General features: G+C 41.3%; 2 protein-coding genes across 5 annotated transcripts; both read right to left on the reverse strand.

The window, feature by feature from the left end:
* Positions 1-29,792: 29,792 nt before the first annotated feature.
* Positions 29,793-36,623, reverse strand: ISCA1 (iron-sulfur cluster assembly 1). Its single transcript, XM_059833758.1, has 4 exons — positions 36,519-36,623; positions 34,858-34,911; positions 33,020-33,125; positions 29,793-30,223 (listed from the first exon to the last, which is right to left on the reverse strand). The coding sequence occupies exons 1-4, from the start codon at positions 36,597-36,599 to the stop codon at positions 30,075-30,077; spliced, it is 390 nt and encodes a 129-aa protein (XP_059689741.1). The 5' UTR covers positions 36,600-36,623; the 3' UTR covers positions 29,793-30,074.
* A 3,467-nt stretch (positions 36,624-40,090) lies between these two features.
* TUT7 (terminal uridylyl transferase 7) lies at positions 40,091-72,417 on the reverse strand. 4 transcript variants are annotated; one of them, XM_009818659.2, is made up of 28 exons: positions 71,891-72,417; positions 67,468-67,640; positions 66,779-66,895; positions 65,586-65,763; positions 65,027-65,115; positions 63,952-64,003; positions 60,829-60,898; positions 59,828-59,954; positions 58,954-59,073; positions 57,853-57,984; positions 56,920-57,100; positions 55,416-56,554; positions 55,139-55,289; positions 54,357-54,443; positions 53,385-53,485; positions 52,828-52,885; positions 52,006-52,109; positions 50,929-51,018; positions 50,729-50,842; positions 50,543-50,620; positions 49,761-49,938; positions 49,002-49,049; positions 48,775-48,866; positions 48,169-48,284; positions 44,361-44,686; positions 42,415-42,491; positions 42,192-42,255; positions 40,091-41,092 (listed from the first exon to the last, which is right to left on the reverse strand). In XM_009818659.2, the coding sequence occupies exons 1-28, from the start codon at positions 72,393-72,395 to the stop codon at positions 41,025-41,027; spliced, it is 4,635 nt and encodes a 1,544-aa protein (XP_009816961.1). In that variant the 5' UTR covers positions 72,396-72,417; the 3' UTR covers positions 40,091-41,024. The 4 variants fall into 4 exon arrangements, with proteins under 4 accessions (XP_009816961.1, XP_009816962.1, XP_009816963.1 ...); XM_009818660.2 differs by lacking the exons at positions 42,192-42,255; positions 42,415-42,491; XM_059833428.1 differs by lacking the exons at positions 40,091-41,092; positions 42,192-42,255; positions 42,415-42,491; ... (1 more) ...; positions 48,169-48,284; positions 48,775-48,866 and having other exon boundaries at positions 49,016-49,049; positions 49,761-49,934.
* Between the last annotated feature and the right edge of the window lie 71,762 nt (positions 72,418-144,179).

Below are 144,179 nucleotides of genomic sequence, written 5' to 3' on the forward strand. Positions count from 1 at the left end.
TAATCAAAACCTCTTCCACTGACAACAGTTAGTTATACCCAGACATGACTAAATCACACTAAAAGGTACTAGAAGCTGGGTTTTATTAAAAAAAATTAAATAAAACTTTAAAAAAAGTAATTCTTAAAAAAGTGAATCAAAGAGCAAACATTCGTGCGCCCAGCCTTTCAAAAAAAGGTGATGGTTTGGAGGTGGGTGGAAACGGAGAGGTGACAAAAACAAGTCAAAACCTTTGACTTTTAGTTTTATGTATGGTTAACATACGGTAGTGATTATCCTTGAAAGATAAATCCACCTGCTGGTTCTCACTCACGGCTGGATGTTGCCCACAAGTACCACCACGAACAGTTGCATGGCGAGAACCAGTTACAGCCAGCAGCAACCTTTATGCTTTCAAGGGTGCATTGACTGCCTACAGGGGTAAGAAACAGCATCTAACCCGCTGTCACTAAACACAGCGCATGGATTTCTTACCACCCTCCGCAGCAACACTGATTGGGGGCGGTTTTTTTCAAGTTTGCAAGTCAAAAAGAGGTCAACCAACTGCTTTTCCAATGCATATTTGAAGTTTGTACAATGAACTCAAGCCTGCTGACCACAAACTTTCTAAATACCTTTCACAGGAATCTACAAACTGCAGGCTGAAAGAAGAAACAACAAGAACAAACTCCTGAAACTTCAGCAAAAGCCACTTTTCAAACTTCTGTACTTTAGACGACTGCCTCACTTCAAAGTGGCAACCACCAAAAAAAAACAAATTCAAACACCGATGCCACAGGATGTCACTGAGTCACTATTTGCCCAAATTATCAAGTTACACTTTTCACAGGAACGGGAAGGGGAGAAGCATTTACGGCACAACACATTCAGCAACTGCACTCTCACCCTTCTCAGGAATAACCATCATTTGATACTCAATTCAGATCTTAGGTTTTCCTTTTCTAATGCATTTTACACTACAAGTAACAGATCAGAAAAGTAAGAAAATACTGAAAAAATGTTATCTGCTCAGGGGGAGGGTGACTGTTACCACTCCTCCACTAATTATTTTTCAAATCGGGGAGTATCTCTTCTTTCATATGACTGCTTTACAAGAAGCTAATAACCATTCACCCACAATGTCCTGACCTATATCTGATTAAAGAGAAATCCCAAGTCAGTATGTAGTTAAAAAGATGCCAGAGGTTAAGGTAGGTATCTATTCTGAGGAAGGAAGTTAGGTAAACAAAAGTAACTTGACAAAATCTTCTAAAATACCCACACAGAGTTTCCGGACATACTGTCTAGGTGTACTCATAGAAAATACTGTGTATGAAAAACAAAATTAAACAAGCAAACTTATACACCAGAAGGATCTCAACAGTTAGTCAGACTGTTCATTTCTTTTTAGGAAAATAGTTTGTTGTGGGCATTTTTCCCATACAACATGAGCCATCTTGTTAGGATCACAATTAATAGGACACCCACTTGATCTTAAGAAAAGACAGCAGGAAACAGACTACTGTGAGTATAGATATGTGGTGAGAAAAACACAAAATTGCTACCATTCCCCCACCCGTGTAACACTACATGTATGGTTTCACCATAGAACACGCAAACCTCCCCCTAGAAAAATCAACATTGCGAATAGTTCTTTACGAGCAAAGTGCTGTTAAGAAGTGAGATGAAGGGCCATTTAAAAAGACTCAACCCAAGAGGAAGGTTAATTAAAAACCTGATCAACTACTCCCATCTTCAAGCTGACAAGGGAATCCAACAAAGAGAAGCAAGGTAAACCTCTTCGGTGCAGGAAATAACCTCAGTATTTATTGCGGGCTAGCTCAGAAGAAGGAGGTGCGTGAACAGTTTCAAGGCACAGCCCTGGTTGGAAAGGACCTGGAAAGACCAACTGGTCCGACCCTTCCCGGGAAGGGCTGCCTGGAGGCGATTATCTCACACCCTGCCTTGTTATGGCCCTTTCTGATTTCTAGTATCATCATTATTTCTACCGCCGCTGTGAATATCCAGAGTTGTTTTGGGCTCAACACGCTTCTCTCTGTGCAAAAGACCCAAACAGGGAAGACGGACTGAAGAAAAAAGTAATATAATAAAACGCTGTTAGTGTCAGGTAGGCACACAAGCTAAGCCCTGCCCGAACCGCTCCGGCACCTCCGCTGGCATCTGCCCGCGGCGAGTGGGAAGTTCCCGGGGGACGGGGCCCGCCCGGGGCCGCACCTTGCCGCCCGCTCCGCCGGCCTCACCACCCGCCTCCCGCCGGCACCAGCGGCTGCCGCACCTCGACACACACCCCGCGCCAGAGACGCCGCTCGCCGCCCCCCGCCCGCCACCGGCTGCTGGAGCCGGCCGAGAGGAGCCCGGCGGGGCAGAGCCAGCCAAACGGCGGCAGGCCGCGGCCCGGGGTCCCTCACGCCGCGCCGCCCACCCCCACCCCCACCAGGCCCGCCTCTGCCCGCCGCCGCCGCCGAGGCCGCCGTGGGGGGCACGGCACTCCCGGCCGCACCGGCCCCCAGCCAAGCGCCGGGAGCAGCGGCGGGGGCCGGGGCCGCGTCCGCTCACCTCCCGTTGCCGTGCCGTGCTGCTGGCGGCGCTCCCCGCCGAGCAGGAAGGCGGCGGCCGGTGCCGCGCTTCCCGCAGCCCCCGGCGCCCGCTGCGAGGGAGAGCGGCGGAGGCACCGCGGGCAGGGGAGGGGAGGGCAGGGCAGGGCAGGAAGTGCGGGGCGCGAAGGAAGTCTGGCGGCCGCAAGGCCAGCGAGCGCTCCCGGGCAGCCCCCGCCCAGCTCCGCCCCGGCCCGCCGCCACCCCCCGGCGCCCGCCGCCTGAGGCACCGCGGGGCCGGGGCCGGGGCCGGGGCCGGGGCCGGGGCCGGGGCCGGGGCTGCCCCGCGCCTCGGAAGGGGTCCTCCCGGCGGCGGGTGCTGCCCGCGCCCCGTCCCGCCGGCGCCTCCGCCCGAGGAGCGCCGGGGCTCTGCGGCGGGGACTGGGCTGCGGCAAACCCGTGCGTCCACGCCTGCCTGCGGGAAATCGCCGGGCAGCAGCGTCTCCCGTCCTCCCCTCCAGACCTGCGTTTCCCGGCCGAGTAGCTCAGGCGGAGCCCTTAACCGGCGCTTTAGCTGAGGTCCAGATTTCCAGTCCTGACCACAGGCGCTTGAGTTTCTGGAAAGCGAGGTGTGGGAAAAGCTGAGTGTCCGAAATCGGGGACGAGTGAAATAAAACTCAGGAAGGCTGCTTTAGTATTTATTTTTGACAGCCAAATGGATGAACTGGGTATTTTCTTTGTTCAAAATTTTCAAAGCAAAAAAAAGGCAACGTGTTTCTTCTGTCGTTATTAACTCAGCTGGACACTTTCCACCATCTAGAACTGCATGTTGTTTCTACGTGTTAGCTTTTGCAAGTGGAAGATAGTCAGTTGAAGCAGAGTATAAAAATTGTTGCAACAGCAGTTGTAGGCTATAAAAAACACAGAAGAATTTATTAATCTTTGGTAGAAGTTATTATTTCGAGGTAAATTTCCTTAATGACATGGTAGATTTAACAAAAAAATGCAATTTCTAACTGAACAAAGAGCACAAACTTAACAAAAATGATCTTCCATGTGTCAGAAGATAATGCTGAAAACGAACCTTCTTTCCAGTCCTTGAAGACCATTTAAAAATTGGTCAGTGTAAGAAAGACCTGCATTTTAGCTGTTTCATGGGAGAGAACAGATTTTTTTTTTTTAAATAATGCATACAATAACTTTGTCTAGCTCAGAGACAGAAATTTTTCTTACAAGTTCAAAGCCACGTTGGATCACATCCCTCTAGTTAGAGATGACACAATGAGGCTCAGAAAATAGCTCATTCATCTTCGTCAGTAAGACAAGAAGACGTTAAAAATAAACACCAATAAAAATATTCATTAGGAATAACTGTGCAAGCAGAAAAAAATGAGGACTGTCTGCAGCTGGGACCACTGATTGACTAATTTTGCCCTACTTGCTTACAGGCAAGACATTCTGGAGACATAACCCCACTATTTTCCCTGTCTCATGAGATTGTCTTGAGGAGAGGCAGTTCTGTCCAGAAGATTGGAGGGGGAGGGGGGAGGGGGACATGGGACGGACGGATGGACGATGGAAAAAAACCGTTTGGTTATAGAAATGACTGACAAGTCTCAAAACCTTATTGACTATAAAGCCTATCTTTAATAGGGAAAGTGAAGGTTTTATGAAGTCCAGCACTGCCTGCAGTATGGATCCAACAAGAAGAAATTAACTTAATTGCGTTAAAAAAAATACAGCACTATGCAGTTTGCAAAAAGTGATTCAAAGAATGTTTAAACACATTGACGATGACAGAACTAGTTCAAAATGTTTATAAGCAGTCATCACTTACCAATGTTTCAGAAAATATCAGTAACTGATACTGGCAGAGAGGAAGTTGTGAAAAGCTCAGATGCTGCAGAGCAATGGTTCTTCTGTAAAAAAAAAATGCTCTATTTAATCTTCATAGCCATAATTTCTTTCCCTACTAATTACTACTTTAAACTGCAACTATAACTAATCTTGCACAAAAATTAGTAGAACATGCAACATTAATAAAAACATATCTTTATTTTAAAAACGAATAGCCATGTATTTTAACAGAGAATGAACAAAACCACAAGTTTTGTCTTTAAACATAGATGTGGTAAAGCAAAAAATTCTTGAAAGAAAAGCACTCATTTTGGTTTAGAAGAACAAAATAGATGGCATATAGCAGCCAGACCATTCAGCATGGTTTCCTGTTTGCAACATACTCACAGTCCTGTGATGGTCTTTCAGAACTATATTCTAACACTGCTTTGAAGCCAACAGGAACGCACATCTACATACGTTAAACTGCAGAAAGGTTGAGGATCTCAGCAACATCTCTTGGGACCAGTACTAGAAGCAATACACTTGATAAGGGATTGTTTATATGGGCTTCACAACTATGACCCACAACCCAGGATAGGACTGGCCTTGAGAAGGAAGCCAGATTTGTACTTGAAAACATTATACACTAGGACTGAGAGTCAGTGACTTACTGCTGCCAAAATACTGTGTCTGAAGAGCGTGGTCTAGAAGTAAAGCAATTTGCAGAAGCCTGCTGGAGGTGGATCACCTGCATAATTTGTATCTGTTCCAGAGGTATTTGTGAAAATCAAAACTACTGTTTAAACTGAAGTAAGAAAATTAGATGTGCTTTGAGAAAGAGGGATTAAAAGCACCCAAATCTGTATAATAATGGTTCTTTATCATAGATTAACTGGAAACGCAGCAGTAGATGTGTGATCATTGACGCATACCTATGTATAGCTGGCATAGCACTGAAACCAGGATGCATTCACACGTGCAAAAATTGAAAGTCAGCAAATTAGTCAATGATAAAGGAACAAATGTTGTTTTATCTATGTCAGAAACATTAAAACTGATGGTGGTGCACATTTTTTTAACATTGAGAGTTATCCCATTAAAGATAACAGTATTCAGCAGATGCCTTTATTATATGAGTTTTGTCATGTGTCTAGGACTTTGCACAGAAACTTTGGTTTTGATAGGTGTTAAAATGTCCCGGAAAAGAAAACACCTGAGGTACAAAGTACTTTGCAGTTGATGCTATGGAAAAAGTACATCTGTTTTTCTTGAACTCCTGGACAAATAAATCAGGAGAATTAATCCATGTGAAAGATTGTTCAGAAGTGTGGGTGACTGACATATAATTGCTTGACATGTACAATCTACAGCTTTTAGGTATTACCAGCCCAGGGTTATGTGTCTGTGCTTTATGCAGTGTTTCTGGTATCTCCATGAATGAACAAAATGCTAAAAACCCCCAATACCTTTGTCTGTTTTCTATTTTAGAAAATATTTTCTACTTCTGCATTTTGCTTTTTTCATTAACTGAAGTACAAGGATGCTAATTATTTACCTTCCTAACATATGGGAAAAGAGCTATAGCATTTTTAAGTGCCATGTTGTATTAAGAAGGGATAGGTCAAGCCTTGCTGAGTAAGCCCTGCTTGATTAGTTCAGACCCTTCTGAAAGTTTGTTAGTTAATTAAGATGTATTACCTCAGTGACTTGGATGTAAAGTACATCTCAAACACAAAAAATGTTTTCTTTTCCATGATTCCATGCGATCTTGTATGTTACCTAATTAAGATGTATTACCTCAGTGACTTGGATGTAAAGTACATCTCAAACACAAAAAATGTTTTCTTTTCCGTGATTCCATGCGATCTTGTATGTTACCTGAATTCCCGAGTGCCTGTAAAATGGATTGGAACTGTAATTGTAAGATCTGTTGATCATGCAAGCAGCTCTTCTTTGAAGAGCTCTTCTTTGATCTGCACTGTTTAAACACATGTGTGAGAGATGTGGATGTAGCCTTTCCTTCAAATTCCATAGTTTTCTGCCTACTTGTGGGTCATGTATTTTTTAAGTTACACTGCCTTGCAGTCAGAAGAGAAAAATGTCTTTCTATTCCTTGCAAAACTAGCAGTTTAATAATCTTGATCCTGACGAGTTCACTCACAAATTGTTTGGGTTCTCTTCCTGACCTTCTCTATGGTCATTTGTACCTACATACAAATGCACAGGTAATGCATAACTGCTGTAACCAAATTTCCCCGTGTACACTAGAGCATTCCTATTTCAATACATAACACTCCTACAGATTGTTAGATGAGAGTTCCACCTCTTTTGTCACCTCTCCGATACTACAGAAACACTGCCTCTTCACCTTTAAAAGTTATTAAAAGTTTTGTTCTAGCCACATTGGTCAGGCAAGAAAGCATTGGTCTAGCAGAGAGAGAACATATTTTAAGAATTTTGATTTGAATCCCGCCCCTGCCATTGGTTTGCATGCAGCCCCAGTCGTTTAAAATCATAGGTTTGAAAATGAGTATCAGTCTCATAGCCAGGGAAATGACACAGAGCTCGTGTGGAGTGAGTTTTGGCAAGCTCTTTTCACTTTTTTATGTATGTTACTACTACCCCTGGTTATTTTTAAACTGAAATTAATAATCAAACACTTACATACCATGTTAACTATTTCCCTTACTACCATGTGGTTCATGTGTATCCTACCTTTTAAAACTCTGTGAACTGGTAGTAGTTCAGATGATATTTCATGTCTGTACTGAAACAAAAGGATTGACAAGGATTTGGTTTTTATGGAAGCTTTCGCATTGCTAGTAGCTGAAACTTTGTATTCTTTTTCTCGTTACGAAAACACAATACATACGTATAAAAAGATCATTCACGAGAGCTAATGAGAAAAGACAGAGTCTTACAGTTACAGTGATGTCTAAATGCTGAAGAACTGTAAGTATAACACCAACTTCTGGCCTAGATGAAGCAAGATTTAGGGCATTATTTTTAACTCACCTTTTTGGTCACACAGAGTAGCATCATAACAATGGACTTGTTCTGACTGTCCAGGTTGAATGCATCTTATGCACAGCCCTCCTCCTGCCCCCCTCCCCATCCTTCCACCTCCCTAAAAAAACAAATGAAGAAGGATTACGTTACAGAGGAAGCAAGTACTGTGTTGAAGTAGATCCTCTCTTTAGACCTACAGTCATGCTGAAATTTAACTGAAACAATGATGTTAGCTGGGCTTACCTTTCCTTCAGTAAAATCCTATCCCTCCCAAAGCTAAAAAAGTGTAGTCACTCACTTGCTAAAGTCCAAGATTCTAGCTTGTGTCTTTTCTTGTCAGAACATCTTTTCAGGATCAATGGGAAAAAGATCCTAAAAGACCAAGCATAAAAACCAGTGCTTCACTGTGTTACAGGTGCTGATTACACTTTTTTTTGACACCAGCAGACTTGTTGCTGCACTTTTCACTTCTTCCTCTCCAAAGCAAACTGAGAAAGAGGGATTTTACATCAACAAAACAAACTACATGCATATATGTCTTTCCTAAAAGTTTACTACCATCTAATGGTAACTGAAATAGATCTAACTTCTTCAGACTTCCTTATTAGTCCTACATCCCAGACTCTATTCTGTTTAATCCTTGAGGATCTTCTGGTTTTTGTATGTTTTTTAGCTTTCCTATCACATGACAGAGAAGGAGCAACTCTCAAAACTTGGCGGAGAAATAGATTACCTTACCATTTTTTATTTCCTAACAAGCTTTTTCTGCTAAGTGATAAGCTAAAACAATCCAACTCTCATTACCCTTTCACTAAAAAAAATAATCAAACCAGAAAAATCCAAAACATCATTCTGCTTCCTCAAAGCTACTGAAAGGTTTGTGGTAGAACAAGAGTGTCAAAACCAGTTATGAGAACACCCTCTAGACACCCATAGCTAAAGTAATATCAGAAGATCACTATCACCCAGCAGAAGCACAAAAATTTAAACTAGTTGAGAAAGGCATTAAGCATGTATTGGCGAGAGTAAGGTCAACTGCTTTCCTATACTATTACTCCTAAAGATCCCAAACAACAGGAGCCTAACTCCCCACGGCATCCAATGAAGTTAAAGGTTTAACACATTCCCTTTTTTCCATATACCATTAACTTAAATTGCCAGACATCTCTCTCTACTCTTGACAAGTCTCATCCATGCAATATCATGCATTGTAGAGTTTGAGGAGCCTACCTGTAAAGGTGTGATTCTCTTAAACATCTGATCTAACCTGAAGAAATGAAGTTTTGTAGTCTAAGCATCCAGAAGGTTTATAAAATTACCAAAAAGAATTAACATGAAAGCACAACATTTTTAAAAATTTCATTAAGTCAGGGCTACACACCAACACCAGAGAGGGCTGAGATGCTGAAGGCAGCTGCTGGGAGAAGGGCGATCTCCCCTGCCTACTGTCTCCTGCTCTCAAGGGAGGGCATCTTAAATCCACGTTATGTGCTTCAGAGGTGCTGAGCATTATCACAGGATATGAAAGGCCACATTTGCAACACATTTCTCAATAGCAGACAAAAAGGAATATGAAGTATATATTTTCTTGTGCCCAATACATATGCATATATTTTTTGTAAGTGCATACTGACTTACATGCACATTCAGGGTCTGATCTTTAATCATAAAAGTTTATGGGCTGTCCAGTCACTGGATGTCATTCTATGGCCTGTATTGTACAGGATGTACACCTTAATGACGTAATTTGGCCCTGAAAATATACATCCAACGAATCTTCAACTAAAACAGGTGCAGGCTGAAACACTGAATAAAAACTAATCTTTACACAAACCAATGAATCTACACAAGCTTTGAAATTCACTTATGAAGTGAGAATTTTCTGGTATATATACTGCAAAAATTGACATTACTATTCACTACTTAGGTCAAGCAGCATGCCTAGTGTTATGCATGTTTTAATTCTCTTACTCTTTAGAACTGGATTTACGTATTGTGCTTTGTATTGAGATGGAATTCAGTTGCTAATTGGAAATGGGAGTAATCATGTGCTTATATAGGAATTACGATTAGGTGGTATTTTCTACTTGCATTTCAAAAGAAATCCTTCTGAGAGCTTCATCTGGATTCCAACTCATGTGTTCCTTGCCAGAGATAGAAACCTTGTATTTAGGTAATCACTTTGTCATGTTAAATCAAAACAAGGCATTCACAAACAAAACAAGCAATAAATAGGAAACAGGGAACAGTTCATTTGCCTCTACAAGGGTTCTCAGAAGAACTGTCAGCTGAAATCTGACTCCAGTCTTGCATTACTGAAGCACAGACATGTTATCACAGATCAATAAGGGGTTTTCTTTGCCTTTCCCAGCTTTTGTGTGCTCTCTCTGAGTAACCCTGAATGCTGGCTCTGGGCATAGCTTCTGTAAATGGCAGCATCATTCCGGCTTCTTCAGCTCTGCAGAGTCTGCCTCAGTCGAGGCTAACAGTAAGAATTACAGTTAGGCAGGCTGGTCTTGCTATAGCAAAATCAACATCTAGTTATCATCTGAAAAGGCAGTAAAATGCCACCTTAGCATCAACATGTTGGCTTGGAGAGCTGGATATCTCTGTCCAGGATCCGTACCAGATTATCTGTCAGTTTCACTGTGTGACTTCTTTCTGTTCACCTTACTTCTGTGCCTTTGGTATGTTGACAGCTCCCTTGTCCTGCTCTGGGAAATAGGTTTTTCATTCATAGGATATCTCTGAAGGTTGCTTCAGAAGGTTCATTGCTTAATGTTGCTCTTCAGTATGGGTTGCTGCCATTTTCTCGGGAAAAGGAGTACCCGCAGGCAATGGCTGCATTCAGTCTTGATGGTTCACTTTGGATGCCTGTGCAGCCAGAATTAAGTAATTCTTTTCCAAAACAATATTTTCAACCTTTTTAGCTTCCATATGTGTAAGCCAGTAAGAGGAATACAACAGAGTCATTTCTATGGATGTTATAGTGATGGACAGATTTCTGTGATACCAACTGCATATGCAATAAAGGATGCCAGATTTGCAAGCATTTGCAGCAACCTTGTGCATATGTATACAGTCATATGCACGGATCACAGGCAGAACCTGTTTTTCCTAAATCATGGGCTGCCATTTGCAAAACTTAGGCCTATTTAACTGAAATTCAGAAAGTGCAGGTTCTAGCCTGACCTCTGCTGCACACAATTAAAGTACAAGTCAAACTTCTCTATTCCTCAGTAAGTCAGAACAATAATGCTTTTTTCACCTAATAAGGGCACTGAGAGGCTTAACTTACTAGGGACAGCACATGTCTCATCCAATATAAATACATAAAAGAGGTTAAAGATTACAAAAGCTCTCTCCAGATCTTGAATGTCCACCCAGGAAACTATGGTCTAGGTCCATGTTTTCTAGAAAAACTGCGAATGACACAAAGCTGCAATTCTGCAGGGAAGGGCAGTGGTAACTAACACGGTAACTAAGTACAACTGTGGCCAACTTGCCTCACTTCAGCTTATAGGAACCTAGAACATGTAAGGATCATTTTAATTACTTCTTTGTGCCAGGGTTCACACTAGGTAGCAGGATATGGTAATGTGTGATAGACTGTCTGTGTAATTACCTGTCAGCTGCAGTATTTAGCTCTGATGGTGCATCTTGGTACAGGGGTCTGGTCTCTATAAAGCACAGGCTGATTTACACCTCTTTACATGAATTCTGCACTACCTTCTACACAATACATGTACTGCATATGCAGGTATAGTGCAAAAAGGGAAACTACGATAGAGGTCATGTGGGAACTGCTAGAAGTACTTTGGAAATGCAGGTGGGAAACTGAGGATTATCCAGCAAGGCAGCCCATCTATAAATGCAGGATTAGTAGCAAGACAAGAGAAGTATTTTCTGTTGAATTTACAGAGGTTCAAAGCCCAAGTATTTGTTTATGTGAAAGCAATGCTGTGTTTTCTGGGACTGGTGCCTGTGAGGCACAAGTGCCTGTGCATGAACCTGATTTGCCATCTCATGGTCACAACAGGGAGCTAACAGAGAATGACAGACTTACCGGTGATTTAGCACCGAGACAATGCAAAGCATTTCCGCTAGGGCTGCTAGCTAACTGTCCACATTTGGGCTGAGACTGCTGCCAACATTAACTCACTGGCTGCATGAGTCAAAACTCCTTTTGCCATCAGCGGTTCACAGATGGTATGTACAGGATGCCAGTGAAATTGAGCAAATGGTGTTTCTACACTCCCAACACAGCAGCAAGAATAAGAATGCCTCACCTTTGGAATGTGTCACATCAACAGCATTTCCAGCTTTTGCACTGTAAAAACTATGGGTACCACAGCAAAGTCTGAAGGTTCAGATTAGACACAGCCTCTGCAATAGTCTGTTGCTTCTGCAAACCTGCAAGAATTGTTACTGTACAACAGGCACATTTAAAAAAATATCCATTAATTTTCCATCACTATTTGAAGGGACAGAAGTAATTAGCAAATAGAAATGCAGTGTATGGACATAGCCACCAGATGGTAGCAACCACATAGGATGGGTATCTGTTGAATTTTCTCAATTATACTGGATGTGTTTATACATGTAAGCTCAACAGGCTGATCTATAAAAATACTACTTAAATTGTGAACAAGTGCTCAAACTCTCCCACACCAAAAAACACCGATGAGAAACATCCTCTATGGTCACTTTGCTCCTGTTAGCACAACACATCCCTTATGTTCCTTCTGACAGACAAGTCAGAGAAAATTAGTATGTTGGCAAAAATCAGCAATATCTTTGACAGTAGTCTTCGCTCAACTGGTTGTTGCATTGTCAAATTTGATTCTCAGTCTAAAGTCAAGAAGTCTCTGGTGCTTACTAAACTCTTTTGCCTCATAGCTTCTGTGTAAAGGTTGTAAAAGTAAATAGTGTGCAAGGGAAGAACTTTTTCAGGATATTCATCCGCTACTCTATGCTAATACCATCTGCTCACCACAGCAATAGTGAGACCCTGGCCTCTAGACTGTTCTAGGCAAACATAAAAATCTGCTCTGTCCCATACAAAAATAAACACAGAACTCCTAATCGAATATTGTAGTTTGCTATATTTCTGCTGACCCTGATTTACACAGCTACAGGGACTGCATCAGGCTTCTATAGTCACAATCTCCTCAGCCATCAGAACAACGTATCATTTAGGAAACAAGGCTTTACAAAACTGAGTGTGTGTATAAGGGAGAGTTCATCAGGCCTTCTGGGAGCTTCCTCCACCCTTTGTTTCTGGGTGAAGTGCAAAAAGCTTACATCTGCATGGGTTATCACCATCAGGTGGCAAAAAAAACCAACCCAAAAAGTCTTGCCAGCATTCAAATCCTGTGCCATCACCACCTTAAGAATTATTGTTATTTTGTTTCTAGAGCTTCCAGCTTAAGAGTTGAGATATTGACAGGAAAGAAGATGCTAGATTTTGAAGAGTTGACAAAGTCTCTGACAGCTCTGCACAAAGGACGGCAATGCTACTTTGCTTGCCAAGTGACCCATGCCTCTAGAAGTCTGACATCTTGCATGAAACCATGAGATATCATTTAGGATCCTTTGCTTTTAAAGTATGTAGAAACAACAGTTTTGGTTTCGATACTTAAGGGTAAATTGCTGTAAATTGGTTGTCTCTGAGTTCTTTTTGGGTCTTATCTCTACCTCTTCCCTTGATACTGTAGTGGCAGCTGGTAGAGCTGTTGTGGAAATATATATCCTCCATGACAAAATCCCATCTGAGCCTCCACATTAAATAATGCTCTGTCTGGATTGCTCTGTTGTTTTCTGAACAATGATCATGGTAATGGAAGTTGGAAAGACATGGACTTTATTACAGATAATCCATTGCTCCTGCTTCTGCCACCTTCTTTGTTATGACAGAAATTAAGGCATATCTGCACTTGTCTTCTTCTCTTCACCAGTGGCTAGAGTTCCCATTGAGAAGAGGTATTGTTTAGTATTATGTTCCATCTTTCCCCTAGAAGATTTGGTTATTTCATGGGGACTACTGATACAAACAGAAGCAGTGGTGGAAAGTATAATGCTAATCCTATCATTGAACGTGTATAGGAAACAGCCAGCAAAAGACTTTTTGGAGCAGCAGAGATGAGTATATCATGCATGGCACAGAGGTGTGATCGTGCTGCTGTATCTTGGAAGAGGAAGCAGCGCAACAGTTGAAACGTAACTATGTGTAGCGCTCTGCTACCTTTTGCCTGCTTGTGGCATGCTAAGGCTAACTCCTGAAGTCAATTTACACTCCTTTGCACAGCTATGGACTGCCTTAGGTCCAACAATAAACTGCACATAAGCATCTTCCATGAGCTAGCTCCGTTGCAGCACAGAAGAGCACAGCTGGCCCAAAATAGTCCAGGAGCTCATCAGATCTGCACGTCATCCACTGCACTACCCTGAATAGCTCTTTGTGGCCACCCCTTTTAGAAGTGTAGTCAGAGCTGGCCCCGATCCAGCATCCATAAGCCTTTATAGACTTGAAGGCTCTAAAAATAATGCATTTGAAATAATATACTCAAAGCAAGAATGTGACAGCCCACTGGAGCATAGCTCAGCACAGACTGTCTCTCTTGGTGCCCGAGGAGCAGCAACTGGGGACTAATTGCATCGATCATTTCTCTTGCCTGATTGTATGAATATGATTTTTAAGAGCCTGGGATCAGCTGCAAGTAGAAGCAATTACAGACCTGAGAACCATTTCCCAAGCTATTGCTGCCAACAGACTTCTGCCTGACACGGAATACTCCAGGACATAAGGAGAGTGCAAACATGTTCTCAGCTTTTTTTTGCAATGGCTGCTCAGCAGTGCTCCAAGTCTGCAGATCTACTGTTGGGCATGATCTGCGTGCCACTCACCCTGCTACTATTATTCTTCCATCTCACAAAGAAGGAACTTTTCAAAATCTTCCCTTGTAACAAAACAACCTTGGCAGGAAAAAAACAAACAAACAAAAAAAAACCAAAAACCCCAAACATTAAAGAAAACAGGGGTTTCCTAGCTAGATGCAGAATACTTTCCTATGTCTGCTCTCTGAGTTATTGCCCTTTCATGTGGGAAAGAGGATCCAGGCTGTCTTTAGGTTTCTCCATCCAAATTTAATCATCCCTCTTCTCTATACAGAAGGCAACCCCATGAAGCAATTGGAAGAAGAGCCTAGCAGCTGTTCTTTTGTAAATCTGCTGTGATTTGTGCCACATCTCCAACTCTTGCCATGCTTCAGGCTCTAGCATTTTTTTCAAAAACCTGCAGTTTCTTACTCTATTCTCTGCAGTCCCTCAAGAAACCACAGACAGGGCCTTGCACCTGCATTACATAGAATTTATAACTGTTAGTTGTAACAATTATTTACATGTAGCCCTGTTCATGCTACTCTGGCAATGCACAGGGATTTCTGCAATGAAGAGAAGCATAATTTATGCTAAAGACAATAGCTTTAGACTAAAGACAATAGCTCTTGAATATTAGTTCCTTCTGTGATACTTTGTCTGTGTGACCTTGGGAGAGCAGACTCATATATAAGCCTCCATGCCTGTGTTTGTTCCTTATAGTGGCTCTAAGGCTTTTTAGCTGATGAGGTCAGTAGTTGTCGAGTGTGTGCATGTGCACCATGCATATAAAACAACAGAAATGTTAAGGTGCCATGTCGTACAAAACAAAACAAGTACATTAACAAGCTAAAACTAACAAAGACAGGAATATTTACTTGTACACTGGGAAAACAACAGAAAAAGGACATTACCTTGTAAAAGTTTTTGAAACTTTCTTTTACACTGCCCTATTCATGCTCACAGCTTCAGTCACCAAGTGCCCGTTTCTGAGAGCTTGGGGACAGCAAATGAATTCCCCCCTGAGATTTCGAAGCGAGTACATAAGTGCAGGAGAACACTGTCACTGTCAAGCATTACTTAAAAAACAAACAATCACACAAGCAGTGGAAACTCGTTACATGTTAGAACAAATTGTTGCATATTGTGACTTGTTAGATATTACAGCAACTCTGTGCAAGGCAAATAGTTACTCCACTGCATCACAGAGAGAAATTTCCATTGCATCATGACACCACTACATGTTACTCTTAAAACATAATGCTAAAGCAAGATTTCAGTGAGGATTATAAAGTTCTGGTGGGGATGGACCACTTCTTTCCCATGTAAGAGATGTCCCTGGTTCTTTGTGTTTTACATATCATTCACAAAAGGCCCTGGTATTCTGTTCCCTTTACAGTGTAATTGTATGGTGAAGCTGGGCTTCAGCTGTGAGAAAGAACCTACTGTGACACAGTCATTCCTAAATAAGCAAGCCATTACAGTACTGATCACGGAGCAAAGAAAACTGGTGTTGCCGCATTGTTAGATCAGTGACAGAGGCAGCCTTAAAAGGACGAAAAAACCTTTTTTGTTTTATGTATTCTATTTGTTGCATGAGAACCCACACCATGTTTGTAAGCCTGAAAAGTCAGCGAGCTAAAGAAAACTTGACTGGAGTGACTTGGGGGGAAAGAGGGAAGAGAGGGGAGAGGTTTAATATCAGCTTTAAAGATGTAACTTTGAATCATCTTGCTGCATAGCAGAATTCAAAGACCCAGGCTAGACAGCAAGGCTTCCCCTGGAGCATGCAGGCAGGTGCGGTGGGCCAGCTCCAACACCCTGCGTGGAATAACCCACTTCAGTATTAAGCATCCAATTTCACAACCATCACTGAAAGTTAGACTCTCACATCTTTTAATAAAGGTAACTACAGGTGAGGGGTAATAGCTCCAATTACTCCTCAAAAGGCATAGCAGATACTGAAAGCTTGGCAAAATAGACTATATTTCTCCTACATAGCTTTTGGATACTCAGTTTCAGCAATGATGTTAGAATAATTTGTATTAAATTCTTCGCTGTAAAAACTACTATGTCAATAAAAACATTTAGACAAAACACAGGTTAGAGTGCCTTTTCCTTCCTTCCACTGACTTCTCCAAAGACAAATTTTACTTGTTTTACTTGTTTTAGCTTGTCTGTGAATTTTAAGCATCATAAATAAAGACAGCCTAAGCTGACTGCCTGAACATTATACAATCTTTATTTTATACAATGAAACCTGTCTTTCCTGCAAATTATAGACAGTGAACCATTATGACAGTGCTACAAGTGAAACATAGCACTAGTTCCCTTTTGTTTTATAGGCACTTGTTCTAAGATCTACACAAGCTTTAATTTGTGTTACATACTCTACTCCAGCAGTATGAATTCCTTTAAATAGAGGTAAGATTCACATTTCGAGTCAGTTTCTATTTGCAGAAGGAATCAGAGGTATAGAGTCTGCTTTGTCATTCTGTAGATTACTTTGTGAGGGAAGGACACTCTCCAGTGTGACACCACCATCAGGCTGTGATGCAAGAGTTTCCAGGAGCTAAGGCACAGTTTTGCCTTTGGGCAGCATTAAAACACCTCCTCTTTTTCAAGGAATCATTTCTATAACAAATTTATATTAACCTCCCTCAGCTAGAACCCTTTTGCACACTGTTTTTCAGAGGCAGTGCTTTCTCCCAGCAGTACCTGTCTGGGGAATCAAGCTACATGTCCTTTCAAACTAAAATTCTAAAGCAGGGACAGCTATTATCAGAAAATAGCCAGGATACTCACTGAATAGTTATCTTTCTTATGTCAGAAGAAATCCATTTCATGCTTTATGGTCCTAACCAAAAGTTCACTGAAGCCTGGGGATTTTCATTAATTTTGATGGGTTTCAGGTCAGATGAAAAAAAACCCCAAACCCAAACTACAAAGTAGTACTTCGCCACCTAGCTGCCAGCCTCTGGGTGGGGATACAATTAAAGCTGAGCAAAGTAGAACCCAGCTGAGGTTTTCACTCAGCTCTTTCCCACATCCCTTATGCATCTGAGAAGAATACTTTACAGCTTTAAAGTAGATCTGAAATTCTTACACAGCTCTCACCCGGTGGGATTTCTGAGAGCATGACTAGTGGTGGGTAGCTAGGGCAGCTTCAGCACTCTTTCCTCAGGTATCTTCATAAACACCATCTGGACGGCACCCATGCTTGGTATCTCATCCTTGAAGAACTGACTGTTTTCATCTGCTGTGTTTAACAGTCACATGTGCCTCCAGGGAATAACTTATTTGCATGGTGAAGACAGAAAAAGAGCATAGTTCCCAGGCAGCTACCAGCAGTGGAGATGTCTGAGTAGCTTGGAGAGAATGGTTGTGGCTGTTCTGGGCACCTGGAAAGAAGGGAGTCTTTTTGGTGAAGCAACACCACTGGACTAACTGATTCACAATGACAACCAGGCAAGCCAAAGATGTTGCTAACACTTGGAGACAGGGTTGTGGGTCTGGCAGAGAGATCTCCTTTGCAACCAGGACTGAGAGAATCCTGTCATAAAACAGGAAAGTCTGATGGTCAAAGGAGAATGGAAGAGGAGTGAGGAATGCAACTGGGAAGTTTATCCATGAAACAAAGCAAACTGAAAGAGGGGCTGTTCCCTGGGCATTTGGAAGCAAAGACTGCTTCATGACTGACAAGAGTAGACTCTGAGAGAAAAGGTGATTAAAAAAACCCAAGGCATTGTTTGGAAAGAGAGTAGAAGACAATGGAGAAACATATATAGAGGGATGGATATGCAAAAATAAGGAGAGAGAGAAATAAAAGGATGGGGGAGGAAGAAGGACAGACTTGAGTTCCTTAGTGTGGGCAGGGGACAACCTGGTTAGGTAAGTGGGCTTATTAACCTAGAACATGCCTACTCTCAGGCTCACATTTGACCCAGAGATATCTCAGGCAGCAGTTAACTGAGCTGAGCTCTCTAGCCTGGGAGTTACATTGAACAGAAAAAGACATACTACTTGTTGTATAAACAGCAACTTACTATGTTCCTGCAGAGACAAAGAAATACATGTACTTTGTCTGAAGGCTTATGTTTCCCTCCAGCAGCTCCACATCTGACGAACAGTAAAACATTTGGGAGAAAGAGTAATTTTGTTCTGATGTTTGTATAGCATAAGGAGGTCATGCTCCAGGCTCAATTTCAAGCTACTACTACAGTCTAAAGAACAATGAAAAATAGTAACTTTTTAATTGCCTACAACACTTACAGTTTTATTTGCTTTCTCTGCTGAACTGCAGTCATTCCCATTTAAATTCATGACACAGAAAAGGATATGCAGGATAAACAGAGAAAATTATCGAATCCTTAAAAATCAAAGTGAGGACATAGGGTGCCTTCTAAGTTGCTCCCTCTAGTATCTTGAAAGGTCAGTAATTTGCTTCTCTCAAAAAATTTTAGACAGCTCTTTCCTCTTCACAGTGCCTTCATACAACTTCCATTGCAGTCCCCACAGATTGTGGAAGATGACACATGGTACTTCTGACACTGGCAAAAAAAGTATGTATTATGTTAACACATATGTAATACAACTTTTTCTCTAAAGTAAGTGGGAGTACACTGTAACAAGGCAGAACACTGACCTCTGCATGCTATAATTTAAACGGATGTTCAGGACCCAACTCTTGCAGTGAGGTATCCACACTGATAAATACCTACATTGTTTGTGGTTGTTGTTTTTTAGAAAAAAAATATAGGCCTAGTCCTGCTTCCACTGAAATGAGTAGAGAAATTTTTACTGATTACAAAGTCAAGAGGAAAAACTATTCATGTCAACATCACTGTCTGGCACTCATATTGCCAGTCTCAGTCACTACTCCAAAAAATGACTAGATGGCAACACTTAGCAACTGCATGCTCTCACAGATGTGGGCTGCTGGCAGATCAGAAAAGACAGGTTTGTGCTGCCTATGTTGCATTTGTTATTTGAAGTTAAAAACAGATCTTATTTCAGCTTGTTTCATTCTGTCCCCATGTTAAAGCCTCCTTGGTCAGCTAGGCATGGACTTTGTTGCTGTCAGCCTCTGAGGAACATCTTGTCAGAGACAGTATGAGAACCAATTGAAACTAGCTGCCTAAATAGTTGTCAGCTTCTTGAGGGCTGTAAGGAACTGGATGCTACGTCAGTCTTCAGATGCACACTTGCCTACCCAAAAGTATTGTAATGGTGGAAATCATACAGTCCCCAACAAATTGTTCCTTGGAGATTTGAGGTTATACCTGAGAATCCAGAAGCTATAAAAATTGGTTTAATTTTTCCCCAGTTATGCGGGAAGGTCAATCACAGCCATTAATTGGTGTTTTTCTTAGATGTGCATGCACACACACATGCACACGAACACACACACAGAGTAACATAGCTGAAAAATTGGTACAAAGCCCTAAAGTACTTTGAAGTCATGAAGATGGGGAGGAGGGGTGAAATATGGAAAGTGTGGCTTTGGCACAGATTCTCCCCTCTGTTATTCAAGTGGGATCAAAGACGCTCTGGTGTGGTAGCCTCTCCACACAGAATGGTCACTGTGTATGCAAGCCATTAGCAGTAGCAGATCCATAAAAAAGCCTGGTAATACACTTCAGAGCAGATGTAGAGTTAAAAAACCAAGGTGTCATTCATTTGAGAATCCAATGCTTTGCTCAAATGAGCAGAAAATTGTTTACATTAATCCAACTCCCACTGAAATCCAAGCCTAGTTTCCCCCTGAATTCAATGTCAGGAGCAACTAACAAACTTGTAAGAATTAACTACCTCTATGCATGAGGGCCAAATGTAACACATTATGGATCTAAGAGAGTTCCCAAATGCCTGTCATGATTTTCGTATATGTTCTCGATATTTCTTGCAGGCTTTTGTGGAAAAATAAATGTTTGGTGTAAATAAATGTAGCAGATGGTTTGCCTACTTTTGCTTTGACAAACATCTTTTTCCATGTCCTAGATATTCATGCTTCTATTATTTGGAAATTATTTCAGAATGTGATACCTGAGTTCTTGTATTCAGGAGCTGTCTTTCGAAATTCAGGCTCTATTATTTTCCTTCTTTTCATTTTTGTTCTATTGTTCCTGGCTAATCGCATTGTGCTCCTCTGAGACATTCATAAGTAATTATCAGTACAGACTGCTCACCGTCAGAAGTGTGTAATGTAGAAATGGAGGAAGTCTTGAATGTCAGCTGGAGCCTTTTCTCTTTCCTGAAATGTTGTATCTATCTTGCCTAATATCTCCCCACTGAAACATTTGTCTTGGATCAAAGAAACTGGCATAGGAAGACAATTTTTGATCAAGAACACGTAAGGGAGTAAAAGTTTTTGCAGTGGGTCACAAATCAGCTTTTTTGTACCCCCCCAGCAACAGATATTTTTGACATTGATTTAAACAGCTGTTTGACATCTTCAGATAGGAAACTGTCTGGGATTCTCTTTCCTGTTCTTGGTGATTCAGCATTTTCCTTTGCAACATCTATTTGTGAACAACTGTTACTAGTAGACTCATTAGAAAGCTAGCTGTGTTGGTTACATGCTGCAGCAACCCAAATGTTAGAACTTACTGCTGACTGTATAGTATAGAAGAGAGAGATGTGTGCTTGCTCCAAAAGTGATGGCTACTTTTGCCACTCATTTTTAATATTTGTGAGGGATTACAACAATTCTGATACCTGAAAAGAATATATTATAATATTATTATACTTTTTCACATTAATGGCACAGGACTGTAAAAATTATTTCTATGGATGACTACGAAGTTTTCTATTTCTTATTATTATTATTACTTAAACTTTTTAAAGACTAGATGTTTTCGTAAGAGTCACAGTTTGGTAGCCATTGATCTTTATACAATACAAACAAATCAACTTTGCCACAAAAATCTTACAATCTAAACACAGTATAAAAAGTAATCAAGGGCTAGGTATGAAGATAAAAGCAAGATGATCACATAAAAGACAACAAACCATGTTCCCAGCACTCCACAATAATGACAGAATATGTACCCTTTGGATTGATTTGTAACATTATGCATATCTTTTATAATGTTTATAACAGACTGTAGATGTCAACTCCTCCATGAAAAAAATAACTAATTTTTCACATCATGCCTTAATTTAAAAAATTGTCAAAAACTAGTTTAAAAATATAATTTGTCTGGAACAATGTGTAAGGATACCTGTATAAAACAGATCACTAGGAGGGAGAAAGTGAACCCAAGGAAGCTGTAAGATTGTGTATACCTCTGCTTAGCTTATGTCCAGTACCCAGTGCCAGCCACTCTCTTACCAGGAAGTTGCAAAGACAATGCACCAAACCATGAGAAGGATGCGCTATTTGTTTGCTGTCCTATACTATTAAGTACTGGATCCAAGTATTGTGCATTAAAAATCATCTTATTTTACTGAAAACTCACGAGAAACTGGCCATTTCTATATAGATGTAAGCAGCATTGCTTAGACTAGAAACTAGTCCAGGCAGAATGTCTGTTGTTGGGATTGCAGTGGCTCTTTGGTTTATTCAAAGAGTACTCAAAGTTTAAGAAAGCAAGCAAGTGAGCTGTTTTCATTAAGATAAATGACTATTTAAGGCCAGCCAATCCAAGGGACAAAGCAGAATCAGATACCTGCCTCTTAAACTGATCTTCTGGCCAAGTGTACTGATACATACAGCACCACTGAAAAACAAAATCATCTTTTGATATATGCCATGAAGATACGACAGATACTTATTTTTTTTCAGAATAGGGGCAAATGATAATAACCGAAATTCTATGCTCATAAATACTGAACTTGGAATGTTAAACTGGTATAAATTCTGGTATCAATTCTTTTTTCACTACAAAAATTCACTACAAATGTGACTCAGCCTAGAATATCTTTGCACTCTGACAGTTCCACTATACATACCAAAGAGCACTTTGAACAAATAAAAATTTGGTACTGTAGAGCTACCTAGCCAATTGGTCCATAAAAAAACAAGGATAAAAGAAAGTAGATGACACAGAAAACTTCCAAACTGCTTTTACACTGTTAACAATACTCACTTTCAAACCAAAAAAGAATGACTGTTTCTTCTGCTCTGTATCTTCCGGCAGTATATCTTTCCCATTTTGATCCATTGTGCCTTCACTGTTCTGAAAAAAGAAAAGCAATTTTAATTAGTAATTAAAAGATGTGAAAATGGTAGAGAAACAGGATTAAAAGGAGGAAAGATGAACAGTAAAAATACAAATGCCCAAGAGGGAGTCAATCCCTTATTCCCCAGTGTCTGGTGAGCTAACCATGGTACTTCTGTATTATGCCTCACAATACTTTGTCCACCGGAGTTTAAAACCTTCTCAAAGATGGCAGGATTCCTCCCTTTCCTTGTGAGATGATTCCCAGCCCAAGAGATTTCAGCAGCAAGCTCATCCTAACATACTAAATTTTCCTTTTCTCTCCTTTGCTTACATTTTCCAGGGCACGCTGGTGCCTTCTAAGCTCACTTCGTGCATTTCCCTAGCAGCCTTCCCACTGTTGCCACACTCTCCCCCAAATTCATCTTCCACAGCCCAGGAAGGCAGAGGGAAGCAGAGGAGACCCCCCAAGGGGCTCATGCTCAGGGGGACGCCCACAGGTTGTTGACATCCCGGTGACAACCTGGGCCCACCCGCTTGCGATGGGCCCTGCCCCTGATAGGCCCCACGACACAAACCGTCATGCTCCCAGTGAGATGAAGTTTGTTCGGGAGGGACAAAAATGAGGGCTGCACAAAACACCCCCTGGCCTCTCACCCCAGGGCCTGTCAGGTAGCTGCTGCAAGGAATGCCGATGGCCACCTCCCTGCCCTCAGCAGCCTCACTGAGGGGGGCGGGGCAGCTGACTAGGGAGAACATGATTGGTGTGCTTGGCAGGTGGGGCAGGGACAGAGCTTGAGTTAGCCAATAGTGGCTCAGGACACTGTGTTCAGGGCGTGCCAGAGGGTGCTGAGGAGCCACTGGGCAGCGGCAGCTGGGCTGGGGAACATGGCTGCCACCGGCAGGGCCTTGGCTGCCCTGCGCCTCATTTTCTCTGTTTGGCTCCCCAGCAGCAGGGAAGGGGGAGGCTTGGTCATACTCTCACGCCCAAAAGGGAGGGTAAACCCCACGTTGTGGGTCTGAGGTCCCTAGCTCTGGTTTAGTGGGTATAGCTGGAGGGGAAGGCTGGTGTTAGTCACGGGGCCTCTGTAACACGGTGTCAGTAACTCTTGGGGCCTCTGGGTCGCGAAAACAAGCATCAGTAAATGGCAGTTCATGTTGGCAAGAGGACAGAATACTTCATGATTTCAACAGAAATTTTATATTGATGTGGCTAAATATTACACTAAATATTTTACCTTGGCTGAAAAAAATCCTGATTTTCTGCCTATTTTTGCTCTCCTCTCACCTCCTGCCCCAAAGACCACTTTCTTGAATTAAAAGTGCCATAGGCTGGGGCAGACTTGCTTTAAACAGCTGGTGACTACAAGGGAAGCTTCTCAAGCTGGCAGGGCCAGAGGTATCAAGCAGAGCAGAAACAAAGCCACAGCCTTTACAGTGCACCAAATCATCCCCCGTTCAAAACTTGGTGCTGGCAGGTTCCCACCAGAGTGCTGTTTTCCAGGAAATATTTTTCCAATTCATAATAAACCAAGGCTTCCATTTTTAGAAGTGCATGCATGCAAAATCCTCTGTATTGTGACATATGGGCCTAATTATAATGCAGGGCTGTTTTAACCAGTTTAAGTACAACCATGGCAGCACAAGTTTTAAGATGCAGGATGGCAAATGTGTACATATAGTATGATTAGTTTTCTTTGAAAGCGTCCAAACCTGGAGTTTTTCATTTTGCTGAGTCTTTTTAAACTGCTTCACAGTTCCACAGTGGGCCATGTCCGTCAAATGGGAATGGCAAAGATCCATGTTACATGTTTAACAAGCTTTGGGTTTAAGGGTTGCAAGAGCATTCTAATGTTCTAAATTATTTGTAGAAACCAGAGGTTCTTCATGAAAAGAATATTGTGGGAGGTAACTTAGAATACCCTTGCAGCAGGTGTTTAAGGCTCCCTAAGGAATGGGCCGATGACCTCTAGTTCTTCCTGACAGGGTAGTTTACTTAAACTATACTCACTATATAACTGTTTATCACTTTGCTGGGATTTTCCCACATTTCACCAAGAGTAAACAGGTTCCTTTCTTGGAGCAACTAAGTGCACAGTGCAACACATTAATGTAAACTCACCCTCAACAGTTGAGGCTCAGGCATTTGTTTCACAAACCTGCCATAGGATTGGCAGCCTCAAACAGAGGGCACAACTACACAGGAACTTCCTAAAACCACTTCTGCAAAATTTGCCCATGTTTGGTTGGTTGAATCTCAGTTCATAGCTCAAATAGCAAAGGTTGAAATTCAGAAGATGTATCTCAAGGAGAAGCAATATGACTTCTTTTCTCAACAAAGTTTCCAAATGGCAGTTTTACTTCATTACTTTTTATACTCAAGTATTGGATTTTCTATTTATTTGTTTTGGGGGAATGTTCATTAGATATTCACTAGAAATAAACATTGACTATATGCTTCAGCTAGCCCTCATTTGCAAAAGGGAGGACTGCACTCTGCAAATCTGTTGTGAAAAAGGAGGCTGACGGGGGGGACTGGTTCCCATTCCCTACCACCTATGTGCTTCAGAAGATCCCACAACATGTCGTTCGTTAGCGCCTTGCCTTTTCTCCTGATTTGAATACTTGCTTGCATGTAGGCTTCTTATGTGAAACAAGCACAAGGAAGGAAATAATATAATTAACAGCAAAACGATCTGATTTAAACACAGTTCTGCCACACTCCTTACAGCTATTTAATACGTAATCAGAAGGACTACTGTGATTAGGAATGAAAGGTCTGTGTGAGTGACTCACTATGAACAAATTAAAGATTAAAACATGTGGTGGAAAAAGGAAGTGGCTGGCTGCAAATCCTCTGTATGAATTGAATTCTGCTACTCAGGTTATTTCAAATTTTTGGAGGCTGTCTGATTTCATTAGCTAGTAAGGGAAACTTATTCCTGCTGTCTGGACTTTGCTTCAGTAAGCTACAGAAGGAATTTTTCATTAAAATCATATGCAATAAAATCATTATGCAATCAGTAAAAAGCCCAGATAAGCAAGGTGTAGGGGATGAGGGTATTTCTGTTCTGAATGGAGACTATACTGTTTCATGAGATTCTTTGTCCCGCTGGACCGTACCATCCCGGCACGGAACTTCTGTTACTCTAGAGGTTAAAGCTAACTGTCAGAAAAAAAATCTGCAGTAGTTTCGAGCTGGACACAACATTAATGAGGTACGTTAGCACACGACTAGCCAGGGGAAGAATGGTGAAAAAGAACAATGCTTCAACAGCCAAGCGGGTCAGAAAGCTATGCTCTGCTTCTCTTTGCATCGGGAGCTCTGAAGCAATTTGGCATTTTGCATTTCTGCGGTCATCTGCCACCCTTCAGGAGCAGGTCAAAAGCACAGAACAGAATACAAGAAGGGCAAACAGCAGAGCTGAACAATAGTTTTCACCAGTATAAGCAAAAGTACGCCGGTATTCAGGAAACGCAATAGGAAACTTGGAAGACGGGTACTGGGGAAGAGGCGATTCGCCTTCTGAAACGCGTGGACTGGATACTTTCTGCCACCCCGCGGCAGCAGATATCTGTTCCCATGAACGAGCGTTTCGAGTTGGAGTCTGTGAAAAGAAGCAGGGGTTAGGACCCTGCCCCTAGACAGACACGGTCTGGGACCCCTGGGCTCCACCGTGTGAGGAGCTTGGGGAGCGCTCCTGCCAGCTGAAGCACGCACAGGCTGAGAAATGGCCCGCTGAAAGGGGCCGTAGAAGTTGAAGGCAAAGACCTTGCTCAAATTCAGCAGTTAATATTCCCTTGCTGTACCTCTCCTTAAGAAAAATGCCAGACACTGCATACAAAAATTGCTATTCAAATGCTGCTCAAACCCAAATGCACATGGAATTGTGCTAAGTACTTGCTTTTTTGCTCACCGTGTTCAAGCAGCGTATCTCATATATGTTAAAAGCATCAGTAAAGAACAAAGCAGGCCAAACTGCTCACTGCCTGGCAGATCACTTTATAGTCAAATAAGCTGTACTGGTCATGACAGAAAGTAATTTTTCAAGTACTCTTCTGAGGTCTTTTGGGGTGAACACAGAGGTGCACGCTCTGCCACATTAGACGACTGCGGAATTCTTCTGCCAGAATAGACTGCAAAATTTTAGCATCATAAAAAAATTATCTAATAAATGGCCAGGCAGCCAGCGTAAGCACAACAGTGGTATAGTTGGACCATCTTTCCACTAGTGAAGGCACTGATTTAAATGAATGGGGAGAATAATAATTACAATAAAAAACCCCCAACAAACAATAGGAGCAACTTATGGCAGATAGGATTTAACTCAAAAAAAAGGTATGTTTCCTCAACATTAAATTTCACGGTCCCATTACCTGCACCTCATTTTTTATTTTGGTGGTTAAATTCATTTTGTCCCACCACCTGTTGTCAGGATGACTCGCATATTGAACAGCTCAATGTTTTCCTTCTTGAGCCATTCAAAGAGAGCTATAAAAAGGGGTGGATCAGGAATACTGACTTGCTGGTACAAGCAAGTGGTTTTTTACAAGTTCTGCAAGAGCTCCAACAGAAGGGTAACCGTTGCATTCCAGGCTCCTGACTGTATGATGGATTTGGTTCTTCCTCACCAGCACCATGAACATGCACCTGTATCAACAATCTCTAGCATTTTCCCAAAATTTATTACTTCACTCCCTATCATTCAGAATCTTCACGTAACAGGAAAAGGAAACTTAGCTTTAGCAGGGGAAAGACTATACATGAGAGAAAACCCAAAATGTGTCATAAACATAGCATACTATGGCATATCAGTGCCATTATGCAGCACTGTGGTGGAATGGCAAGGAATGCCCTCTGACTCTCACTCTCAAGTTGCCTAGCCAGCTAAAAACCTTTCATGTCAACAGTTACTTTGATCAAAATCATTATACTGCATGAAAGCATACCACAATGACTTTTTAGCATGTAGAAACCTTCAGAATAAGCATCTTGCCTGTTAGAATTTTTACCCTGAGAACAGTGTGTTGCAAAGTTTAGTAGAAGTGTATGCATTAACAGCCCATGCTTCTGGTATGCGTAAATACCTTTCCGTACGTAGTTAATGAATATTTTTGCCATATACTACTCCAATGCTGTTAATATTTGGAAATGTTTAATATTTCTGAGAAACATTAATTCAGGTTAACAGGAATATTGTATCTACTTTGTAATCCCAGCATACAAGCCTATTCTCCCCCCTCCCCAGTGCTTATTACTGTAAACAGAATCATTCAAGATAGGAATATTTCATGTTTACTAACAGGTAGTATTTATTATTATAACTGAGAACTCTACATACAGTATTGCAGAAAATTATAGTGGACCAATCAACAAAACCATGTTCCTACATAACTGTAAATAGCACTTTAACAGCAGTTTAACACACTGTGCATTAGGTGTCTTAGTAAAGTGACAATTTAGAGGTTTATTTCAAGGGAGTACGAAAGTGCAAACTTTCATTCAAGGCATATACACAAAACACATGAAAAGCATTGCTGTACATGCCACAGGTCTAAAAAAAAAAACCCCAAGGTAAGTGAGTAAGTACTAGCACTCTTAGCAACCACCAGTGCTGTCACATTCAAAGTCTTATTCTTTAGCAAGAAGCAGAGAAATGCAATCTGAAGAAATACCCTTAGCTTGAAGTTTTAGACATATTAATGCAACTATATCACATTAACTGCATTTTTTTGTTTGGCAAGACTGAAAGACTCACAGCACTGTAAATGCATCCAACCAGTGTATTACCAGTAATTCCTGAATCACTAATATAAAGTGTGTCCAACAGTTGACTGTTGAAGGAAATAGTGTTTTTACATCAAAAGGTGATATAGTATACAACCAAATGTCAAGTTTTTAATATTAAAATATAGGTGTGGAAATTCTGACCTTCTGTTCCTGTACACTACATAAAACAGATCAAGAATTATTTTATTGTTTTAATTTCTAGTCTTTCCTCTAAACCTTTTCCCAAATGGCTTGGGAAAAGGTGTAGAGGGAAGAATAAAAATGTAGCTGCAATCCTGTGCCTGCAGCACATTACTGTTCCAAAGTTGTTGTACCCACTTGCCTGTCAACAACTGTCCAGATCAACGTGACCTCTGGATTTTCAACATGCAGCCTTAATGCTCTCTGTTCACTCCCATCCCAACACCTTCTTGTCCTTGACTGCAAGTTTCTAGTCCCTGTGGTCCCCTACTTTTTGTGTACTCTCTTCACCAGGTGTTCCAATCAGTTGTCCAAGCAGGCACATTACTTTCTCCTCTGCACAAGCGAGCAGCTTAGCTGCACAACGTTATCTTTGGACAATCAGGGAAACACAGAGATAAAAAGGATGGAACAGAACTTCTCTCATACCAACATTTGGGAAGGCCTGGAGAGATACTGACACTTCTGCCTGAGCACCAGCAAAGAAGTGCTGAAGACTTTATAAGCTTGAAAAACACTGGTTTACAAAAACAAAATTCCGACTAGGAGAATAAGTTTAAATTCCAAAGAAAAAACAGCCTCCTACATAGGATTTTAGTTACTGTCTAGAGTAATTTAAAACAATTATGAAATACTAGGGTTTTTAAAATTATAAATGCTTTTTCTCCTGTTACCAAGTTAACCTCAAGACAGGAATTAAACAGAAGTTTCCATAAGTTTTGGTGAAAAACCCTAGTGCCTACAGAGTTACAAAACGGAGTTCAAGCTGTAACAAGGTTAGTAGCAGACACGACTACAAAAAAAGGTAACGAAAAGTGTAAAATTTCTCACAAAAAAGCTGTTCATAGCTTTTGGTGTACAGACAGCACATTCGGTGAACATGGAGAAATCAGAACCTGGAGGCAGTTTTACCAACTTAGCAATTTAAGTCAAGAAAGATAAACAACAAGAATGTGAGAAACAAGGCCCATGTGTATCCTGCTTTAGTACTCCAGTGTCTGAATGTATTTCAAGTTCTTGAAGATGACTAAGTACAGCAGAGACTGTGCCTTCAACAAGGAAGGAAAGGAACAGAATTAAAATTGGGTTATCTCATTTTGAAGTATTTCTATAAGGAGTGCTATGGTAGCCTACCACTATACTAATACTTGAACTTGTTTTTGGACTTCCCAGATTCATGGGAAAATAAGCAAGCATCTACATAATCATAGTGAACTCTGAAGCTGAGGGCTGTGTGCTTGCGTATATAAATCTTTATGAACAAATACATATAAATGTTGGGCTTTTTTTGGTCGTGCCCCCCCACCCCAAATCAAAGCAGAACACATAGGCAATATATTCTTTCAAATGGGTGTTGGATGGGGAAGTGTGAGTAGAGTGGAGAAAGAAAATGACAAAGGAAAAGAGCAGTGAGATTTTATTTCCTTGGCATGTGAAAGTACAGAGATGTTACTACAGCACTTACTGTTCTTACCTTTTGGATCCCAATTCATCACAAATTACAGCATAACTACATCAGCAGTGGAGTTTAACACACAATTTACATTTTCAAAATGATTTATTTTTCTTAATGTTATCCACACTTTATGTAGCCTACGAACCTGAAAGAAATGCATTTGCTTCCAAAAGCCATAATAGTAAGTGTTTTGCAGTGTTCAAAGTCAAGGAAGTAGTCCTGAGATTTCAGATGTTAAAGCTTTCTCCACAGCCACATGTTCCTTTGATGTTTGGATTATTGAAGACAAATTCACTGGACAGTTTGTCTTCTACATAGTCCATTTCCGTTCCTAGAAGCGTCAGCTGTGCCTTCTTCTCAATAAACACTCTAACCCCTTGAAGACAACAAAGAAAAAAATTACATACAGCAAAATCATCATTCACTTTGACATACTCTTTCAACCAGTGATAAAAAATGGAGGCTAAATAGGAAGACTACCAGTATAACTTGGTTTCCCTGGTCTAACATGGAGCACTTTCATTGCTGTTTTTACTCTACCTATAAAACTCTAGCAACAATCTAGCACTGTTATTTGTGTCCGCACATGAATGTATGTATTGGGGGCGGGGGGGGGGGGGGGGAGTTTAAAAACATGATACCCAGGGAAATACGCTGTAGAACTTGGGAACAAATCTCAGCTTCAATACTAATTCCCATGCATCACAGTCAGTAACCCATCTCCTACCATTCTTAAAAGTCCGTGCATCCAACAAGATGCCCCAAAACCTTGAAAAACCGAATGTTCCTCTCTCAAAATGATTATTTTTGCTCTGACAAAACGATTAGGTCTACATTAACTATTAGCAATACTGAATCCTATAATAAGGCAAACGTGTGAACTTTCTGAAGTATCACAACCTTTAAGGATTAAGAATTAGTAGTTCATCTTAGGAACTAGCCAGAGCTCCCTTTTCTAAAGTATACAAAGCACCTAACTCTCTGGAAAGTTACTGAACTTTAAAACTGCAAATCTCACATAAAGGTGCAAGTGGACTGCTTTAGCTGTCCACAGGCTAGGAAATAATTGCATTGGTAAACAGCAACAAGAACTCATTAACTTACGTGAGAGATTGCTGGAAAGCTGTTTCATCGTAGCAGACATAGAGACAAAACATACTACTAACACAAGTCTACGGGCATCTGAGTTGAACCTACACATTTTTGGAGTCAATTTGGACAGTAAATGACAGTGAAGGCTAAACCTAATGAAAGAGTATAGGGACCTGATCCCTAAAGCAGTCACTTTACTACCTAAAAGCCAGAAAACTTGTGCCAGGACCCAAAGCCACCAGCTCACTGAGCACAGAGCCTTCACTGGAAATGAAGCAGAAGCAACCAAACCAAAACAGAAAGCACACAGACACATCTGAAATGCTGTCTGGCTTTGCAACTTAAGGTCTCTGACCTGATTGATGGAAACTGCTTTTATCTTCCTTAAGATCCAAACCGGGAAATGCCTTCTGAAAAATGTGTTTTCAGCCTTGTAATGCTAGAGCAGCTCCACATCAAGCAGAAGAGGTAACTCCAGAAGCCAGCTGAATTTGAAATCAAGAGGCACCTGCAGAATTAGGTGGCAGTCCCTATCTCACATACTCTAGTTCAATTTAATCATTTGCTAAAGTTTCAACTAATTCTCTGTTAAAGAGAATAAAATTTGTGAGTTGGTCACAGGTATTTTGAGGACAGCTGGAGGATGGGCTCTGCCTAGCAGCATAGCTTCTGTAAGAAAACAATTGTGGTATCCCACTTCTATTCAAATCTCTTACTTGGCCACCAAATTAAAAGTAATATCCCTGAACATAATATACAGAGTACAGTAATGCCTAAAAAAACCCCAAAACCACCCCCACAAAAGGAATTTTAGGAACTTTTAGAAAAAGAACAGAAACCAAAACAAACACTGTTATGCTTCCGTGAAAATCCGTATTTGACAAAAAGACCACTAACAAATTTTTGTAAAAATTGGACAAATGTACAGAACTGTGCTGGTTTTGACTCAGATAGAGTTAATTTTCTCCAGAATAGTTTGTATTGGGCTGTGTTCTGGATTTGTGCTAAAAACACTGTTGATAATACAGGGACATTTTAGTTATTGCTGAGCAGTGCTCTGACAACACCAAGGCCTTTTCTGCTTCTCATCCCACCCCAGCAGTGAGTAGGATGGAGGTGCACAAAAAACTGGGAGGGGACACAGCTGCGACAGCTGATCCCAACTGTCCAAAGGGATATTCCATACCAAAAGACATCATGCTTAGCAATAAAAAGCTGAGGGAAGAAGGAGGAAGGGGGGATGTTCAGAGTGACGATGTTTGTCTTCCCAAGTAACCGTTACGTATGGTGGAGTCCTGCTTTCCTGAAGATGAACACCTGCCTGCCAATGGGAAGTAGTGAATGAATCCCTTATTTTGCTTTGCTTGCATGCATGGCTTTTGCTTTACCTATTTAACTGTCTTTATCTCAACCCATGACTTTTCTCACTTTTACCGTTCTGACCCTCCCCTCCATCCCATGAGAGAGTGAGCGAGTGGCTGTGTGGGGCTTAGTTGCCGACTGGGGTTAAACCATGACAGGAACTTTAGCAATAGACCTATCATGGGATGTTCAATGAAATTACCAGGCAGAAAACTTAAATACCACCATATCAAAACAATTTTAAAAATACTGTTAAATTAAAATAATGGAAACCGTTGTTACAAAGCAATGTAAAGGTCAAAAGCATGAAGAGGTTAAAACCAAATTACAAATCAATGAAGAATAAGACTAGTTAGAGAAGGTAACCAGGAAAATCCCTTGCAAATACAATCTTTACTTTGCCAAGCCTTGATTTAGGTATGCTGATAAAGTATTTTTCTCTAAATATCTGCTGTTGGGCACATCCAAAGACACGAATGACGGACTAGACTGTTCTGGTGGAGTAGTCTCTGATGCAGAGACTGCAAGCTGCAGATTTTAACTAATGGGTTACTTCAAAACAGAAATGAAGGTGACAAGAATTCCCGTAACAGAACAGTAGGACCTCCTGCTGTAACTCGTTACTTCAAGTAAGTTCTAACCTGTACCTTGGCATACCTGTAATAAGTTACTCTTCCCCACCACCACAGAAGTTTTCTCTGCTGCATCAGAAACTCACCATCTTGAACTACTTCTTCATCAGAGTCTCCTTTCGATTTTGTATATTCTAACGTGTAAGAAAGTCCGTTGCATCCTCTTGTTCGAACACCTACTTTCACGCCTACCTAAAAAAAACCAAAGAAAACAACCCTACATTCATGACTTTTTAAAAACCTATTCTGGAACACCAAAATAAAAAGCATGCAGAACAACAAAATGCTGACATTTATTATTCTCCACTGCCTCAAAGCAGAAGTGAATTAGCTTAATGGATTAAAAGGTAACATTTTGTTCCTTTTACAAAATTGACTATCAAGGTAAAAGCAAAACATCAGATGTTTGCTACTGTAGATCAAGCCCTAAAGTATGTTAAAGTTTTGAAGTAATAATCTGTTGGCACTCTTGTAGGTGCCTGGTCTTATAAAGACAGTCAAATTTCAAAACCAGATATTTTTGTGACTTCAAATTAAAGTTTACTCAGATGCTAATTCAGGCGCCATGTTAAGATTATTGACAGTAATGTAATTATGAAGCTGTGAGGCTAAAACAAGGGCAGTTGCTAGATTTTCACAGAGCTCTCTTAATGACATCAGAAAACTTACTTCAAACTAAAGTTTTGAAAAAACATGCTTCGATTTCTTCATTACCTCTATTGCCAGTCCCACTTAAAAAGCAATCCCCTCCTTAAATCAAGTATGCTTATTTGCTTACTGTTTTAATTGACCTTAAAAAACAACCTAGTCAACATGTTTATAACATTCAAAGTATCCAACAAGTCTGGCAAAAAGAGCATCTGTGTAAGTAAAGAACTGAGAAAAGGTTTTAAAGAAACAGAAAACTATTTGTGCACAACCATCTTTCAAAAGTATGTGTACCACTTTCCACACACCAATGCTTCATAATTGAAGAGGAAAATTATATTGTCTACCTCTGTAGTCAACATTATGATAAAAATGTATCAAAACGTATCACTTGTCATCAAGTGGGATCTCAGACAAATAGCATTTGATCTTTTCAGACTAAATACCTTTCTCTACAGGAACTGCTACAAATAATGGGCTGGAAAATGCAAACACCATTTATAGCAAGGGGATGACTGATCAGCTAAGCTGTAGGCTTAAGGCTTCCTTAGGATGGTTTAAAACATTAGAACAAAGAGTCTAGTTAGTTGCAGATGTGCAGGAAGCAAAAGAAACAATGGGCCTTGTATGAAAGTTAAAAGAGAAATATTCTTCTTGAAATAATACTTACTGTAAAGAAGAAAATTGAATGCTTGTTTTTATAACGGTTAGAAAGCAAGACTCTGGGTGTTTTTCCCCAAGAAGAAAAGATGACAAGCTCAATCAGTTATTTGGAGAAATGTCGATTACTTAAAAAAATACACCGTCTGGCAAGTTTCCTAAGAATTAGATGTTCTCCAATGGGTATGAATCTAACTTTATTATTATATACTTCACAATGAGAATTCCTGCAAGAACTTAATGAATAATGTCTTAATATCAACAGCTGAAGATCTCTCTCCCTGCCAGAAGTCACCACTATGCCATAGTAAAAGACTTCCTCAAAATACAACTAAAAAATATTTTGAAGTTTAAATTTTTTTCAACTTTATCCATCTCAAAAGTAACTGTACAGTGAAATGTCATTAGTCAGTTATTTCCTGCATTTCATTCTATAAAGAAATGAAGCTTGATATAAAAACAAGCTTACGCATTCTCCTCCAAAAAAAGATGCCAAGATCTCTAATAAACACCTCAGTGTTTATTTCAAACTTCTAAGATAGCCAGAAATGCTTTGCGACCGTGAGCTGTGCTAATACCTTAGCACAGTCTACAGGTTGGCCCTGTTTATACTTACATGCTCAGGTTTATCTTTAAGAAGCTGCTTTATCTTCTGAACAGCTGATGGGGTCTGAAAAACAAGAACATCTACATCAATTTGAAATAGTTTTTTTTCTTTTATTTGCAGTGAGTGCTTGCACATATTAAAGTGTGCAACATACTTCACTGTACTATAAAAAATTTCTAACCCAACTCTGTGCACTCAAATTTTCTTAGCTTACATTTGTCTCCTATCTGCAAAGTCCACCTTCACCATCAGCCACCTGTCAGTATTGACTAGCTGGTGTTCTACTTGAAACTGATGTCTGATCTGAGGAGAAGCACTCTGCTGTAAAACAGACGATCACTGTATCTAATCCATGCAGAACACAGTACTTCACTCCCCTCCTCACCCACACTGCCAGCAAACAGATAGCTCAAGAACTTCAGTCCTTAATATTAGGATATTAGGGTGTTTGGTCCCCCCGCCAAATCACTACCACATCCCATTAAGTAGTTCTACTCTTGTGAAACTTTTGTCACATACACATTACAGACAAAACTCAATTAGGCACAGAAGAGTTTATGGCCTACTTCTCTCTTCCCTCTTACCTAGAGTGGAACTGTGACTTTACAGCTGATAAATTCACTGTTCGTGCAGAACTAGTTGTTGCAGAAATGCAAGAACACAGCACAAACATAAAAATTTCCTTTACATGTTTACAAGTTTCTAAGTCACTGAGAACAGAAAAAGCGTTAGTAACATGAAGGTCTTAGCATGAGCAGACTTAAACACACAAAGCAAACTGCAAGTTAGACTTACAATAGAAAACCTTTCCTGATTACCACTATCAATATTCATTTGTTACAGAATCACTACTAAACAGCAATCCCCTGCTCTGACAAATGACTGAACTGTACGCACTTAACCTGCCCCTGTTCCTGCAGGGAACTGACTGTAGTTTCCTCTGCAGTAATCCCTCTCAACAGCACAGACTCCTCAACACCGCCGCTAGTAGCAAACGCACTTCCTCAATTAACAGAACGATACAAAGACCCCTTGGAAACAACCTACTGGTCAGTTTCCGTAGATAACGCAATGCCGTGGTTTTTTTTTTTTTTCTTAAATAAATACACTTATTTGGGTGACTGTGCAAAAAGCCCCCCCTGCACGAAGGGGCCGCACTGCTGTTCCCCCTTCTCCCACTGCCTGCCCTCCGCGGTCCTGCTGTCCGCAAAGGCTGCCTGCACACGAAGCAGAGGGGCGCGCGGCCTTCTCCCCGGCGGGATTACCGAGGAGCAGCACCTCCTCCCCAGTAAACTCAGGAGAGGCAAGAGACCCCCGCAGCCCTTTCCCACCGAGCAAAGGCAGCCGCAGCGCACAGCCGGCACCCTCCGAGGGCTAACGGTGCTGGGCCTCGGCCGCGACGCCGCCCCGGGCGAGTCCCACCCCCGCCGTCCCCGGCACGGCCCGACGCAGCGGCGCCTCGCCCGTCCTCGTCCCGCCCCGCTGTCACCGGCGGCCCAGGGGCGGCTGCGCACCACCTGCCGCGGGGCGGGCAGGAGGGCCGGGGGAGGCCCGGCAGCCCGGCCCGGCCCGGCCCGTGGCGCAGTTCTCGCGCCCGTGAGGGGCTGTGGGCCACAGGGCTGGCGGCGGGCGGGCCGAGGGCTCCCCGCCCGCGGCGGCGCGGCACTGACCAGGGTGAGGGCGGCGCGCGTAGCCTGGATCTTCCGCTTGCTGACGGCGCGCACCGTGGCCCGCACCACCGACGAGGCCATCGCCCCCCTCCGCCCCGTCCTCTACCCTCTGCCATGGGCACCGACAACGTCACGCCGTGACGCCACGGCGCATGGCACGCTTCCGGCGCCCGCACCTATTGGGCAGCGGCCTGTGATCGGCAGGCAGCGGCGCTCCCGCCCCCTTCCTCCGCCCCGAGCGGGTGGAGCTGCGCCACCTCCTGCGGGCGCCGCTGCCGGGGGGTGGCGGGGGAGGGGGGGCCTGTCCCCGGCCTGCGCCGCAGTGCGGGGCCCGGGCCCGCGGGCGGGAGGCCTGTTCGCAGAGATAAGCGGCAGGCTTGGCCAGGGCAGCCGCAGCAGGAGGCCCTTCGCGTCAGGCCCCGCCGGCTGCCCGGAGAGGCGGCAGGGCGGCAGCTGTCTGTGGGAACACGGAGGCCCCTCATCACGCAGTTCCCGTCTACGAGAAATACAGGCGAAGAACATGAGCGCTCACTGAGGGTCACGCAGACACGCATTTTAAAACGACTTTGCAAAAGGCTGTCCAACAGGAAGCGTTGGCACCGCAGGCAAAACCCGTGTGCGCGGGGACCCAGTTCGACAAACGCGTCAGCGAAGCATGCGGAACCCGGAGACGGTGACCGGTGCCGTCTGTCACGGATAACGCAGCGCCTGTGCCCTCGTACCCGCCAGCTTCCTCCCCTTCCCGTGGGGGTTAAGCCCGCGGAGGCCGGGTGAGGGCTGTGCGGCGGTCAGAGCCCAGCTACTCTTCTCGACGCCTGCCAGGTGCGCAGTTGTCCTGGGAAGACAGCTTGGAAGCTGCTGGGGGAACTGCACTGCCATTCCCAAACTGTACGCGGCCGCCCAGGGAGGTACGCTGGGGTGACGTCTGTGAGAAACCCTGCCAGCCTTGGCACAGGAAGACTAATCCCATTACTTGAGATTGAACGGTGGCTATGTCAGAAGGAAAACAAGTACACGCTTTTAATTTCCTCTGGCAGCATCCTTAAATATGCTGGATAACACTTTAAGCCTGTTTTTAACTGTATTTACAAAGTCCAAGCACAAGCAACATTTCTGCGTATCATCACCCCATCTGCTTTGGGTACCCGATTCTGGCCTTAGTCATTTTGAAGAGCTTGATAGTAAATGTGCAGATGTTTTTCTTTTTTACATACGTAATTGTACCACTACTCTTTAATGAGGCACAGAACCTCACCTCGAATATAAAGATAGCAAGTGTATAAAAAAAGTTGTATTTTCTTTAGCTACCCAAAACCATGTGTTTCGCACACCAGTTGCGCAACCTGGGCACATACCCTCAACTAAAACACACCCACTTCGAGGTGGGGAGGCTTAAATGCACTATCAGCCTGAAGCTGAAGTCAGTAATTTGTATGCTTGGAGCCGGGAAGCTTGTGTATGAATGCAACGAATACCTTCTTCATCATTCACAGTCTAGCACGCAGGCATGAAGAGCTTTACCTTCTTGTACTTCCTTAGGATGCTTCCAATCATCACTCTTTAGTCACCTGTCTGCTGAAGGAATCTCGGCATGAAAGAGTGAGCATAGGCTAGAAAAACAGGCTTTTTCTAAGGTGCTTTTCATCTTCAGTACATGACCAAGTTAAAAACAGAAGTCAGTATTAAAATCTAAATCATTCAAGTGAATAACAAATATTATTGATCACTGTATTAGGATAGAAAAAATATTTTCTTTCCTAGCAAGCTCCCATTCTAAGTAGCTATTTCAGGCCCCAACATTTTCAGGCAACAATCATTTTTGATATGGCTTCTGCAGTTCTTACAGAAATGTGATGAGGTTTATAAAAGAAATTGTGGATTAAATACTTAAATAAAATTTTTAAGGGATGACATACCAGTTTTAAATGTAGCTATGAAACAAATCTCATCAGAACAATTAAATTAGGGGAGATGGACGAGTGTTAATGTAGTAGTTACACAGCTTATTGAGATGAAATTGCCCATTTAAAGACAGACAGTTAACTGTGCTGCATACCTGAAACAGAATTTTGTCGTTCTCCTTTTTTCAGCACTGCTCACTAACTACTCATAGCACAAGACATTTCCAACTTTGGCAACAGGGACATCAAAAGCATGTGAAGATCCTGTGAAACATGACAATAGCACAATAGCACTTTTTTTTTTTAAATTAAAAAAGCACCACAAGCAGTGCTACGAACTCAGTGTCTCTCCATATCATTAGAAGGACTGAGTATACGGGTGGTTCAGAAGAGGTCTTTTAAACTATTAGTTTATTAGAATGTGCTACTACATTTTATTAGTATCAATTTAGTTGTAAACTATTATTTTAGTTTATTACTATTAGTTTTGATACCATTCTTTTTCTAGAAACTTTTTATTAATGCAGTGTGTCCTTTCAGAGTTTTTCTTTGTATGTGGAAAGTTGCTTCCCTTGAGAATATACTCCCGTAAGGCAAGCGGGATCTTGGATGCCAAGAAGTGTTGTGAGGAACTTACTTTTCTTCAGTTTTAATTTTCAATCCATTTACTAAATTTTACAACAAATTAATCCAGCAGATAAAATTAATCCAGCAGATAAATATGTCTCCTCAACTGTGTTTATTCTGTGTCACATATCATTCTGTACATTATGACCGTGCTCTTTACTCTTTAAGCAAACAAAGGATTTATTAGTTACTGGTTTAATGCTTGTAACATATAACCCAAGTTTTGGGGGTTTTATTTTAGGGCTATAAGATTCGTAACTATATAGAATTTGTAGTTGCATAAGGAAGCAGCAGCTTCAAAAGTGAGAAGACTGGTGGATCTGCAGAATGAGTTTTCATTCAGATTTGAGTCTAGATATTTCACAGTTGAAAACTTCACTAAACCACGAAGTATCACAAATGGAAGAGAGCGAGTATGGATAAATATGATTTACTTTTTTTTTTAAAAAGTAACTTATATCTTTGAGATTATGCCGTAGTCCCTTAGAGGCTTACACATTTCATTCTCATCAGCAACATTGAAAGTAACTCTGAATAGAGGGCTAAATGGGGCATATAGAAGGCATGTCAGCCTTTCTTTTTTTTTTTGGGGGTATGAATGAAAACCTACAAGAATGAACTTATTTTTGAGGGAGAATCTGACTTAATTTCATGTGATGAAATATGCTACAGAAGATGAAGCTGGAATTAATTTTCTGTTTGTTGCTGGCTAATATTTTGCTTGAAAATGTGTCGAAGGAAGAACACAAAAGACGTTTTTTGCAAAAGTTGCACGTCTAGAAGTTTACAGATAGCTGGCTACAGATGGATGAAAACCAAAACAGGAGTTAAGATCCCAGTTCCCTCAGACCATTTCTGCAATTCTGGCTTTAAACTTTAACAAAAATAGATGGGTAAGGGGGGGGGGGGGGGGCGGATCAAACATGACATTTCTAAAGCCAGATAATTCTAGTAAGTTATCATTAATTCTACATTTAAGTCAGGAATACTGAAAACTGCAACCTAAGAAGAAATACAGAAACATAAGTCTGATTTTTAAATTTTTTTTAAAATTTATTTCAAAGTCATAAATAACAGTGGTTTCAATTTTACCATGTAACTAATTCTTTCCTGAACAAGGTAAGACGGTACATTACCAGCTCTGGAAGGACTTCAAGTAAAGCTCAAGTTCATACTACTAATTAAATTCTTGGCTGGTACAAGGATCCTCTTCACATTTTATGAAAATGGACATGTGTTTTCCCCAGTTGCCAGATATAATAGCTCTATTCCTTAAAGCATTTTTGTCTGTATCCCCAAGGCCTTGAAAAAGATTCTTAGCAGCATCAAAACAGGACTGACCTGTTTCTTAGTCTTTCTTTCTTCTTGTATACAAGCACAGCAGCAAATGAACTCCCATAAAAATCACAGACAGAAAAAACCTAAGAAATCTCAATGGCACTGCTTGTCCAGAGATTGTTTTACGTATGTTTACTAGTGTCTATGTTTTCAGTTCTCAACAGGAAAAAACATAATATAGCAGTCTACAAACATTTCAAACACTTTTACACAAGGATTCAGTAAACAATCAACATTAATAAATATTATTTGCTCCTTCAAAAAATCAATTTTTGAAGAAAATATAATGTATTTGGCTTGCACACAATTTTAGTGCATTTTATAATGGTCAGGTGGAACAACAAAACCTTGAAAATGGTCCATTTTTAGTACCTGCCCTTTTCTATATGATTTACCTAGTAAATACAAAACATCATGGCTTTCTATTAAAATGCTCAAACAATCTATTTAAGAGTAGGGGTCCATATTAAAACCCACAGTTGCTTGTACTAGCAATCTAAAATAAAACACCCATATTTCATTAAAACTTAAGTCGAAGGTTGTCTATGCTGCTGTCCTGTGAATCCAGATGCTTTAGGCAAAGAAAATTTTTAAAATGAATGAAGGGCCTGTATTGCAATTTAACAGTGCTTAATATCCCTCATGATTCTTGTTGGGTCCTCTTCTGTGAGGCTTTTCCCTGAGTCATGTATTTACTGGAAAGGCTGCCTAAGATTGGGAGGAAGAAAGCATCACACTTTAAAAAAAAGAAAGGACAAGACATAAAACAACTGAAACAATCAGACAGGAGAAAATTACTGTTAAGTCAGACTATAATGAAAGCACACACAGATCAGCTTTAGATCATTACCTGCTGGAGGACAGTAGGAAATGTTAAAATACAAAATTGAAAACTAGCGTTTTTTTCAACTAAACACCTAATGACAAATCACTTTGTGTTTAAAATCCCCAAACTTAGATTTGAAAAAGCCTTGCAGTGAAAACAGAAAATGCTGTGTTATCCCAACAAAACTGAGAAATTAATTTGAGATACTTAATTGCAGTTTAGTTTTCCAAAGTTTGTAAATACTACTTAGGTCCCTCTTCTGGTGCCCCGGAAGGGACTTACATATTTCACTGAAAAAACTCAAGCTGCTAAAGGGTTTGCAGAATTGCACTAGAAACCCAAAGTAATTAAAAAAAGCAGTTGCTTTTAAAATCTTCATTGCACCTGTTAATAAAGTGTGTGAAATTACTATAAGGAAGCTGCATTTGTAAACATGCATTTAACACAAAGCACCTCGGATCCAGAAAGAGCACATAAAGGCTTTTGTATTATCACCTGACTGCTACTTCTAAGTGTAACTTTAACTTCCTTGCATTTCAGCAGCTCAGACTAAGGATGTGCTTTGATAGTCTCTGAAGTTAGTTGATCATGTGGAGTTCTAGACAATTCATGTGAGGCTTCGTCAGACTGAAGTGCTCCACATGTCATCCCTGAAGAAACACAAAACTCCATGTATGCTGAAACAGAGGAGGTTGATAAAACCCCACCATACCCTTCTGCAAAATAAATCTACTAGAGTTAAAGAAAAAAATGCACAGAACTGACATGCCTAAGTTTTGCTTCCAAAACAAAACTGAAAAAATGCACACTTTTCCAGTAAAAAAAGAATGTGGCTTCACTTCAGATTTACCTAGCAACCTGTCCAGACTGCTGTTGTGTTCAGCAAATTAGGCAGAGTTCCCATAAGGACTGAAGGAGAAAGCAAGTTAAAAACACATGCTTTTATGCAGAATTTCTGAGTTGAAATGAAGATATACAAACCTGACTGGGGACTCAAAAATACTTTTCCTTTTTGTTTCTTTTTTTCTTCATGTATAAACACTCCCTATAAACAACATACACACACTGATGAACCAACAAAATTGAATTATGGCATTCCACAATAAAAAAAAAGGTTCAAGTAAAGCTATTTTTAGTTACTTTATATGGACTTCAGAACATTTAAAGAGAAAAATATCTAAGAAAAGGGACACTTTGTGTTTACCTGATTTAATCTACCAGAATGTTTGGCAGCACTGGGTAAAGAAGGGGATCCACACAACACTTCTGGTTTTGAACCACCTGAAAAGATCATAATATAACAAATATTCACTAATTTGAAACTAGGTTCCACTTCAGGTATCATAAGATACAAAAATACCAAAATATCTGCAATCTGCCTTCATAGTATGTAGAAGGTAGGACAGTGTTATTTTCCTCAGTTTTGTAACATGGAAAACTGGCACCATGAGGTGGGATGCATCTATAGTTAAGTATCTAAGTTAGGAACCTAAAATAAATTAAGCTCTGTATCCTCTTCCAGAATGACAGGGAGACAGGAAACTTCAGAGAATGAATGAAGGTATGGTGATAAGTGAATTGTCCCTAGTCTCATAAAATGCTTGTAGCGCAGCAAAGAACAAAGTCTGATCTCATAGGTCCGGTTGTTCATAGTCCTCTAGTCAACTAGAGAGAACACTGCAGGCACTAACCAAGCACAAAAAGACGAAGTCCAACCTACAGCAATTCTCTTCAAATTCAAATACAGCAATTCCCAAAATACAAATAATAAACAAAAACTCCTCCACAATTCATTATTTTAGACATATGTACTGTACAGCCTCAGCATAGTTCTCATACAATGAGTGTTATAAAATACACCAATGTCACTGACTACAAAACAGCCAGGCATACTCCCCTTTACCTTGCAAACTCAGTATCATGGCAAATGGAATGGTAGAAAGAAATGCTCAATGAAACAAGGTCAAAAATAAAGAAACTCAAAAGTTAAATTTAGATTTGACATACATCTTCAAAAGGTCAGAAGCTGAATAAAATGTGGATTCAATTTTTAAACATCTTTTCTGTCCGCCCAACACTTAGTGGTCTATCGAACTAAGAGCACTTCTAAATACCTTGAAAGTTCTGAATATATTTGCACCATTTTCTTTCCACTTCAGTACTTTGTTAGCACAATCTTATGCCCTCTTCCACCAATTACATCTGATTAAGAGGACTTCTCCTGATCTGAGTTAGTCAGAACATTATTGCTAGTAGAGAAGAGCTGGTCTGAAATTATGTTTATACAAAAGATTCCTATTTGTTATTTTAAGAGGTCAAGTCATGAGTAGTCTGTAGAGAAAATTTTTCCAGCATGAATTTACATGCTCGTAGGTTTACCTACAGGGAAACAATAATACTGTGTTCCTTTGGAAGCTAACTAAAAGTACCATTCACTGTATTAAGAAGTCTCAGTTTTATCTTAGAATGATTTTCCTTTACAAGACAGATGATGAGAGATCTGTCTTATCTGAAGGATGACTTAGATACTGCTAAGCAAGTATGTCATTTTGTTCAAGTCTGTCAGGATCTGGATTTGGGGGCATTCTTGTAGTTTTTTTTTTTTTTAAGCCAAAGTTGCAAACTGACTTCCTGAAAAATAAGACAGATTGCTGTATCCTTCTGACTGTTGACTTGGCAGGAACATTATTTTATTTCATTCACAATATTCTGAGTAATTTGTACACTTTCGTAGTGACTTTAACGTCTTTATGGAATAACTCTGGTTTATGTGATGTGAAGAGCTATAAGGCTAGCTTTTGTTGCAATTATGATGTACTGAAAGAGAAGCTGTGATTTGAAATGTTAGCAAACTCTTATATAGTGAGGACAACAGAAATAATTTCAACATATTAGACATGCACACCCTTTCTATTACAAGCATCTTACCTGCTAAGAGAAACCATGTCAAATCTCTTGGGATACAGCAAAGTTCTTAAAGGTACGTAAGGATGAAGGGAATACTGACTAAATGTGACATTTAAAAAACCCCAAAAGATAGCATTTACATGACACCATTCAAAGCGAAAAACTAAGCCATTACTCAACCCTGTTAAAAATACCAAAAAACATAAGCTGTGTTTAAACTACTCGGCTTGATCAGTTTCATACCTGCAGCTCCTTTATACTGTGGGCATTCTTTTTTAATATGACCTTCTCTTCCACAGATAAAACAACGTTTTTCTCTTAAGTCTCTGTCTTCCAGGCGCTTCCACTTCTCTGCTGATTGCCTGGGAGTCTTTTCTCTTCCAGTTTCCACTATTACCCTTGCTAGTTTCCTCTTCTGAGGTGTACATAGATGCAACTTTCCCTCCTTGATTGAGCTCTCCTTTTCTGTTGTTTTATTCTTAGTTTCTTTGTCCTCTTTACTTCTTTTCTCCTTGCTTTCTGTGTACCTGTGGCTTTTGATATCTTCGTAATCACGACGCCGTCTTAGTCTGCAGGAGCAGAAAAACGCTGCAGAGTTCATAGGCCTTACATACACAGAGTAAAAAACCAAACCAAGCACTGTCCATAGACAATAGATGTATTTCATGTATTTCTTCAGTGGGTTGAATAAAGTGAATTAAGGTACCTGTCTCTTTGGCTCTACTACCAAACAGTGCTACAATGATGTAACATATATTTAATAATTTAACTTTACAATTGATTACAATACAGCCCTAAATCCCAGTAATTATATCTCAAAAGATATGAACACAACAGAAAATCTGGGTGCTGGAGTTGCAAAGACAGTGGAAGAAAAGAAACACTGAGCAAAATGCTAACAAGATACAGAAAATAGGACTATAGTTCTATTTTTTTTTTTCATGTACAATTCAATCAGAAATCTCCCTTCCTTCTGAAACTGTGTATATTCACAGTATCTCTAGAAGTTTCTTCTACTGGGAGAAGCTTCTAACATTCTACGTGACTGAAAGATCTAGCAGTGGGGAAACAGCTACCATTGCCAGACTGGTTTTATTTAACTTCTTTATACATGACCTAGAGGAGGAGACACCAGTAAAACCTCCAAGTCTGAAGATGATATGAGGCTCCTTCAGTCAATCAGATGCACTACTAATGGCAAGCAACTTGAAAATACCTCACAGAACTGAATGAATGAGCAAAAGAATGGCAGATGAGGTTCCAGGTGATCTTCCCTTTTTTTAAAAAGGGAAAAAAGGAAGGCCTGGGGAACTACAGGCCGGTCAGTCTCACATCTGTGTGGCAAGATCATGGAGCAGATCCTCCTAGTTGAGGTCAACAGCTCAATGTCCGCATGGAGACCAGTGACGAGTCGAGTATCTCAGGGGTCCATATTGGGACCAGTATTATTTCACATCTCTGTTGGGGCCATGGACAGTGGGATTGAGTGCACACTCAGCAAGTTTGTGGATGACACCAAGCTGAGTAGCATGGTTGATACTCTAGAGAGAAGGGATGCCATCCAGAGGGACCTTGAGAGACTAGAGAGACGGGCCTTTGTGAACCTCATGAAGTTTAACAAGGCCCCAAGTGCAAGGTCCTGCACGTGGGTCAGGCCAGTCCCAAGCACAAAGACAGGCTGGGTGGAGAATGGATTGAGAGCAGTTCAGTGGAGAAGGGCTTGGGGGTGTTGGTTGATGAGGAGCTCAACATGACCCGGCAATGTGCGCATGCAGCCCAGAAAGCCAACTGTATCCTGGGCTGCATGAAAAGAAGTGTGGCCAGCAGGTCGAGGGAAGTGATTCTCCCAATCTACTCCGCTCTCATGAGACCCCGCCTGGAGTACTGCATCGAGCTCTGGAGTCCTCAGCATAAGAAAGAGATGGATCTACTCAAGTGGGTCCAGAGGAGGGCCACAAAGATGATCAGGGGGCTGGAGCACCTCTCCTATAAGGAAAGGCTGAGATAGTTGGGGTTGTTTAGCCTAGAGAACAGAAAGCTCCAAGGAGAACTTATAGCAGCCTGCCGGTACTTAAAGGGGGCCTACAGGAAAGATGGGGAGGGACTCTGTCAGGGAGTGTAGCGATAGAATAGATAAAACACTAAGAACAGGACAGAAGACCTAATTTTGTTGCTACATAAAATCATGGTGTGCCTACATCCGAGTACTGCATGTTGGTCTAGTCTCAATATTTTAAGGAGGAAGTAGTAGAGTTAGAGAAGGTACAGAGAAAGGCAGCTAAAATGATGAAGAGAGCAATTGTTTGAGGAAGAGATACTAAAAAGACCAAGACTTTCCAGCCTGGAGAGAAGCTAGCCGGTGAACACAATCATGGCTTACACAATCATCACGGCAGTATCACTACTAACTAAATCCCACAAGGCTACACCTATGGAATGCTTATGAAGCTAAAATGAGATTGGCTTTAAACAGATGAAAGAAAGTACTACTTTACACACGAGTTAGCATACTTACAGAACTGGTTGCCGTAGAAGACTGTTAAGGAAAACAGGTGAATCGGGTTCAGAAAAAACCCAACCAAACAGAAAGGACAAAATCATTAACAACTCCAGTCTACAAATGAGTACAAGACCAGGGCAGGTATGTGCTCTAACATCTCTGCTGCAGCTGCAGCTGCTGCAGGAATGCGTGAGAAGCAATTACAGAAAACAGCCAACTAGTGTCCCCTCCATAGACAGCACCTCCCATTGCAATGGCTGGACAGAGGGCTCTGATGTATCAGTTGTCTTACCCTGTACGACATGTATGTTCTTAGATGCAAAATCCTATTGACTGTCGCTCTAATGTTGATTGACTGTCGCTCTAATGTTGCATAGAACAGAGCTACATATGTGCAGTGAACTGAGGTTTCACTCCAGAATGCAAGATTAAAAATCCACTGCATCTGAGACAGCAGTTTAGGCATTGAGTAGATTTTCACACCACCTTCAGCTCTCTTTATTTGCAAAATTATCATCAGCTACTGTACCTGCATTTGCTGAAGTTGAATAAATTCCAAAATTAAGTCTCAACAATGTAAATTCACAATTATCTATTGTGTAGCAGAATAGCTACTTCATCCAATTCGATGTAAGTAGCTCTTTAGCTACTTACATGAAAGTGCAGGTGATTTTTAATTACAGCTTTTAACACAGACAGACTCTAAACAAAGGTTAGATTTTTCCATTCATCTTACAAGTGTGCACAGAGGCTTTCAAGATTTCATCCTCTTGAAGTTTTATTTACCGATTTTCACTATTGTATAGACTTGAAGTCTTTAAAGAGCTTTGTCTTAACTAGGAAAAAAAAATAAAATCAATGGATCAGTTTTAAGTTTAAGACTGTTCATAACATGAAGAGCAAGAAGATCACTTTAGTATTTGTTACAAGAAGTTAGTTGCTGAATTTTGGACACCTGGTTACTCAGGATCAGAAAACCTTCTCTTGGGTGTAAAACAGGACATTGTTCTCATATGTGTGTGCTTAAGAAAAATAATGCTGTGACATTCTTGTCTTGCTTTTTGACATGAATTGTATGATTCTGTGAACATGACAAAAATGTGTCTTGCTGGGAGTGGCAGGATTCTAGAAGTAGAAGCTATTAAATGAAAATATATAAAATGCTTTCATGAGTGCTTTTCACAGCACACAGCTATTCAGCTCTGCGTTTAAATTCTCTTTGGTTACTGCTTTTCTATATAATGAAGTGCAGAGTCAGCATATTACCTTAAGCTAAGCAGTTTTGCAGCCTTCTATGAAAAGACTCTGTTAAAAACCACTACAGATGATGCTGGCAAAAGTTAAGCAGCGACTCAACACAAGACCAAAAATTTAAAAAACCCAACACCATCCACCACTGGCAGAACTGGTATTGATACATTTTCATTTCATTTCAACAGTAAAGGAAACAATCTGCAGCATGTACAAGTTTTGCTTTAGCATTACTATCCTAATCTTTCTTCTAAACAAACTTAAGGGAATGTTCCACACAGATGCCAAAACTATACTCACTTTCTTCTCATCGGACAATCTTTCATGAAATGGCCAATTTTACCACAAATTCTGCAGCATCTATCATTTGGTGCCAATTCTCCTTCCGTTAGTACCTCTGGATCAAAAAAGTACTCCTGAAGAAGAAATCATGCATTTAAAATGAAAATCCATATACTTGGGAATCAAGACAGATAAGCAAGTGTTAACCAGTGGTTAAGAGTCACAGAGAAGAATAAACCTTGTGTGTGTAGCTGAACTCCTGAAAGACCTGATGAGATTAACTGGCCACTGGCCTCTTCTTTACAGGCAGTCTACTGACCACCAGGTCTGCAAGCTCTTTTTTAAAACTGCAGTTTTATGAAATGGTAGGCTGGTTTTGATAGGGACTAAAATATGTAAGCCATACAATGAGCAGTCAGGCTCTGACTTGATTAGTGTTCTGCATGCCAACACATTTTACATGCAAACAACATGAAAAGAGTACTCAGTTATAACTCCCATAAAAATTTTTTAGAGTAGTGTTGAAATTTGAGAGAAGAGCTTAAAGAGAGTGTAACCATACTTCTGCAAGTGGCAAGTTATACACCCAAGCGCATGCACATACTGCTTTTAGAAACAACTTACCATTTTTGATGGATATTCTTTAGGAAATATTTTTATAGGGGTACCAAATACCCTTCTGCCATTGATAAAGGCCTTCATTATGAAATTTGTCACTGGGGAAGGAAGGGGAAAAAAAAAAAAAAAATAAAAGAGAGAGAAAACATCATCCAAACATCAAACAAGCCAGTAAAATAAGATCTAAGACAAGATCTTCACTTTGTGCCCAAATTTCTTAATAGGATACTTACTTTTTCTTGACAATCCAGCTCCAAGATTGTGGTTCAGATCAAAGGGGTCTGTACAAAAAGTATTAGAGGTATTACTCAAATCCAGGGCAAGATCAGTAATGTATACATACACAGTAACAACCCAAGGCAGCTACTCCTGATGCAGAATTAATATACAGAAATTGAACCGTTTGCAAATTTATTGAAAAGACATTAATTCCATGGACAAAGCATCACAGCTGTCCAGCTCTGAAGTACTGTAAAAGAGTAACTTGCATGTGTGGACGAGAGAGTAGAAATTCTTTCCATAAAAGTCATATGGGGCAGAAATGTGGTTTAAGGAACATTTCTAAAACACATCACTGCATTTTCTTGATAGAGATTGTGGTATCACTTAACAATGCAATCATAAACAGAGTTAAATTGGCCATGTAAAGATGGACTCAGCTAAACTTAATATTTGCAAGAGAACCTCAGTTGCATGACAGCTAATTTCTTTTCCAAAGGATTTGGTTAAATCTATTTTTCTGTCAGTTACTGTCATCATGAAAAGTAAGAAGTCTGCTTTGCAGCTTCTTTTCAGTAGAGGAAAAAAACAAACTAAGAATAATTTTTAGTGCTACTAAAACTCAATGGGTTTTTTGTGATGATTTCGAAACATGAGCAAATAACAACTTACAATCTAGTAATAGAAAAATAAATAAGCTGTGTGGAAAGACCAAATTTTTCATGTGGGCATTAAAAAAATTCCACACATTCATGTACTTCACGTGCTTTTACCTTCAATTACAATGTATTTGGAGGTCCACTGCTTCTTGAAAGTTGTAAGCAGATTTTTTCTCCTAATGCAGATGACATGCTCTTTAAAATCAAATTCTTCTGTGTAGAAACGGAGAAGTCCCAGCCACAGTTGCCCAACAGATTCAGTGTTTTTGCCACAGTCTGGCCAAACAACTGACTGAAAATGACAGAAATATTTTTACTTCCAGTACTTGCATTAAGCAGAATAATTTTCATAACTTGGAAAGTCAAACAATGTAGGTTTTATTTTCTAAAGAAACACAATTGAGTAACACCAGAATGCTTCCCTTCCTTTCATAATTAGTATTAATAATCCAATATTGATTTTAAAATTAATAAAACCTCTAACATTAGGTTTTGCCTGTTATAAAAAAAGAACTTATTAATTCGCTTTATGTACCTATTTAATACAGAATTATTTGACAGGCTTAACCAGCTATGACTAGATATGCAGCTGGTATTTGTAGGAGTTCTCCACCCAGTAATGTGACACAGAGAGCAATTAATCATCATTAACACCTTAAATTTTTTTACTCTATTTTTTCAGATTTTGCACATTATTTTTCACAGATGAATTACAACCAATGATATTCTTAAAGCTTTACAGTATGGGATTGGGAGTTTCAAAGCAATAGCTACTCCACTTCCATTTCTATAATTGAACCACCATATTTGAGGACAATGTTTCTTGAAAGGAATTCTTTTTCATTTGCAAAGCTACAGGTAACACCATTTCAAATTAACCTTTCTGCTTTACTCACCAACTCCTCTATTTTATCAAAGAAATAAACGTTCCAGCCATCAACTAAGATTTCAGGCTTTTTTGGTTCTTTGTAGATCTGAAAGCATAATATTAAACTCATTAGAAGAGCGCTTCAGATTCAGCACTGACATTCTTCTGGTCAATACTGTGTACAGTTACTCGTTTGTTTCTTGATATACTGTACCTCTTGAAGAACAGGGATGACAGGTGGATTTCTCTGTTGAAGAAAATAAAGCACCATAAGAGTATATGCATAAGAAGAAAGGCTACCTCGAGATGCATCTCCAATGTCACATATCTAGAAAAAGAAACATGATTTGTGTCTTTTATGGTTATCTCTTGCTGCAAGCACTACTGCTTCTAGAATGTCTGAAATATACTTACTTTCGTAAAGACCTTCATTGTGTAACACAGATATTTTACTCTAGGATCAATGGCTGCATATGATGACAGGAGTCTTGTATTATGCAAGGCCTATAAAAATAAGAAAGTCATATAGAAAATATAGGAGCTGAAGAAATGAAGAAACAAGCTAAAACCACAAAAATCAAAAACACAAAAACAAAAAAAGTTGTGTGCTCAAGAAATGCAGCTGTGAAGCCCTATGTAGTAGAATGCATATTGAAAAAGGAAACATTCAACAATGAGGTTATCACCTGCTCTGTTAAAAAGCTAATCAATATCCTTAATCTGCGCAGAAGTGGTACAAAGCTGCATTCACAGAACAGTACTTCAGAAAGGGAAGCATTAATGTACTACTGCATTTTCAAAATATTTGTTAGAAGGTAAGTTCTTGAACTAAGAGATTTGAGCCCAGAAATGTGAGAGCTATCAACTGACTCATATGGATGCATAACTTCAAGAAGAAAACTTTCAGACTTACTTAGTGGTTGACGTATCTTCCTCAAGACTCCCCTTGAGCTCATACAAAAATTTTAGAAAGTTTAATACTTGGCTCTAAAACTTATTTTCCTTTAATATTTCATGGAACTGGCTTTTGAAGTTCAAAGACATTGAAAAAAAACCCCAAAACTTGCTTTAAAATATTTGGCCAAGAACTTGTGGTTTTTTTGTAAATTCTAACACCTGTTCCAGTTCAGGCAAGCTGGGTTCAAAATCATTATTCCAGGTCTCAAAGCTAAGCAAGAGCCATGATGGAAAGTGAGGTGTAGGAAAGCTGAAGTTATATTATTTTGTCTCTTATTTACAGAAAGACTTAAACACCTAAACCACTATTTCTCACTATTATTGAAGAACTAATATATTTTCTTAGAGAAGTGGCAACTCCAAAGTCACAAAGTGACTCCATTCGTAGTCAGATAAAAAAAAAGGTTGTTCGGAAATATAAAACTGCAATAGGTAATTGGAAACAGCCGATTATTGAACTTCAAGAACACAATCACTTCAATCTCAAGAAGCAAACCCACAGAAAAAAAAAGAAAATAAAGGAGATAACCTTACCAGAGTATTATATAAACTGATGTCTACTTCAAGACCACTTCTGACATGGAAAAATTTGACAATTGGGACTTTAGCAGTTGTTATAGGCAAGACATTTCTTAAACCTAGGATGAAATGTTTAATTACTGAATGACTGCAATACAGTCATAACAGTATCAAATGCTCTACAAATTACTCCAAACTGTAGTAAAAAGGCTACAAAATAAAAATCTTAATTGATACCAAAGTTGTATTTCAGTTACATTTTGATACTGATTTTAGGCATGTGTCACATGATGAATCTACTAAATATAATATATACAAATATACATTTAGCCCCCCAATAAAACAAAGATCAGTATAAATGTTACAGAAAAATAAGCTTAAGAGATCATTGATAGTTCACTCCAATTACATTAACTTCATGCGAGGTACACCAAAACAAGAAGTATAAAATGATAATTTCTTGTAGAAAAAACAGAATTCCCATTGCAAACTTGTTATCAGCCTACCTTTTACTATTAACTTATTAGGCACTGAACATACAAATACAACATAACTACTAACTTGAAGCCTCAAGCTTTAACTTAAGGTCTGTTCTTATGCATGTAGGTTATAAATATACCATCTTTCCAATTCAGATGTGGTCCTATAACATTATAACCTCATAGACCTACATGTGCAAACAAAAATAAATCCCAATGTTCACAACATATAACCTCACTCTTACTAACATTAAGCTCTTCAATATAGCTTTATCTTAATGATTTTCATCTATAGTGCCCCAGAACAGCAACTGAAGTCACAAACAGAACCACTTATTTTAAATTTCAAGAAAGTTACCTGACTGTTTCTTGAGAACTTTTGCTAAATCTTCAATGATTCTGATGCAGTCAAGTCCCTAAGACATTAAGAAAGAAAGTTGACAGTTGTATCTGCTACAAGTATTTTAGGCAAACCTTTTATTACTTGCCATTACGCTTAAAGCTGTGTAATTGAGAGTTTCATATTGTACAGAATTATGTGAACACCAGAAATGGTTTCAAATTAGCACTTGTAAAATCAGCTAGATAGTATCTTAACACAGGCTTATAAAAAATTTATATTAGTTATGAAAGGAGATTGATGTCTTTTTCCATTGTCTCCCGTTCTAGTTCTTTATGCTACAAAGCACGTTATTTATCTGCACAGCTAATGCTAGAAGTAATGATAGTGCATAATTCAGAAGAAAACTTGACTACTGAGAGTAGTTCTTAAACTCATGCCTAGACCAACAGCAAAACCCCATAAAATAATCCGCCTTTGTGGCACCAATTTGTGTTTTCTTTTGTTACACTGTATACAGAATAGAACTATAAAATTTTGCTTTTATTAAAAAAAAAAAAATATTTTCAATCTACCTCAGCAGTTTCCAGCCCATCCATCGTCATACAGATATCAAGGTCACTTTGTTTGAAGCCAAAGCCATTTTTTGAGGAGCCAAACAAGTTCAGCTTGGTTCCTGTAAGAGATGCGATGGGTTATAACCACATATCAACACAGAATCTCAAATTGTATGTAGCTTCAAACCACTGCATGTCTTTTAATACAGGCATAAAAACATTACTATTTTTCTATGGTACATCAAAACTTATTTTCTTAACTTTGCTAATGAGGAAAAAAATCTCTACTTTTATTGGTTCAAATAAGCAGCCTCACAGATCCAGAAACAAGTTAGGTTTTCCAATAATTAAATCATCAGCATGCAGGTCTGAGCTGAAATCTGATAAAATATGTAAGACTGCTCTCTACAGACATTTTCAGGATAAGGGACTTATCTGTTCACATATCAGGCTCCAGCCAAAAAATCTTTCGCTATTTTTAAAAGACTATGAACTGAAATCCAGATGTTACACGTAAGAAATACAGAAACAACAACAAAAAATTCGAATAGCTAAGCTCTGTGGATAGGTCAGATGTTGTACCTGCATTTTAAAATATTCCCAAACCAGTAAGTTTCAGTAGGAAGGACTACAAGAAGTTTGTTGTTTGTAAGAGCAGATACAACAACACAAAGTCTGGCTAATGATTAAGGCTAAAATAACAATTATGAAACTGTTCCACTACTGCTTGGATTGTTTTCTCCTTAACTTGCCATTGTTCCTTCCTACTAATGTGTTGTATATATGACTAAGTCAAAAAAGACTTAAACCAAAGCCTTAAAAGACTTAAAACAGAAATTAATGTAATGAAGTATAGCAGTGCTGAGCAACAATATTGGTTAAATGTTCAAGACTAAAGTATTTATTACACTGATATGATCTGTTTTCTTGGAAAACACTCAAATATGAACACACCGAAGTATAAATATAAAGCTAGAATTCCCTAATTACCTGGGAAATCCTGCCTAATGAAGTTTTCCAAGTTTTGTCTTATATGTTCCCGAGCCTGATCCTCTACAATATTTGGAGCAAAATCATCTTAAAAAAAAAAAAAAAAAAGACAACAATTCAGGCAAACTGATCTGTAGAAAGAGTCAACAGCAAAGATTCAAATGAAAGAAGTGAGGGATTTACAGCAAGGGGTAGAGAAAAAGCAAAAGAAGATTCACATGTGAAGGAAAGAAAGCAAGGATGAAGTGGAAGAGAAATACCTGTTCAAAGAAAAACATTAATTAGATAAATAATGCATTTTGTCTGGTCAGAAATGGCAAGAGAGAAAAGAGGAAAGTTGGGTCACTCTGAAAAGAACAAAGTGGAGAAGTGTTACAAAATAGTATTTTGATTCCATTTTTTCTAGAACACTGAAGTCTTCATTTATTTAAAACCACAAGTTAAGGGAACAGTGATGAAATTCAAAGTAGATAGAAATGTAAAAGCATCAGTCAAAAAACCCACCCAAAATTAAACTCTTAGAAATTATACTAAGATGCCTAAATGAGTAATCAGACAGCCAATGCGTGGAAGATAAACCTAAACGTTTTGCATTTCTCTATATACAAACTACTCAGTAGTCCTATTAAAGTCATTACAAATCTTAGAATTGTTTCTAAAAGAGCTGGTGCAGCGTAGCAAATGAACCAGACCCCTTTATAACACCATTAGCATGCAGTTATTTCATTGTTTTTTGCAATTATTTTTCTACCACACAACAATATTCAAAGGAAAAAACTTACGGTAACATTGGACACAAACTTGATCTAGAATAACTGAAAATTTGGGTGTCAGTGCTGGCAGTTGGTCAAGCTCAATTTTCTTGAAGTCTTCTGGACAATCCCTCTTTAAATGACCTTCCCGTTTGCACAAGCTACATACTACTGTAGGAGACTGCATAAACAGAAAGCAAGATTGGTTTTAAAAACTATAATGCTTTAATGAATTTGAGCAACACTTTCATATAACTGATAGTAAGAACATAAGCAGTATGTTTATGTTCTGATACAGCTTGCTTACCTTGCCCTTTGTAAAAGCTGGTTTACTGAATTCATAGAAGAGTTCAGATTCTAAACATTCTTCTATTGCTGTATTCTCTTCAGAAAGGCTTCCCTTCTCAGTAAGATCCTCTTGACTCAAATTGATCTTCAGAGGTCCATCCACATTTTCTTCAAAATGTTTGTCCTCATATTTATTGGGAATGGAAAAATCATCTTCTTCCTCTGACAGTGCATCTTCATCTCCAGATCCAGTGTATGTGTTATGTAGTTCATCTCCAGCTCTTGTAACACCACGGTCTCTCTGGTTCAGAAGACTTGGTTCTTCCTCCTCTTCCTCCTCATCATCCGAGTTAATCATTTGGCGTATTTGACTCTGTGCTGGACATACGAATTTTTTTGGGGATTCATCCAGTTCATCAGTACCTTCAGTGCTCTCCTCATCAACGTCAATCTTGTCATCCATTATACCACTGCACTCTAAGCCAAATTCATCACTCTCTGTAAGTGCAGCATTTTGAAAACCTTCTATGTCTGAAGTACTATATGTCTCTATATCATGCTCGTTCACTCTAACAGGGAGATCTCCACTATCACTGTCTTCATCTATTCCCTGCTCAGTAGTCAAGATATTATTCCATCTTCTTTGTTGTTCATGTTCATCCTCTTCTTCCTCTTCTTCCTCTTCATTTCCACTCTCTGTCTCCTCACAACTTGGTTTAAAATCCTCATTATCTCCAGAAATAACTTCCTCAATTATACAGTCTGAATCTTCATGGGCAATTCCCAAATGACTTACATCATCAGCCAGTTCTTCTTCTGTGAAGCTTTCTGAGCCATCACACAGTTTTGAAGGATCAATTCTACGTGCCTGGGGCGTACCTGTAGTTTCATTTATGCATTCTTCCACTACGTCTATGTTTGTTCTACCATCCAAGTTTTGCAACTCAGAACTTTCATGCTCTACAGCATCTTTTCCATGGTCCAGCATTTGGGATTTCTCCTCACTGGCATTTGGAGAGGATTTTTTGCTCAATTTTGCACTTTTTTTGTGAGGCAAGGCAAAATACTTGTAAGTTGCTCTTAGGCAGTGAAGGATATACTCATATACTAGCTGGCTGTTCAGGGTTCTTGCCACATTCCTTTTGACTGAATATGGGTCTAGTAGAAAGAAGAAGTGAGCCAGCAGTGCAGGAGTTAACTTTTTTAAAAAAAATACACTGACATCCTTACAAAGTTTGAATATGCTACTGTTAGTTACTCTAAAACATTGTGTAGGGACATATGATTATGAATTGTGCTGAAGACAATTTTTAAGTCCTCTTAATTACGTTTGATAATGTTGAAAAAAATACCCAAGAGAAATATTACTTAAATTGATTTTTTTCACAACATACTGTACTATATTATTGGGAATCACAGTCCAATATTGAAAAATTCTAAGTTATTACACACGATGTCAATAGCAAGACAGGACCCTAGAAAAATCAAAGTAACAGTTCTTTGAGGTTTGTCGATATATATACCTTCCACAGCAATGCGCTTTTTAGGCCAGTCCTTTGATTCACGAGACACTGTTTCTTTGAGTCGTATGCTAATAACCAAATCAGCCATATTGAACTCCAAGGCATAGAAACGAAGCAGTTCTACCCAGAGCTGAGCAGCAGGTGCTGAACGCTGCTGTCCTGAACAAAATACTAAGGGAACCTGTCAATTACAGAAGAAAAGCTTAAATAATATTTAATGCACATGTGTTTAGCTGTTACCCATCCTTGTATTTCATCTGTAATGTAGTAATACAAAATTCATAGCTGCTTCTATACTCCTGCAGTCGCAATAAAAACTGCAATTAAAAAATTGGAAGAGATAGTATAAACTCAGATTATAAAACTTCAAAATGAAAGACTGAAGCAATGGTAAAGAATAGCATCAATTATTAATAATTGCTTATTTAAGTGTTTATGCCATAATTTATACATTTCCAAAACAATATTACATCTAATCTAATTAGACAGAATGGATTATATAGCCTATTTTTTAGCAAAGTGTAAGCTGTATTGTTAACTGTCATTACATGCAATCATATAGTGATACTGTTTCTTGCAAAGTTGTTATAAAATAAATAGTTTGTTAAGAATAGTTCAAAGCTAAGAGGAAATATTTTCCATATGTTTAACCTAATTCTGAGATAAAATTGCTTCAACACTATAAACTATATTCTCCCCTGACAGATTAAAAACCCAGGTCTTATCAAAGAGTTTGAAATAACACCTGGTTTTCTGCTAGCTTCTTAGCACCAAGAGGTAAGCTTAGTAAGCATGGTATCAAGCAGTCACGCAATCTCTTAGATCAGCTCGTGGTTTTGCAACATGAACACAAAACAAAAATAGAAGATGGTTCTTTTTCAAGAACAGCAATGACTGCTAGACTACTACAGAAGTAAATTAAATGGTTCAGACCTTGCCCCTTCTAGGGGAAGTTTCTTGTGGCAAATCAGAATCATCAGTGGGGTTATGCTCCCAAACCACAGCATCATTCTCAACTTCTTTCAGGTGAAAATTAGTTAGTTTGTTTAATGAGAATCCTCCAACCTAAAGGAAACAGAAAAAGAAACATACAGCTAAACATCACGTGAACTTTAAATCTTCCCTCACCATGGTAGTAAGCCAAAATAAAACAGAACAAAGTTTAAAAATAGCTGTTCCAGGCCTAGAATATGCCCCAATCTGCTTCCCTCTGCCCATATACTTCTCTACAAAAAGCTCTCAAGAGTTCAGTGCTTTTGGAAGGGTATCCATACGTCATAGAACCTTGTCTTTACACATTACACAAGCATAAATGTATATTTCCTAATTATATTGCCATATACTACAGGACTTTTCTCTCATTCAGTGCAGAGAATGCAGAAGCTTTCGGAATGAATCAGTCATCTACTGAAAGAAACTGTTAACTTTAAGAGCCATATAATTGGTCTGGAAACTGGAACATGCACACTATTGTAGAAGAGTGTAAGAATGAGTATCATGAATATGAGACCTAAACGGTGTCCTGGAGAACTGGATTCCTGCCATAATACAACTCCTGATATTAAGATGCATTTCAGCTTCTAAACCCAAGAAATACATGCTCTAAACCCCTAGTCTGATCCCTCAGGCAGATATCACCCAACTGTGGTCTACATTTTGAAGAATTAGATGTGAAAATCCAAGACATTGTTTTGGAATGTAGCTATGTGAATTCAGAGTTCTCAAGAGTCTGGAAGAAAGGCTGAAAAAATGAGGAAGTAGGTTGTTATGAAGTGCATTATTCAATGCCCAGCTCTCCCTACTCAGAAAAGGGGCAACAGAGCACTTAATTCAGTGACTAGGATTGTGAATTGTATGCTTGGCTGTAAGGATGCAAAGGTTAGATGTAGTCTGGCTGAATTCACATTCTTTCTGTATTCTTGCAGAAATGGCTGACTTATGGCTTGTTCAGAATAGCAAGAAGCTGACAGGTTACACGCCATGACAAGTGATTGGTCCTCTCATTCATACTGTTCAGTGTATTAATACACATACCCATGATCCCAAATAGACAGGTAGAAAAGGCTCTTTCCTCTGTTGTAGAAAAAAAATAACCATTAAAGCGAACACATAAGGTGACAAGCCTCCCTCTTCAGGACGATCAACACAGCACAACTGTAAAAATAAATTATGCAGTCATTAAAGTTTCAAGTGATAACATGAAAATTATTATTTTAATTACTGTTCAGAAGTCTGTCACATTAAATACTGACAGAAGCTCAGACATCTTTGACCTCTTGTGAGATGGACTTTGTTCTCAAGGCCTGCATATTTACTGGAGTCATGTTATTACCACAATATTTTCAGTGTAAGAGCCATAGGATGCAGACTGGCAAAACAGACAGCACAGAGCACATCTGCAGAAGTGATGACTCATTTTACATGGATATAGTAGAAGTCAGAAGTTTTTCAATGTTTTTCTTAAATCATATTTAAATTGCAGGTGCACAAACTTTTGGAACAAGTTACTTTAATTCAAAAGGAAGTTTTCATCTACATATGGAAACAAGCAGCTTTTTGTTTCATTTTTTTCATGGTGGATTAAGTTTATGGAAAACTGGTAATTCCATTTCATATACATTCCTCTGACTTGTTTGGTAACAGAGCAGGATACTTACAGTCTCCATGCCACTGGCTGAAGCTTAAAATTCCAGTTTTGAAATTTAGTGCAACATTATAACACACAAATGATAGTTATATAATTTACAAAATTTACAATTTATAAAAAAATTAAATACCCTTTTTCCAACTCTTTTTCTGAAGACAGTTTCAACAACTGTTTTCTAAACCACACCTACAGTCTTACCAGCGTAATATCAATGTTCATCCAATATTTATTCACAGATGGGAGAACACAAACGACTCTTACCTTTGCCCAGTACCTGAAGGCAATCACTAAAGGTACTACAGTAGGTTCCAGCTTTCCAAGTGTAGCCAAATGGTTTGTTGTCAGACAAGCATTCTCATTCCCTGCACTCACTTTACAAATAAGGCCACTAAAAAGCAAAAAGAAACAAAGTAAAAGATCTTGGAGGTTTTGTAAGAACAGCCATAGGTCAGATGACATCTCACAAAACAGTGTAGCAGAAGGCTGTAGGGAAAGACTAAACAGCCTCTCAAAGACACCCTATGTAGATTAAAAGAAGCATGGAAAACCAATTTGATTTATGGTTAGGTTGAAAATATATGCCTTATAATTTTCTGTAAAAGTGTTTTCAAATACAATTCAAATTGGAGTCTTTGTTTCTAATGATAGTAATTCACTGAACTAAAAAAAAATTACAGTACTGATTTTCTTCATGAACCAAAACCATCTTCCCCTACCACACCCATTAGAAAACAGTTTCTATGCTGTTTCCACAGCACAAGAAAGATTCTCAAACAGTGAAAGATCAAGGTAGCAGCAAATAACTGGTAATATTTCTGTATCAGTAGCTGTTTGTAGAATGTTTCATGAATCTTAAGTGATATCCATTAAATGGGCAAAATAAAATGTATTTCACTTGTTCTCAAAATACTACTGAAGCTAAGCAAGCTGATCTTGCCCTTACAGAAACCCATAATTTAATATGCTATCTACATTACCTATAAGGAAGGAAAGTTTCTGCTTAAGCAGTTATTCCAAATGGAAGGGTAAGGGTACATGCTGGAAGCCATAATGGTTGAAGGGATTGGGAAATACACAGCTGACGACAGAACAACCCTTACCCTCTTATTCTAGGCTAGGAATGACTTGCCCATGAGTGTTAGTTTGTGTTTCAAGATCCATGGAACTGTAATAATTTAGTACAGAAACGTCATTTTTCAGATGTTGGTATAATAATTTACATTGCTATATACTACTAGAACACACAAAGTGATAACCGAGACCTTTGCTTTTCTCTGCACACCACCACTGGTATTCTAGCATGGAAATCTGCATCAACTTCCGTGAAAGATTCTAGGGGGGAGAAAGAAAAAGAAGCCATGTTAAGCATGGTGTTGACAAAAAATATGTTGAACTGGATGCAACTAGAGGAGTACAGCTAGAATCTCAACTTGTTAATAAAATGACTAATTTTGACACAAATAACTCAGTACATCTGATAGATTAACCCTGTCACTCTTTTAAAGCAAGTTTTTCATACACGATGGGAAAGAGTATGTTCTATAGTCTATGATAAGCACTGTAAGAAAATACTCAAGAAAAAAGTAACTTTTCAAAATTCATATACACATTAGGTATAATCAAGCAGGTATATTTTGGTTAAGTGCTGGCTTCAGTAATCCAGGCATCCAGACAGACCAATGACATCTGTAAAACAAAGTTAGTGCGAAAGATGAAAAAACCAGAGCATTATGTCAGTACTAGACAGAAAGAAAATATCCAAGTTTATTTTCCCTGGTAATCTAGAAATACTCTGTGTAAGTATAGAACAGGCTTACTGACAGGATGTAATGTCTTCTTGCTATGCTTTTTTTTTTCTCTTATTCTTTATATAGGTTTCCAAATACCATTTAGCTACATTTTTGTCTTAACACTAGAAAAGTACAGACGCCACTGCAGTCCTTTGTCCAAGTGGAGTTTATTGATCCAAACTGAGCTTAATTTTTGATGCCTCACTGCTTTACTGGTAGAGAGGAAACTATGAAACAATTCTAGATACCCAACTCAAAAATTCTGAAATGACAAGGTTTTCTTGATGTTACCTAGCCATTTGGATACCTGACTTCTTTGAAGAACATCTTGTTTTTGCCACTGGGGTACCTCAAACACCTAATGCTCTGTCCCTGTATCTTCTGACTGACAGAAAAAGGCTTTGCACAAGACGTTAATGCAAATATTGCTTGCTTTCAAAACAACTTAGAGATCCTAAGTTCTTATGGGATCTGGGTCTTCATTCCTGCAGTCTGGTTGAACAATAACCCCATTCTCAAAGACTGTAATGGTCATTTGACCAGACAAGAAGATGCACATACAATGGAGGGTAGGGGTGGCAATGAGAAAAAACTAGGTCAGTAAATATATGCATGTTTAATATACATATTTGGAACCATACGGTTTGATTTCCCAACTGTGCTGGTTTTGACTGGGATAGAGTTAATTTTTTACATGTTAGCTTATATGGGACTATGTTTTGGATTTATGCTGAAAACAGTGTTGGTAACACAGGGATGTTTTAGTCACTGCTGAGCAGTGCTTACACAGAGTCAAGGCCTTTTCTGCTTATCACCCCACCACAGGAAGTTGGGAGGGGACTCAGCTGAGACAGCTGATCCTAACTGACCAAAGGGATATTCCATACCATGTAACATAAAGCTGGGGGAAGAAGAAGGAAGGGGGGACATTCAGAGTTACGGCGTTTGTCTTCCCAAGTAACCGTTACATGTGATGGAGCCCTGCTTTCCTGGAGATGGCTGAACAAGGTGGCTGCACACCTGCCTGCCAACGGGAAGTGGTGAATGAATCCCTTATTTTGCTTTGTTTACGTGCACGGCTTTTGCTTTACCTATTAAACTGTCTTATCTCAATCCACAGGTTTTCTCATTTTTACTCTTCCAATGCTCTCCCCCATCCCACTGAGGGGGAAGTGAGCAAGTGGCTGTATGGTGCTTAGTTGCCGGCTGGGGTTAAACCACAACCCCACCTGTGGGCATAAAGCAAGGCAATGTAACAGACAGGATGTGTGGCCTATTAGATATGCCTTAAACAAGCCGTTTTTGCAAGTCAGTGGGAAAAAGGGAAGTGGCATCCTTTGCGGAGGCAGGGCGGTGTCATCTCCTACCTTAACTCCCCCATTTTGACTGGAGACGCATGCGCAAGGAAAAGGCCACATCGCGGTCACAACTGTAGGAGGGGTAAATCGACCACCAGGACCTCCCACAGCCCCAGACTCATTTCGAGAACATTCCAAGTACTCAAAAGGTACTCATTTCTAGAACGTTCCAAGTACTCCAAGCAAATAGTGCGCCTGCACGTCAAGACGCTGCCTGAAGGGAGGATCCCGGGAAGAAAGAGACTATTAAAGATGCCAGGACAGACTGGGCGACGGCACCCCACCATCCAGGAACCACGAACCAGACACTATGCAGGATAAGATGTCACTGGAATCTAGGGTGGTGATATCTCTTCTATCTTTTGTTTTCTCTTGTTTACTTTTCTTTCTCATTTGCTTTACCCATCATTTGGGAATTATCTAACTATCGAGGTAGTCCGGGATATTCTATCACTTTTGTCTGCAACCAATAAAGGATTTCCATTGAACCTCCCGGTCACTTGGTGTTAAGCTCACCTTTCTTTATTTGTCCACGCGGGATCATGAAACCTTAACGCAACTTGTCCTTTAACCCAGGGTTTTAGGACTCAGGTTGTGACAGGCAAGAAAGTAATAAAGCTACTTTTTGCAATCTGTGTTTAAAAGGACAGAGTTTCCTTCCTATCTTCTCATTTTTTGCCTACATATACTCAAATTGATTTGAGTAAGTACATTTTTTTTTTTTAAGATCTAAAACTTTACTTGCCTGGACTAGTGCATAGAGTTGTATTCATTACCTGAAAAAAGCATGTGTCTGTATGCAGTCATTTGTACATGGCCTCACGGCACTAACAGGCATGTGCACACAATTGTAAGAAGAGACCACAATCTGAAGTATGTTGCCAAGTTTCTGATCACATGTTAGAAGAGCTCAGGCTACTTTTGGTACTATACATAGCTAACAGAGCAGACTGGGCACAGAAAGCTAGCACAGTCTACCTTAAGTTTAATGACATCTTCACTTACCATGTAGAAGAAAACCTCTCACTAGGAATTTCTCATATCAACACAAATAATGGGACTTCAATAGTCACAAAACTGAAAACCAAACCAAAGTTAGTTCTCCCAATGTATTATTTCCTGAAATATTTTTCAGTCTCACATCTTTCTAAAAGTTCACTGTTCAACAGAGGTGGAATTCAACAATACTAAGCAGTAACAATTTAAAAAATTGTTGCCTTCTCAATTTTGTTCTTACCACTGTTCTGGAGACTTTCTTGCACAAGTAGGAGAACATCTGGTTGAGTCATCTGTCAATAAAAGTAATAAAACTGTTTTCATAGCTGTCAAAATGGTGATTTCCCACAACTCAAAAAAATTTTAAAACATCATCCCTAGGCCATTTCTGTTTTTCTTCCAAAGAGGGCACCAAGAAGGAAACAAAATAATGGCAACTGAGAAAAAAAACGCTCCTAGCCCTTGGTTATTGCTAAATTGTATCAAAAGGAACATGAACTCCGCTTATTTTGAAGAAAAAAAATCCTGGAGTAATTGTAAGTAAAGCTATTTTTATCTCTATCAAAGACTTGGTTGTGGAAAAAACACACCAACAGAAATACTATTTCAGTGTGCCTAAATATGATTGCCTTCTGACATAGTGGATCTACCTCACAAAGATTGGAATCACAGCTTTTTAAAATTATATACACTTTATGAACTTGAATCATTCTTCTTCCCTACAACATTTTCATCTTTGTTTCCTAGAGGAAATGCTAAATTTTAACTATGAGACTGCCAAATCCACTACAGCAGGAATAAGTTTAAATATGGAACCAAAAGCTTTTCATAGTCCTTAATTTCTGTTCAATGTTCAAGCACAAAGATGTGTAGAAACAACTAGCGTGACGACTCAAGACTTTAAATTACTTCACATTTAAATGATGTAAGATGGTTTCATGGCTCAAAAATAACCTAGCAATCAAAAAATCTGATGTGCCTGTATCAGTACAGAAACAAGATCATGGAAGTGCCATGTAACCCAGCTGTAACAGAAGATAAATAACGATCTGTCTCATAGGACTGCTAGAAGTACAGATGCTTTAAGTATTTTCAGTTTTTCAGAAGGAAGATTTGATAAAACAGAAAGTTGTATTATACTGCCTGACCATAACTGACGTTTTTAAGACCATTTGAATGTGGTCACTCTGTTTTACCCAATGCATTTTCATAAAAAGTGCTACTACCACACTACAAGTTATAATAAACTATAAGCTACATAAAGGTGCAAACATTCAAAACCGTTTAGACATACTTAATAAAATGGTCTTACTTACATTGGCAGGAAACTGGATATCTATGTTTATGTCCGAAGTTTTGAAACCAAATCTGCTATAGGAGGAGCCATACAATCTTAATGAGCATTCTGGAACAAAAAGAATTATACTGCATTTACTCTATACCTAATTCTAAGTCTGTAGCTACTTTACAGCATTGTCAGTAGATCTTAAACCTACATTTAGTTTTGATAACCACAGAAAATGAAGAAAGGTCTTCCAACAGCACAGAACTGTGTCAGTAAATCCTGCTTTCCATGCTGTTGCTATTAAAGGCTTATCATGAAGGTCAAATGCACCCCATCTCCTGTTCATCTTCACTTTTTACTACAGGTCTGTTTGGCTCATGAGCACCATTGTAATTTAATTCTGATACAGGGCTATATTGCCACATCATGTCATTCAGCAGACTAGTAACAAAATATACTGGTTTAGAATGAGCTAGCCAAAGTTTTTAATTAAGTTTTCACTTTATGAGCTGGGCTTTTTTGTTTGATTCTTTTTTTTTTTTTTTTTAACATTGGCATTTCTAGAATTTAAAACAAATGGCAAGTAATACCTGGTAATTTTTTATGCAGTAAGTTTTCCATCACTGTTTTAATGTTGAGCCTTTCTTCTAGATCTTCATGATTTAAGCCAAACTCCTGTACTACATTTTCAATAGCAACACCAATAGCTTGTATCTGGGAAGGCGTTGGAGGAGGCAGAGCAGTCAGCAGCTGTTCTTCTTGCTTTTCCTTTAAACATAGTAAGACTGACATTTTAATGATTTTCTTGAGTTGCTTAATGTGCTAGAATGAATACCTGCAACTCATCCCAAGTAACATCACCATAGGCTTTCCAGATAATGGAGGTAGTGGGAAGCAAGAACATCAAGAGAGAAACTGTTGCAAGTATGTTGCAGGTATAAAGAATTAGAGGCTTCAGTAATGTGCAGAGGTATATATACATGTATTTGGAACATTAAAAAAAAAGTCACCAATTCTTTCATCACCTATGAAGTGGGAAAGGGTAGGAGTTAAATAGGAAGAAATAGAAAACCTGCAGAAGACAAATATTTTTTGTCCACTTCAAGCTGAGAAAATAGAAGGAACAGAAGATATTTAATTGAAAAAAATAGAAAGTAAAATTGAGGTTATGCTGGAAGTTATTTAGATGTTTATGTTCAAAACTAACCTATTTCCTTTACATATAAACAAGTCTGTAATACTCCACAAATTCTTTATTTCATTTACAGTATTTCCGAATTGAAATCTTCATCCTGACATATAATTTCTAATTCCACCATACTAACTATATTTGCTTATTGCTACTCCTCATTGCTTTGGACTTGCTCAAAACTCTTCACTGTTGAAACATGCCAATGAAATATACACTAAGAAGAATACATGTAACTAGTCTACAAGAAGAATTATAGAACAGCAAAACAGAAGAGTCAGTTGGTACAGCTTTTTTATTATACTTCTATCACCAGTAACAAAATGTTACTGAGTTATACCTTAAAAGAGGACTTCTTTTAATAATAATAGACATGAAGAAAGTACAAAATAAATTTCAAAGCTGAGCGCAGAAGCAAAGTCCAGATCCCAAGTCTACTCTTATTACTAGTATCACTTAGCTTTTAAGAATATTCAAACATGGTAAAAAATAAATGCAGAACAATTTTAGAAGCAGTGCAGTTTTATTGTCATTAGTAGGGTGAGGACAATTTCATAAATCTGCATTTTATGCTTTTTCTTGTCCTTAACTCACCTTTAGGCTTTTCTTGTGTCTTTTCTCTTTAATGTGCTTATGAGCAAAAGCCACCGACTCAATCAAAACATCACACAATTTGCAGGTATATTTTGCTGATGGGTAGCTTCGAGGTTGCTAAAATAAAGATAGTAAAAAACCCTAAAATACAGAAAGATATTACCTTCATTTCATTCAATACCTTTGCTAAGTTGAATGACTTTAGCTCTGCAGCCCAGAAATCCTCACTTCAGCTTTCCTAACTCCATCTTTACAGTCAAAAAGTTTGCATATCAAATGAAATGCCAGAAGAATGGTGGTACTGGGTCAATCAAGCCCAACACTTTGTCTTTTACAGTGGAAAATACCCAGTGCCCATGGAAGAATGTATTAACCGAACAAACTTACAATAAAACTTCTCTGCTCCGCTGCCTCAGCATCTAGTGATCTCATGTTAATTAATGAACTAAGGAAGCAGCCATTTTTTGTACTTGAATTGCTGCCAAACCGAGATTTATTATAGTAAAAGAACCCAAAAGATAACCTGCCTTCTCTTGACAATTCATTAACAGCACCATTTTGTACATTACATCAATTTTATAACTAGACTTTCTAGCTACAGTCAGAGAAATTGCTCAAAGTATACCCTCTATATTGTATTTACAGCCAAAAAAAATAGGAGAGGACTATACAAGTAAAGACAGTGGCACCTTCTTCAGTCTATAAATGCAGTCTCGCTTCAATCGTTCTTCAGCTTGCTGCAACCCTAGAAGTTCTTTTGCTGACAGCACAGATTCATCTATGACTGGACCATCCACTTCATCGTGATCATACTCATCTTTTCCAGTTCTTGATCTTCTTGGTTTCCTAAGCTTCTTCATTTCTTATAAAGAGTTATAAGAGCAAATATGTCAAATAACTTCAGAGTACCACAGAGCATTTTGTTTTCTTCAGTTACCATTCTACTTATGTGCCTGTCAAAGAAGATACAGATCATCTACTCGCATGGTTTCATGATCTGTTCTGTGCTAGTCTGATAATAGCAAGAGGCTATATTTATGTCATAACCTATAGTACCTTTGTTCCAAACTACTAAAAACTAATTTGTCCCACTGAAGTCACTAACCTTATTTAGCTAGCTTTATTAAAACTGGAAAAAAACTAAAACTAAATGCAATAGATTTCACTGCCTAGTTGAGACACACCTGTATGCCATTATACAGAAATGGTAGAATATATCCAAAGATTTCAGGATGCCTGGTCAGGCTTAGGTAGATGAACAAGCTAGAAAGTGAACTGACCCATAGACCACTATGAATACCACAGATTTAGTGAGAGTAGGCCAATCTAAATGATTTTTAAGAGCTAACAGCACTATGGTATGGCACTGCCATGGCTTAGCTGACATACAACAATTTATTATCACCAGTAGTAACTGTCTGCTAATGTTACTTGCCTCTCAATTAAGCCAGCATATGGATCAGTATTGCCCTCACATTATTAAATACACAAGTGGAAAAAAAATAATAACAACCCCTACTGGCTACATAAGTCAATAAATAATGAACTTGCTAAGTATTTACACACATTGCTTAATAAAGCTATAGAACTGGCAGAATAAACATGCTTAGAAAGCTTGTTATGTTTACAGCAAAAGTTCTGGAGCAAATTAATGTAAATACCACTTCTACTTTTAAGCAAACTTAGTCATCATTTTGAAGTGGGAATTGCTACTGGTCCAAAGAATACCTGTAAAAATTATCTCAGGAATGAATATACACAGGCCAGATTTTCACAGTGACTTCAGATCACATCTTACCTTTCACTTGAACAGCTATACAAGATGTCCAGATGCATGGAATTTCTAAAGTTCCCTGCTTCTGAGAAAGTTTATGCAACTTCCTTAGACTCCAAAACCTTTATCATAGCATGAGGTTTTAATTTGTAATAATTAAAAAAAAAGATAAACAACAACTGCTCTACCAAATATATTTAAAAAGTTTCTTTCCTGTGACCACAATTTTTGTCTCTAATAATTGGCAAAAGGGAAACAACCTGGTTGTGTATTTTCAACCAGTCGTTTGATTCAGTTCACTAAGCAGCATGCACGTGCTACTGTTGTAAACAGGAACAGGACAAGAATGGTAATATAATTTCTTTCAGCAGCAGCACAAGTTTATGCTGGAATAAACAGAACTTAATAGGTTGCAGGGACAGTACTCCAAAGGAAGCTCCAAGAAGCAGAAACAGAAGTCCGAGCCTCTGAACTTTACACATCCCTTCCATTTTCCATGCTGACCCTCCTGCTCAAACTCCTAAGACCCTGCCACAGTTGTTTAACTACATTTTCACTGATGAATGTAGACAGAACTTGGATAAAAATGTGTATTAAATTAACGTCTTTGCAGGAAAGCATGGAACAACTACCTACTTACCAATTATTTCTGTAACCACTAAATAACTTAAAAAAACTACAAAGTAAATAAATACTTCTAATATTTGGTAGTGACAACCTAATTATAGGTTAATGGCTAAATAAAGTACTAAAGGCAAGTTAAAGTTAAAGCTCCTGCAGAAAAATCAGTGCCTAAGAGATTCAGTAAACTTCCTTGTGAGCTACAGTAAAAAGGCATAAAGGTAAAGGAAAGGAACAGCTGCATAAAAGATTTCAAGTAAAAGGAAATGCTAAAAGAAACATTTTTCGCAACTGTTTGCTACTTGACATAGAACTAGATTTTTTGAAGGGACCTCAAGAGGTGAGCTATGCCACGCCTGTGCTTCACAGTAGGATGAAATGAACTTTGTCCATACTGAGCAATGCTCACCTAACCTGTTTCTTAAAGGCCTTCAGGTACATACTCCATGAGCTGCCCAGACAATCTCTCCAGTATTTCACTAACTTTACCATTAGAAACTTTCCCTTTACACCTCATCTGAACCTTTCTTGCTCAATTTTAGGCCCATTGCTTTGTGTCCCATCTACTGGAAAGATGCAAGCCAGATTACTACATAAGCTTTTTAATACCTTTCTAGACAGCTGAAGACTGTTATAATGCCTCCCTAACCTTTCCTTTCGCAGAAAGGCTGGGGATTGTTTACAGGCCGGGGATTGTTTACAGTTTATGTAGTTTCTGTTTTCTAAGTGCCCTGGCATTCTTCTTGCTCTTCTTTGGACTGTTTCCATTTTATTCATTCAAGTAGGGTGCCAAAGCGGGACAGATTACTGCTACTGATTTTACCAAAGACTTACAGAAAAAGGAGTATTTCAGGCTGCGAGTCTGTTTTCATGCCTCACAACACCACGGCACTAACTACTCATTATGATCTTCTGATTCACTACGATTTCAGATTCTTCCCTGAAAAAAAATACTACTTTAAAATAACTTTTCCTCCTTCATTTCTACAGTTGCTATTCCTACTTATACAATGGCATTTGCACATATTTCTTTTGTATTTCATCCTATATGTAGGTCATTTCTCCAGTTGTGCCAGGTTATTTTAATTGACCTTCCTGCTTTTCCACATTCAGTTCCTAACAGCTGCACAGCGTATTCAAATTTAAAAGCACCGAATTAATAAGCATGCTGTCTTCATTCACCATCAGAATACTGTAATAAACATTGAACAGAATGGAATCCTCGTAGATGCTTGCTCAATGGTCCCTGTAAGTATCTTCTGAGTATAGTTATCTAATTAGCTCTGCAAGTCTGTTGTATTAATTTCATCTAGAGAATCTTCTAGTTTACCTACAGGACTGTCACATAGGAGTGTCTAAAGTACTACAGTACTAGTACTAGCAACATGTATCTCCCACATTCACAGGGGACCGATCAACATTTTAGAGAAATAAATTAGAAGGACTTGGCATAATTTTTTCTTGACAAATCCATGTTTACTGCTACTCATCTCTTTGCTACCTTTGAAACACTTACTGTAGGTTACATTATTTGTTCCAGAACAGATTTCCAAGATTAAAGTTGTGTACCATTTTTTTAATTCCACTTCTAAGAGATGCTTGCCCTTTCCTATATGCCAGTAGCTCACTTCTCCTGACTAAGTTCTCAGGTATGATTGCTGTTGGTTCCAAAAAAATCTACTTCAGTGAGTTCCTGAAGTTTCACAGAACAAAGTTCATAAAACCCAGCAAATTCAAGAACAAACTTGCGAAAGCATTCTACTCTGCTCTCTCCTCGTCTGAGGCTCAGCTTAAGTGTGCAACTTCTCACGATGACAGACACTAGGCACCTGCTCACAGTTTATCTTTTTAGTGACAGTTGATATCAAGGGAAAAGACATTTAATTCCTGGACTTCTTGGTATCAATCAGCAATAGCGTTCCTTCTCAGCAGGGGGGCAGATCAGTACTGTCCTTGGCGCCTGGTCTCAACTAAAACAAGACAGATTTCTTGCTAACAGGCAGTTGTTCTGTGTTAGCAGCACCTCCTCTGTGCCTTAGTCTTTCTTATTTTATCTAATTATATTCTCTTTAAAGCTTCCTCTTTCTGCTTTGATCTACTTACACTTCCTTCTGGTACTCACATTCAATGAAGCTCGTATGATATTGATCCCTTAGCCTGTTCTTTCTTGCATTTCAATACTTAGGGCTTGTACTCTCATTATTAGTACCAATTGCCCATACAGAAGTTCAATGTGCATGGAGAATTAGTTTTGTGTTATTGCTATATTACTGTTGCTAGTATTAAGTTCTCACAAAACCTATGAGGCATTGTTCTCAATCTTCACTGAGGTATGTTGTTGCAGACCTCATCGGTAGCTCCAAAATCTTACCCTGTATCGACTTAACTGAAACATCCCTTATCAACCTTGACAGATTCAATGAAATTGTACCTGGAAAACTGCAAACAGGGACACTACACAGATGTTGCAATCTACTCCTACCGTTTATAAACTAACTTACAAAGACAACACAATTTATAAAACAAGTTCTGTATCATTCGCTGTAACAATTTGTTTAAAGTGCTGCAGTATAGTACAGTCAATAGTTTGCAATATATGACAGAACAAAAATATTTTTTGCTTTAACAGTGAATCTTGAAATTTTACTTTTCAGTAACACACACAGAAAGCTACTTTACTGAATAGCTATGTAAAAACAAACAAACATGTTGATTACCAGAGCTTCCTTTCTGCATGTCTGGCACATCTTCACTCATCAGATCTTCCTGAAGTTGTCTTCTTACATTTCTGTTTCCAGCACCTTCAACCTCATGAAAAGAGTCCTTTCTTGTCCTGCTATACACTGGAAGCCAGGCAACAGATCTGTACTCTCTCCAGCTGTCAGAAGTACCACGGTGGTCATCAGATACCCACTTCCTCATTTGGTCTCTTTGGGTATCATTTAACTTTGACCCTTGACTGTAAGCTGGGTTTTTAAGTGAATTTGGGCTACTCAAAACACTACGTGGCCCTCGTCTGGGACTGCTTCCGTAATGACCTGGTGTTCCCTTTTTCTTTTGCAGGCTGGTATCTGTTTTATTGCTATGGCCATTTCCATATTCATCCATGACTCGGTAGTCTTTCTGTAAGGGACTTCCTTTTAATTCTTCTTGATGTAAAATCTTCTTGGTTTCCCGTTCCTTATTTTGTTTGGCAAAGCAAGGTTTTGCAGCATCTCCCATGATTATTGCTCTTCAATTTAATGATTCCCACCTAGAAATTACAAAGTTAGAAGTTGTATTTTACAATTAATGAAGTGATAAACATGGTTTATTACTTTTTATGGTAATCTCAACAATCAAAGCCCTGGCTCTGTGATACCATCAAGGCAAGCAAGTCTTGGTGGAAAGCAAAATTTGCTCAAACCAAGCAAAAAAACTTAGCTAGATTTCTCCCCTTAAAATGTCTAACACCTATGGGTGGTTTGCAAAATGCAGAGACAGACTATAGCTTTTTTGGGCATTAAGGTCTAGGTGCCTTTAGGACAAATAGCTACTTTTAAGAGTCCACATCAGAGTCTCAGCTGAGTACAGGAAAGCTTTGAAAGAATAACTGAAGGAACTTTGTAGCATGTAGAATATGTAGGAGGCAATAATGAGGATGGCCCCAAAGCCATTCTGCATCATCTGAATATTCCCCTTTCCCCACAGTAGGCACTGTTCACCTTGTTAAAAATGAAACTTACAATCAGAAGAGATAGACAAGTAGAAGCTGAGTAGCAATCCATCTGTCAGGCAAATCTGATACAACGATTAAGAAACAATGCTGCACTGCCCAGTACACTCAGCACATTTTACCTCAACCAGCATTCTGAGGTCTCACATTACTGGGTATTAATCACTCGTATTTCATATTATTTTAGTATTCTCTAAAACATCTGGGCTATCGATTTGCTCTCCCCACCCCGAGCTGGCCACATCCATGTTTTTATTGTAAAACGTTTCCAGGGAGCTATAACTCCAATGTTAGCACAAACCTATGTGGACTGTGAAAGGGGGAGTTACCTGGAAAAGAGTAGCTAAACACACATAAGCAGCAGCGGTCACCTTGACACTGAATATTGTATGATTTAAATATAGCCACATACAACCAAAAAAAATTAAGATTTTCTCTTTCAAAAGACATGTATGTGTTTAAGGATGCAGAGGAGGCTGTAGGGCATTTACAAGAAGCACCTGAACAGCAGGAAACACCCTTCTGTTGCCTTTAATATGGCATAGGGTACCTGATTTTCTTAAATGTTTCTTTAAGGCCCCAAAGGCACCCTTGGGCACCTCAGTGTCTGCTTTCTACAGGCTTGAGGCTTTTCGTGTTTATCCTCCTCTTAAGCAGAAGGGGTTTTTTGCTCTTACATGAGTGCCAAAACAAGTAGGATTCCTGCCCTAAAGACCTGAATTTCATAGTCAGATACGACTATGGAGATGCAGTGATTCCAGCTAAGAGCTGAAAGAAAAGTTTCAAACGCACAAAGCGAACTTGCTTCCTATTTTAGGAAAGAAACCGCTGTCAAATTGAATTTCAGAGTGACCTAAAACCAGCTTGTTTGAGAGTCATCCCCAGAAGCAACGCCCACACCCAGCCGCCAGGCTGGATGATGACACACTCCCCGCACTGGAAGGGAGCACAGAGGCAAAGTTTACACTCGCCTCTGGCTCCCAACCACGACGCGAGGTGCTAGCCTGGCGTGGGGGCGGTGGGCTGCCTCGGAGGGTCAGCAGCCACGCAGCTGGGGGCCGGCATGGTTCCCTGCGGGGCCAGAAGCAGCGGGCAGCGCCGGCCAAGCTGCCAACGGGACCCAGGCGATGGCGTCACGATGCTGGCCTCCACCACCACGCAGCAAACACGCTCCGTGGGCCGCGGCTCCCCTGCTCCCCCGCGGCAGCCTCCGGCCCCCTCCTTCCAGCCCTCCCACCGGCTGACGAAGGGCCCCAGCCCCCTCCTGCCTCCCCCCCACTCCCCGAACGGCCGAAGGCCCACGGAACGCCCTGGCGCAGGCGGGAGGACAGGCAGGCGGCCGGTGCAGGGCAGCGGCCGGGGACTGTGGCGCAGCAGCCCTCCGCCCCGCTCGGCCCTGCCCCGCCGCCTCAGCCGGACAGCCCGCGGGCGGAGGGGCCGGCGAAGGGGCGGGCGGGCCGCGGCCCAGGCCCGGGAAGGGGGCAGGAAGGAAGGCGCAGGGGCGGGCGAGGGGGAGAGGACGCCGGAGGACACCGCCCGCTGCCGGGGAAGGCCTCGCCCGCCACCGGCCACCGCCCGCCGAGAGAAGGGCACTCACCGGCCGCCGACGGCCCGCCTCCTACCACCGCCCCGCCATTGTGCCGCGGCGGAAACGACACCGGTCCCTCCGCACGGCCGACCCGCGCGGGTCTTCCGGCAGCCCGTCCCCGCCCCACCACCGCCCGCCGGGGCGGGGCCGCGGCCGAGCGGGGCGTTTATGAAAGGCGTGTGGGCTGGAGGCGGGGGTTGGTTGGGTCTGTGGGCGGGAGAGCCCTCCGGGCAGCCGCCTGCGCGTCTGCCCACGGGCCTCCCTTCACCCGCGGCGGAGCGGGGATGGCAGCAGCCGTGGCCGGTGTGGCTGGCCAGGCAGGCCCCGGGGGGCGAGGCCGTATGTCATGGCCAGCCCTGCCAGCGCGGGACCCGCGAGTGGACGTGGAAAGCTCTTCCCCGCAGCTGGGAGAACACGGCAATTAGTGTTCTGTGGAACCCAGCTAAATTGAAGAGGTGTAACGCCTGCGCTGCGGTCATCCTCCTGGAAATGCAAGGGTAAATAAATGGGTTGGCACGAGCAAGGACAAGCACAGTACAACACCAGCAGCTGCGGCAGAACAGACCCTGACTGTAACGTCCTTTGCCGCGTTGGAGAACTGAAGGCACTGCCGCGCCGCTGGGTACCAGACCCGACCCCGTGTCGTCTGCGTGTCTCATCGAACTGACCCCCCGCCCCGCTCCAAGTACTGGTGTTCGGAGGAAATTACTGACGAGACACAGAAACACAAACTACAGGAAGTGGGAAAACCTGGGGGGGGTGGGGAAGAAAAACAACTGCTTCCCTTATCACTGTATCACCCTTCTCACTGCCTTAAGTGACCTGTGTATTTTGTGAATACTGCTTGCACTCGTTCAGTCTCTTCCTCTTACAGCTCCCTCCTGTTTCTGCATGCCCTCTTCATTACCTAATTACTGCCTAGTTCAGGAGGGTCTCTTCCTACTGCTGTTTTGCATCCATATTTATGGAAAAGAGGTGCTCTTAACCCACCTCATGAGATGGTCCTCATGAGGATTCACCTTCCCGTTCCTATCCAGACTTTCTTAGGAAAATCTGGACAAGTATACAGATTTTGAAGGGAGGTAAATAGTAGAGACTTACCAAAATTACTTATGGTACCTTTCAAAGACAGGACGTTATAGCTTTATAGCCTAGCGCTTTGCATCAGCACTTGGAAGTCACTTTTGCCTTCCCCTGTAAGACACCTTCAAAACAAGAAAAGTCTCCTGGCAAGATGCTCTCTGGAGAGGGCCTGGCATGGAAGGATAGCTTAACTTAGGAATGCTGTGAGCAGACGTGTCTGGAGTGCCAAACACAGAAACGTTCCTGAGCCCTGTCTTGCCTCCTTCTTCCATAAAATTGTTTGAGTGGCTGCAGGCTCAGCACGTTTCATGTCATACTGACTGCGGTGGGTCAAACAGTGTTTGGTCTTACGGGAGCTCCTCACTAGTGCACCCATGCAAGACTGTCTCAAGTTCCTGTCATTTTTATGAAACTAAAATTCCTGCTGGTTTTATGAAAATTTTATGAAGTTTTAGATTTCGATTAGACACATAATTGTATCTCAAATACTAGCGTTTTCAGACAAATACAAGAGGAAGTGAACAAAAAGAGTCATCTGTCCTAAATATACATGATACTTGGAAGACTCAAACTTTGATTAGCTGAGATTTTTTCTAAATAGGTAGCATGAAGAGACAATTAGCCAGTTTTTGTAAGAAAAAGTAAACTCGGCATACTGAATACGAATATACTGAAATGGGAAAGAGAATTAGCAGATCTTGCTAAATTTACCTGAAATAAAAGAAAAAAAGGGAAATTGAAAAATATTAAAAGAGTACAACACACTAAATCATGTAAGATGAGCCAGATACATATAAATGGTAAGACTGAACTTAAAGAGCAAATCACAGTATTGGGCATCACAGAATCATGTTTTAGTTTTGAAGAGATGTAATCTCTGGAATTTCTTAAGCGCTAATCTTGAATCTGCCAAAGACTTTTTGCTCCAGCTTAAGCATGTCATTACATTTCCAGTTTCTCTGTAACTACATTTACGTAGCTCTAACAAGTATTTGGTACATTTTTTTAAATAGCTTTTTTTTGTGTGGTACAACAGATACCATTTTCCTTTAGGAAAGCTTGCCCACCAAGACGAAAAAAGATTGAGGTTTTCTGTGGTTTTGTGCGATAAACTGGGCCAATTAGGGCTCAGAAACCTGCCATACTGTTACTAATGGGGATGGGATTGCCCAGGCGTAGGAGTGGTAGGAAGCAGTGGTGGAGTGCCTGTTTGACTGTGACTCAGCCACCTTGGAGCCTCACCCCATATCTGCTGTCTTTGTCACTTCAGGATTTCACTGTTGCAACACTCTCCAGCTTGAAAAGTTACTAGGAAGTATTGAAAATGTTGCTGCTTGTCTACATCAGTGGAAGATTGCACCACGTGCAGTTAAGTCAGAAAACCCCTCTGCCAGATGTTTTACTGTGAGATTTTCCTGAAGTCAGTGGAGCTGACCCATTTATACCTGAAAAGAACTTGGCCGAGTGTCGCGTCTCCTCCCAACTTCTTGTGCACCCCCAGCCTACTCGCTGGTGCGGTGGTGTGAGAAGCAAAAAAGGTCTTGATGCTGTGTAAGCACTGCTCAGCAGTAACTAAAACATCCCTGTGTTACCAACACTGTTTTCAGCATAAATCCAAAACATAGTCCTGTACAAGCTACTGTGAAGAAATTTAACTCTATCCCAGCCAAAACAAGTACATTTTCCACCCCTTATTCCGTACCATTTATGTCACGTTTAAGTCCCACCCTATCTCAATACAGCCTCATTAACCACCCCTTTCCCATAAAATGTTTGTGGAGTGTACATAAATATCCATAAAATGTTCATTGAGTTCATTTGGTCTATGAATTTGGGCTTCATCTGTTATTATATTCATTCAGGACAGGAAGGGCGGTCATCTGTTATGATATTATGATATTCATTCAGGACAGGAGGGGTGGTGTGTTGCATGGAGTTACTGAGCACCAAAACCAGGTCAAGTCGGGTCACTGCTGCAGTTGCACTGCTTCTTGTGAGGTTTGTCCTTCATTGGTTCAGGTGGTTTCTGCTGGAGTACTTCTTGTAACATGCGACTCAAATCATGGGTTACAACAATTTAAAGGTAGATCCATTACATTTTCCTACATCCTTTGGACTAGGCCATAAGTTTTAACATTGCAATGAGTTCTTCCTCTTGCCTCTAGCTTGGCTAGCAAGAAGAGGTTCTTGCTATAATACCTTTGATATATAGCAGCCACAGTAGTGGTGACATACAGCATCATGTAACACTGCCATCATACAACTCACACCATGGATTATTTCCACCCCAGCTTAAATCACCTTGAGGTACGCATTGGACTCCCCCATCCTTCTATATTACCCACCAAGTGCACCCAGGTCTTTGAGCAAAAACAACCCTGCAAATAGGTTTACCTTTCCCTGAGGAAGGAATAACCCAGACTGGTTTTCCCAGCAAGTTCTTTACATGTACTATGGGGATCTTACCTCTTTCCACAGTGCGCAGAGGTTTTGATCGGGCAGGGCCAGGTCGACTGGCAGAGCCTCTAGTGTTAACTGGCCAAGTGGCTTCTGCTAAATGCGTACCCCAATGTTTGAATGTCCCAGCACCCAGTGCTTTCAGTGTAGTTTTTAACAGTCCATTGTATCGTTCAATTTTCCTGGAGGCTGGTGCATGATAGGGAATGTGATACACCCAGTCAATGCCATGCTCCTTGGCCCAGGTGTTAATGAGATTGTTACGGAAATGAGTCCCATTGTCTGAGTCAACTCTTTCAGGGCTGCTGTGTCACCATAAAACTTGCTTTTCAAGGCCCAAGATAGTATTCTGCGCAGTGGAATGGGTCACAGGGTGTATTTCCAACCATCCAGTAGTTGCTTCCACCATTGTAAGCACATGGTGGTTGCCATGGCAGGTTTGTGGTAGTGTGATATAGTCCATCTGCCAGGCTTCCCCATATTGATATTTCAGCCATTGTCCTCTATGTCAAAAAGGCTTTAGCCGCTTGGCTTGTTTGATTATGACACACATATTACATTCATGGATAACCTGTGCAATGGCATCAATAGTCAAGTCCACCCCTCGGTCATGAGCCCATTTGTATGTTGCATCCCTTCCTAAATGTCCTGTGTGGCATGGGCCCATAGAGCTATAAATAGCTCATCCTTATGTTTCCAGTCCAGACCCACCTGAGGCACTTCAATTCTAGCAGCCTGGTCCACCTGCCTGTTGTTCGATGTTCATCAGGGAGCATGACTCTTGGGTATGTGAGCATCTACGTGACATACTTTTACAACCAGGTTCTCCACCTAAGCAGCAATATCTTCACAGAATCACAGAATCACAGAATCACTAAGGTTGGAAAAGACCTGTAAGATCATCAAGTCCAACCATTACAAAAAAAAAAAAAAACAAACCCCAACCAAACAAAAAACACACCCCACAAAACAAAAAACCACCCACACACAAAAACCACCACACAAAAAAACCACCCACACCACACAGCACCATGCCCATCAAGCCACGTCCCACAATGCCACATCCACACGCTCCTTGAATACCTCCAGGGAGTGTGACTCCACTACCTCCCTGGGCAGTCTATTCCACTGTGTTACCACTCTCTCAGTAAAGAAATTTTTCCTCATATCCAGTCTGTATCTCCCCTGGCATAACTTGAGGCCATTTCCTCTTGTCCTGTTACTAGTCACTTGGGAGAAGAGACCAACACCCACCTCTCTGCAACCCCCTTTCAGGTAGTTGTAGAGAGCGATGAGGTCTCCCCTCAGCCTCCTCTTCTCCAGACTGAACAACCCCAGCTCCCTCAGCCGCTCCTCAGAAGACTTGTGCTCCAGACCCCTCACCAGCTTCGTTGTCCTTCTCTGGACACGCTCCAGCACCTCAATGTCCTTCTTGTAGTGAGGGGCCCAAAACTGAACACAGTATTCGAGGTGCGGCCCCCCCAGCGCCGAGTACAGGGGCACAATCACCTCCCTGCTCCTGCTGGACACACTATTTCTGATACAGGCCAGGATGCCGTTGGCCTTCTTGGCCACCTGGGCACACTGCTGGCTCATATTCAGCCGGCTGTCAATCAACACCCCCAGGTCCTTTTCTGCGGGACAGCTTTCCAGCCACCTGTCCCCAAGCCTGTAGCGTTGCCTGGGGTTGTTGTGGCCAAAGTGTAGAACCCGGCACTTGGCCTTGTTGAACTTCATCCAATTGGCCTGGGCCCATCCATCCAGCCTGTCCAGATCCCTCTGCAGAGCCTTCCGACCCTCGAGCAGATCAACACTCCCTCCCAACTTGGTGTCATCTGCAAACTTGCTGAGGGTGCACTCTATCCCCTCATCCAGATCATCAATAAAGATATTAAACAAGACCGGTCCCAAAACTGAGCCCTGGGGGACTCTGCTTGTGACCGGCCACCAACTGGATTTCGCCCCATTTACCACAACTCTCTGGGCTCGGCCGTCCAGACAGTTTTTAACCCAGCGAAGAGTGTACCTGTCTAAGCCACGAGTCGACAGCTTCTCCAGGAGAATACTGTGGGGGACAGTGTTGAAGGCTTTGCTGAAGTCCAGGTAGACAACGTCAACAGCCTCTCCCTCATCCACTAGTCGGGTCACCTGGTCATAGAAGGAGGTCAGGTTGGTCAAGCAGGACCTGCCTTTCATGAACCCGTGCTGGCTGGGCCTGATCCCTTGGTTATCCTGCACGTGCCCTGTGAGCGCCCTCAAGATGAACCTCTCCATAATCTTCCCTGGCACCGAGGTCAGGCTGACAGGCCTGTAGTTCCCCGGAGCCTCCTTCCAACCCTTCTTGTAGATGGGCGTCACATTGGCAATCCTCCAGTCGCCTGGGACCTCCCCTGTTAACCAGGACTGTTGATAAATGATGGAGAGTGGCTTGGCAAGCTCCTCCGCTAGCTCCCTCAGCACCCTTGGGTGGATGCCATCAGGCCCCATAGACTTGTGAGTGTCCAGGTGGCATAGCAGGTCGTTAACTGCTTCCTCCTGGATCATGGGGAGCCTATTTTGCTCTCCATCCCTGTCTTCCAGCTCAGGGAGCTGAATACCCTGAGGATACCTGGTCTGGCTGTTAAAGACTGAGTCAAAGAAGGCATTAAGTACCTCAGCCTTTTCCTCATCCTTGGTGACGATGTTCCCCCCTGCATCCAGTAAAGGATGGAGATTCTCCTTGACACTTTTTTTGTTGTTAATGTATTTATAGAAGCATTTTTTGTTGACCCTCACGACCGTGGCCAGGTTGAGCTCTAGCTGGGCTTTTGCCTTTCTAATTCCCTCTCTGCATGACCTCACGAGGTCCTTGTACTCTTCTTCAGTTGCCTGCCCCTTCTTCCAAAGGTGATAAATTCTCTTTTTTTCCCCGAGTCTCAGCAAAAGCTCCTTGTTCAGCCACGCCGGTCACCTTCACCGCCAGCTCTTCTTAGGGCCCATGGGCACTGCCTGCTCCTGCGCCTTCAAGATTTCCTTCTTGAAGAAGGTCCAGCCTTCCTGGGCCCCTTTGCCCTTCAGGACCGTCTCCCAAGGGACCCTCTCAACCAGTGTCCTGAACAGGCCAAAGTCTGCCCTCCGGAAGTCCATGGTAGCGGTTTTGCTGACCCCCCTCCTTACTTGGCTAAAAATTGAGAATTCTATCATTTCATGGTCACTAAGCCCAAGACGGCCTGCGACCTTCACTTCTCCCACCAGACCCTCTCTGTTTGTAAACAGCAGTCAAGCAGGGCACCTCCCCTGGTAGGCTCGCTTACCAGCTGCGTCAGGAAGTTATCATCTTCCACACACTCCAGGAACCTTCGGGACTGTTTCCTCTGTGCTGTATTATATTTCCAGCAGATATCTGGTAAGTTGAAGTCCCCCACAAGAACAAGGGCTTGCGACTGTGAGACTTCTGCCAGTCGCTTGTAGAACACTTCAACTTGCCACAATTCAGCAGCCCAGATGGGTTTACCTCTGTGCTGCCAGCTGCTCTGCTTCCATTGCTGTATCTTTGGGGTCACTGGATAGAGACGGTTTACAATCAGACTGTACCCTGGAATATGCATTCTCCAGAAACCCACGACACTTAAGAAAGCTTGTGGTTCTTTTTTGTTAATTAGTGGAGACATAGCTGTTATTTTATTGATCACATCAATTGGGATATGATGACACCCATCTTGCCATTTTATTCCTAAAAACTGGATCTCCTGTGCAGGCTCTTTGACCTCACTTTGCTTTGTAGCAAAACCAGTTTTCAAAAGAATCTGGATCATTCTTCTCCCCTTCTCAAACACTTCCTCTGCTGTGTTGCCCCACACAAGGTTGTCATCAATATACTGCAGGTGTTCAGGAGCTTCACTCTGTTCCAGTGCAGTCTGTACCAACCCATGACAAATGGTAGGACTGTGTTTCCACCCCTGGTACAGTTGGTTCCAGGTGTACTGGATACCCCTCCACGTGAAAGCAAACTGTGGCCTGCACTTTGCTACCAGAGGGATAGATAAAAACACATTAGTGATATCAACGATTGTATACCATTTGGTGGCCTTTAACTCGTGTTCATGTTGGACTTCTAGCATGTCTGGTACGGCAGCACTCAGCGGCGGTGCGACTTTGTTCAGGCCAAGATAGTGCGCTGTTAGCCTCCACTCCCTGTTAGATTTTTGCACCGGTTGTATGGGACTATTAAAGGGTGAATGAGTCTTACTGATCACTCCTTGACTCTCCAGTTGCCAGATCAGCTTATGGATGGGAACCAGGGAATCTCAACTGGTGTGATATTTTTGCTGGTGCACCATCATGGTAGCAGTCGGCACCTGCTGTTCATTAATCTGCAGCAACTCCACCACGGAAGGATACTCTGAGAGATGAGGCAAGCTAGACAGATGTTTAATCTTCTCTGTAGTCAAGGCAGCTATACCAAAAGCTCGCCAGTACCTATTTGGGTCCCTGAAGTACCCTCTCTGGAGGCAGTCTATGCCAAGGATACAGGGAGCCTCTGGACCGGTCACAATAGGGTGTTTTTGCCACTCGTTCCTGGTTAGGCTTACCTGAGCCTCCAACACAGTCAGTTCTTGGGATCCTCCCATCACTCCGGAAGTAGAGATGGATTCTGCTCCCTTGTAATCTGATGGAATTAGAGTACACTGTGCACTGGTGCCCGCTACAGCTTTATACTCCCGTGGGGCTGATGTGCCAGGCCATCGAATCCACACAGTCCAGTAAACCCGGTTGTCCCTTTTCTCTGCCTGGATGAAGGCAAAGCCCCCGTATTCCCAGTCAGAGTCTTCATTACTTGATTTGTGTAACTGCAAAACAGAATTCCCTTGATTAGTGTCAAAAGTACGGTCAGCCCTTCTACTCTGCCCAAGAGACACTGGAGCAGTAATTTTCCTGGATGGATGCCTTTTGGCTGTTGTTTTTCCTTGCAGTTCCTGTACTCAAGCTTCTAGTCTTCAGGTGTGTTCACCATCCCACTTCCTCATGTCCTCCCCCGGTCACGCAGGAAGAACCACAGCATTGCATGTGGTCTGTGCCACCGGTACCCTCTCCCTTGAACAGAAAAAGGCTGACTCTTAATAGCTGAGGCCTTGGTTGGTGTGGATGAGGAAGATTTCTCGGACAATTTTCGGGTCAGTTCCTTCACAGCCAAGACACAGGCCTGTAGGGAAGAAGCGAGATTATTTTTGTATTCTTGGAGTTGCCTGGCCAATCTATCCATAGTTGGTGCCTCCGTGTCTGTCCAGCTCATTATCAGCAGGGTGTTGGCATATGGCATTGGTGCACTTCATATAAACTTTCGCTACATGGACCTTGTGCACTGGATTTCATCCAAGTCTTTGGATACATAGTCATCATCCAGGTTGCTGTAGATCACCTCCACCATGGCTAATTCCCTCAGATACTGGATACCTCTATCATTGGTGATCCATATGATTTGGGAACTTGCAAGTTCTTCCTTGAAGGGATACCTGTCCTTCACAGTTGTCAGGAATCACCGCCAAAGACTGAGGACTCATGCTCTTCTTGCAATCCCTTTGTCAATGGCCTTATCCTTAGGAAGGGATCCCAGCTGCCAGGCTTCCTTACCCTCTAATTCCTGACTATTGGCCCCTATATTGCAGCATTGGAGTATCCACGTGAGAATTTGCTCACCTTCTGGCAGCTAAAATCTTTTTGCATATCTTGCAGCTCACTTAGGGGTAGGGATTGGGTGGTTTCTGTCTCATTTATTATCTCAATCTCTTCCTCCTCCTGTTCTTGTGAGTGCACTGCTGCAGAACAGGCTGCCTTTTCTGACTCTTTCTCCTGCCCTCTCGTAGGAGAAGCTTCTCCATCCCTTACTAAATGAGTTGACTTCCATTTCCATTGTTTCTTTTTAATTACAGGGGCGACTGATGTAGTCTCTTGTTTAGCCATAGTATTTTCAGATCAAGAGACCCTCTCTTCTCCTTGAGAATATCGAGCTGCAGAATATTGAGCAGTGTCTGGTAGATGCTGGCCAGGCCCCAGCACAGTGCGGTCAGTTATGTCTCTTTGGAATAGACAGGACATTTTTTTTTTCAAACAGTTTATCACTTCATCAGGATCCTGCAGTTGTTTGGGAGTGAAGTTCCAGACCGTTGGTGATGAGAAGTTTCCTAGATACCTGCCCATGTTGTCCCACATGCGTTGCCACCCATAACCACACTGCCACAGGGCCTGGGTCATATTCCTAAATAGCTTGTTAACCTTAGAAAAAGCTGAAACAATATTCCTAAGAAATACCAATAGAAGTATTGTAACTACCCAAGGATGTTCAAGGTACTGAAAAGTTACTGTAACGAGGGAGAAGACATCAGAGAAGAAGGTGGTGAAGGTGCCATTCTGTATTTCCTTCACAAAAACCTCTTAGAGGAAGAAGTGTAATTGTTAATTGTCTCCATGAGATGGTACCTGAACTACAGTAGTTGCTTCAGTACAGAGCCCAAATACCAGATTAAGGTCAAGGCCATTGTTTTAATAATAAATCTCCCAGAAAAAACAGGACTAAGCACTACAGAGCACAGCAAACTGCAAAAGCCAACATCAATCCTCAACAGGTACAGCAAAAAAAAAGCATGTCACAGATGAGATAAATTAATATCAAGAACAGATGAATCAATATCATGACCCACATCTGTTAACAGATATAAATCCCTTCTAATAAGCTCTGGTCAAATCTGTTATTATTTCAAACCCTTTGTGCCCCATGTTGGGCGCCAGAAAGACTGACATGGTTTAAGCCCTGCTGGCAACTAAGCACCACGCAGCTGCTCACTCACTCCCCCCCAGTGGGATGCGGGAGAGAATCAGAATGGTAAAAGTGAGAAAACTCATGGGTTGAGGTAAAAAAAGTTTAATAATTAAAAAGAAATAACAATAACAACAACAACAACAGTAACAATAATAACAGTAATAACAATAATAGCAACAATAGCAATAACAATAATAATGATGTAAGGAAAAGAGGGGAAAAAACAAAGAGAGAAAAATAAAACCCAAGAAAAGACAAGTGATGCAAATGAAAACAATTGCTCACTGCCAACTGACTGATGCTCAGCCAGCCCCTGCGCTGTGGCCCCCTCACTAACCTTCCCCCTGGCTTTATTTCTGAGCATGACATCATATGGTCTGGAACATCCCTTTGGTCAGTTGGGGTCAGCTGTCCCGGCTGTGTCCCCTCCCAACTTCTTGTGCACCCCCAGCCTACTCGCTGGTGGGGTGGTGTGAGAAGCAGAAAAGCCTTGACTCTGTGTAAGCACTGCTCAGTAACTAAACAATAATGACTAAACATCCCTGTAACTAAAACAGCAACTAAAACATCCCTGTGTTATCAACGCTGTTTTCAGCACAGATCCAAAACACAGCCCCATACTAGCTACTGTGAAGAAATTTAACTCTATCCCAGCCAAAACCAATACACCCAGTCAAAATCCTGGATGTGGACAACTTTTTGATTCAGGTGTTCAAATAAGGATTTCTTAGCGGAAAGCAATCTAATGAAAATTTCCAGGTGTTAAAATGAAATGATTTAGAATTAGCCAGAGAGGGTGTAAGGTATAAGGCAGAGGAGGCATATCAATTATATCTTTACATCTGGGAACTACTGGGGCATGCAAACCCTACCATAAGCTGCACCTTGACATGGAGGGAGAGCGGAACAGAATCCTGCGTGTCTTAGAAGCTAGGAAACGGCTGTTGGCCGTAAACCCCATACACTTCAACTTGATTTCTGCTCACTAGATGGCAGCAGATTCAAAAGAATTGCTGAAAAACTATAGCTCAAACTGCCCATGAAAACAGGGTTTAAGGACATCCTTATGCAGTGAAATAAAGGTGCGGTAATCAGATGTGATTAAAAATTCAGCTAGTCCGGGTAAGGACCACAGGGCGGGAGGAATGGCAGCACAGGCTTCAGCCTGGTCTGGCAAGTAGAGTCTTCTGCCACAGTTTCCATACAACTTGTGCTTTGCCTGTCCTCCCAGGCTGGGGTTTCTGCCGTTCCCCAGGCTCACTAGATTAAAGCTAGCGTGCCTGTGCCTCCCTGTGCCACATCCAAGTGCTCGTTCTCTGTGACAGTAGCATCTAAGAGAATATTTTAGAATAGATGCCCACTGTCTGTGAAAAACTTTCTTATTCTAACGTACTTCCACCTGAATACTTTCTTTGCCCTGGAGCACAGAGGCTGTAAAAGAGAGGCAAGTGAAATATATTTTGCTAACTATCATCATTATCTTAAAAAGCTCTTGATGACCACCATATCTGATCTTTTCTTGAGAATGGATTCAGTTGCCTCAGATGTTCAACATGCCTACACCTGTTAAAAAATTGATAACTTGAGAAATAAAGGGACTGAGGAAAAATATCGTAAATGGAAAGGGTAACCTTCTGCTGGCATAGATGGAGTTAGAAGAGATGCCTGTCCAGCGATGTGGATCTGTAAACCTCATTCCAGCTCCCAAAGGTTTGTCAACACCATTGTCACAGAATCACGGAATGGCTGAGTTTGGAAGGGACCTCTTGAGATCATGTAGTCTACCCACCTCTCTCAAGCAGGGTCACCTGGAGCAAGTTACCTAGGACCATGTCCAGTTGGGTTTTGAGTATCTCGAAGGACGGAGATGCATGTACTCGTGCCTGGGTCGTTTCTCCCCAGTGGCAGGACTGTGCACTTCCATTTGTTGAACTTCATGAGGTTCCTCTGAGCTGATTTCTCCAGCCTGTACAGGTCCTCTGGCATATCAGCCTCTCCTCCCAGTTTTGTACTGTCTGCAGACTTGGTGAGGGTGCATTCCGTACCAGCGTCCAGGTTTGTGCCATGGATCACAACTCAAAAGCTAGAAAGTGAGAGACAGCTGTGCAGGCAAATCCTCCTAGCAGAAGCTTACATGGCAAACCTGTGGTGCAATGTAAATGGCAAAATGGTTCACGTGCTGGTACAACCTGCAGTCATTCCCCACAGGAACTAAATTATACTGGCAAGGGAACTTTCTAAGCTGTAGGACTGTGTCCACAGCAAGGCTTTTGCTGGCATAAGCAGACAGTGTGATTTTTTTTCCATGGCACTGTGAAGCGTAAACCAGGCTTAATGTGTGAAGGGGTAATGAAGCCTGGTTGTGACGCCATCTCATGGCAGACATTCCAGGATATGTGCTCACCCCATAAAACAGATGTCTCCTACTCTCAGAGCAACCAGGGGATTTTGACAAGATTGCTGATGTTACGGAAAATATTAAGCAATAATCCCTTCCATCAACCTACTTCCCAGTTCCTCAGCTAGCTAAAAATGTTCTAAGTCTTTTATTATATTGGATAGTTTTACAACCCCCACATGTTTTTTAGTTCCCAGGTTAACGGATTTTTTGAACATTATAATAAATTAGAAGTACAGAACATGACAAGTTGCTCATTGTGAGAATTTCTTGTTGTAAAAAGTATATAGATAGCATTGACTTCCCTAATTTACTGTTTATAGGAAGCATTACTTTGTAAAAAGAATTAAATGAAATACTTTCATTAAGTACAGCCTACATGCATGCAGGTAAACGTACATACATGTGTGCATAGGTAAATATGAGTGGCCAGATACTCAGTTCATTTGAACTGATGTATGTCTATTGACTTCAAAAATAGAAAATAACTGCAATTCAGGAAACAGTATGGACCAAAGATCCTCTTAGGCCAAGATTTTCTCAAGATGGTTGCCTGTAACAACTGGGCTGTAAAATTCAAAGTTGTGCACTGTGTGTAGTCAGGACTGATCTTCCTCCTGTTCAGTTCCTTCTGCATTCAATGGTGGTGCTTAGTATCTCTAAAAATCAGGCTGGCTATGTAAGGCCCACATGTTATCTTTAGGTATTTAAATTGAAAATGCTTGCTTACATTTTAAAGTCAGGTCTTTTTATGGCTTTTGTACTATGGGTTGTTGTAAGTGAGAAGCTACAGGCAGATGAAGAGGAATAAGATTTTGTAATATTGTTCAGTTTTGGGGGAGTTCCCCACGTTTCTCCTCCAAAAACCACTTTTGGAGCATTAACAATCTACAGTCACACAGCAGGAGAAGATGGACAAAATTATGCAGCTCTGAACAGTATCTTGTGTGTCATGTAGCAGCACAGCACCGGTGTAGGTGAACACAGCTGTGCTGGAAGTGGTCCCCGCCAGCTCATACTTCGTCCTGTGCTTTGTCCTGTGTCACTGTCCCCTGCGGCAGGACAGCATGTCCTCTGTGCCCCTGCAGCTGCAGCTCCTGTCTCTGGCTGCTCTGGATAAACAGGGAAGGACGGGCTTTCCACTGCAAGTGTGTTGGAGCCTGGATGCCCTGTTTGTGCCTGAGGGGCATGTGGAGGGTTTTCAGGTGTTCACTGGGAACAAGCACTGCCTCTCTGCCGAGGCTGTCGGATGCCTGAAAATCTAATGAAAGTATCCAAAGTTCCAAATCTCCCCAGAAAAGATGTCAGGCTGGAAAAGAGGATATAGCTGAGAAAATTAAAGAACAGCTCTGTTTGGAGGTAACCAAAAGGAATAAAGAGAAGTACTGAATAAGGTCACTTTTTTGGACTAGTTTTCCCATGCAAGTCTATGTATTCTTAAGAAGGCAGCTGACATGAGGAAATGTCGGTTTAGCTCCAGTCAGCTTTAACTACACAGTGCTGGCATTTAGGGAATTGTTAGCATCATTATGGGGTGGTTTTCCAAGTGGTGGAGACACATGCCCACTATGTGGAAAAGGTTTGCCTTCCTCCTAGAGGAAGCAGGACAACAATTATGCATAAAAGACAAAAAAATTCTGTGTTTTTTGTATTCCTCTAAAAATATACGTCATAGAATATCCAGTGTTAGAAATGTGTTGTATTATCTTTTCACATGCATCAAGTTATTTGTATTTAGGCAAGTTTAAAAAGCCCCTTGAGTATATGAGGAATGTAGGAAGATGTAAATATTTCTGAAATGGGGAAACTAGGAAAGTGGGCAGTCTTAAGCCAAAAGCTTTATGATTGCCTTTCTGGTGTTGGGTCATTAGATATGTGGATTAGAGGATTATTTGGAAAGAAACAATGAGGTTTTGCCTGGACATATTGATATATATTGTTATTTATAGTTTCCAAGAAAGCTTGTAGGCAGTTTGGTTGCCAAAATCAGAGATGCAAGTTGTTGTACACAACGCTGCCCGTTTGTTTGATATATGTACTAGTACATTTGCCCTTCGTCTGGAGCAAATCAGTTCTGCCTTTAACAGTTCCTTTGTGACAAGTAACAGTGAGCCAGCATTATAAAGAAACTCAGAGTGGTTTAAGACTTCTCTGTAGCATAGGCAAAATTGAATTTTGCTTCCCTATGGATGAAAGCAAGATAGCTCTTTGGGGGCCGAAAAGTGTGGTTTTGTGGTAGTGGTAGAGCTGGTGCTGGGGAGGAGGATGCAGGTAGGGGAAGAAAGTTGGGAGGGATTAGTTGGAGGTAGGAGAAGGGGGCTCAGAGGAGTCCCTGGCAGTTTCAGGGAGCTGTTGAAGCGGGAAGGAGGGACAAGTGGCATTTTAGGAAAATTTGTGAGGAACACGGCCAAAGCTGCACAGACTTATGTCTGGGAGAGGTAAGAGATGCCTGAGGCCCTGCGGTGACAGGCACTCAGGCAATAGGAAGGACGTGAAGCTGTCACACTCCCCTTTAGCTAGCAAAGGCGAGCGCGGTCGTGGCCAGCGCAGGCAGCTGGGTGTTGGTGAAGGCAGGGCTGCAACAAGCAGCCTTTTTGTCTGAGGTGAGCCTCCCTCATTAGCACACATTCCTCCAAAACCACACGTTGCTCTTCTTTATGGCTTCAGATGTTGCACTGTCCTCTTTGCCCAGCTGTTGCTTCATATCAATTTGAGCTGTTCATGCCCGCTGAGGATCTGCAGTAGTAGTGGGAGCAGCTGGAGGGAGGAGACAACACTGCTTACGCTCCTCTGAAAAACCTTGCCACAGGACTTGGTGGTGCATGCCTTTCTTGTGTCACCTCTTGGTGCTTGGATGGAGGCAGGTACCTAAAGGAGCTTGTTGCTTTGGCCAGGGCCACCCATTTTTAAGGATTTTTTTTCACTCCTTCATCTTCCTCTTGCCTTCCCCAAATTTGCAATGTCAAGCTACTGCTTACTTGTTTGAAGTTGTTCCTGAGGTTGTTAGCTTGTAAACAAGCTGGAGCTCAGAGAGTGGATAAGGTTATTTATCATTAATCAATCATTAACAAGACTCCCCCCCAACCCAAATTTATATCTCCTCAAACAAACTTTGCTTTGTAGTTATCCCAAAGGCTATGCTTAAGAAGAAGAGTGCCTTCAAAATCTTGAATACACAAATATATGTTATGCAAATTATGGATTTATGAATCTTGAGTATACATCTATTCAAAATAGTGAATATAAAAACTTGGATATATATCTGGAAGCTATGTGAAACCCAGTCATGTCCTGATACCCTTTATGCATGTTGGATTGTAATCTGCAGTAGTTTCATTACATTTGTGTGATGCTGTGGAATAAAGTAGGTTTCAACACAAAAATGGAGTAGCACTATTTGGCTATACTTAGTATTTCCCTGGAATTTCACTAGTTGTAGTAATAATGAGAAGTGGGTTTGGACCAGCTCTTAGGCTGATTACCAGCATCTTTGTGCTTCCTTTGTGCCGGATCCGGCTGTGTCTCTGGGATCACGCCGGTCTCCCCGTGTGTTGGTGTGTGTGGGATCATGCAAGGGTATGCTGCTGACGGGGGCTTGCTGCTGCCAGACCACAAGAGGGACCCCAAGACGCGCATTGCTCTCCAGTACCCACTGTGAACTCGAAGGATCGTCAGCTTCCAACTCGGGTTTTCGGGGAGTAGCTTGTTTTCTTTTAGTTTTCAGGAATTTTACTACGACTCACCTATAAGCTTTCTGAGGGAAAGTCTGAGAAGGCCTCTTACAAAAAAGGCTGCTTTAGATAACAGGTGATTTTAAACAACTTTTTCACGGCTGCCTCGAGCACTGAGAAAGGCTGTGTGGCATCTAGGCTGATAGTCATAAATCATGTGAAGACGTTAGGAGGAAGGCATCTGTGCTCACGTATTATACCTTGGGTGCATACAAGAAAAAATATTAAAGAAAATTAGCATCTGGAATTTTCCCTTTATTAGTCTTCTTGAACATTTAGCCAAGCAGTCAACTGACAATGTGATGAGACGGTTCCATAAATTAGAGGAAAACCATATTAAAAGTAAAGTTGCTCCATAAATATAATAAATTGGAGACACTCTATATTATGCAGCTTTGCTGCTGCAGTAAGTCACTGTTCCTCCAACAGCTGTGCTGTCTCAAGTGCACGCTGCATGTGCAACCAGGGTGTCTCTTCTGCGGCAGTGAAAAACATCTTTGATATGGGCTGGTTTGAGCTGGAAAGAGCAGTGCTACCTGGATTTAGGCTGTCTTGGTGGCCTCGTTAAATAGTCCTGAGAAATATCTTCCTCAGCGAAGAGGTATCAGATGCCTTCTCCTTTGGGACTGCTACCCTTCCTTCTCTCTGTCTTACACCATGGTCGGGAGACATGAGGCAGGGTTGCATCCATAGGGCTGATTGTCTGGTTCCCATATATACTGTTTTAGTCAATGTAAATAATAACTATGTTTTTCTGTTTACAAGAGTAATTTCCATCAGGGCGGGGCGGGGGGGGGGGGGGCAACACACACAACTAGGGATTATTTTACTGCCGTGACACCTACTTATTCTTCAACTGAAAATCTAATGCTAGTGAGTGGTAATGTGGTAATTTGGCACCATTGCCAATGACAGAATACTGTAATACTGGGCTGCATCTGGGTAACACCCTCAGTCTGAGATCAAGTTGAATTACTATCGTTAACAAACCTGCCTGATGTGTTCTTGGAGGAGGTAATAGAGTGTTATCCATGATTTACTGACAGGGCAGGTGGGCCCAGGGAGTGATTTCCTTGGAGTCAAGGAGTGAGTCAAGAGCAGGACCGAGAACAGTCGCCTTCTTGGCTGGGGAGGAGAGGAGGTGGTGGTCTTCTCCAAAGCCTCGCCCTTTTCCTTCTGCTGTCACCCTCCAAGTCACCTCCCCAGGCTGAGAGGTGCCACAAAGCCACATACATGCTTCAGATACGCATCCACCGCGGGGGTACCGCAGGGACTTTTCTCTGTCCTGTACTCAGGATAGGCCATGCTGAATTCTGCCCATCATGAGAAGGCTGCGAGAAGTCAATTTGTATTTTCACCTCTGTGCTGCATATAGGGAATATACAGTATAAACTGCAATGATAGACTGACATTAAAGATGGTTCCCTTCCTTCTCTGCTTTTTCTGGCAGCAGCTGAACATGCACCGACAACACACCTTCCATTACTAATATTTTGAAACCTAGAGCCGGAGAGTGCCTCAAACCGCAGCCTTATAACGTAATGAAGAATACACACAGCTGCAGTAACAACCACATAATTATTTAATTAGTTTTTGACAGCTTCAAATTGCACAGGCAAAGGAATGCAAGAACCGCACATGGAAACCTGCCAGCAAAGGTTTTACACGTACACAGATGGTTTTAGCTATTGTAAGTGCAAAGCCAGGTTGCTATACTTTTACTGCAAAACCTAATAGCACATCATGCACTGCAGAAGTGATATCAGGGGAATAAAAATGGCATATGTAATTATTTCTCCCCCTTTATGTCATAGTGTTGCTTTCATTGTATTTAACTTCCCATAACTGAGCCCCATGAAACCAAAGATAGGAATATTTAAGTAATCTGTAAAGTAACAGCTTCTTTGGGCTTTTGGAGTAAGCAATTATAATACCACCAATTAACATTATATATCACTTTCTATTTAAAAGTCCTCTTATGGATATGAATTAATTAACACCTCTGTTGGGAAGTTAAGTATTGCTATTTTTATTTTGGAAAAAAGGAGACTGAAGCTCAGGGAAGTGTAATAATTTGCGAGAGGCCACAGTATGATTCAGGGACAAAAGAGACATCAAATTAAGTATTGCCTCAGTTTTCATTTGACTCTGCGGAGAGCTAGAGCAAGAAATTTCAATATAGAAAAGAAGGAAAAATAATTGCCTGCAACAAAATGTATGAGGAGGGCACTAGCATTAGTAGCAATCTGTCTTTGTAAAATAGATTATTCCAAAGGGGAAGATAATAATTTAAAAGCGAAGCAAAGCCTAATGTACTGTAAATATTTGGTCTTCTGCTGCTGCAAAGCCAACACCCATCTCTCAAGTCACTCCAAAGTGTTTATAATTTCCATGTGTCATGAGCTCCATGATTTTATATTAGAGGGGAAGTGATTTCTCCTGAGTGCACCTAATTAAGGCTAACAGTTAAAATAAAACATGGATTAATTCAAAACTTCACTCCACGCTCTAAATGAACACAAACGCTGTCTGAGGTTTAAAAAGTTAAGTCCCCCTTTTTTTCCACATAATTGTAGTTTTCATATTTTCCAGCCTTTGCTTTTTATGGTTCTGGCTGGGATAGGAAATGCTAAAAGCCCACAAGAAAAGGCTATTCCCATAGAGCTGTGTAAGATATTCACAACAAAAACCTAAACCATGTGGAACACATGTGGTTTCAAGTTTCACAAGAAAGTCAAAACCCAGACTCTGTTGTAGTTTGTAACACGGTTTGAATGAAACTGGGCCCGTTTTCAAGCAAATCTGGTCAGATTCCTAGTTTTGAGTTGAAACCATTCAAAATTTGCAGTTTGGCAGGGTCTGAGAAGAAGTCTTGGGGTGTGGTCCCGCTGATGCTTTGAGGGGGACTTGCTGTGGATGGGTGGTGGGTGGAGGGGATGGCAGGGATCTGGTGCCCAGCCAGTGGGAAGGGGGCAAGGGCATCAGCTGGGGATTCGGGGCTGTGAAAACAAGCACAGCATTGGTGGGTCTCCTGATATAGAGGACTGAAGTCAAGAACAGTTGTGTGAAAGTCATGTGGCTCACAACCAGTGCGGGAGATACTGGAGAGCTCCCGCACACCCCTCAAAGGGCACCTTGCTACGCCTTTTCATGTACTCCCAGCACAAGCTGGAGAGTAAAGGTTAGGAGACCCCAAATACTTCAGGGATATATCCACCACTACATTGCATTTGGTAGGATTTATGTGGATATCATTGCAGCCACAGGTAAAACACAGCTTTATTTTACTTACAGAGATCTCTCTGACTAAGGAAATGAAAGACTGTGAAGAAATACTTAGCACCTGTGATGAAGCCATGCACACAGAAATCTTTGAAAAAGCTAATTCCAGTTACGAATATTTGCTTCACTGTCCTGCACTAACACACTGGGAATTAGTGTCAAGATGTACACACTTTTTTAAGAGCTGTGTATAGGAAACAGTCACTTGCTGATCCTGCAATCTCCATCCCTAGAGATGCTATCAAACTAAACATTATGAGCTAAATTCTGGTATTGCAAGGATAGATATCAGAACAGAATTTTTTCTTGTGTATTCCTAGTGATGTCTTTAGCTGAGCTAATAATACTACTGTAAATTCTTGAAACTGAAAGGTTTTAAAATCAACCTTACCTTTAACTTTCTCTGCTGCTAATTTCTTTTGAAATGTCTGTCACTGCAAGCAATGAAAGTAGGCTAGAAAACTTATAATCAAGGTTTCAATAATATGACTAGAATGGAATATTACCTTTATAGACAGGTTTATTTCTTGATCTCATACACATAGATACCAATACATTCTCCCACATATATTGCTATTTTTGGGAATAGTTAACTGAGAAACTAAAAGCTGTTTTTTCCGAGGCCAAAATTTAAGCAAAGAACAGAGCAGACCGTTTCTGAGTACATGGGAAACCAGCATATGTCTGTGTATAAGGTAAGAGCTCCATATCAGACTAATGAATACTGAGTATAGTTTTCCTGTTTTCTCTAACGATATTTTGTGTGTGCAGTTCAGTGAGTTCAGCACAGTGAGGGCAATGGTTATGCTCACAAATGAAATATTGGCCATTACAGCTCCAGTTCTTCTATCCGCACTCACTTCGATTAAGCATAGGTCATTCCTGTGCATGATAATAATTTATTAGCCTGTCACTTTTTTTTTTTTTTTCAGATGCCTGTGTTTTGGCTTTAGATGACATGCTAAAGTCCCTTTTGCTAACAAATCTTCTAATGCAGCATAATTCTGTTCTGAATATTAACAAATTACCACAGTGTGCAACTTTCGTTCTTCACACCTGCTGTTGTTCCTCTTAATAAATATACTAAAGGAAGCAGACACCATCGTCCACCAACCTGCTTCCTCAAGATCCAGTCTGCCCACACATTCATCTTATCCAGAACTAGCTGAAATTCTCCCAGATGATTGGGTTTTCACCACTTTCCTAAGTGACAAACAAGTGCCTTTGTGGTTTCTGTCATGATACTGTTCTCTTGTTCAAAAAGAACTTGTGGGAACACCCCCAAAACAGCCTTGTTTTCTTTTAACACCATCCTTTTCCCTGGTGCCTCCAAGAAGCAGACAGCAGTTGAGTTTTGGGGATGTTGAGACCGCTGGCAAGTTGTTGCTGCCCTGCACTCATGGTCTGTTTGCATCTGCTTTTAACCTCTTTCCTTGGTTGCAAACTCTTCCAGGCAGAGGCTGCTTGGGCAGTGATGTCCCCACTGCAACGAGGTGTGAAGGAGCATCTACTGCCTCATGGAGGTCCACTCCAACGTCTAGCTCGTATTCACACCACCCTGGTGCATGGGGCTGGTTCTGTGCTGAGCACCCACAGGGCGCACATCTGGTTACGCTGTCCCTTAGCAGGTTATCGCAGATACAACACAGGCACAGATACAAAGTGCTGCAGGGGTGTGCTGAGGCTTTTATGGGGTGGAGGTGGCTGGTGGGAATGAGAATTGCAAATGCCCATCTGGGCTTTGCTACCAGGGACAGTAGCCAGAGAAAGTCGCAGAGTGTGAAAACTCCCTTTTGTTCATAGGACAGTAATCATCTTAAATGTCTTTAGGAACAGAAACAGAAAATGTAAGAGAGACCATTTTAGTTCACCATGGCAGAATGGAAATGGAAAATTCCATCTGTTCTGCTTCACCACCAAAATTTATTTTATACTTATGCTGCAATATTTGTCAACATAATTATAACAAATAGAGAAGAGTAATTCAACAAGTGATTACAAAAACCCAGGAGGGTCATATTGTTTTTAAAAATCATATTAATTTGTAATGATTGCATTGCAGAATGACAATATTTCTGTTTGGAAAGTTTCTTACTCAATTCTAAGGCTCAGTTATGCTGAATTGCTAGCATTTAACAATAAGATCAGTAGACCTTAAAAAAAGAGAGAGAGAAAAAGAGAGAAAGCAGAAGCTGCTATGGATACTGCCAAACCGCTTCTCAGCTTTGTATAATCAAGCACATGGGCAAGTTTCCCACCACAAAATCAGCATAAATACCTTTCCAAATTGCTTAAATTTTTTTGGCACTTCCCACCCCAATAGTCTGATGGCAATTTGATAACCTATCAAAAAATATTAAAATAAATTTTCTTTCAAAAGGAGGTTTAAAAGTATTTTGTTGCTTGTTTGTGCAACATTTCTTTTGTATTTCTTGATGCTGTATCAAAGGCTCTGGCATAGCACTGGCTTTCTCTTGCTTCTAGGAAGCCTGATTCTGCCTCCTTTCCTCAGGTTGACTGGCTTCTTACTCAACAAACAGCTTCATTCACTTCAGCAGCTCAGTGGAATTAAACATAGCACAAACTGACCTTTAACAATTAGTGCTTATTATGTTGCCTGTTTTTCCCAAACAAAAATGACTATTCACAGAAAAATCACTATTTCACAGATTTTTCCAGTGGGAATTATTCTGTGGAGTTCCACATTTAATGTCACTCCATGCTCGAAAACTATTTGCAGTGCTTACTTTGGATTACAACTAAACAACAAGTTTTGATTGAAAGAATGGCTGTGACCCAATCGTTAACTACCATACATGTCAATTTGAAACGATGGAAATAATTGCCATTGACAGTTTTACTTTGTGGAAACCTATCTTCCTCCCTTCAGAAACTTTTTTATCTTGGTTTACTGGAAAAAGTGAACAAACACAAGGAAATGCTTTCAAATTATCAGCTTCTAAAGAACACCAGTAATCACTTTGCATAATCCACATCTGGGCTCAATCCAGTTTTCCTTAATTAGCTACAAATGCAATGCCTGCTGCTATGTCTCAAATTTTCGCTGCATGTACCTATTAAAGTGGAAAATGAATTGGATTCTCGTGTTAAAGAATATTACTTAGGTGGTTAAGTGGATTTAGAAACTATGGCATTCCTTGTACTATAAATAGTACAAAGGTGATTATGTTTCAGCTTTCAGAACTAGGGCACTTTCATTTTGTGAAGATCACAATGGCTACATACCCTAGCAAACAGATATTTAACAGGTCAGTAACCAGTAAATCACACACAGACACTCAAGCCTTCTGTTCATCCTGTAAATACAAATATTATTGTAAAACAGTGAGTAACTATAGCTTCTCTGAGCCTGAGGTCCATATGACTGCCTTTCATGTTTCCCTTGTTAGGGCTGGATGTTGTATTCACATCCATCTAAAAGCCCATGCTGCGTTTATATCAAGGTGCTGCAGTTAGCTGACCCACACTGCTTCAGAGGTGACACCAGTGTCCAAAGGATGGGAAGATCAAGCAGCTAACTTGCCCTGGAGTATCCCATTCCTCTGAGATCTGGGATAAAGGATACATGAAGTCATATATTTTGCCTGTGCTGGGAAAAGAAAACGGGTCCTCCTCAAACTTCTGTTGAACTTGTTATCAAAGGAGAATGTGCCCTACTAAATGTGCAAGTGGTGTAGGAGTAGTGCAGGTTAGGTGAATAGCATCCTCCAGGCCTCCACCATTACTAGTTTTCATTTGTCACTGTGTCATTCATGTATGTATGTACCACCTCAGGTTCCACCAGGAGAGGTTTAGATTGGATATTAGGAAAAATTTCTTCACTGAAAAGGTTATCAAGCATTGTACAGGCTGCCCAGGGGGGTGGTTGAGTCACTATCCCTGCAGGTATTTAAGAGATGTGTAGAGGTGGTGCTTAGGGACATGGTTTAGTGGTGGACTTGGCAGTGTTAGGTTTATAGTTGGACTCGACGATTTCAAGGGTCTTTTCCAAACTAAATGATTCTATGATTCTATGACTCTATGCAACATCCAGTCACAACATCCTGTTTTTACCAATGGTCACCCAAACAAGCAATACAAGAGTGTCCCTTGTTCTCCTGTCAGCTGGAGGAGGATTTTGAAGGGCAGCACCACGTACGTGGGACCCCTGGCATCAGCGTTGCAATCGCCATTCCCCAGCGCTCCCTTCTCTGAGCCTGTGCCAAACCATAGCTTTGAAAAGGGAAAAATTGTCTGCTCTTGAAGATAATTTTTTTTAAAATTCAAAGCTGCAAGAGAAAACACAGCAGAACTTGAAATGATTTCCTGTCTCTGCCTCTGCTTTCTTTTTCCCCCAAATTTTTGCTCACTGATGCATTGTTAGAGGCATGATCCAACCCTTAGCCAAGCTAACAGAAGCCTTTCCAAGGGCTTGAGAATATGATAGATCAGTATCTAAATGGAAATGTAAAAATGGCTTAAAAGCTGATTTTGCTAAAGGAAAACAATGAAAAAGCATTTGGCACATAGACCAAGAAACATGGTTGCTAGGTTTCACCTTGATTTCTAAATTCCTGGGAACAAATCTGGCAGGCCACTGTGCTCCTTCAGCTCCTGGCTGCAAAGTGCGGGAAGGAAACACAGTCCTCAGGTTCAGGTCTGGTGTGCATGCATTTAAGGATCTCCTTTGCTTCCCTCCCGCTCCCAACCTGCACGCACTATACACCTCTTTGTGAAGATAGACTCAATAACGTTTGTAGAGACTTTGCCCTGGAGCAGTCCCTTGCTACAGAAATGGCTTAATTTAAATAAAATAAACCAGTCTCCTTCTCTGGAGATATTCAAAACTCACCTGGATGCATTCCTGTGCAATCTGCTGTAGGTGAACCTGCTGGCAGGGGTGAACCTGCTGGTGAACCCGCTGGGGGGGGTGTGTTGGACTAGATGATCCCCAGAGGTCCCTTCCAACCCCTGTCGTTCTGTGATTCTGTGATTCTTTGAATCTTTCCCTCCCTGCCACCCTAGGCTTGTGTAAACCTGATGTAGCTCTTTGAAAGTCAGTGGAGTTATGTTGCTGTAAGTACAGGACAGTGCTGCAGGGAACAGGTAGCCCCTTTCTCATAATCCATCATGCAGAGGCAGCAACCTGGAAGGTTTCTGGAAGGTTTCTAAGGAAGGAGCACCAACAAAGCTGCCTCCACTGGAGTTGCATGGGATGGACGTGAGATGTGGAAGTCCAGTGTGAAGGAAGGATTCTTAAAACTGAGAATTTGGAAAATGTTTCTATTCTATTCTACAATAACTTCTTTTTTTTCCCCCCAAATGTTCCTCCCTGTCCTTCAGATCTCAGAGCGCACAAAAATCTCACACTTGAAATACATGTTTATGAGGTACCCCATCTCTTCTTGGGTACCATGGGACAGCTCTGATGATTTGACTGGAACCAGGCTGTTTTATATGAGTGGACGTTCTGGTTGACTGTGTCTGCTCAGAGCTTGGCCCATGGCTGTAAAAGCATGCAGAAAAATCTGTCCCAAAATATGCTGTCCAGCTGTTTCATACCCTGTTTATTAGTGACAGCAGTTGGGACTTATGCTTTTCTGCTTTCCAAAATGTGCTACTAAGGAACTGAAGATTGAAATAATTTCTTCTTCTGTTCACATTTTCAGTTGGTTGTCTTAGGTAAGATGTTCTCTTGGAAATGTTGTTTAGTACTACCCACAACTATTTCCAAATTAACTAAGTTTGTTTTCTAAAGGAGGATGTAAAAAAAATTAATGACAAATTGGAACCTTATGGACTACTAAAACTCTCTGCTAGAAAGAAATGTCAGCATGATTGATATGTAGAAATTCTCTTTTTAAAGCCATTAAAAAGCTGTGTTCCAATCTTTGAGCTCTTGGGAGAAACCTCGCTAAATTGCTTCCTGTTGTCTAATTTCTGAAAATGTCCTGCCCAGAAGCGACACAACAATGGAGTCATGTCAGGAATACAAACACCAGGTGAGCCACATGCATTAGCAATTGTGGGGAAAATGGCTTAGTTTGTTTGTTATTCGAAGATTTTGTTAGGTAAGAAGACGAGAAAACAATAGCTGGAATCTTTATATGTTCTGGGTAAATCACTCACTTCGGAAACATTACCGTGTCAAGGACACTAAATCCCATGTAAACTTGCCAACCCAAAACATACCTGGCTGAACTAAAAGTAGAAAAGAAAAAATAAACTAAAAATTTAGTTGGTGAAGAGAGAGGTGAACCCACCGGAGTAATTCGGTGATATTTTAATTTTGATGAAAATCTTTTACCCTGAATTACATACACACAAGGGCCTTAGATTTCATGCTAAGTTGATGCTCTTTCTTTGAGTATATTTCTAATTCAGCAAATAAACCAAGGGCTGCAAGGGAATTTTGCTAAAGCCTCAAAACCGCGGGGCTCAATTTGTTCTTGAGACATAAATGTGAATTATGTGTGCTTGTTGCTACCTGCGAGCTGGTCGGAGCTGATGGCAGGCTGCGAGCACAGCGGTGCCAGCCTGGCGAAGTTTCAGCAGCAGCAGGCAGCTGCCTCATTTTCTGGCTCCCAGCAGTATGTGGGTGAAGAAAAATAATGTTAGCATTTGGCTAACATCACATGATGGCTTCCAAAATATCAGTTCAGTAGGCTTCTCTCATCCAACAAAAATGGGCTCTCGCTGGGTATTAGCAGTAACACACACACACACGCCCACACCCATAATCAGTGGGTGTAAAATGTGAAAAGGACTTTTGCCAGGGAGCTTTCAGATCCAGAGCTGTGAATGGGAACTGCATGCTTGGAACGGAGGCATGAGAACGCTCTTGCTGTTTGCGTCCTTTTGTTCCTCTGACATTTTGGGATTTTATGTGGGTGTGATGACAAATCCCCCTAAAGCCCGCAGAACCAAGTCACGGGATTCAGTGCAGGCTACCAGAAAAGGATTGCTCCTCAGAAACACGGCTGTGGGGAAACAGAGAGCAAGCCCTGGTATGTGCTGGGAGCACTAAACTGTGCCCAGGCCCCCCTAGCTAGTTGCACTCGAAGCGAAGGCAGAGGGGGAAGCACTTCAGCCCACTGCCACTGCTGCCTCCCTGTCTACATCCGATTGCCACTGCGGCTGCCATTGCTGGCTGCTGCCCAGCTGAGAGCCTCCCACAGGATGCTCGAGGCCCACGCAGATAAGCACGTTAGCACAGCTCGTATCTGTACAACTGCACTACCGTTTGCACAAAAGGATGCTGCTTCTGGCTTGCAGGGAGCTGTAGCGTAAGTGAAAATCAGCTCCAAGCCACTTAGGAACGCTGGTCCAGGAGGATGCGTTTTGAACGAGTCCTACTGACAGCAGAGTTAGGCTACGCGTGCTGCTTCACGGACAACTCAAGAGATGGAGAGAGGAGGGAGATTGCAAGGCTAGATGGACACGTAATAGCTTAGCTAGAGAAGAAAGCAAGACAGGAATCGGGGTGAGATTTGGGGATCGCAAGTCTGGGAACCTGTCCCAGGGAGGGTTGTGCAGCCGAGGGCAAGGAAGGGAGAGTGTGATGCTACAGACCACTGCCTGAGTGATGTTCACACTGGAGCACTTCATGAGTCCAGGGAAGGGCAGCGAGAGCAGGACATTTTATCAATTATCTGTTCATTACTATACCAGACTTTGCAAAGAGGAAAAAAAGACGTGTCTCAGTTATGGAAACATTTCCTTCCCCAACTGCACTTCAATTTAATACCACCAAAAAGTGAGCTAGGGGATTTGCGTGAGACTCACTCACCAAGTGAGGAATTTCACATCTGAGATTGTCATCTGTCAACGCTAGATGGACTACAGATCTGCAGAAGAAGAAAGAAAAAATGCTGCCACTTGACTGTAGATGGGAAAAGAGTAGAATTCAGTTGCGGTGGACCAGGCTGCTGTGTTTTAGGTTTGAAATCTATTTTCTTTAAACACTTCGTTACCCCTATGGAAAGAGAAGTCTCCATCTTTTTCTTTCACAATGAGAAAGAAATTACTTTGGATTTAAAACCTCAAATAAAACATGTGACAGAAACAAAAATTTAGAGCAATATTGCTGTATAGACAGAAAGAAAACTGAATCTGTTATGATACAATTATATGCCTGGGAGTTTTATTAATCTTAGAACTGTTCTGTAGCATATGATTCCAGGATATACATGATTGTGCTGATATCCAGGGTTTTAAATATATAAACCCTGGCATATGAAAATAAACACAGACCTCCCTACACGGTAGGTCATATTGTGTCTTGTGCAGGCTGACAGGGGAGAGAAAGAAAGGCAGAAAGAGGGAAATGGAGATGAAGTGATCAAAAAATTGAAAATGAAACACTAAGTAAAGAATAAACAAAACCCTTAGGACTTTAAGAAAAGCTGAGAGTGGTGAGAGGGGAGAAAAAACTTAATGCAAAAATAATGGAATCCAAAGCTGTAGAAGACACTCTTTTACAAGTTTTCTCTCTCTGACAATTTTAAGGTAGAATGTCCTCTGTTTTCTTTCAGTAGGAGGAAGAGGAGACTCAAAAGTTGAGCCTCCTTCAATGTCCCAAAAAGGGTGATGGGTTCTAGGAATGTTCAGCCTGAGGAAGGTCCTTCTCCCCTCTGGGAAGTCTTGCCTCTGTCATGACGTCATGCTCATAAATCAGAATTATGCTTGCACTGAGAAGAAATCCAGACTCAGGCTTCTCAATGCACAGAGAAAGCAGCAAACCATCTCTAACTGTGCTAGCAGTGATATAATGCAAATGTTTATGACTAGGATTAAGATACTTTATTATTTATGGCCTAAATACAGAAACATTATCTACTCTCCAACCTATTGGACAGTTACTGCTATTTTTGTTACCTGTTTGACTACTTTATTCCCGATCTCCATCATAAACCTCAGATGTATGTCATCTAGAATTGTTCAGATGATAAATTTACTTCCACATGTTTTCTTCTGACACCACCATCTCTGCAGATATTTAATTGTTATTACTAGTTAAGAGCTGTGCCAGTAACTTCAGCAGTGAAGATTAATGCAAAGAAATTGCACAGCTTCTCATCAATATCCTCACCTCCCTTCGTTACCCTTTATAGCCTGTTCAGTTATCAGACCTCTCCCATTTCTTTTACAGGTTCACTGATTCAGGTACACCTAAGTGACCTAGTAGTGTTTGGTTTTAAGCCTTATGCTATTTGCCAGGCAAAATCCAGCTTAACCCTTTTCTCTCCTAGATCCTACTCTAATTTATATTCTTGTTTATTGACTTCATCTGTGTCAAATTTCTAAATTCTGAAGACATTCTCTTTTCCTCAAAGAACCCCGCTGCTATCTAGTTACGTTTATAAATCTCTTGCCTCTCTGGTTTCCTTTCGTATTTGGTGGTGCATACATATTCTGAGTCTCAGTAGTCATCTTTCATAACTAAACTACTTTTTGAGGTTTTTCTCCCTTTAAGCTGTCAGTCCCTTGTAACTAAACCTCGACCTTCTAGTGAAGTCTCCCCTTTACAAAATATTGCTCCTTTCTGAGTCCTTTCCTGGGTGTCAAACCTAACAGCTGCTGCTAGTCAGTGGCATGGGTCCTCTTCTTAGGTGAATTAGCTCCTGTACGTTACTTAAGACTAGATCAAAACTAGCTTCACCTTTTGCTTCTAAACTCCTCCAAATAGCATATACTTTGAGTATTAAGAAATCGGGTGTTTACCTTTGGGGCCATTTGGGAAGACTGTAACAGTGGACCACAGAGCTCTGTTAAGAAGCTGAAAAGCTCCTTCTAGTAAAAGCTCCTTCTAGTTAAAAGGCTTACGCCCCTAAGTGCTGGAAAACCACTGCCAATTTTGCTAGCAAAGTAACTGATAGCAGTGTCAGGTTGTCCTCCCCTGTGTGGAGCTTGTGCTGGCGAAAGATGAAATCCAGCTGAGAGAAGAGGAATGGTGGGACAAGAAGACACAGGGTTATTCTCCAGGCTCCAAAGCAAGTGTGCACACCCCCTGCCTCTGCAGCTGCAAGTCTCCCCATGGCTTCACACTCTCCTTACTCCTGCTCACCCTCTCCCCAGCAGGTTTGCCAGCAGCCGAGGTTCAGCAGCAGATGCTGAAGCTCCCCAGTCTGCTGGTGGGGCCAGTGGGACCTGCTGCTCTGGGAAGGGAGGCTCTCCAAGAGGGACTAAGCCCTCACCCTGTCCATGAGTTAGTTTTCTGCTCTGTTTTCCTTAGTCTTCTCTTCCCCTCTGCTCACACTCATTGCACCCCTGCCCCAGCCAGCCCCTGTCTCGGTCCCAGCCCCCACTCCAGCTCACCCACTGACTTCCCAAAATCCTTATGCCCAGTCTCCATGCCTGCATAGCTCTAGCTCCACACCCCTACTGCCTTCCTGAGCCCCCTCGCTCTGTTTCAGGCCTCTGGTTGTGTCCTGTCACAGCCCACATGGCCAAACGCCAACCACTTCCCTCTCCGCCTTGTGGCATCAGTGCCAGGTGCCGCCTGGTTATCTCATTTGAAACACCCATGCACCTGACATGCCAGGATTCAGCTGGCGTTTTAATTATGTGTAGCAATGAATTACGGCTGGCCATTATAATTGTAGACGAGCACACCTTTCTGCAAGCAGTGATGGATGGATTTAAATCCTTCTTGTCACCACCTTCTAGCTAGGAGGGAGGAGGCCCTGACATGTTTTCCAACATCATGGATTTGCATGTAGATCTGGGTGCATATCAGAGAAACATTGTGAAGGCCCTGGAGCTAATGGCCCTATTGACTAATGGGAAATCTACCCCCCAGCTCCTCTACCCAGCTTCTTGCATCACTGCTGCTGAACATGACCCATGAGCTTGGGTCCCTCCCCAGAAACCTGTCTAGGTCCCTTGTGAAACCGGCCCTGTTTTTCTTCCTTGTTGTGAACAGCTGATTGAGTCTGGTGGTGCACAGGGAAAGAGCAGGTGTGTTCGACTCGGCGTCCAGATTTAGAAGTTACGTAGCTCATTTTGCATTGCGGACCTCTTGGGGACTGGGGCGGTGAGGAGCATGAATGAATCTCCACACAAATCTTGCTGGCCGCACTTAAATGTCCCCCCATGGGCTGCGTGTTTCTTATAAACTTAATTGCCTGGGATTAGGGTCTATTTCCTGGCACCGCTGTTGAGGTTAGAAATTCTTTGGTGCTTGGAAAGCTTTTGCTCGGCGGTTTGGGCCCCGTCCGCGGGGAGTCTGGGGCTGGCAGTGGCAGAAGTGGCTGCTCTTTGCACCAGCCACCGAGGTGCCCTTCCCGAGGAAGAAATGGCGCGGGTGAACTCGGAGCAGAAATCCCGGTGCCAGGGATTTTCTGGCCACAGGAAACCTGCTGGGATTCCTGTAGGTGTCAGGAAGCGCACGCCCCGCTACCGGGGTGCCGCCACCGCAAAGGCTGCAGCTGCGCTTCTCGCCGCAGCTCCCCAGCCGCAGGAGTTTATGGACTTGTAAGAGTATAAGTGAGGGTTATTCTGAGACGGGGATTACACTTTAAGAGTTGCTTGTCCACCAGCAATCTGACTGACAGTCCCCGACCACGGAGCTTGTTTGCTCTGTACCGCAGGCTTTCGGTTTCACGCTAAGGTTAGCCACTAAGCCATTCCCTTCCCTTCAGCCAGGGTAATACCGGCCAGGGTTTGCTTACCTATGTAGCAAGAAGAGGTTCACATGTTTTCAAAGCAATACAGTCAGGCTGTAGCAGGCAGATACAATAAGCACGACATAAAACGGATGCAATCTGCGTGCCTGCTCCACTGGCGTGCTAAAAAAATGTTGTGTGAGCTTTAGTGGATTTGATTTTAAGGCACAAGTCAAAACATGGGATTTTTTTCCCCTGCCTGCGAACTCTTTATTTCTCTTTATCCCAATGCATGTTACTGACGAGCACCAGAACGTGTCCTTCAAACAGGCCTGAGCATTAGTTTGGAGACTGCCAAAATGCATAAACGACTGTACTGAGTGTGTACTGATGTGGTCTTATCTGGCCACTGTGACCAGAAGGGAATACAAGGCTGCCTTTATACCCCCACTAACCCTCACCTGGGCAGGGGCTGACACAAACCCTTTGCTCACATAGGGCTCTTTCGCACCCGCTCTGTTCTGCATCCGCTAGCAGCGTCTCCTCCGGAGGACAGGTCTCTTCCCTGGGTGCTCTGCACTTGGTCTCACCCTGGGCTCCAGCTTCTCCCCCAGGAACTCCCTGCCCTTGCAGGAAATGGCAAGCAGACAATGGAAGGCTATGCCCTGCTGAGGAACTCTGCTTTGTCTGCTTTATTTTTCTGTAGAAAAGGTCCCTTTGGGCATCAGATTTAAGTTCTCTTTTCTCCCCGCAGCATGACAAAGAGGACCGCAGAAGGCCTGCGGCTCTGGCTCTGCATGTTCGGTGTGGACCAAGTTACTAATGTACTGCTGTGACACCTGGAGACTCATTTTTGGTGCATTTCTTGGGACCATAGTTAACATCCACATGGTGAATTCTTGTTTTTAAGAACAAGAAGCACTATTCTAATTTCTAGTTTTTCTGTGGCCTCATTCAAGCTGAATTGTGTCCAGTATATCTCTAGCTGCCTCATTTACAAGGATGAAGGAACTGGGTTTTTTAATGGTGACACAGGTTTCTTAGGTGAGCTACTTCTTGATAACACAAAATCTTCCCGATGAGTAAATCGTCACTAGAAACTTACGAACAATAAATACTACTTGTTCTGTTTAGTTAGAAAATGATGTTATTTTCATTGTTCCTGTCATTTGAATCCTATATTTATTCTTCAAAGTCATGTTACAGAGATTTGTAGTTATTAAAATCATTTCAGATGGGATCAATAGTAGTATTTCACACCTGCAGAGTGATGGTCAATCCAAAGAGCTCAAAGGGCTTTGCCAACATTGTTTTGGCCTCGCAGCACCACTGTCCCAAACAACATCTAGATGAGATAATCCCAGTTTTTAAGTTGTTCTCAAGTCTGCAAAGAACTGAGTGCTAATGATCCTGCTCAGTTTACCTCCGCTCTTTACCCATGAGGCAATCACCTATTTATTCCAAAAAGCCTGAAATAAAAGGTACTCATTTTGAGTCAGAGAGGAAAGTAATGCTTATGTTTTCCTGTGCACATCTGTGTGTAACTAATGAGTCAGACCTAATGCAATACCAGGTCTGATATATCACTCAGTAGTGATCAGACATTCGTGCTGCCAGAAACCAAGCCCCAAACCACCTGCAGCCCTCTTTGTCCTGTCACCTTTATTTGTTCTCCATTGCTGTCACTGGTCAAGACATGTAGCTCTGATAGGTCATGAGCTTGTAAATAACACAAAAATGTTGCAAGTTGTATTATTTTTTAATGACATTGTTGGTATTCTCAGGGATAAGTCCCCAAATTTTGAAGGAAAACTCCAAGAGCATGAATAGCAATTTTAAAGCACAGATAACATGGTCTGTAACTTAGTCTTCATTAACAAGCACAGCGTGCAATACAAGTCAGCTGCAGCGCAGTAAAGCAAGTTCTTTACTGTCTCTTCTATCACACTTCATAGGAGCATTTTGTTTATAGTAGATTAAAGTCCTAGCCTCTTAGCTTATTAGTGTGAAACACAATCAACCCTGTGTAATAAGATTAGACAGTAGGAACTTAACCCAGTGCTAATTTTTCATCAATTTTCCACCAGTCAGAACATATGATGAGAAGTAGTAGACTGGAAACTGAGTATCTGTTCATGCACAGTAGGAAAATTATCATTATTTTTCACAAAACCGACCAGTTGCAAATAAATATTTCTCGTGCTCTACATTTTTGTGCTGCTCCACCCAGATCTGGACTCTTAGCTTTAAGAGGTTAATAAAGCTCGAATGGTTGGACAACATTACCGAACAAGGCTCAGTAAGACCCTGGGATAGGAGAGGTCTGATCTGATTACTCTGCATACAGGATTAAGAAATGATGGGCAGGTAACTTCAGTTTCTGCTGGAGACAGTATTTCATGTCACCAGTTGCTTTCATCTGTTCTCATCTGTAGCTCTTTGTAATGAATGACAACATGCCCAGTGAATTCAGCTAACTATACCTGAAACCCAGGAGTGGCAACAGGAAATTTTCTCCATTGCTTAATGCTGCACGAGATCTGATTTCTACTGCTTGCCATCGTTGTCTTAGACCTGCTGTTATGAAATCAGGATTTCAGCACGTTGCATGCAATGCTGTCTGCTGCCTTCTTCCCTGCCGTCTATCCTCAAAGGGATGCGTTACAGGGAAAGCCCCCTGTAACCTTAGTGTCAGGAGGGAGGATGTTATTTTCTAAGAGGTGCATGAGAGGCAAAAAGCTAAACTCTTTGTGCGTAATTGAAAATTCCCTGTTGTAGTTCTGAAAGCAGAGCTTGCTTACCATGAGGCTTTACAGTTCCAGGAAGAGGGGAAGTTAGCTTTGCATAGTGGGAAACCACTGTGGCTACATAATAGTCCCTTTAAAGAGGATTGCATGTTCCCTTGAATTTTTATATAAAAAATCGTCTCAATAGCAAATCTATCATTTTTCCCCATGGCCATGTTTTATCAAAAGCCTTCGGTATAACAAGAAGCTTTTCAACAATAGGAAAGTCATTTTGTCAGTTGAACATGCTATATAATTAAAGGATTAACATTTTCTCCGAAATGGAGTTAAGAAACAGAAACGGGTCTGGAGTTAACTCCTTCATGGTTAGATGACTGGCCAGGGATTTAAAGGTGTAAAATTTCATTGGGAAATGTGCATTTTGGCTACAGCTGTGCAAAATACTGCTGTGAAGATATTTTGGACTGAAATATTTGGAAACTTTTCTGTCAGAGTTTTGATGGAAGGAGACTATTAGAGCAAGAATGATGTGAAAAGCTGGAAAGAGGACAAAGAGACGTGTATTTTCCAATCCAGCAATCCTTCAGTCTCCTACTGCAGACGGTGAGCTCAAACCCATACACATACTCACTGGCATACACGTTTACCTAAGTTTAAAAATATGCAAATACAAACTTCGAGAAAATACACCTTTTCAGTTTTTACATATTCAACATGGCAAGTCTCCAGCACTTCATAATAATTCTGTGTAACTCATTACTGGGACACCATGTGTGTCTGAGCATCACCCATTTGCATGTGGATTTCTGGGCCTGCCCACAACACCTGAACACCCATTAGTCCCAGCAAGGCCATGTGTCTATTTTGTCACTGCCTTAGTTATGGGCTGTAAATACTGAGACTGATTTTATCTTTCTTTTCACAGGGAGTTAAATGTCTTAAAATTACCACTATTGTTTTAGACAAAAGAATGGCATGGAAACACATGTATTTTTAAGGTGAGGATTTTCTCGCAAAGATTTCAAGAGTTTTTTTACATCGAGATAACGAGCATCTTTTCACAGTTTTGTGGGCCCTGTGATAAATTGCAGGATTAACCGGTGAGTAGGTATTAGGAGAAGACTGGCGTGCACGTTCCTGCCCAGATTACTGTGAACAGCTTGTGTTTCCTCTTGCTTTTGACTATTAGGATGGTGCACTTTCGCTGTCATCGGACTAAGGGCATCGATGGGTCATACCATCTGCACAGACATCTCATACTATCACTTCTTCTCTCACCTTTGCTACTACTGATGTAACCACCATTTCTTTGCCACCGAGGTTCGTGACTTGAATGATATCTTGATGCCATCTTCTGCTTTGCTTGTAGCCTTACTTTTTGCTTGACTTGTAGCCCCTGAGGCTATGCCTCAGCTTCTGCAGCTCCCTTCACACTGGAAGAGGCATCTTCTTTCTCTTTCTCTCTCCTCCGGCAAAGCTGGTGTCAGGGCCTTCCTTGGCTCCTGCTGTGCTCCCTCCTGCCTCCTTACGTCCCACCCATGCAGAGCCCCGTAGGTGCAGACTTTTGGCGATGCTGTGGCTCTCCTCCTTGCCTGCCATTCTCATCACATCATGCCTGCCTTTGGGTGTCTTTGCTGGCCTCCCCAAAGTCACCACGGGTCCTCCCCTCGTGTCACCATGGTCTGCCATAGGTTTCTTCTGTACATCACAGGGTCCAAGCTAGCTCTGAATGGGCTAGTTCGGGGATCAGGAGCTGTATGGTCATAACAGCTCAGGGACTTCTCTTCTTATCCGTCCCTGCTCCGCTTACCCCAGGCAGAATTTGTGCTTCCTTCACAAGTACCCTGGGTGTCTTTGCATGGCACTTTATTATGCTGCACTGACACACTTTGCACTGAAAATCTGTAGCTTTCTCACTCAAGGCCTGGAGAATTGGCCTTTCGGCTTGTCCAGTGGTGCCCTTTACTGTTGCATGTCTCCCGCTCAGTGTGCTCTATGACTTGTGAGTGACATGCAGTACCAAAAGTGTGAAAAATATTCTCTGTCAACTCCAAAGATTTTTAAAAGATTGTCATGAAGCTGGGAAGGTGAAAATGTACATGTGGTTTGTTTGTGGAATGAGACGTTTCATTTATTTCCCTTTTTAATATTTCAGTGCCATTAAGTAAAACTAAAACTGAAGTAAAATTGAAAGACTTCATTTTGGAATTATCAAGATGCTTTAACTACTTCTGCTGTCTTTTCACTAAAAAACACTCCAGGCATAAAACTCCAATCAGCAATATCCAGTAGAAGAGCCTGTGTGTCTACTTGTCATGGAGGTGTCTCTCTGCTATTCTCCGTCCCCGTCACTAAGCAGCACTGTTTCAAATTGTCTTGGCTTTCCCTCAAGCCTTTGCCTCAGACCAGCTTCTGTCACAGTGTCTTATGTTAAAAAATGATAGCTTAACAAACAGTCATTTTAGGAACATTTGGTTTGTAGTGTTTTAACTTGACACAATGCACTTTGTATTCTTCATCAGTCCTTTGTACATATCTTGTTCCAAACAAACACTTTGCAACAGGGAAGGAGTCTTTGGATAGAGCATATTGGTACTATGTTGTCATTTAAATGGAAGTATTAGAGTAATTTATTAATCTTTCAGCTCCTTATCACAAAGTCAGATGTAGCCTCAACATGAATGGAAATCACTGGCCCACCGCAACGCGGTGCATCATGCTCTGCAGGAAGGGTGTGTGGCGGGACAGCTGTTCACACATACACTCAGAGACACTCTGCTGCTCTGCAACACTGCAGACTTTCCCCAGCTTTTTGGGAAGACGACGCATGTGTGCACTAAGGAGAAAGGGGGTCTTGCATGAACTGCCCATGCTCCCACAGCAGACATTTCATTGCATTACAGAATTGCACTAAAAGAAGTAGCGCTGTTGGGGGGAAGGATTAAAACCCTTGTTGATCTCCTTTTTGGTAAACCTAGGCCTGCTTACTTCAATAAATGGAGAGGACCCTAGCTCTACATTCTTTCTGCTTTTATATAAGTAAAAATAATGAAAGTTTACAAGAAAATTATAAGCTTCTGCTACCTCCTTTCTTTTCAGTAAAGAGTTCTAGATGTTTTAAAAATCTTAAAGGAACCTTGGCAGCTAAGCAGACTTTTCCCACTTACTTGTTTGGAGGACCTAATTTATCAAGTCTGGGTGTACAGAAAGGAACAGAAAAAGCAACTGATAAAGTTTGTGAATGGTTAGCTGATGATTCTGCCTTGATCCATAATTTTGGTGCAGAACCGTGTGGCTGCTCACTTCTAAATGCAAAAGAGCCTAAGGGTTTAGAGGATAGACAGCAGTTCTGCTTGACTGTGTCCAGACAGACACAGACAAGAAGGATTACCTGTGCAGTACTAATGCCCTCTAGATAGGTGATTAATGCAGTGCAAGATAATTAATTCTGACATCTCTCAATCCTACTTTGAGAAAAACAGAGTGATGGTCTGGTGCAGTTGTGTATTGGTCATGATCATGTGGCTCCTGACACTGCTGCAGTGTTCCCTTTGCTCTGATTCAGCTCACTTTAAAGCCACTGGAAATTTTCTGCTGGCTCTAGAGGCAGTCAGCTGAGACCCTGCTGTAGAAAAGCCTTGCTACAGCAGAAAATCTCTCCCCACACTTTGTGCACCTGATTGATAGATGTGATTTTCCAGCTTATTGCTCCCCTGTTCTGAACTGCTTCCAAGAAGGAACAGTCTTCTTTTTTGCCATAGCAACTTCAGGACCTGCTTCTGGCAGGCTGGTACTGTGCGTAATCATTCTGGTTAAGTCTCTAGCCAGCAAGCAGCATCAGGTCAGTCTTAGCAAAATGGAAACCAGCTGTATTGACTGAGCCGGTCTACCATAAACTCCCTGCAGGAATTTACATGGCTGCTTACTATACTCAGACATGAAATAAAATACCCAGAATTCAAGTTGCTCTCCCCCCAGCTTTGCGGCTTGCAGTAATGCAAAAATTGGAAAAATTTCTTTACTGAGAGAGTGGTGACACAGTGGAATAAACTGCCCAGGGAAGTGGTGGAATCACCATCCCTGGAGGTGTTCAAGGAACGTGTGGACGTGGCATTGTGGGACATGGCTTAATGGGCATGGTGGTGGTTTTTTTTGGTTGATGGTTGGACTTGATGATCTTACAGGTCTTCTCCAACCTTAGTGATTCTGTGATTCTGTAATGTGCATCATCACTAATTAGAGCTGTGATAGAGCAGCTATGCACAGTGCAACCATACTACCAAAAACCCTGGCTCGGATGAAGCCTCTGATGACCAGTGAAGGTGTCTGGGGAGTGGTGGTCAGTGTCAGGGCCTGAGCATGTCCCACCTACCAGGCAGAGGCTCTTCGGCTGGGAAGAGCCATCATGGGGAGGCTGGAGGCAAGGGCTGCCCCTCCATCCCTGGGGAGCTGCATATCATCGGGAATGCTAGCCCCAGCCCAGCAGCATGGCTGTGGACCACTACCCCTCAATCCAGACCCTGATCTGGACCTGATGGTGTGCCCTGGCAGAGGTCTGGAGATGCTGTGGCAGAAAAAGAAGACTCTCCCTTCTTGGCAGATCTAAAAAAACCACCTGGATGCCTTGTAACAAAATCTTCATGTGCAGCTAGTGGACCATTCCTGGTGGTTGGAAACTGTTCCAGTGACTCTCACATCTTCATGAGCATGTGAAAAATAATGGTTTTATTCATTGTTTTTTGACATTACAGAGATAGATCATACATTTTTAATGTCAGCTTTCCCCTGGTATATATTGAGCAGAGCTTTGGGCTTTTACCTCACCACAAAACTGTTAACCTATACCCATACTGGGCAAAACCCTATATTGCTGAAACTGTTCAAATACACTGTAATTTAGGACTACTTTAGAATAAAATAGTTTCAAAGTGGCTGAACTGGTCAGGATTGATGGGAGCAAACCATTAACCCACACTGACTGGTAAACTATATTGACCCATTTTAGGCTAGGGTAATTCCTTCTGGTGTTTTGAACCCTTTCAACTCAAACAATTTTAAAACAAATAGTCTTAGGAGGTGAATTCTGCCCTAGAACTAGGATTTTTCAACCGTTGAGCCATTTTTAATAAAGAAGTTGTTCTTTGATGAAGTTAACTAAAACATGTAAAGAGTTTGCTTTCTGCAAACTTTTTGTCCTGAAAGTGAAAATTTGAGCCTGGGAGGGTGGAGTGAAGGCTGATCCAGCTCTTTCGATTTGGAAATATCAAAACACTTTTAATCAAAAGCAATTTTTTCTATGTCCCCAATGGGAAAAATTACCTTTTTGCTTCATCCAACATTAAAAAATTTCTGCATTTCTGTGATGCTTCATGGAAATTGTAGTTCAACTGCCACATGACCCTCCCATCTGCCAGGACATTTTGGTAGGATGCATAATGGATACAATCCCCCAGTGATACACCATGAGGGATCAGTCAGATTACAGTGCATAATAGGTGATGCAACATAGTCATATCGTTGTCATATGGGAGCAGATGGGTCATACAACTGAAACACAATTTTCTGAAAGCCACAGATTTTGGCCACAGTTTGTTGTCAAGCTGCTTCCAAATGAAACATTTCTCCCAGGTTCCACATGCTGAGATCCTTTATCTAAGTTTTCCCAAGAGAAACTTTTGATTTTCAGGTCTGTTCAATGTTTGCGAAATCATGTAATCAGCTTGGTATTTGGAAAAAGGGGAAGCTATTGCCTGAGACTAGTTTTTTAAAAAAAGGCAGCTCAATCTATTTAGTAAAATGGCAACCAACTGTTTTGCTTCCTTCTCCTTGATTCTTAAAAGAAACTCTTCTTTAATCTGGCAAGTTAAAGTCATCATTCATAGTATATTATACTTTCAGTAATGAATCATTTATCCAGACACAATACTTATCTTAGGACCCAGGGTAATGTGCAGAAAAAGATACTGTGAACCCACGCTCTGTACTGAATTATACAAGGTGTTATCTTGAGATGGGGAAGATGTGTTCACTAACCTCAAGAAATCACACCCTCTACAAAATTTAAAACTTAATGGATACTTATCAACAGCTGCCATTTTGTCTGTGTAGAAGAGGTACAGTTACATCACATATGGGTTATTTTAATCAACTGTACAGTAAAGTTGAAATAGTGGAATCTCTCTTTGTTATTTTATTTGTTAAATTAATTTGGTGCCTCTAGCTGAAAACAATATTCTTAAACATTGTCCTAATTATTAATATAATATACATACCTAATGCCACAAAACTATGTTCTAGCTTCTTAAATATTTATACTATTTTATGGTAATTTATCTTTGTATTTTTTATTGAATTTATGTAAGATAATCTCCTCTAGAATATCTAAACAAAGCAACTAATGTATTAATTGAAGCATTTTAGAAGTGCAGTTTACCAAAGGTAACCTTCAGTTTGCTGAACCCTCTACCATGTGTGTGATCTACCATCCATCTTTGAAGGGATTTGACAGTTTCTGTGGGTGAAGGACTAGCATGTTGACTCATAAAATTGTGCAGTTTTCCAAGATGGTTCACTAGGACTGCACATCAGGTGTGTTATGTGGCCCTTGGCCCTAATTTTCAAGGTTACTCAAGACATCGACTCCCAAGGTTCAGCTGAAGCTATGGTTTAAGTGCACAGCTGCTACTTAATGTCAATGGACTAAGTGAAACACCAAGAGAGTGTAAAGAGGTAGAAATAAGCAAAGTGCCTTGAACAGAATTAATTCATGCTGCAAAGGAGCTGTGCTTATGCCTTCCCGCCTTGTTTTTGTGGAACTCCTCTTGCTGCTGGCAGTTTCTGCCCGGGCACAATAATAGCAGGTCTGACATCCCACTTTGATGGCATTTCTCACGTGGACGGAGGACATATGGATCTGTGGCACACCAGTCATTCAGCGTGGTGCAGGGGCTACTGTTCCGTGTGGGATGGGTTAGGTAAGCACCTAGATCACAGGGTATTTATCCAAAGCAAATGAAGCCCTGAAGCTTAGATAACGGCAGGTAAAAGATCAGATCAGCTGATGCCAGTGGAGCCTGCAGGAAGAGGCGTAATTGAGTGACAAGATATGCCCATAGCTCTGTGCTGGGGCCCCCGCTCTCTCTGACGTGGGAGCACTGTGAGGAACAGGAGGTGATATGCCATCCCATCGCTGTCCATCCCCGAATGTATCAGATGTGGTGTGAGGGTTCATGCCCTGCCACCTGCGGCATGCTTTTATGATGAGGAAGTTGCTCTGCTGGGACTCCAGGAGCCTGCTCACTCAGTCCTGCTGGCAAATAACAGCTACAATGAACAAACCATTGGACAATAACAATAAACAAATAACCTGGTCCAAACAAAAATATTATGGAAATCACACGTGATGCTCATGGGTAATCAGAACTCGGAAATGGAGGTACCTGATAAAGAAGGTTAAAAGTACTAGTTAAAAAAATCTTTGACAAATAGGGTTGGGATAAAGGGAGGAACTCTAAAAAATTTTCTCATGGTGAAACGGTCACTTAAGATAGGCAGAATGGAAGAATTTCATACCGATCTCTCTAGCTGGAAAGAGCTTTTCTAACCTGCTAATGTTGATTTTCTTATAAACCAACCCTGAGAGAGTAGCAGAGGACTGAAAATTCTGATTTAATGACAATAATGACAATTTAATGACAATTACTTTTTAGTAAATAGAGTAATCACAGTATACATATAGCTGGGTAGCCTGGCATAGGTGTGGAGTGAAATTGCAGAAAGGTTGATACAGCAAATTATTTAAGATACAGATTTTCGATAACAGGCCTTGTAACATAACCTTGGCATCTTTTCTGAGGAAATTTGATGTTTGAGAAAGATAACAGTGCTGCTAATTTATCATCACCGTGATGATTGTGTTTCACCATCTTTGCCCAAAACAGCCCTAGGTTTTGCTCTGTGCTACTGTGACATCTGTAAGTGAAATGTATGGGAACTGGCAATAGCCATTTAAACAGTTTGATAGCACATCAGCCAGTCTAAGGTCTAATGTCTTTTAATGCAGAAGACAATGGCTCCCAGCAGACCAGCCAAAGTCCTATGGAGCTAGATATGGTAAGTTTGTGTCCTATAGTAGATACACACATTTAGCATGCTGCAGATTCTACATGAGCTTTTCATTATTAGTGTTGCACGAGTAGCAAAGAGAAACAACAGAATATTTGACTGAGTCCCATTTGATGTGCAGGTAAAAGAAACACATTCCAGACTTAGCACTGTACTAAAAATAGAGAGATTAATATATATATATTAAAAGTTGCTTGAAAATAACTGAAAATGGAGAAACAGCATGCTAGAAGATCATTCCAGGTATGCTTTTCAGAGATCTGATTTTTGGCCAAACGATGCTCAATGACTTTTTCAGTATATGGGAAGAACTTATGAAACCAGTGCTAGTGAAAGTCAGAAAGAATACAAAAAGTGGAATTTGTAAATAATTGCATGGTTACATCATCTGTACGTACTGATAAGAGTCAGTTGGTAAATAGAGCAGTATGTCAGTGCCGCACCATAATGCTAGAAAAACAGTAAGGATAGTATATCCTTATAAAATATGAAACTTTATCCTGTGGATCAATCTGAAAAACACATAAAAATTGTATTAGGCAGCCCATGAAGCATGTGGTCTTATGGCAACATAGCAGCTAAATTTGTGAATGCCATCCTTCATCGCAGAAGCAAGAGGCAATCAAATAGGAAAAGGGGTATGATCTCTGTCTCCAACATGAATAAGAGCATTACCAAAGTAGAGACCTCACGTCCTCACTTCAAAAAGGACACTGAGAAACTGGTGTGTGTTCAGAAAAGTTTATAAGCACAACTCAGGGTCTATAAAACATACTTGACAGATTAAGGTTTAAGAAACTCAGTCTATTTTATTTATCCAAGAGAAGATTTAGAAGTGATTTAATTCTAGCCTACAAATGCTTACATGGAAAAATACTTCAGATGATGGTAGACTGATTTAACAGAAAAAATCATATTGAGCTCAAGTGGTTGAAAGCTGGAATGAGACAAGCAGATGAAAAATGAAGCACAAATCTTTAAAAGGGAAACTACCTAAGCTTTGGAGAGATTTTGGTATGGATGTGGTGCATTTTCCCACACCTGATGCTTTTAAGTCATAGATGGATATTTATTCTAAAAGATATGTGTAAAGCTCAGAACTATAATCTCGGTGCAGAAGTTATTGGGTAAGGTTTTCCTGGCCTGCAAAAGGTAAGACTGTATTATCCTAATGTTCCTTTTGGGTGTCTGGCTCTTTCTGTTGGCCATGTGAAAGTGACAGTAATATAGCTAAAGAGGATCTATGGTTAATTGTGAAGCTTGAAGGATCTTCTAGGTAAAGTTATTCTGGAATTCCATCTATGTTGCCTATACAGCATTTTACGAAACTTTAATAACAGCTGCTCTGTATTTCCAGAGCAGGACCAGCTGAAACTCATCAGAAACAAGATATGACCCTAACATCGGTTATGATGACTACTCTAACCTCATGTGATCATGTTTCCAACGACTCAGCATGTGTGACAAGCCCTTTGTCCTGCTGCTCTCCTCAGACTAAACTGGGATTCATATGCTTCATGCATGAACTGTGAACTTTAACATCCTGAACTCACAGGAGCCCCCCAAACATCTCTAACATCCTTGAATTCAAGACATCTCAATATAACCCACCGCTAACCCTGAGAAGCTAAATGCATGTATAAAGTGCTTTGAGCAATTTTGGGGACAGATGAGAAAGTACTCTGCAAGGCTATAAATTGATGGGTGTATACATTAGGTACAAACACACTGACTGATGGAGTAGAATTTATATGCTTGTGGATTCAAAGCTATGATTTCATGACCAAAATACAGTAAATCTGCAGATCTCTGCAAATCCTGAATTTTCCTGCAGTTTTGCTCTTCCTGTGTTATATAGACAAGAGGTCTACAGCAATCATTTATCACTAAAAAACCCCCAAAGCTACCTTCGAATGATTCAGATCCAGGTAATTCTGCATGCAGTTAGTACAGCCAAAAATGCCGTCGGCGATGCCCTGTCCTCCTCGCCAGGCACCATACCTGTCCCCAGCGGTCCCTTGCAGACCTGCTTTCCTTCTGGTGGGAGCAGATTGACTTTATTCCAGTCCATGCTGTCTTGCTGTGGGGAGATAGGTGGGATGGTAACAGCTGATCTGGATGGGTCAGAGGTCACCCAAAATCTACCTGGAGCAGCTGCTGAAGGAGGAATCACTTGGGGTGACAGAGCAGGACAGGGCTGCTGGGGCCAAGGTAGTTGAGTGCAGCTCTGCTGATCACCATCCTCCTGCCTTCTCTGGAAAGACTAATTTTTTTTGCCACTGAAGTTGCAAGCTTGCCTTATTTTTTCACCCTTCAGGGTGTTGTGTATTTTTTCACCCTTCAGGGTGTTGTTGGTTCTAGCTGCAGTGTGACACGTCCCAGCATCCAGCCAGCACACACCAACCTACACTGCAGTGCCAGCCATCTCCAAGGAAAGCTTTCACAGGGAAGCCACAATCTTTCGGATGTTACACACCACAATTTCAGATTTCTAAACAGAGCATTCTTCACCTGCTCCTTAATCAGATGAAGCTCCTTATTTGAAGGAAAAAGTATCTAGGGTGTTTTCTACTATTTTTAATTCCAAGTATTTCTGCCAGGGTTTGTGAGTGATGATGTGTTCACTGTTGCTGTCCTGTGCCAGGTTAGGTCAGTTCTTCTAAAAGGCCAGTAAACTATTCATGTGGGATATAAATCTTTGAGGGGGGCTGTTTTTCTGCTGACCCAGTAACTAGAGCTTGTTACATACATTCAGTGGGTTTTATTTTCATTTTTTTTCTCCACAGCGGACACTTACCACTGTTCTCTCAGCAGCCTCATGAAGCAAGTTTGACCGGCCTATTCCCTAATTGCCTATCACTGGACACAGAGACTCTTGATGACAGAGAGTAAGAAACCCTCTTAAAATCAGACCAAACTATTCCCATTCTGCCTTTGGATGTTTTCAGTGAGTCTTTTCCTCTTCCTCTATTTTATTTTGTGGTTGTAAGACACCATGGTGGGATAATCTGACTTCCAGGAAATAACAGCAAAGTAGACAGGGGGTTGACATAGTCTAGTGCTGGCAATAATCCTGCTTTGAGGTGGAGTTTGGACACAATGACCTCCAGATGTCCCTTCCAACCAGTATTTTTAAAAGGGCATCAACTCAGGCTAAAATGTATCAGTGGAAAAATTCAGGCAGATTTACTGAGGGATGACCATCCTGAGCCAGCCTAGCTTAAAACGAATCTATGTTTTTAGTCACCTTTCAGAGTGCAGAAGAGACAAAGGAAATTTTATTTACAAGGGTGAAAAAACAAGGTTATGTGACAGAGCTTTGTGAGCTGTTCTTATTTTTATCTGGAACAGGTTTGCCAGCTATGCGTCAGAAACAGTTTACACAGATTTGCAGATCCTAAAGTGTGGAAATGTACAGATTTGAACAAATCCAGCTTCCCCTCACCCAAATCCTGTTGTGAATCCAAGGCAAGGTTCAGAATCGGTAGTCCTATGGATGTTTGTGTAGGTTCACCTTACACGGGATATGGCCCATAATGAATAGCCTAGTTTGAAGAAGAAGGATTATGGAAGATTATGGTGGGAAAGACTTTGGAGAACTACTAATTTCAGCCACGAATTCCTGTTAATTAGTTTCAGAAAGCTAAGTTGCCCATAATATGTTTGCACGATTGGTGTGGTGAAAACTATTGGTAACACCAGTTGTACATCCTTAATGCCTTCTCAAGAGGCTTATGTTACATGGCTTGGCACTTTTGCATTTACTGGTAGCAGTCAGACAACCCAAATATATTCCTTTTTCATCCACTTAAACTGCTGTATGGGATCAAAGCCAACTAACATATCAAGTTAGGGCACAACAAAATATAAGAATGAGCCTTGCATTTCTTCTACTTTTCCTGCAAAATAATTTTAAAGGTGTGGTAATAAGAGTTAGGGCTCCCTTGGTAGAAAAACATAAAATGGTAGTGCTTAATGCATTGAGTTGCTAGTGTCTATGCAAAGAATCTAGCAAGAAAATAAATCACTCATTGTTGATTTATAACAGCATAACTTGGTGACAGAAAAAGAGTGAGGTGAGAATCAGGCCCATACAACTTCCTCTTTGGATTCATTTGGATGAGATCCCAAATGCCCACACACTTAGGCATGATTATCCTCAATCTGCTGTTTTGTGCAACTTTATTTGGCCAGCTCCATATTTAGCAGAAATTGGAGATGTTCCACTGAAATCTTATGGAGAAAGCCAGATGATTAGAGCTCCATAACACAAAAGAAAGCTCAACACTTCTTGGAATGTATCAAGACAAATCTCCCTTCCCTCCCAAAACTCACATTAAAATCTGGAAACAGTGGTAAGGATTTAATTTAGCAAGTTTCTTTCACAATAGCTCACTCCACATGAAGACAATGCTGTCTTTCTACTATCATTTCATTAACAAACCACTTTTTTTTTGTTGCATGAAACAATAACAGCTATGAAAATTCATTTTCTAGCATAGGCCCAGAGTAAAATCCCAGCTTTAATGAGAATTTTGCTACTGACGTCAAGAGCAGAATTTTATGGACTGTGCACGCACACTTGCATATGGATGAGAGCTTCATTCAGTAAGCCACACCTTTCCTTCTTGCTTGTTTTGCTCTGACAGAGCACGTAGCTTCTGATAGGGATCCAGTTATCCTTTGTAGTGAAATTGCTTATCAGACTATAAATTCAAAATTCCTTGAGAAAAGTTTGCAAAACAAGACTTGTAAAGATATATGAAATATATCCCCAGCTCCCTATGTACACATGCTGTATGGCATACCATTATATCATTTTCCCTGGGTCTGCCATAAAAGGCAAGAACTTGAGTGTAGAAGTCAAGGGGCTGATGAATGTGTGTAATTTACTGAAACTATTGGACTAATCCCCTTCCCCCCACCCTCTTGGCTGAGCTGTGAGAGCCATAAGCCAGCTGGATGAACTCTCCGAAAGGAGGAACAGATACCAGCACTCTGATAAGAAACAGAGCATTCACTTGTCCTAGTTACAATGAGAGAACAATCAGCACCAGATCTGTTCTCTCACAAGGAGGATGACTTTCTTGCACGAAAGATATTACCGGTACTGTACTTAGCAGCAGGGCCAGATCCTTTGAAACATATGGAAGGACCTCTAGTGGCATACATTATCTTTTATTTCGGAAACAAGGCTTTGCATGTTGTGACCGTAGTTTTTAAAAGACTCATTTGGACCCTGCATTACCCAAGCATTTCTTAGGTATTGTATATGAGGGGAAAAAAGCTTTTGGTAAATGAAATGCAGAAGCACAGCCTATTCAAGTTCTTATTTACCTCCAAGTGTGTATCCATGCTGGTGGCAGGAACAGACAACAGCACATCTCAGACCACACCCAAATGGATTTGGGTGCCTAGGTTAGAACTAAGGTTCCCATTCCAAAGCTGCAAACCTGAAACCTCCTGCAGCTACAGCATACCTTACAGATACCTAAAAATCCTTTGCCCTTGATGCTGTTGTAATGCCCATGGTTCATAACAGCATGTATTGGTGAATATTCACGGGCATTTCAGATATGACAGTGCTAAATAACTGGCAGCCTAAACAGCAAAGGCCACCCCTAATCCATGAAATCCTACCTAAGGTTCCCAAAGGCACATGAAATTTTGTTAAGCATTTACAGAAAATGCCTATCCTTCCAGAATGGAGCTTGGAGTAACAGTGGCAGACATAATTTGATATTAAAATAATTGTGTGTGAGTGTTAAACTGGGAGATAAAGAACAGTGTCCATTGCTTTTTATACAATAGCCTATCTGGATCACTACCCCAAGAGATAGGAGGCCTTGAAGTAAATTACATTTTGTTCCTGATGGTTTTGAAGACACATTAGTAAGAACACTTTGCTTTTCTTACCCCGCTGCAGGCTGGAATACTCTAGAAACACTCTCCAGTCTTCTAGCTGAAGCTGAGCAATTAGAAAGTAGTCAAAGATGTCTTGGTCCAGGAGAGAAAGCCCATGAGAAGCACAGAGAATGGAGGCTAGAATAAAACACATGATCAGCTATAGAAACTGAATAGAACTTGCCATATTATATTGACTTGACATACCATGTAGTAAAAACCATGAAGCACAGGAAGTACCTGAATTTTCTGAGCAATCTAACAAAGGTCTTTATCATTTGCTTTCCAGTTAATTTTAGCTCTTTGACACAATTTATTGATTTGTCAAGTTTCTGGTTAACTTTCAATTATAGTCAGATACCTGACTACAAACTGTATACAAATATATTAGGGACAAGAAGATGACTGGGAGTAGTCAGCATGGACTTAGGAAGGGGAAATCACTCCTGACCAACTGGAGAGCCTTCTATGATGAAATGACTGGCTCAGTGGACAAGGGGAGACTAGTGGATGTTGTTTATCTTGAAGTCAGAGATGCTTTTGATGCTGTCTCCCATAGCATCCTAATAGACTAGTGGATGAAGTATGGGCTAGATAAGCAAACACTGAGGTGGACTGAAATCTGGCTGAAATTCTGGGCCCAAAGGGTTGTGATCAGTGGCACGAAGTCCAGCTGGAGGCCACTATCTAGTGGTGTATGCCAGGCACTGATAGTGGAACCAGTGCTGATTAAAACCTTTGCTAATAACTGGGACACTGGGACAGAGTGCACCCTCACCAAGTTTGCAGATGATACACAATTGGGAGGAGTGATTAGCAAACCAGATGGTGGTGCTGCCATCCAGAGGGACCTGGACAGGCTGGAGAAATGGGCTCAAAAGAATCTCATGAAGTTCAATAAAGGGAAATGCAAGGTCCTTCCCCTGGGGAGGAATAACCCCAGGCACACACTGGGAGCCTACTGCCGGAAAGAGAACTGGAAAGCAGTTCTGCAGAGAAGCACCTGGGGCTAGACACCAAATTGATCATGAGCCAGCAATGTGCCCTTGCAGCAAAGAAGACCAACAGCTTCTTGGGAAGCTCATTGCTAGGGGGCTGAGGGATGTGATCATTCCCCTCTGCTCAGCACTGGTGAGACATATCTGGAGTGCTGGGTCCAGTTCTGGATTCCCTGGTACAAGAAAGACATGGGAGTACTGGAGAAGGACCAGTGAAGAGCCATGAAGATGATTAAGGAACTGGAGTACCTCCCATACGAGGAGAGGCTGAGAGAGTTGGGACTGTTCAGCTGGGTCCAGTTCTGGATTCCCTGGTACAAGAAAGACATGGGAGTACTGGAGAAGGACCAGTGAAGAGCCATGAAGATGATTAAGGAACTGGAGTACCTCCCATACGAGGAGAGGCTGAGAGAGTTGGGACTGTTCAGCCTGGGGAAGAGAAGACTCCAGGGGGCATTTTATCAGTGTGCATAAATACCTGATATGAGAGTGTAAAGAAGACAGGGCCAGGGTTTTCTTAGTGGTGTTCAGTGACAGGACAATAGGAAATGGGCACAAATTCAAATTCCTTAAACATAGGAAAAAACTTTTTTGCTGAAATGGTGGCTGAACACTGGCACAAGTTGCCCGGAGAAGTTGTGGTGTCTCCATCCTTGGAGATACTCAAAACCCAACAGGACAGGGCCCTGAGCAATCTGCTCTAGGTTACCCTACTCTGAGCAGGAGCTGGACTAAATGATCTGCAGAAGTTGCTTTCTGTCTCAGCCATGCTATGATTCTGTGATTCTGTAATGTTCAATTGCAACATGACAGTTGAGAGGCATGTATACCATATGCTCATGGCAATCTTTTCATCCTCCTTATCACTACAAAGACAGAAAACTGAAATAAAATTATTTGGAAATTGACAAATAATTATTTTCAACCGTGGGGTGGACATGAGGGTATTTTTCAGTGATGTTGCAAGTAGCTCCATGGCTGCATACCGGTAAATAATTATGAGTCACGTGGACTGAGGGGAGGGAAAACGGAGATTCTTTTGGCAGCTGAAAGATTGGAGGAGAGATTAGAGAAAGTAGGAGTGAAATAGAACAAATGACACATCATGGCTGACCAGGTAATACTATTTCTTTAACTGCATTGCCATTGTCTTTCCAATACTGTTTCCTCTCTTTCATAATGTAGTCTGTCTTTGTACTGTAAACGCTTATGGGCACAAACTGTGCCTTGTTTAGACAGTTAAATTAAAACTAAAATTGAAGGTAAAATACTCACCTGGACCAACAACAAACCCTACTTTCATTCTTTTTTTTAATCTGTCTGTAACAAACACTTTTTTGGTTTTTACACAGAACAACCCCCAACTTATCTGTAATATCCTAGAGAAGCAGTCTTAGCTAATTCAGTGCTACACCATTTCCACATGACAAAAATCAACATCAGAATTTGAAAAGCCTTAAGTAGGTCATCTGGATTATGGGTTTTAACATTTAACATTTTTGGTACTTGTCTCATTCCAAGTTTGACAGAACATCAAGGCTGATCATCAGTAGCTCATGAGTGTTAGTGAGCTCCCCCTCCATGTCACAAAAGTGAAACAAGGGTCTGTACCCATCAAATTTCAAGTTTGCCTCTTCCTTCTGGAGCTGTATAGCTCCTACCCAGAGGGGTGTGAGATCCAACCGGCAGCCATGGTCTACCCATATGCACACAGCCCAGACATGAGCACCTTCCAGTCTCATTGCCCCAGCATGGAGCTGGAGACCTGGCTGGGAAGGTCACTCCCACTTCAAAACAGCTCTCAAGCTTTGTTAGATTTTGCTGTCACTCACCTTGTCTACAGTTACTCACTGTAGAAATTTAGTAGAAATTTTCTATCTCAAGCTTTGGGTAAGGAAAGTGATTTTAAAAAGTCAAACGGGGTAAACCTCCAATAATAAAGCCAGCCCTCTCTTAAACAGCAACTGTAAATATGATTCTTTTTCCTGCCTTGTGTAACCTAAGAGACATCGAGGAGTTCTTGCATAATAAATCTTTTTTTTTCCTATCGAGGCTGTTTTAACCCTCTTTGTCTTTTCTAAGAGATGAAAAGTTCAATTTTGAAGAAAATTTCTTCCTTAGCTCATGACAAGGGGCCAAGAAAGGCCTGCCAGTAGCTGTGTGAATCAGTCTGTGCAACTGTTCAGGCTGATCACACAGCTTCTGCTTGGAGAAGGAGAGGATACACTCTGGCAAAAAGCACATCCCTGTAAAAGAAAATGTTGTTTGTATTGCAGTACCACCTAGCAGCTTGGAGGTTGGTCTTGGCGTATTTTGGACAAGATAACCATTGCAGGTATTCTGAAACCAACAGAACCACTAAAATAATCTCCTCGAATGGAAGGAAACCAGTGCTTCTTTGGATGAGTCATTACTTCTCCGAGCTGCCTCAGATTTAAACAAAAAACATTTCTTCACCCAGGGAAGGGTTTCAGTCATTTTCTGCTCTAAGTCCAGAGCCTCCTGACAGGTCTTCTTCAGCATGGCAAGACATCCCCCATCTGCCCAGTCCAAGTTCTTTTTAAATACCTCAGGTCTACAGAAACCTTTATTGTACTAGCAGACATTTTCTTTCACTGCTTAAACTGGCTTCCCACAAGAGCAAACTACACTGATTAGAAGGTGTTCCTGTTGGGTTTATGTTTGGGTTTGGTTTTCTGGCCAACATAACAGCATCTTTTCAAGCATTGTGATTTCTGCCAGCATCGGGAAGTAGTTACACTCCTGAGAAAATGAAGTAACAGAGAGACAGGCCTTGCTGCAAAGTTGACTGTTTAGGGTAAGTTATAGCAATATAACTTTCCTTCAGGTAATCCTTCAGGCTACTGCTGCGATCTCTCCGGCATGAAGTGGTTCTGTGCCACTGGAGCTACATGAAAGAGCTGAAGGGCATCAGAGAAACCCCAGAGGGGTGCCGTGTCTGCTTTGTGGGAAGAAAGGTGGAAGAAGTGTCCTGATGCTAGCATTGAGGCACTGAAACAGAAATGAAACCCCACTCTCATAAGCACCAGCCTCTCAAGTTTCCGATTTGCTAGTGCATAAGACGTTTGGCATAGGTGGATGGGGTTGAGCCTGCACCTGGCACACCATGCGATGGGGTGAGGAAGCAGCACAGGCTGCAACCCAAGAGACTGTCACTATTATGGCTTGCTAGGGGATTGAGCTCCCATTAGGTGGCACGTCTGAGGTCAAGGGTTGTGTTGCAATCTGCCTGAAAATGCCTGAAATGGGTTACAAGTGAGACTGAGACAGGGTCCAGCTGTATCTACCTTGTGTTTAGTGTGGCAGGTATGAGCAGCCCGAAGTCCAGGCTTAAGTCCTTGTGAGTTGAGGTCATGAATTGCACAAGATAACACTGTGACTATAGGAAGGAATTTGGACTTGAACCCAAATCTGATTTTTTTTTGTCAAAATACGACAGCATCTCTAGTGGGTAGTGCTGTTGGCAAAAAATATTTGCTTATGTTTGCATGGATGAGAGCTACTATAGGTGCTCCAACAAGAAAAATGTTTTAAATTAGGAGTTGTCTGTTTATTTCATGAGAGTGTGGTGTGGTGCAAATAATAAACATATTGAAGTCTTAAAGTGCTTCTTAACAAAGTACTTGCAGCCCTGACTATTTTTGGTATTCTCATCCTGCTGCTGCTCTGGAATCCACTCATAATACAATTATGTTTAGGACTCTCTTTTCATTTTATATGCCTTTTGAGGTACAATTAATTCTTAGAAGAAAGTATTCTGTATTCAGATGTAAATTCGCATGTCCAGGCTTATTTCTGCCCTTTTAACAGATTAAATCATCTATCTGTATGCCTGCTTTTAGTGGGACAGTGCAAACCATTTTTGAGTCATGCAAAATACATTTTTATGGACCCAATTTGGTGGAAAGCTGCCAGAACCTCTTGTCTCATTTGAGTATGGTGTTGTGGGAAACAAACATGAGGAAGAGAAGCTGCGGAAGATGAGATACTGATAGAGCTGCTAGGATATTATGGGTAAAATTAGACTATTTTACAGAACATTCTAGGCAGGTTTTTAGTCCTGGATATAACATGTCTCTATGAATGGAAGGTTACACAGCACATAATGAAAAATGCTTTCCTGACTAGAAGGTTTCATTTATATCTGTGCCAAAAATGAAATAGTCTCTGATTTACAGTTCTGCTGGAACAAATTGTTTGGTGTGGAAACTTTGACAAACTTTTCTGGCCTTACTTTTCTCATTAGGCATCTTTCTCTGTCCCCTGAAAATATACTCCATACTGAATTCAGCCCTCTTTATTCCTCCTTTCCTTTTGCTGATGCTGAGTTTGATCTCTTCAACATGGTGAGTTAGACTTTCAGCCATTATATCTGCTTTTGTTGCCAAAGTATTCATTCTTTCCAAAAGAAAGACTTTTCCTGTTGTGTTCTAAATGATTTTCCTTTTAAAAAAATTTCTTTTATTTAGCACATCTCTTGGAAGTCCTTTTCTTTTGGGCATTTCCATTTGTTTAAGGTCCTTCCAGTGCATCTCCCTGTTTAAGGTCATCTATTTTTTGTGAGTACATTAGCCCTAATCATATCTGCCTCTGGACCATTGGTACCATTTAATGCTCCATGTGAGATTTCAAGGCTTCCCATAGTTTCACTCTGTCTCTACTAACTACTCTTCTGTTTCTGTGCTCTAATATGGACACTCTTAGTTAGGACATAGTCATTCACACTGCTGTGAATATCATCTAACTGACCCAAGCCACACACCACCCAGTGCACAGTCATGGTAAAGATCTGCCGACCTCTTCCAAGTGAGATTAAACCTTGTACTGTCTTGCAGGCAGTATTGCCACTTTAGCACAGTCCGACATCCTCGCAAAACAGTCTTACATCGTAGCATTGCTAGGTAGCCCAAGCATGGCTCTTTACTGGCACAGCCATGCTCTTTCTGGGTCTGGGATGTAGTGCCATCAGTGTTACTTCAGGGACCTCTATGCTGATCTCTGTTGTACAATGTGGACCTGCTCCTGAACTTCCAGTCCCCTCTACACACAAAGGCACACACGTGCAGATGCAGACGCACATATTTTAGCATTTTCTTCATTCACAAAGAGATTTCCCTTGTCATTAAAATTTCAATCTATGTTTTACCTGGCAAGATGTTTAAGAACATGCTTAAAACCCACCAAATTGCAATTTATAGCACTTGCAGCGCCCACATAAGGCAACCGTTTCTTTTTTCATGGAGAAGAATGAACACCTGAATAAATACAACCATGACAAGTAACACAGCTGTCCAAGAAGTATAAAATGAAGTTAGTATGTGGCTTCATCTTCCATAGCGTGGGTCATATTGTACGCTATATTCTTAAATCTCTGCAGTATTGCAGATCTGGTAGGTATGAATCCTAAAATTTGACATCCCAGTTTTTCTTGCCATACCTTGTAAATAGACAGACGTACATGTGGCACTGCGGGAACCATGTAACCCACATTCTTTCATCTCTTCCAGCAAAGGACCTTTGTGGATGTCCCAGGAGACAGCAGTAAAACTGTGTGTGTTTTAATGAGGGCTTTCTTCTTCATTATAGGTGGATGGAATCAGTGGCGGTGGAAAGGTGCTGCCCAGAACATCTCCCTCAGGTACAGTAGGGTCCTGCGGGCACCTCTGTCACTTTCATGTTGACTTCTGCAATAGTTTAGTCACAGGCCAGACTGATTTCACTAAAATTCCTCTTCCTGAGGTCTGATTTACTAAGTATTTACAAATACAGTGATGGTTGGAGAATGGGAAAATGATGTAGTAGAAAGTTATTTGGTTACTGTATAATCACTCTGGTGCATCAAGAGTGAAGTTAACAGACTTGCCAAAGGGAAAGATGTTTTACTGTTTGAATTTGTCCTTCATATAACTGTGTTACCAATGTGTTTTAGTGTTCTGCCTGTAAAAGACACTCAGAGAGGGTCTCACTTTTTCTGGATGGAACCATGAGATACCAGTTTTAACAAGAACCCATCACCACTAACTAAACACATTGTCTGCTACTGCCAACATCACTTAGTCAGAGGGTTATGCTCCTAAGCATTTAATTGCAGTCTGGAGGCAGAGTTCTTAATATCCTGCAAGATCTAGCTCTACAGATATTCCCTTTTTTATTTTGGTGTAGGAACCACCCACATCTGGCCAACCCTGAGAGCCTCTTCATGGTGGCAGGACAACGAGTGCTATCTTCAGTTCATGAGTCACAATAAATACATCTGATAATAAATAAAGCAAAACCAACACAAAAAAAAAGGGTCTGTCCATCAGAATTCCCTCTACTGGAAGAAATTGTTTGACATTTAAGTTCAATGGCAAAAAAAGCCCTTTGCCATTGCTCAGCTTTGCCCATAGTTTCAGTAATGAGGACAAGGCAATTGTGGGCTGCACTCTGGGGTACTTTGGCTGTTGGTTTGCATATGCCTCAGTCCCCCACCTTCTCTAGCAGCACACTAAATGTACTGAGACGAGACCCTTCAGTGCTTCTGCCTGCTTCAAAACAGCAGCAAGCGCCTTTTCAAGCTCCTTTTTGCTCTCTGTGTCAGGTCACTGGGGAACTGTCCAGCAAATGAGTGTCTTCTAAAATTAGGATAGCTGGAGATTTCTTTTGTGCCATTATGTCTGAGGCCCATCAGGGAAAGAAGAGAAATACTTGCAATTTTCAGGCTAGAACAAAGCTCAGTAATTCAGGACTGAACAATAATGAAAAAAAAGAGGGGAATCACAAAAGAGAAAGCTGGCCACAATCACTATTACAGCCCCTGCAGCTGTTCACACCATGTTCAGTGCCAGAGATAAAGAAAATGTCCCAAAGAACAGGGTATTAGCACAGGGTACAGACCTTTAAGGACATTTGTACTTGGCGGCAAAAGTTCTCAGAGTCTGAATGTGATAGACACAAAACTCTTAAAATCATGGCATGAATATTAAGACAGTTAAGGAATTCCTAATTCCTTAACTTGAGGATTCTTAATTCTTATCTAATTCCTGCCTCTGGCAGCACAGGGAGCTCAGTGCTGGTGAAATGAATGTGAAGACAACTGTCTCCATCTGTCCAGCACAGGACTTTGGCTCAAGCACCATTTTCCTCATTTCAGTGTCCCGTGCTGGTCCTTGCCACGCTGACTGCTTTGGGAGGGATGCTGCAAAGCACCATGACATAGCTCTTCTCGTCTCCACTTCGGAGCAAATTGTTAAAAAGATTGAGGACAAGATCAATGCAGCACCTGTTTGAGTCCTAGGTGAGTGGCATCTTCTTAAGGGGCTGTGTTTTGGGAGGTGTTACAGCCCGATGAAAGTCCAGCTGGAACCACTGGGTATCATTACACTTATTTTAGTCAAGCACAGATTAGTCTTTGGACAGATTGTCTAGACTTAGATCATTTTGCGCAGAACAGGGTTGTTAACAGACGTTTTGCTTATGGGCAGCTCTTTTCCCTGCCAGTGTCCACAAGTGATTCCTTCATTCCACCTTTTTAATGAGTGCAATATTAAAAACATTCTCTGTAAAGCTGAACCATAGGTGGACCCTATTATCAAAAGCTCCCTCCATTCTGCTGGCTCAGGAGACCACAAGACTCTTGAAAGTTGATGTATAATTATGAAGAAAGACTGTAATTTTATGCAGAAAGTATTGTTTTCTGTTACGTCAAAATCAGTGACAATTAATTATGCTTCAGAGTGGTCAAGTTTCTGGTCTTGCCAGGAATAATTTTTTCTCAGTTTGGAATCAAATATAAGCATCTTTTCCAAAAAAGTGTGAGAGTGCATGTGTGCGTATGCCTGCTTTTCTGATCCATTTGTTCATTGATGGTATTTTGGGCAAGAAGTATTTCTCACTCCATTTTCACATAAACTAGTAAAAAATGACTGTGAAGACTGGCATTTTGCCCACACATGACTCAGGGATGCTGTTCTGCCCCGTTGCAAAGCACCAGTGTGTTTGTGCACCCAGAGTAGCAAAACCGAGGTTGTTGGGTCGGATCTGCTGCCAGCTAGGTCTAGCATTTGTGGCTGGACCAAGATACACTATAGCACTGGTTCCTATTGAAAACAAAGACACAGGCGCATGCTACAAGGGTGTATTATATCATCATCAGATGGTTCATATTATTCCCTGACAAAATAATGCATCAGTATTTATTATGAAAACTAACTGATTTGGTCCTGTGTCAATTTTATTTGCCATCAATACTGTTTTAGTTTTTGGTGGAACTCTGCCAACTTTTCCTGTTCTTCTTGCTCCAACCAAGCCCCTGAAAGCTGACTTTCACAGGCTGTCTGTGATTAGACAGTGGGGTCTCTGTAAGTGTGGTCTCATATGAGCAGCTGTATGTTTTTTCTGTAGAGGGAACTTGTCATTAAAGAACTGAGAAGATGAGTGGGTGGTACCTTGGGCTGTTTTTCTTTTAATTTGGCCCTCGTTTACTTTAGACGCTATGAAGGAGTCCGCATTAGTTGATGGTGCCCACAATTCACTTGTACTGATGAAGGCAGCTTGACAGCTGCATAAATCACTGCTAGATACCACTAATAGATTGCTGCATACGAATTTGTAGAGGACCACCCAAGCACAGTTCGGGGGCGGCCTGCAGTCACACTAGGCTTGCGCGTAAGTACAGTAATGCAAATTTGCTTAACTCTTTGTTAGCACTGTGTATAGTTTTCCTTTTAAGGAAGGTATCATTTCTCCACTTGCTCTTAGGCTCATTTCCTAGACTATCACTAGTTGTGGGCTTGAATTAAGTTTTATTTATTTGCTTATGGAGGGATACCAGCTTGCTTCCTCATCTTGAATTGTACAATCTGGTGGGAGGGAGAAGGAGAGCGAAAGGGGTGGGAAAAGAGAAATGAGCTTCTAGGTCAGTGTAGGTATGTCTTGTACATTGGAGAGGAAGGCTTGGGCAGGGCAAGGTGATCATTAAATAGCTACAGTATGCTGCCTGTCTAACAGCAAGGAATTGTATCCTGCCATCTGTAATTAAAGACACAATGGAGGTCAGGACTTGGTAACATACCTGTCAAAAGGAATAACACAAGAGCATCAAAACAGGAACTTGTTTCTAGTGGCTGCATGTGCAAATCACAATGAGGAGTCTAGCTGCTGCATTAAAAGCTAGAAAGCTATTGATCCATTGCCACCTGACAGGAGCCAAGCCCTGGGAAGCATTAATCAATAGCAAGGTTATATAATCCATCATGGGACATGGGATGAGAAGTTGCAAATCCTGATTCTTACCAGATGCTCTGTGTCATCTGCAGGGCTCTCTAGGGCTGCTGTGTCCTGCAGCTACTGGCCCTATGGCGTTCTGTAGTGGCAGCTGCTAATGGATTCTTGACCTTTTGGCTAATGACTACGGTATCAGCAGCTTTATGGTTGCCATGTGCTTTATTAGGGAGTACTCTTCTCACTGTAGAGACATGATAGACTTGTGCTAACAGAGTTCACTCTTCTGGCATTCCCATCTCAGCCTGCTATGGTGCGATTACGGTAAAAATTTCCCTGTCTTTCTTCCCAGTATAACATTAATCAGAATGTCAGTATAACACCATCTGAAACATTTCTTCCTTATCCTTATCCTCTAGTTGTTACTAGAGACAGGAGGATCTTAAATAGGAGTTTCCATATACCACTCTCACACCCTGAGCTCTAACCTGAACAGATGTACAGAGTCAAAAATTCATAAATGTGCATTTCTGTAATTTGCACATAATTACCATAAGTGTGTGCAAAATTACAATTCACAGATGGCTTTTTAGTACAAACAGTCATTTGTATGGGCAATTGCTAAGACTGGGTGTACGGTCATGTTATAACAGTAATGATATGCATGTGTGTGTGCATGTGTATGTGTCTGCATTGATACTATGACCTGTCTTGTGGGAAGGATGTAAAAATCACAAACAGGTATTGTATAATTCTTATGAGGGGGTCAGCAAGGGAATTACTCTGCATTTCCTTTTTTTTCCTCTGGTGGCCTTTCATTTCTTGCCATACCTGTTTCCATGTTAGCATCTGGAAATTCCCTCTTTGTGTCATGTGGTTCGATTTGACTAGTTTTTGGCATCTGAAAGTCAATTAAAGTCTCCTCTGGGATGAGAACCCTCATCATCACAGTGCCCTACCCCCAAAGTCTCAGTCTGAAGGAGGCGAGTAGCGAGGAAAGAAGACAATCTGCAAGAACTGACATGCTTGTTCACACCTGTGAAAAAGAAAAAAGGAATTTGAGCAAACATTCACACTTACCTAAAGCTTTTTCCTGTTTAAAAGAAGTCTTTGTTTTCCAGTCAGAGACCAGCAATAATACTTTCTGACTTGGAGTTACTCATATTCCAGTACTGGATATGATAGGGTAGTATGTATAATGGCATTGACCATTAACAAACAGGACACCTGTGAAGCAGGAGTTTTAATTGCAGGTAAAAACACTCCAGAAGTGTCTACTAGCAGTGAACTGAGCAGGCAGATGACTTTCAATGTAAAGATCATTTAGCGTATGTTTCTTGGCAATAGTCTAAGGAGTTACATGTACCGTCAGCTATTTTTCATACTATGCCAAAGCTCAACATCACACCTTGCACAATCATGAAAGCACAAGTGGTTTTGATAAGTTTAAAAGGCCTTCATCAGTTTTAAGTATTTGCTGCATTCCAGTACTCAGTTACATGTTCCGAGAAACTGGCAAATGTGTGCAGCTACAAAGGATAGCAGGGGTGCTAAACAGGGTGGTAACGAATGCCATGCCAGCTCTCAGACTACATTTATTAACTTCGTACCTCTGAAGTAAAGAAAAACCTTTATTAAAAAAAAAGAAAGCCTAAAACATACTCTTGTGGACATCTGGTTTGGTTTTATTTCTTTAAAATTAGATTTGTTTTCCTCCTCCACTCACAGGAAATATATTTAGGAACAATGTTCATCTTGGAATGGCATGCAGTGGTATGGCATGCTGACACTTTTTGAAATCTGTTTACTTTCTACCAGTCAACAGTTGCTAACATATTCCTGGAATGAACAGTGTTTTTTATCCCTTGAGTATTTGGAACTTTGCATCCAATTATAGTACCTTCTTATACTCACGATTAACCTCCAAACTGCCTTGATGGCACCCATTACCACGGGGGAAAAAAAAAGCTTAAATGAGCTTGTGCAGTGAAATACCGTGTTCTTCAAGACTGCCTTGGTGTTTTCCTGCCAGTGGTTTCCTGGTACTGAGCTCAGAGGGGCTGGGCTGCCCCTGAAAGCAGCGATGCCAGGCTGTCCCTGCAAGACATCAGGCTCCCGTGCTGGTCCCCTTCATGCTGGTGGCTGCCAATGCTTTCACAGTATTATGAGGAGGCATTTCTTGGCTTTAACAGCAAAGCTGTTATGGCTTCAGGTATGCACCAAGATGGTCCAGAGGTTGTGGACCCTCTCTGCTGTATCATCTGTAAAGAAAATTTTGCCTCTCAGCTCAAGAGTAGCTATTCCCTGGGTTCAGAGGTTTGGTAACAACATTCCTTGCCAGGTATGGTGGCCTCAGTTACAAGCCAGACTCTTGGCCACGCTTGGGTGGGAGCTCCCTGTCCTCCACAGATCATGGCAGGACCTCGGTGGAATGGTGCTGTTGGTAAGAGACCATGAACTGCACCTTCAAGGGACCATGGGCCCAGCCAACACACAAGGATGGTTTCTACAGCTCCTGGGGTGGCTGTTTAGCCTGTCTGAGCTTATGGCGTTGGGGTTTCACCAGTGACCCTGTTCAGGCTCTTGCCTTTCTGTGGGTACCCTTTCCACCACCTGAAACAGCTTGCTGGGAGATCATGACCCCAGAGGACGATGTGTGCAGTGGCACAGATGGGGCAGGACACCAAGCCTTTTTAGTTTGTGTTGCTCAGGCTGCCCATCTCAAAGAAGCTTTGGCAGTTAACCCTCCCCACTAGTCACCCCTAAAACAGCTTACACAGGCAAAGCTGGGTCTTGCCAGACATGAAAGGGAGTCAGTTGCATTAACTGCAACTGGAAGTTTGCATCGTAACTTGTGTGAGTGTGAGCTGGTCTTAGAGCTGTGCAAATGCTCCAAAAACTCTGGGTGCTAGGTCTGTGCTGTGGAAAGCCTGCCTCCGCCAGGAGATGGGGAAAGCTATTATTCAGTCTAGAAAGGCTGTTTCAGGGCTATCCTCAACTATATGTTACTGCATAGGGCATACAGCCTTTATGCCCTTTGTGAGCTGGATGATGATCAGGAAAGAATTTTTTGTCACAAAGAATGGCGTAAGCAAAGTTCAACAAATACTGAGCAGACTAATGAACACTTAAACCATTGATATACATTCTGAGTCTTTAAAATAATTTATTATTTCATACTACTTGCCCAGTAACTCCTATGGATAATTCTTTGCCTCCTTGTGGTTTACAAACTGCTGCTAGGGATTCTTCAATGTTCAAAATGTGAGCTGTGTTTACCAGCATTTTTTTTTTGGTATTTTTTGAAAGAGATCATGTGGTCACACATAATCATGTCATACAATATGTCTCTATTTCCTGGTTGGACAATGGTATTTAAATTGACAAGCAAGCATTTCCTAATTTCCACACAGAAATTGGTGGCATCACCAGCATTCCCCAGGACAGCTCAGTAGTATATCTGAGACCATCAAAGAACAAGGCACTAATTGCAGATCTAAGGTGACTTCTGCTTCTTAATTTGAGTTAATGTTTCTGGAAGGTTTTTGAGCTCAAGTCCTATTGCCATCTAGAGCTGCCACTGCCTGCCAGGGTGAGTGTTAGGATCCGGCTGGCTGCTTTCTGTCAAATGGCTGTTTAATGAGGCAGCCCAGCAGCTGCTCTGAGCTGCTGCATTTCCAGATGCATTGTTTTGGTGTGAGAATTACTGTGTTCCAGTAATTTAAATTATGCGGTGGTCAGAAACACTACCTGAGCTCTGGGAGTACAAAAGCAACGGCCTGATTAACTGAGCAACAATGGGAAATTTTAACTCAAAGCGTGTTTACAAACAACCTTTGCTGACTACAAAGGACCAGTTGCAGTCCTCTGTTGTTACCTCATGGTTCATCCTTGAAAAAGTGGAGGGGTAAAACAGCAACAACTTGTCTCTGATATCTTATTTTAGCTCTCAAGAAACCAGGTGGGTTTTTAAAAATTTTTGAGAAGCTAATGATAAGGTAGCAAATATTGAAAAGTGATTAACTGTACAACAGGTTGGATCCACTTAGCAGCCTTTTTAATAGGTCCTTTTAAAAGGTTTATAAGAAAAATGAAGAAACGAGAAAATTAACATCAACATGATGTGAGTAAAGGCTCTTGTTTTCTTTTAATTCTTTTTGGTTTGCGTTTCTTGGTCATTAAAGCTCGGCTAATCTCTCGTATCTTGGAGCCAATTCCTTCTGACAGGGTGGAAGGAATAAAAATCTCCCACTGTCTTGGTGATAAGTTATCTAAAGAAAGATCACCCGTTACACAAACTTTCTCTGTTCATCCCTCTCAGATGTTTTGAGCTTTAGGGAGGATTAGAAGGAAAAAAAGACGAAGAAGAATACATGCTAAAACTTTAAAGTGTCCTTTGGGAAGGTATGTAGCTAAGTAAATTACCCTTATTCTCCTCTCACTTACACTAATGTAACCCCAAAAGAACTACACGGAATTAAAGAGAACAGCATCAATGTAAAACCAGGATAAGGGAGAGAAAAATCAGTCCCAAGCTGCTTTTAAATACATTGGAGTTGCAATTAAATGGCTCAGGCTTTCCACAGATTGTTTTATATGACTGCTGCACACCGTGCAACCTGAACACACAGAAACCTTGAAATTGAAAGATGGAGCCAAATTCTAGAGCTAAAACTTGTGAATGCTGCAGAAGTACAGATTTTGTACAGAGGTTTCCTGATGGACCATGGTCGTATCACGGCATTAACCAAGTTTCAACGTCCAAACACATTTCTATTTTAAGAAGGTTGCAACAATAGGAGAGATCAAACTTTGTGGCTTGAACTTTTTTCTGTTTAATATGTAGTTTTATCAGTGAACTTTCTGAAGCCTGTGTTGATATTTCAGCTGGAGCACATCAGTATAATACTACTGAAATCACTGGAAGTTCATCAGTTAACCCAGACTCATATACACAAAGTGTAACTTCTTCCCAAATCAGGATTTTACTTGAGCAAATTGAAAACTTTGAAATACTTTATGAGGAAATAACTAAAAATGTCCAAAAGCTGAGAAGGTTTCAGTTTGTCAAATATTATTTGAATATTCTTTACCGATTTTGTGTCTTGTAAATTCCTATCAGTTTTACTGAAATACCACTGAAAACATATTTCAGCTGGTTACGATCTTAACTGTCCCTGCATGATCCAAACTTCACTTGCAACAAGGGCCCAAAAGCTGTGCAAATCTTAGAAAGCTTTCCAGCAAGTCCAGACCTTCTAACAGAACATAGGACATCTTCTATGTGTTGTCAGCAATCTCTCACTCTGCTAGGGAAAGAAAGTCTAGGATTCAAAATAGTTCTAAGATGAGAGTGCTAGTGAACAGACACCAACAGCGTGAATTGTACAGTCAGTATGCCTAACTGTAGATAAGTATTTATGAGAAAACATGAATCTTTGAGAGATACTACAGAAAAGTAGTTTGAATTTTGTACACAGTCCTGGAACCCACTCAGACCTCCCTCTGTGGATCCCCTATTACTGAGAACTATACAGAAAAGTTTTCTTGGACTCTATTTTCCTCCAGTGCTGCATAAAGAGTGGTGTCTAATATCTTCCAAATTAAATAACAAGTTTGGTGTCCAAATGTTAGGTCCAAAACCCACGTCCAACGCAATCCAGAGGAAGCTGGATCATCTTCAGAAGTGGTTAAAGGGATGAAGCCAAAGCTGACAGCATCAAAGGCATGGTCTGATTCTCTTACTTATCTGGGCAAAAGGATGATACTGTGTCTTGGGAAGTCTCTTCTCCTTGAGGATATATTCTCATGCCCTCCTGCAAACATCTGATACTTGCGCCTTAGCCAAGGAACTCATTCACTGCAAGAGGTCAGATACCCACCAAGGAGTTCATTGCAGACTTGAAATCTTCTGCCTTGTGGTAAGGAAGGAACATATTGTTATCATTAGATTATTTTAACAAAGGGAATATCTGACTCACTCTCAAACTGGTGTTACTTGTATTTACAGCTTCCTTGTCCTTACTGACCTCTGAATTTCAGGAAGCAGCATGAAAAGTAAAATGAGTCATTACAGAATAAGTGCTATAACTTAACCTTTTAAGCAAATTACATTCAGGAATCAAGAACTTGCAATGAGGGTGATGGTGGGACTGAAGGAGCCCTGAATAAATCTTGAAAATTGAATGTCAAAAGGGATACTCAGCAAGTTAGGCTAAAACACATAATGATAATAATAAAAACCTGAGAGATACCTGATATTGCTGGAAAGAGGCTTTCCTGCAATTTCTGGATGTGAATGGTAAAAGCAGAGAAGAAAGAGGTGTTTATTACCTAAGTTATGGCACAAGCTCTTTGGCCACACAGAGGCAGCCAGTTCCAGACAGTACTTCAGGAAGACTCTTCTGGTGTAAAACCTCTTAGAAAACTGGGCTACAAACTTCTCAACAGCCAGGAGTATAAGCTGGGTGAGAAAAGGTGAGAAAAACCCCCTCTTTCTGTGCTTCCATGCAACATGCAGTGTCAAGGTGGTGTGGTTAGTTACTAGCTCACCACAGATGGAAAAAGCAGTTGTGAGGATTCCAGCCTTTCCTTGTGCACTCAGAAGAATGTCTGTATGTGGACTGCTGTGATGTGACAAAGGAGTTGCCAACTGGCTTACTGCGCCACTGGAGAGAGAAAGGATTTCTTTTAGCAAATGACACCATATCTATCCATTTCTCAGCAAATATCAGTCATTAGGAACTAGAAAAACTCTTTTACCCTGACTCCAAAACTATACCTAACTGGTACATAGAAGAGATATTATGACTGGTTCTGCGGTGCCCAAATCTGCCTCCTGTGACTGGTCCCAGCTGTGACTTGCAGAAATACCTGAGTTCTGTCAGCCTCCTGCCCTGTTCAGGCTCTAAGATAATACTAGTGGAGTTTTTACAATGCTTGGGCTCTACACTACTGCGTCTTGCACACTAGGATGTCTTAAAGAGCAACAAAGACCAAACCCACCCTGGTCCTTGAATTTGAGACCTTGACCCATCCTTGTGACTGACCATGGAAAGCAGAGGTGACTGTGCCCAGCTGCTGCATGTGACTTGGTGAGTGAGTAATAAGACTGAGTCATCTGCATCACCTAACTTATCATTATCACCATTATCAGTCAGTCACCTCAGCCAGGTGATTGCCCTTGGTCAGTCACCTTCGTTCAATAAAGTGTGGCAGAGATGCCATGGCTCTGCTGGACCTCTTATTGTGTACAGAATAGCTATTAAGATTCCAGGTGTTTTCTATTTTCCCTTTGTTCATAAAAAAAATAAAATGACCTTTTAATATTTAAAAGACATAATTATTTATAGTTTTTGTCAAGCATGAACGTTACTGGGAGCACTTTGTGGTTGTATATTAGTAGCATTTTAACTCCATTGAATAGCCTCGATGTAAAGTCTTGCTTGAAAAATGCTCCCTGCTGTACCATGCTACTTATTGGATACATGCTGGGGTACCAGTTCAATGCTGATTGAGAGAGAAGAATGCTGAATCATACCCTCAAATCACATTGTAGTTCTGATCCATATAATAACATATTACAGTTTTGTAAAAAATAATATTTCATATGCTTAAATGTTAAATTTCTTATTCCATTCCATCATCTCCCTGGCCCAAGTGCCAGAAGAAGAGAAGTACAGAGGGTCGATCCTTTTTTCTGAAAGAGTAAGCCATCCTTTGATTAAAAACAGATTTATGAGCAAAAATGTACACTATCTCCTTTCTCCTTACATGGGATTTCATTGTTTCTCAGTGAATCTCTACCAGAGTTATGTACATATTTCACGTGCCAAGCTGCAAATATATCTTTAACACTTGTACACCTAAGGAAGGAAAAGATTTTGGGAGCTTCATGTTTTCATCATGCCCAACTCCTGATAAAAGAAAAAAGTGATCTTCCTGAAGCCAGAGAGTATAGGTGAAATGAAGCTACATTTGGGAACTGCTGATTCAGGAATGCGTTATAAAAACAGAGTAATGCCACAAGAATCATCTTGTCCAGTGACAAAACCACATAAAGCCCAACTCTGCAAAGTCTGAGCAAAGCCTAAGACATCCTAGGATTCAAAAGGCCTTGGGTTAGCTCTGGTGGCATCACTGTCATTAGGAGCCCCATTCACTGAGATTTCTTAATCTTGGGATTAATGAGTGGCCTGCCTTCTCTGAGGGTACAGCTCAGGGGGCTGGTCTGAAAACTGGCAGCATGGTGCCTACACAATTCTGTAATACAACCTTATACTGACACTTCCTATGGATGTAAAGTTTGTCTCCGCCTTTTTTAGCCATACAAGAACTTCATTTTTAACTGTGTGTGGGGAAAAAAAGAGAGAGAAAAAAAGCTCCTAGGTAAACAGATAGTGGGCATGGTTTTCAGAGATTGCTGTAATTAAAAAAGCCTAAATGATTCTAATCAGATTTAAGAAAATTACATGCAACAAGAAGCTTAGCTAAGTAAGCCAACTCTCTTGTTTTCCACTGGCAAAAATGACGAGTGGCAGCACAAGACTTCATTTCCTTTCCACTTGTTCCTAATCCTTTGTTTAGGAAGCCTTCATTGTCGTGAGAAAAGTTTCTTTAGCCCTATCAAAGCAAAACTGCTCTTCAGCATGATTCCACCTGTTTGATACAGTGGGTGTGGGAATAAGAGCTGTCAAATGAGAGGATGTGCAGTGTTAGGGAGTCAGGCATTTTCTTAAGGCTTTTTTCCATCATGATGTCATTGTGAGATTTAGCCTCTGCTTGGGTTTCAGTGCCAAGCAACTATAAGACTTTTTCTGCAGTCCTTTAGCACAGGAACCAGAGAGTTCATTGATCTGTTTGACAGAAGGTTTAAAAAATGTAGCTAAACATTTTATGCTTATTGTTGGTAAGTAATCAGGGAAAGAGAACTAGGGTGGCAAAATTAAGAAACCTTGCAGCTGCAAAACTGTGCTGTGAAAGTATTGTTAGTTCTCCTTATGCGTACTATAATGAGATACATACTGAGGCTGCATTTTTTCTATCACATTCCTCTTTTCCACACAAGGTGTAATACTTCCTTGACAGTTATTTGTTTTGAAACCACTCCTTTGAACAAATAATCACTTTTAAGCCATGCCTGTAGTCTGCTAATGGCTATTTAACACCACCTGTGCAATCATTCCAGGAATCTGCGTCTGTCACTCTTGACACTATAAAGTACAAAACAATAAGATCATAAAACTTCCTCAGGCATAGGTCCCATGCTGCTCCCAGTCTCACCCTTGCAAATCTGGACTAAGATCACTGATAACAATGGGACTGTTATGAACTGACCTCAGCTTAATTGAGAGCAGGGTCTGTAAAGCATAATAAAGTTCACCCATATTTCACACCAGGATAGAGGTGCAGTGAGGCTAAGCAACTGCAAGACCACCATTGTTCTGAGTTCCTCCATGTGAGAACTACGCAGGTGCAGTTAGCTTGCCTTCACTTCATATTTTCAGGGCTAAATTAACTGACTTTTCTTTGGAGAAGTTAGCACCAGCACTCCGATATTTTTACACCAACTTCAGATCCTACTCAAGGCAGAGGGAACTTTCCATTTTACTTTCTCAGGATCAAGACTGGATTCCTGTTGCTTGCTCCTGTGAGATGCTGAACACCTCTTTTGAATTGTGCAAAAGTTATTGAACATGTGTCAGAAAGTGTTTAGTGCTTTGGTGAGACTGAGCCGATGTGTATCTCTTACCCTTGGTAATAAGCTCCTGGTTCAGGTAACTGTACATTGCACTTCTGGGTGGACAAAGGTTCCAGTGTTCAGTGCACTTAATCTAGGTGACCAGCTCTTTAAAAATAGCAATTGATTTAAAGGGTACAATTCTCTCCAAATGGCTAGAGCTGTGTAAGAACCTGCAGAAATTTCAGCTTGTTTCACTTTTAGGATTTTTTTTTTTTTTAAATTGAAGCTCCATGATCATAAGGGGTTTGTTACTCACAGGGCACATTCCTGACTCCTCCCTATAAAAAAAAAAAAAGGTGGCCTAATGTCAAGAATGTGCCTGTAAACAACTAATGCCTCACTACTCTTGCCCTTGCCGTACAGGTTCTGTTTTAAAAGGCCATGAAAGGTGCACACAACTGATACTTACAGGCTTGCTTCAACACTTACTGACTGGTCTTTTATGCCAATGTAAATCACAGACATATGGGAGTCTGTACAGATGAGTGCAAAATCAGTGTAACTAAAGAAGGGGACAGCATTTCCTAACTAACATCCCCATTTCAGGTTAGATTCAAATCACTGTTTCAGCTGGGAATGTTCTTCAAATTGCAATGCCAGATCCCAACAAATGTTGTTATTTAAAATGAAAATTCAAATTAAATATTGAAATTACTTTCAAAAAAAATATTAATATGATTACAAGTTTTTCATATTCAGACAGTCTTTCCTGGATGAGATTTCTGAGATACAATTTTTTCTCAAATATTTTGTTTCATGAAACAAATTGATGTTTGGCTTTATTTCATGCTACTTCAAGAGGAACTCTTAGCCTGAAATAATTTGGGCTTTTCCTCAAGGTGGGAATTTGGTTTTCTAGGCCAAGAGTGCCTATATATTTAGGCAGACTGAGATATAGCAGTGCTGTAGTGGACAGTGTGCCTGTTACGCAGAATCTTGGTTAACTGAGCACAAGGCACAAGAGACACGAGAATTAAGAGGCACAAGAAATATGAAGTGTTTCAAGCCATTCTGTCCTCTGCACAGAGGGTTTGTCCTGTGATTTTCCTCTTATTCTTTCCAATGCCTAAAATAACCGTATCGTTAGGCTGATTTTCCCCTCCCTCTTCGAAAGTGACTAACAAGATTATATTTGTCTAGCAATGCAAGTTTTGAGTCCTTCTGTCTCCCGGTGTCTTGTCATAGTATGCTTTCCCATAACACATTGCTCAGTGCTCTGTAATAAATCTTTTTGTCTCCCTTGCCTTCATCCAGCTATCCCCATGTTGCACAGGCCCACCTGTTTAACAAGCATTTCCATGCTTTCTTCTGTGCGGTTCTCATGCATCATGTAACCCTCCCAAACCTAGTCCTCACTTAGACAAAGTCCGCATTAATTTGTTTTTTGATGTCTCTTAAAACCCTTTGATGATTGTCAATAACTTCATTGATTTGTACAGACAATCCCTTCACTGCTCACTGATGACCTCTCTCTATCACTGAACTGCGATTTCCTGGGGCAGGAACTAAATTTTCTTTAGCAGAGAGGCTAGTATAGCAGCTTGAATCACTGTTTCAAAAAGAAATGCAGTGTTTCAGCTCTAAATGCTTGTTTGGGATAACAAAGTCAACAG

This window comes from Gavia stellata, chromosome Z, assembly GCF_030936135.1.
Source record: "Gavia stellata isolate bGavSte3 chromosome Z, bGavSte3.hap2, whole genome shotgun sequence".
Lineage (NCBI taxonomy): Eukaryota > Metazoa > Chordata > Aves > Gaviiformes > Gaviidae > Gavia > Gavia stellata.

Coding starts and splice junctions, on each gene's coding strand:
- ISCA1 (XM_059833758.1), bottom strand. CDS start 36,599: ATGGCCTCGTCGGTGGTGCGGGCCACGGTGCGCGCCGTCAGCAAGCGG. Junction 34,912..36,518: donor CGCGCGCCGCCCTCACCCTG/GTCAGTGCCGCG, acceptor CTTGTTTTTCAG/ACCCCATCAGCTGTTCAGAA. Junction 30,224..33,019: donor TGAAGAAGTAGTTCAAGATG/GTGAGTTTCTGA, acceptor GTTGTCTTCAAG/GGGTTAGAGTGTTTATTGAG.
- TUT7 (XM_009818659.2), bottom strand. CDS start 72,395: ATGGGAGATGCTGCAAAACCTTGCTTTGCCAAACAAAATAAGGAACGG. Junction 56,555..56,919: donor AAAGCGCATTGCTGTGGAAG/GTATATATATCG, acceptor TCTTTCTACTAG/ACCCATATTCAGTCAAAAGG. Junction 42,256..42,414: donor ATTCTGGTAGATTAAATCAG/GTAAACACAAAG, acceptor TGTTGTTTATAG/GGAGTGTTTATACATGAAGA.